The 144,179-nt window shown below is 34.7% G+C and overlaps 10 protein-coding genes, 2 long non-coding RNA genes and 2 other non-coding genes across 16 annotated transcripts in view; 6 read left to right on the forward strand and 8 right to left on the reverse strand.

The window, feature by feature from the left end:
• LOC145559253 (uncharacterized) overlaps window positions 1-6,490 on the reverse strand; it is an 8,017-nt gene extending 1,527 nt beyond the window's left edge. Inside the window, exons 1-4 of the mRNA XM_081620689.1 lie at window positions 6,430-6,490; window positions 989-1,123; window positions 830-912; window positions 216-222 (exon numbers count right to left, since the gene is read on the reverse strand). Of these exons, the coding sequence (XP_081476815.1) occupies window positions 216-222; window positions 830-912; window positions 989-1,123; window positions 6,430-6,490 (286 nt within the window). The remainder of the gene's footprint in view (window positions 1-215; window positions 223-829; window positions 913-988; window positions 1,124-6,429) is intronic.
• Window positions 6,491-17,112: 10,622 nt separating this feature from the next.
• LOC145559334 (E3 ubiquitin-protein ligase RING1-like) lies at window positions 17,113-20,029 on the reverse strand. Of its 2 annotated transcripts, none has more exons than XM_081620756.1 (2): window positions 18,749-20,029; window positions 17,113-17,711 (listed from the first exon to the last, which is right to left on the reverse strand). In XM_081620756.1, exon 1 carries the CDS (start codon window positions 19,825-19,827, stop codon window positions 18,760-18,762), a length of 1,068 nt encoding a protein of 355 aa, XP_081476882.1. In that variant the 5' UTR covers window positions 19,828-20,029; the 3' UTR covers window positions 17,113-17,711; window positions 18,749-18,759. The 2 variants fall into 2 exon arrangements, with proteins under 2 accessions (XP_081476882.1, XP_081476881.1); XM_081620755.1 differs by having other exon boundaries at window positions 17,113-17,701; window positions 18,749-20,028.
• A 962-nt stretch (window positions 20,030-20,991) lies between these two features.
• On the reverse strand, window positions 20,992-23,564 carry LOC145559254 (sugar transport protein 10-like). Its single transcript, XM_081620690.1, has 3 exons — window positions 23,106-23,564; window positions 21,993-22,619; window positions 20,992-21,459 (listed from the first exon to the last, which is right to left on the reverse strand). The coding sequence occupies exons 1-3, from the start codon at window positions 23,562-23,564 to the stop codon at window positions 20,992-20,994; spliced, it is 1,554 nt and encodes a 517-aa protein (XP_081476816.1).
• Window positions 23,565-24,688: 1,124 nt separating this feature from the next.
• On the forward strand, window positions 24,689-28,916 carry LOC145559335 (putative pentatricopeptide repeat-containing protein At5g08310, mitochondrial). Its single transcript, XM_081620758.1, has 2 exons — window positions 24,689-27,535; window positions 28,214-28,916. Exon 1 carries the CDS (start codon window positions 24,724-24,726, stop codon window positions 27,298-27,300), a length of 2,577 nt encoding a protein of 858 aa, XP_081476884.1. The 5' UTR covers window positions 24,689-24,723; the 3' UTR covers window positions 27,301-27,535; window positions 28,214-28,916.
• A 2,953-nt stretch (window positions 28,917-31,869) lies between these two features.
• On the reverse strand, window positions 31,870-37,220 carry LOC145558182 (E3 ubiquitin ligase BIG BROTHER-related-like). The gene is made up of 7 exons (XM_081619334.1): window positions 36,777-37,220; window positions 35,782-36,154; window positions 35,640-35,689; window positions 34,065-34,106; window positions 33,828-33,946; window positions 33,641-33,749; window positions 31,870-32,139 (listed from the first exon to the last, which is right to left on the reverse strand). The coding sequence occupies exons 1-7, from the start codon at window positions 37,062-37,064 to the stop codon at window positions 32,092-32,094; spliced, it is 1,029 nt and encodes a 342-aa protein (XP_081475460.1). The 5' UTR covers window positions 37,065-37,220; the 3' UTR covers window positions 31,870-32,091.
• Window positions 37,221-41,517: 4,297 nt separating this feature from the next.
• Window positions 41,518-45,800, reverse strand: LOC145559255 (uncharacterized). The gene is made up of 3 exons (XM_081620691.1): window positions 45,363-45,800; window positions 42,155-42,740; window positions 41,518-41,835 (listed from the first exon to the last, which is right to left on the reverse strand). Exons 1-3 carry the CDS (start codon window positions 45,798-45,800, stop codon window positions 41,525-41,527), a joined length of 1,335 nt encoding a protein of 444 aa, XP_081476817.1. The 3' UTR covers window positions 41,518-41,524.
• Window positions 45,801-56,982: 11,182 nt separating this feature from the next.
• Window positions 56,983-62,835, forward strand: LOC145559336 (peptidyl-prolyl cis-trans isomerase FKBP43-like). The gene is made up of 11 exons (XM_081620759.1): window positions 56,983-57,296; window positions 57,625-57,698; window positions 57,823-58,058; window positions 59,203-59,336; window positions 59,934-60,147; window positions 61,045-61,261; window positions 61,344-61,431; window positions 61,501-61,542; window positions 61,770-61,818; window positions 61,943-62,036; window positions 62,121-62,835. Exons 1-10 carry the CDS (start codon window positions 57,284-57,286, stop codon window positions 62,019-62,021), a joined length of 1,146 nt encoding a protein of 381 aa, XP_081476885.1. The 5' UTR covers window positions 56,983-57,283; the 3' UTR covers window positions 62,022-62,036; window positions 62,121-62,835.
• Window positions 62,836-63,304: 469 nt separating this feature from the next.
• TRNAF-GAA (transfer RNA phenylalanine (anticodon GAA)) lies at window positions 63,305-63,377 on the reverse strand. Its single transcript has one exon. It is a non-coding gene; the product is annotated as a tRNA-Phe (tRNA).
• Window positions 63,378-67,613: 4,236 nt separating this feature from the next.
• TRNAF-GAA (transfer RNA phenylalanine (anticodon GAA)) lies at window positions 67,614-67,686 on the reverse strand. The gene has a single exon. It is a non-coding gene; the product is annotated as a tRNA-Phe (tRNA).
• A 154-nt stretch (window positions 67,687-67,840) lies between these two features.
• LOC145558184 (threonine--tRNA ligase, mitochondrial 1-like) lies at window positions 67,841-83,266 on the forward strand. The gene is made up of 20 exons (XM_081619335.1): window positions 67,841-68,052; window positions 68,127-68,364; window positions 68,489-68,548; window positions 69,857-69,946; window positions 71,454-71,528; window positions 71,688-71,816; window positions 71,895-71,984; window positions 72,431-72,519; window positions 72,606-72,702; window positions 72,784-72,870; window positions 74,002-74,086; window positions 74,467-74,561; window positions 74,973-75,005; window positions 75,091-75,177; window positions 78,847-78,939; window positions 81,814-81,906; window positions 81,986-82,207; window positions 82,395-82,466; window positions 82,599-82,670; window positions 82,963-83,266. Exons 1-20 carry the CDS (start codon window positions 67,895-67,897, stop codon window positions 83,056-83,058), a joined length of 2,061 nt encoding a protein of 686 aa, XP_081475461.1. The 5' UTR covers window positions 67,841-67,894; the 3' UTR covers window positions 83,059-83,266.
• Window positions 83,267-87,288: 4,022 nt separating this feature from the next.
• On the forward strand, window positions 87,289-89,244 carry LOC145559337 (uncharacterized). Of its 2 annotated transcripts, XR_014092695.1 has the most exons (4): window positions 87,289-87,787; window positions 88,621-88,724; window positions 88,837-88,897; window positions 88,968-89,244. It is a non-coding gene; the product is annotated as an uncharacterized LOC145559337 (long non-coding RNA). The 2 variants fall into 2 exon arrangements; XR_014092694.1 differs by lacking the exon at window positions 87,289-87,787 and having other exon boundaries at window positions 88,058-88,724.
• Window positions 89,245-89,546: 302 nt separating this feature from the next.
• LOC145559256 (lysine-specific demethylase JMJ26-like) lies at window positions 89,547-93,066 on the reverse strand. The gene is made up of 5 exons (XM_081620692.1): window positions 93,022-93,066; window positions 91,286-91,966; window positions 90,434-90,748; window positions 89,758-89,830; window positions 89,547-89,641 (listed from the first exon to the last, which is right to left on the reverse strand). Exons 1-5 carry the CDS (start codon window positions 93,064-93,066, stop codon window positions 89,547-89,549), a joined length of 1,209 nt encoding a protein of 402 aa, XP_081476818.1.
• Window positions 93,067-99,838: 6,772 nt separating this feature from the next.
• LOC145559258 (F-box/LRR-repeat protein At5g02910-like) lies at window positions 99,839-105,646 on the forward strand. Its single transcript, XM_081620693.1, has 3 exons — window positions 99,839-100,732; window positions 100,850-100,990; window positions 105,593-105,646. Exons 1-3 carry the CDS (start codon window positions 99,839-99,841, stop codon window positions 105,644-105,646), a joined length of 1,089 nt encoding a protein of 362 aa, XP_081476819.1.
• Window positions 105,647-116,589: 10,943 nt separating this feature from the next.
• LOC145558189 (uncharacterized) lies at window positions 116,590-117,375 on the forward strand. The gene is made up of 2 exons (XR_014092394.1): window positions 116,590-116,670; window positions 116,771-117,375. It is a non-coding gene; the product is annotated as an uncharacterized LOC145558189 (long non-coding RNA).
• Window positions 117,376-144,179: the final 26,804 nt, after the last annotated feature.

Raw genomic sequence — 144,179 nt, forward strand, 5'->3', positions numbered from 1 at the left:
AAAAACGAAAGCTTTTGTCTCATTTGAGCCCAAACATCATATTACTTCTATTCCAACCTCATATCTTTCTATGGTCATATACACACACACTCATACCAGCAAAATGCCACAAGCAGCTACATTCCAGCACGCTCTAGCATCCGATCTCAGCAGCATAATTATGCATAAAACCGAAATGGGGAGACAACAGCAGCATCAACAAAAACAACAGCAACAACAACTCTTCATTCAAAGAGTGAATACCAATTCCAAGCTAAATTCCAGCACGCTCTAGCATCTGATCTCAGCAGCATAACCATGCATAAAACCGAAATACGGGAGACAGCAACAGAATCAACAAAAACAACAGCAACACCACCTCTTCATCCAAAGAGTGAATACCAATTTCAAGCTAAATTTCAGCACGCTCTAGCATCCAATCTCAGCAGCATAATTATGCATAAAACCGAAATGAGGAGACAACAATAACATCAACAAAAACAACAGCAACAACACCTCTTCATCCAAAGTGTAAATACCAATTCCATAGGTGTGTTTGGCAATTAACATTACTTTATACTCTTCACAATTCAACTTCAAAGTTCCCAAACATGATACACAGAAAGTCTCCCTTACTTTGCATAACCTCCAACAATCAACATAAAAAAAACCCACAAATGACAAATTCATAACCCTTCTACAACTTCAGTATAACCCAAATTACCCAATGTTCAAAATTTCCAAAATTTTAATTTCATACAAATTTCTAAATAAGAATGTATTAGGTGTTCAATCATACATGAATATCATCATATAATAATAAAAATTAACTGAGTACTAAAAAAAAAACCTTGGGTTTTGGGAAGGGCTTCCCTTGGGTTGGGTTTTCTGCTGCCGATTTGTTGCTCTTCCCACAAACAAGCAACGCTGATTCTGCTTCACCCCAATAATTTTACGAAAAAGTTAATACAAAAAATGGGTAAAATAAAGGTAGAGAGAGAAAGGTGACCTTTAAAGGAAGAAGACGAGTCTTTGTGCTCCAATTGCAAAAGCTCTTTGCTTGTATTCTTGTTGACTCCAATGAACAATACAAGAGGGGGGGTGAATTGTATTGTAGAGGAACTAGGGTAATTTTTGCGAAATTCTTAAACGAACTTAAACAAAAACTTTAAAGTGCAAGAGAGATTTTACGTGGAAAACTTCTTGGCCCTAATCAAGAAGAAAAACCACGACCACAAGGGATTTTAAACTCAACTCTTAATAATAATAGGGCAAACAACCTATTACAAATTAAGACTCTATACTCAAGTTCCTCAATGAACTTAAGTTCCCCCTTAACTGATCCCTCAATCAGTTAAGCTCTCAAATCTCTCTCTTTCTCCTTGCTTCACTCAAAGCAATTACACACTCTAGAGTTTACCCAAACTCTACCCCAATACAACTCAAGATAAAACTCCTAAGATGCTAAGTACAAAGACACTCAAGGAGTTAAGTGGATTTTTGACTCTTTTAGAAAAGCTAAGAATTTCAATGCTCAAGTGTGCTTTTCAAAACAGAAAACTAATCCTATTTATACAAGAGGAAAGCGGTTGAAACTTTTACGTTTGCCTCCAACTCCCACTACACCACAACTTCCATTAATTTAGGAAGTGCAGTTCGTGGATGCTTGGACAGCAGGCTGAAGCATATACAAGGAAGTGGTTTACTGCTCCCTTAATTTTCTCAACCTCCTTGACCAAGTAAAAGATCCGTTTTCAAAAGAGTTTTTACCAAGTCAGATTTTCCAAAATAAGATAAAATCAAAACAGAAAATCTTTTAATAAATAAGATATTTTTACTTAAAAGATATTTTTCCGAAATAGAAATTAAATCTTGTTAAAGAAAGGAAAAATAAAATCTTTATAAACTGAAATTTAAACCACTTAAATCCTATCAATTAACCATGTACTTAACGAATATACAAGAAGCCTAAAACAAACAATAAAGATATAATAGACTTCTTGGAACATAGTGAAGCTTCGACTCTGGAGTTTCAGTTCCTCACTCAAGGAACTTGGTTTCTGATTGTCTTCTATGCTCGTCCATAGCTCATTCTTTAGACTTGTTCCATGCTCCATTCTGACTCTAGAACTTCGTTGCCAATAAGAACCTGTCAAATACATCAAAGCTAATAGACAAAAGTTAAGGCCCTTATGGGTTTGCTTAGGTTCCTTGAGTCATCATCAAAACTTAAGATCAACAATTCTCCATCACTTTCTCTCCCCACAATTTGAACTCTTTTCTGCAGGTTCAACAAGCTGAGGTTTTATAACATGGGCGATCCCGGTCTCCCGGATTGTCTTAAACCTTTTTAAGTTAGATGTTAAATACGATCCTATAATAAAACTAAAATTATTTTTCTGATTAAAATTTATTTTTACTAAAAAAGAAATTTTCATTAAAATACTACGGGTCTGTTCTCGTACGTTGAAATTCAATTCAGTTCAGTTGTTCAGTTCAGTTCAGCTCAGCTGAGTTCAGTCAATGAGAACATACCCTACCTCTATTTCATATTATTTGCAATAATTAGACACTTTTTCTCTCTACTTTATGTCAAATTGTTGCAAATAATATGAAATGGAGGTAGTATATTATAAATGGATCTCATTTTAAAGAACTTTTTAAAACGAATTTTATGATAGAATTAGTATTGGGTTATAAGATATTTATTAAAAGTTATAATTAATTTAGTATACATAAAATATTAAAAGTATATTGAACACTCTACGAAATTTTTATCCTAAAAAAAATCTATCCAAAATTCGATTACTTAGGGTCTGTTCTCTTACGTTGAAATTCAGTTCAGTTCAGTTCAGCTCAGTTCAGTTCAACTCCTAATTTCCTTCTCTTACAAAATATTCAGTTCAGTTCAGTACAGTTCAGCTGATCGAGTTCAGTCAATGAGAACAGGCCCTTAGCATCATATGTGTCATAATAAATTAATGATACCTTTTTATTGCCTACGTAACTCGACACTAGACTTGGCAAAAAAACTAGAATGCCAAATGATGTTGTCTAAGGCCACGAGACCGACTTTATATATTAGTGATATGATGTAACATAAGATGAATACATTGCATACTTAAACTCTTTTTAAGCTCTTAAAGGGTAAATAAAGATTGATTACAACAAATTTTGGCAACACACTTCTTTAGAAGTCTATAACAACTAGAAGATTTCTCTACTAATATACTACCTCCGTTTTTATTTATTTGACACGTTTTGACTTTAACACTATTCACACACCTCCTTTTGACCGTGTTTTGTGCTTTATACGTAATGAAAAATATAGTTATGTGTGATTTTGTTAGATTCGTCACGTTATATACTTTTAAAATATCAACTTTTCATAATTTTTGTTTATCGATAATTAAAGATATTAATGATTGAATAAGTGCATTGACAAACGTAACTAAAGAAACGTGTCAACTAAAAAGAAACGGAGGAAGTATATACTTTTTGTATGGAGCAAGTTCTCTCTCCCTTCTGACTTGTGTGGAAATTTTAGATGATTTCTTGCTTCTTGACAAATATTAAGCTTTTGTATGCCTTTGCATCAGACATAGTAGTCTACGCAAATCTCAAATCTCAATTGATTAGAGTAGCTTGGTTTCACAAACTTCAAATATAATGAGTATAGTAGCTTGGTTTCACAAACTTCAAATATAAGGAGTATAGCGTGACATTTCATGTGTATTTAAGATTTCATTTATTTTGAAGGCAATAAAGCCGAATTACACTTATTTTAACGTATTTTTATTGTATTTAAGTCAGGTTTTGATTATTTTAGTGTGGTTTATCGTGTTGTGTCATGTTGTGCTTTCTCAATAAAAGATCATGTCCTAAGTTTAATCCATGACTCAACTTGTGCCGTGTTTATTGATGTATTTTCATATTGTGCAATAATGAATCGGAGCCCTATATAGTGTTATCTAACAAAGTACCATCTCACCTTTCTAAATTTTCCAAAAGACCTCGTTTCTTGGTACATAAGAGGGTAAAAGAATAGTGGTGTAGGTTATCTTAGGTAAGATGTAGGCTAGATATATCTATATGTTATTTATGAGTGCAGCGATTGTGTTTGTTTTTGTCAAATTGCCCTCCCTATAAGACGGAGTTGTGTTTACTAAGGTTGTTAGAGTTTTGTATACTACAATTATGTGAGAATTTATAAGTCGAATTCACGTTGATTTTTTATCAAATTCAACTACACAAATACACAATCACATGCAAATATGCAATATGTTCACAAACCCTCCATTATAATTAATTTTTGAAACAACAATTTGGAAGTGGGATTTGAAAAAAAGTTGACTTGAATTTATTTCATATGTATGTTGGATCCAAATTTCTTTTGTAATAAATAATAGGTATGCCTTTTCCTTCATATATTCAAATATTCAATGAATTAAATTTGAGTATGCAAGGAGTGATGTGAAAAGAGACTCGATCTATCTAGAGTCTTAAGGGCCACTTTAATCTGCCATCTTTTCAAAAATTCAAACTACCGTGTTACCATTTTAAACCCTCCTTAGCCCTTACCATAAATACATGATGAAGAGTATGTGAGAATACATAAGAGGATGTAAAATTACACCAAGAGTCTAACATGTAGAAATAAATAATAATACAATAATTTACCAACTAAAGTACTCGGTAATTAACATTTACTCGTAATAATATATTAATATTAGAAATTTAAGTTGATTTTTACTTATAAGTCAGTTTCCGCTTTGCCTAGCTAGCTAATAACATTAGACAAAAAAGAGGTTGACACGGTAGTTTTTTCTCCCAAAATTGTATGGTTTTTCTCTCAAAATCATATTCTAGGATTCTTTTAATATGCTAGCTAGCTTCAAACAACCTCTCCATAATTGAATTCTAGCATAGTTTTTCTGTCAACTAGAACATGTTTTACTCACAAAATAATTAATTCCTTCTCTAAAAATCAAACGAAAATAAAGGAGGCAATTTTTTTTTTTTTCAATCACCTCCCCACTTATTAGACTCAGTCAAATCCACATTTTTAATGCATTCTCTCACCTTTAATTTTTTAGTTTTAAATTTGAAGCTATAGTAGTTTAGAAGAGCATAATGGAACACAATACAATAATATGAAATTGTCGTCAAAGAACGAAAGGGTTACCTTAGATATAAGTGGGTCATTCACCTTTATTTTAGTTATTTATCAAGTTGGAATTAAGCTATTTACTTAGTACAATTGTTTACTAAACAATGTGTCTCCTTATTTACTTTGAATATCATGTCGTAATGTTTACACGTGCTAGATAATTAAGAATATTTGACATCTCTTTAATTGCTTTTACTGTTTTCTAAAGTGATTTGTACCTTATCGTTTTGAAATGTTGTTACTTTCTAGAAGATCCATATTAATGTCTCAAATGTTATGACTCTTGCTCTTCTATATTAATTAATATACTGTAGGAAAAATAAAAACAAAACTATTCAAAATCATAAGTTGATAAAATCACGTACTTGAAATGATTAAAAAAAACAAAAAAGAAAGAAAAAGTCTTGCAAATAAACAATATCCAGTGATTGAGAAATAAGAAAACAATAGAAGTATAGAACAAATATAGCATTACTTCGTACAAAGTTACAAACTTAAAGTTAATTAACATTTAGTTGATCAAAATTAGACATACTTGAGTTGAGTAGAGTAAGAAAGCATAGTTGCACTAATAGATTAAGATGATAAGAATTCTAATTAATTTCATATATGTCTCTAGCTTGAACCAAATGAATTAACCCTACTACTCGTATTAGCCGCATTTGCGTTCATAGATAGCGATGGATGATTTGTCATAATTTTACTGCAATTAGCTCTTATTTTCTTAATTACGAGGAACTATATATAGTAAACAACGCACATCAAATCAAACTATATAAAAGATTAGATCATGTAAGATTAGATCATGTGATAGGGTGATTAAGGGTCTGTTCACATATATTGAGCTGAACTGAACCGAACTGATTGGAGCTGAACTGAGCTGAAATGAATATTTTATTAAAGATGGAAATTAGAAGCTGAACTGAACTGAACTGAACTAAACTAATTGGAGCTGAACTGAATTGAAATTAAGTAAATGTGAACAGGCCCTAAGTCTATTGCATACAACAAATCTATTATATTCAAACTTTTGCCTTAAATCACACGAATGAAGTATTTATTGGCTAGCTTGAAAATATGTACTGCATGCTAATGCTAGTAGCTAATTATGTAGTACTACTATGATTACTATCCATGTATTAAGGTATTACAGTATTAACAAATAATCATATATAACCCCTAAAGTCCCTAATAATTTTATATAATTTAATCTCAAACAAAATACATTGTCTAGTGTACGTATAATATGTTGTTAACAAGATATGATGAACGTAAATAACGTTCCTCGGACCATTCAATCTCAGCAAAGAAACGACGACTCGGGTTTTTGCAACCAACCATTTTTGAGCTTCATTACAAAGGAAAAACCTGAGTCGTCGTTTCTTTGCTAACTAAGAATAGGAACTCAAACGTGATCTGAAGAGTATAAAGGATATGTGAAGAGGTCTTCTTTAGGTTTTCATGCATGTAGGATGGAATTGACAGTGTAACTAAAAATAATTTGTAATGTTTAGAAAAACTTATAAACTATATGTTAGAGAATATCCATAGAATATTCTCATTTTAGGTTTAGGATATATTTTGTATAAGATTATCTTTGATATCTATACATATCTTATGTTACCTAATATGATTAGGTTCTCATTGTAACTCTATAAATATTGATCAATGGAAATCACTCTGATCAAGGAGTTTATATTATCTGATCAAGGAGTTTATATTATCTGTATCACAGCTTAGGTGAGATCTTGGGATCATATACAAAAATTCTCACCCTGCCGGTGGGTTAGAAAATTAAACCCACCGGCGGGATATACACAAATTTTTTATGCTTCCGCAAACACACACATATAGATTTTTTTTTTCATATATTTTGTTTTGATGGTGGTATACCAGAATAAGGTCAACTTTTGCACATCTCTTTTGCTATCAAGTTGGCTCCTCTTATTGTTGCAGCACTTGGAATATTTAATTTGTGGAGTATTGATTCTTGTTACCTAGGTTTCTCTTTTGAGAATTGATTAATTTCAAGCAGTGGAATTTAATCTTTTTCTTGCGCAATTTTACTTGTTTTTCTTCAACTGTGATTTCACGTAGTAGTGTAGTGTCTTCTTCCCGATGATGGTTTGATCCCTTAGCTTCTTCTTCTCTGGATCTGCAACTTAGCCCAAGTCCGTGTGCGGCTCTTCTCCTTCTCCTTCTCCTCCGGCCTAGCAGTGCTTATCTTTACTCTATGTAGGTCGTGGTTGTTGCTTCTCATCTCATCACTGGCACATGTCTACTACTTCCCTTTTGATCATGGGTTACCATATACCATCCTTACCGCTCGATGCGTGATTCAAATCCAGTCTGATCATCCAATTTTCTCCCGCTCCGACTGCGGGGGTATGATAGAGTATATCCATAAAATATTCTCATCTTAAGTTTAGGATATATTTTGTATAAGATTATCTTTGATATCGATACATATCTTATTGTAATACCCGAATATTTTATGATTTTATATATTATATTTTATAAAAAAGAAATTGTTATTTTTATTTATTAAATAACTTTCCTAATCTCATTTTTTTTTTAGAGTTCGTAAAGTTTTAAAACTCTATCTTGTTTAAATAGCATTGTACAATTCAAATCGTATATAAACTATTTTAAACCCTAAAAATATTCTTAACTCTTAAAAGATATTTTATTAAAAAAAAAAAAAAGGCTTGCCGTACAATTTGGTTTGTGCAATTGTGTGTGACTTTCATAATCTAACCCCAATTTGATTCTTCTTAAAAGTTTCTTTCCTTTTCTAATCTCCATGATAACATTTGAGCAATCAATAATTACTTTCTCCCAACTTGCAATTAATGTCCGTGAATTGTGAAGGTGGAGTGCCTTGCCTAATTTTTGCCTAAGGTAATCACACGATCTTAATTAATTTTTTTTTATTTGTTTGATTATAAATTGTTAGTATTAATTGTACTCCGTATTGTTATGTGTAAATTTTATAATTTGTGAATTATATATGATCATGATTTATATGTATATGATTAGTGTGTGGTATTATATGATTTAATTGTCGCATTGATTGATTGTGTTATTTCTAGGGTTTTTAATGTTGTTGTTATAGGGAGTATTGTTTTATCGAGGTTTTAGGGTTGTTAATGCAGAGTATTATTTTTGGGTTGAGATATGATTATATTTGGGTTATTAGTATGTGTTTTAAGAGTTGAGATATTATGAATCGAATTGTCATGTTAATTGGGAACATGTGCCATTATTGAGATACTATTTATTGTTTATGAATAATTATTTGATCGATGTATGAGATCAAAAGGTTGAGGATTATTATTTTGTTATTGGTTTGAGGCTCGGCGTTATAGACCTTAGTCCTTGGCATGTTGGTAATGATATAATGATCATGAGTTAAGAATGAGGTACAATCTTTATTATTTATTTTTCTATGGTCCCCTACTGTGGGAATTGGTCCGTATGTGGTCTGGTTCAAGGTGTTTTCTGGTTATTGGGAGTATTCAAGTTTTTATACTTGTTGGTTTTATTTGAATTACCCATGTCCAAGGCTAGGTATAAAACAAAGAGCATGGCACACTTATGAGTTATATGAGTTAATTGAGTAAAAGTTCGTATTATTATTCGAGGTTGAGTTGATAAAGGTTATTTTTCATAGTACAATGTGTAATGTAGTTTCGAACTACATTGTTTAATTGAGCTAGTATTGTCTATTATTCAATTATACTCTATATTCTGATATGTGGTGATTACTCAGCTTTAGCTGACGTGTGTGTTATTTTGTTTTGCTACTTGTGTTTGCGGCCATGTCTTTTTCTTATGGTGGCCCTGCGACGATCTATTTTGGAATTTGTCCTTAATGGTGAGCAGTCAAGATTTTCTAAGCGGGTTTATCAAGTGACCGTAGCTAAGGAGCTCAAGTGTTTCGATTAGTTTGTTATAACGAGTTTATAAAGTTGTACAAATAGCTCACTTAGAGTTATTGGGTTGTAATTATTGGGATTTTTGTGAGCCTTAACACTTGACAGGTTGTTGAGTGTGGCGACAATACCTCCGATTTAGGTGTATGCTTTCGCAATTTTATTTAAAGGTTGTTTATTTTTCCTTTAATTCTTAATTATTTTTAGTTAGTAAATCGGGGGTGTTACACTTATGTTACCTAATATGATTAGGTTTCTCATTGTAACCCTATAAATATCAATGGAATTCACTCTGAGTTTATATTATATGACCCTATAACTTATATATATAACTCATAATATATATACCTTGAAACTTTGGAAGGTAAGGTTTGAGGTCTTAAGAAGTCCTATACACTTAATAATTCATAATATGTGGAAAAACTTGCAATTGTCACGTATGTTTAAATGATACGACGGAACAATAACATAAGAATGACCCACAAGGCAAGCCGCAGCGAGCTATCACCAATTCACCATACTAGACATATATATAGGAGTATGGCACCAACAACGGCAAAAAGACACAGCACGTTGGCCAATTGTCCTGCAAATCATGGTCCACTCCATTTGCAAATTGGTATACCATTTCAACTCAAAATTTAAGAAGATGAGATCGAGTGATCTAGACTGTGAGAGGACTGATCTATGCACAAGTTGACATTTATGTGCGTACCATTCTGCCACTAAATGTTGTTCTTTTCACTTTTATGTGAGACAATCGCCGTTATAGTAAGAACGACAACATTTGAAGATGAAAGATACATAACGTGTACATATACACACTTGCACATATGGGAACACACACGCTAATTCAATTTTTTTTTTTTTTTGTAAGTTTTTAGATCGATATGGCAACACGAGTAATATATGTACCATTCAAGGGACCAATATAGGTTGCTAGTTGTGTGAACCTCTTTGGCTATCTCTTTCTTAAGCTAGCCCACACCGTTTTAAGCTTGTAATTGGTGGGGACAACTAGAAAATTTAAACTAAAAATGACTAGACATTACTAATATTGTGTAAAAAGAAAGGTTCTGAGTAAATCTACCTAGGATTTTTATTTTTGGCAATCACTAAGTGATGATCCCCACTTCGGAGAAAGGACAACATTATGTAACAACTTGTAATAGTATTATTTCATTGGCAAATTTTATCTATAAATATACTTATCTTTTATTGTACTACAACAATAATATTTATTTTATTATTAGGTTAAGTATATTATTATAAGATGAATGATCATGAGATCTGTGTTCAAAACCAGTCAGCATATACTATTGGTCCATCTAAATTAACACCCTTGTAAACTGTAAACTAATGCTCCATTGTCTTGTTTATGATCATATTAATTTAACCTTATTACTTGTACGTTCCTTTACTAACCATTTAACTGCGCTTGGCACTGGCCGCGCTAAGCCGGCCCACGTGTTATGCCGCATTTTTAGCTTAGGACCATGGCATGACCCACGCGCCGTTTGGTACCGCCGGTCCACTGACCCCTCTTAAGTCTAAAGTGTTTTCCTAACTCATACTTCATAATCTGATAGTCCTAGCTGGCCTGTAAGTCGCCTACCATTGGTAGAACACGGCCATCCAAGACCGTGTCACCAACATTGTCATGTCTAATCTAACAACATAACTTATAAGCACGCGCGTACATGACAAGGCCAACCACAAGGCAGTGTTCTCACAAACTATGTCATGTGACAAAAATTGTGAGACGAAAGATTAAGCAACAAATGATAGATCTACAACATTTATCTCTATAAGGAAGTGAGAAACACATAATTAACACTCGTCCAAAAGCTAACAATAAAATAGATTTATCACCATTCACCAAGCATTCTGATAAAAGATAAGGTCGGTTACATGAACCAAACATTTATCGACGATTTAATAGTGGAGGAAATAAAGCAACCAATAAAATCATACCAAAAAGTAAAGTGTGAGAGAAATTTGTAGATTCCTTAATTAAATTCTCTCACCAGATATTTGGAAAAGTGGGTGCCTTAGCCCTTAACCCAGTCAAGAGTCAGAAATCTATGACAGTAAATTAATCCACAATATTATTTCTTCATTATATATTCTGTTCAATCATCTGTTAATACTCGTATTATCTTTGTCTTTCACCTTCATACATATAACCATAAATTTACAGTTCCCTTCCAAAAAAAAAAAAAAAAAATAAAAAAAAATAAAATAAAATATAAAGAACAAATAAAATAAAATAATTTATATAACAAATAATATTAAGGAAAATACAAGTATATATCACTCACCTCCAACCTTGTAGGTAGCAGTTGACTAAAATCTTTCATCTTCAAAATCTTGAATGAGCATAATTAATCGTCTATTGCCAATGCAGCATCATCAAGATTCGCGTATTCGAAAGCACGAATCGCCAATATCGGATCGATTCGATTGCTCAGTTGCTAGCTGATCGTGAATCTTGATGAGGCTGCATCAGCAAACCACGATTGTATATATATTACTCCACCCCCGTCATCGGGGTCCTCTTATCTCTAGTAAGAGGACGGAACGGTCCATTTACTAGGATAGAGAATTAGCGGGGGGAAAGGGGATATAAATGGAAAATACGAGTTTTAATTAGATGGTCAAGCTAGTAATTAGAGAGAATCATCGCCGCATAACAATAACAATTTAATGCACAAAAATGAAAACCCTAGTAGCAAGGAGATGAGAAAAGAGAGAGTTGAAAAAAAAAAAACAAATGAAAAGTAGGAGAGAGAAAGAGAGATAGGGTTTAGTGAAGGAAAATTGAGAGAAGTAAGGCTTAGGTTTAGAGTTTAGAGGTATTTATAGTAAAAAAAAATATCTGAGTTTGCGGTTAGTTTGTTGTATACATGCACCTAGTATTTAACTTGAAAAATGTTTGTATGTCTTAGAATTGTGTCGTACAATTTCTCATTTTTAACCATCCATATTCAATTAGACGAGTGTCATCTTTTATAAACACTAAATCACAAATCATAAAAGGACCACTTCTATTTATTAACTTTTTCTTTCAACAATATATATGTACATTTATGTATTTATGTCATTCAATTTGCATAAATAGATGTCTCTTTCTTGAACTTTTTCTTTTTTAAAAAAATAAAACTAAAAATGAATTATTATTAAATTCATTAAAATTAAAATTTATTAACATTAAAATGCATTATATTATTCATCATGTTAAACTCAAGAATATTGTGGAGAAAACGGCTTAGCCTTTGCATTGATAATAATCACATACATATACCCAATACAATAGGAAACCCAACTTGCCTAAAACTCCTAACAAGATAAACATAACCCAACCAAACTCTAATACTCCCCCTCAAGTTGGAGCATGTAAATCACGAATGCCCAACTTGCGTACGTAAGAGAAAACCAAACTATTGACGTCCAAGAACCTTGGTGAGAATATCTCCAACTGATGACCTGTCGAAACATATGAGGTAGAAATATTACCGTTTATCAACTCATCATGAACAAAGTGACAATCAACCTCTATATGTTTCGTTCGTTCATGAAACACCGGATTCTTAGCGATATGCAAAGCCGACTGATTATCACAAAACAACTGCATAGACTTTGAATGTTGAATACCAAGAACAAATAAAAACATTTTCACCATCTAATTCTCGCTCAACAACAGTCGAAGAGCGCACATTACCATTACCACATCGCCTGGTTTTCAGTCATCTAAACTTTGCAAAAGTTATTTATATGTATAGAGTAATAGTTTGAATTAAGATGACTTTATTTGTACTTATTATTCAAATATTATCTTACTCTGTAATTTTTTATAAGACGCAAGGAGGATTTTGTTTTAACAAACCTATTTCGGTTTTTGGCTTGTTATTTTGTTTTTTTTTTTGTTTTGTTTTTTTTTTTTTTTTTTTTTTTTTTTTTGCCTAAAAGAGCCACAAGGGTAGTACATATTTATAGGAGTAACGAATTTGACCTATAACCTATTGTACACAAACCCTCGTCCTTAACTAATAGGTCAAGATGGTTAGATTTTGAAATGATTTTTATAGGTAATTATATATGGAGTATATATATATTATAAGGCTCAATATCACATCCTAAAAAAATGCAAACCTTATGGTTCTTTTATTAAAGGAGGCATCAACATTATTGATTTTAAGAATTTGGTGATCAAAGTGATCTTTGAATTCACTCGCATATATTATGAAAATTTGTAAGTAGATCATCTTTGTCGACGGTAATATACTAATATTACAGTTCTTTACTTCTTTTAGAAATAGTCTTTCTGAAAAAAAAAAAAAAAGAAACAGTCTTTCTATTGCTAGCTGAACTAGCTTAACTGGATATACTAAGGATCGATCATTGTTAGTTATAATCTCATAGTTAGTCTTAGGGTGTGTCATAGTATCTTATCTTAAATATTGAACTTAGCTACCCTCATCATAGCTTTGTATTTATCCTATTAAAATTCATCAAGACTTATTTTAATAAGTGAAAATAAAGTGAACACAACAGACTATTAATACTCGTATCATATATACATATAAATATATCGTTTGGTACACGACAATATACTTACACCTCTACCTAACGCAAATAAACATAAAGGTTTGTATTATATGTATAGCCTTATTAATTACATTTCTTGTGGAATTGAAAATTGAAATTAAATCTTATACCCCCTCCGTCCCCGATTGATAGTCACTTTTGAAGAAAAATCACGGGATTTAAGAAGAATTAAAGAAAGTACATTGAAAAAGTAAATTTACATTGAGTATATAAAAAAGGAGAGAGAGAAAGTAATTAAAGTACATGAGAAAGTAAAATTTACATGGGAAAGTTAAATTTGCACAAATATTTTTGCAAATATTAGAGAATTTTGGTAAAAAAAATAATATTAATGGTACTTGAAAAAAGCAAATGTGACTAACATTTTGAGTCCCCAAAAATGGCAAAAGTGACTATCAATCGGGGACGGAGGGAGTAATATAAAAAAAAAAATGGGAGTAATATAAAAAAAAAATGGGAGGTGTACGATGATCTTAATTTATTTTATTTAGGTCTAAAGTGTACGATAATTAAATAGTATGGTCTGCTAGGATTTAATTAAAATTTCTAGTAATATCTTGGATTTGTGCAAAATATAGATGGCAGGTACTAAAATGTCGCAAATTGTTGGCCAACAATAACATAAAATCATGGTTTAATAATGTATTTTATTTTTATATGGTCAGATTTAAAACTGTTGCCTTGAATACATGGGAGGTTGTAGCCCAACCAAAACCCATCAAGTTGCAAAATAGATTCCCCATTTATATATTTTTTTTTAATTATGATTTATGATAACACCAACTCATAAAGGGTCCATTTCCGTACGACCTAACGCATGACTACTCAACCAATTAGCCTTTTTATATAATTACTCCCATTACAATCGATTATTTCACATTTTATATACTCTAATTTCTAATACTTTTTACCATTAAATAAATATACTTCGTACTTGTTATTATTTATTTATTTATTATCATTATTATTGTTATTGGAGTAAAGAATGAGTGGAGTTTTGTAGCTAGTGACTATAAATTTATAATTAAGCGTTTGGCCGGTGGAAGAAAAACGTCAATCTTTGTTATTATATTTATTTAGAAATTAACATGGTTGGCATGTTTAACTAATTAATTTATCATGAAGTTAAACACTGAACATTGTTAATTCAATGGCAACACTTAAGGACTAACCTATGAATTTCTTATTACACTCACAAGTGAGGGATAATGTTGAAGCCGCAATGTAAATATATAAGACTACTTGTGAATTGTCCTACCTTGGAAAAAGAGGGGAGAAAGTGTCACCTTATAAGGTAATCGAAGAGTTACTCCTATTATATATCATCAATTAATTTTAGTATAAAATCTCCTTTTAAGTTTGTGATAAATGAATTAAATTCTCTTCCTTTTTTAGTTTGGATTGACCTTCCACATTTCATATTCTTTTAAAATTTAACAACTCTTTGTACGTAACGGATATGAAAGAGAAGATGACTTGACTAGGAAAGGGTGAATAGTAAAATAGATAGAAACAAGTCCTTTTATTTGGATATCTCTTTAAAATTGGAGAGAATTGAAGTAAAAATAATGAGCTGGATGTCCCTCCTTCCCTTCCCCATCTTTTCCTTCTTTCCTTCTCCCATCATTTCCTTACCTTCCTTTTATCTTGCTTTTCAATAAAATATAGAAAAAACATGAGCACTTTCAAAACAAAAGTGTGTTATTTGATTTATTTTAAAAATATTGATCTATTAATAAAAATTACATGTTTTGTTAAAGGTGTATTATTAGATGATACGCATCATGCTTTTAACAACATACACCGTTTAAAGTTAAAGAACATACAATTCAAAATATATTGACATACATAAAAATCCACATGTTAAAATAAAATAGGGTAATGTTATATGCATGAAGCATTTAATACACTTGTTTTTTTAGTATTAAGTTGAGAATTTTTCGACAATTTACAAGTAAATCGCTATAATATATGTTTATTTATTGTCTATTCAATCTACTTTTAGCTTCTTATATGCAGCCTTTAGGTCTGTAAATATCTTTTTCCAATAAAATAAACTACTACTCCCTTCGTCCCTAAATTACATTCCTCTTTCTCGCATTTATTCCTCACATAATAGAGAGAAAGAGGAATGTAATTTAGGGACGGAGGGAGTACTTATATTTTGTATTTGAAAGCTATACATGTCAAAAGAAAAAAAGTGCAAATTTTTGATAATTAAAAGAACATGGAACAAAAACTTGTGAAATGTTTTTTTTTTTAAAAAATTTATTAGAAAATTTGTAAGAAACCCCCTTTTAAATCCTTTTTTTTTTTTTTTTTTTTTTTTTTTTTTGAAAAAACACCTTTTAATTTTTTTTGTAAAAACCACCCAATTTAAAATTTTTATTGTAATTCGCCACCAACATCTGAACAAAAGAGGTTTAAATCATAAGTAGTCAAAACACATTTTCCTACAATATGCGGTAAATTACCACAAAAAATTTGAATCCGACGGTTTTTTACATATATTTTCAAAAAAGTGATTTTTTTACAAAAACTAGTTTTGACAAAACTTCCTTTTCATTATGTGTTCCTTCATCATATATAATATATGTTATTCACATATGCAATATTACTATCGTGCTCATTTATTTGCATGATATGTTCTTGCAATGATTCTGTTAATTTGTATACAGTTGTTGAATAAATTCAATAAGGAATTTAATCGTAGAAAATTAGAAATCAAAGACGAATTTTGGAAAAGTAAAAACAATGGAGTCGAGAAAGGTAAATAGTAAAGCTGGGTCCTAAAATGAACCTAATCCATTGTGTCATGTATTTTAAGTTATCATATTACTCATCACATCTTCATTAACATTGTTGCTACTCACTTTCTAAATGATGGTTATATATATATCATTTTAGACATCTCCTTTGTTAGTTACGTTTCAATTGCAACTCTTTTACTTGTGATATACTCGGTATCTAGCAGAGGTAGGGTGCTTTTGTTAGAGGGTGAAAAAAACCCAAAGACATAACGCCGATTACAGCGAAGCAGCAGGACACTTTAAAAACCATTCCAAAGCGTCATGCAAATGCAAAACTCCTGAAACAGTGAAGCCTTATAAATTTGTAATACTACCTCCGGTCCAAATTACTCGCAACTTTGGGGTATTATTTGTGAGATATAAAATATTCCAAAGTTGCGAGTAATTTGGACTGGAGGTAGTAGTTTGAGGCAGCTCGGAGGACAATTAGCAATTGTACAATCCCTTGAAAATAAGGGACCTTCATAACTGTGTAGGCGTGTACAATCTGAACATTTCCTATCAGAAAACATAAAGACAAGCACAAAAATCACTTCTATCTCCAGCATATGCATGTACGAAGTGGAAAACCAGATATACAAGCATTAAGTACTACAATTGAAGACAAGAGTGAAAGGTTTAAGCACAATCTCATACTTTGTATATATGTTTGACAAACTCAAACCCAAGATATTGATGAAGTGCGGTATATACACAAAAGCGGTAGAGCTAGAGTTAATAGCTGATGCACAGACAACAGAGTAAACAAAGTTGTGCAGCTTCACCATAAAGCTGGCTGAACTGGAGTTGCTGCCCTACATTCCCCGCCCAGATCATGCAGTAATATTCACACTAAAATATACCGAGAAATATTAGCTAGAGTGCTGGATCATTTCATTGTTCATATCAAAGCTTCACCACAAGGTCAATATAACTAAAGGAATGCCAGGAGGACAATATCAGTTTTGAATTAGGCCAATTTGATTTCAAATACGATTTTGTACAAACACAAGTGACCAAATAGTAACAGCTAATATCAACACTGAAAACACTCTTCCTTCTCTAGCATCCTTTTTCTACCAATCTAACCCCAAATTGATGTGTATCAAACATATAAGATAAATAAATATGTCCATAAGTGCAGCACCCTCCTCGAAAGTCTTGCAAAAAATGAGCTTGAGAGAATGACAAAATCAAATTACAAAGCTCTGGCCATAAACCTGCACAGAACTTTAATGTTTAAGATTTAATATAATATTGTATACTCTGAAACAATCAAACCCCTATGAAATCAATAACCCATATAATGAAGCAAAAATAAAAGAAACATGAAACACTAGATGACCGCATGATGAGCCAAGAATGCCAGAACCCTCACTCTCTCTCCTATATTGTGGCTGGCTAAATACATAATACTTAAAATGGAACAACCAACATGACCTGACATTTTAATAATGGCATAGATCTATCCTACGCGTCCATAAATAAGTTTTAAACGGAAAAACCACACTGTTGAACTCAATGATGTAGCATGACGATTAACATCAATGATGTAATGGCTGCTGTGTTACTAGCAGAAATACCTAGAGTTTCATACAACACAATCAACCAGGACTAGCATCCGCAGTAAACAATAGCAACAAACTCTACTAGCAAATTTTTAAGAGTTGCAATTGGTATAAACAGATTATTTCTTTTCTAGTGGTAATGAGGTGCTTGGACCAATCTAGAATTTTACACTCTTTGGCGATCATTGTATTCTCTTCTAGTGGTGCGGTGGTACTAGGACTAGTAAGAATTTCACAAACATAGCAAAGTCAATCTATTCGCCCAAACCCAAGGCAAAGTTCAACTCTTATCCCAATATCATTGCCAATGACATGATAGCAACAACAGACTTGTAATTTTGTAAGTAAGCAAGCAGAATAGTTGATAAGGGTATTTGTGTCATAATTCATAAAACTGGCTTGGAGTTGTAACAAATTTTTATAATACAAGTATCAATTTGACTAACCAAATATGAAGAATTGAATAAGGAAACAAATTCATTAATCCTAAATAATTTTTACCCTACACAATTTGAGCTAAATCATTAGAAAAATGTAATTAATCGAAATAAAGAATATTTCAGCATTCTCCACCACCTATAAAAAATTAAGCCTAATATAATGTCAATTACAGTATAATAATTTCACAACTATCTACCCATAAAGCTAAGGACCAAAATGCAGAAGAAAGAGAGAAAGAAGGTACATTAAAAATTGTACCTTTCTTAACTTCAATCCAAGCTTTCATGCATTGGCTCCGAACCATGATCACAACCCCCACCACCACTACCACCTTGTCGAGCCCCCGAGCCTGGACCGCTATTGTTACCACTATTATTCCCTTCGGAGCCACCAAACATCCTAAAAGGCCACGACAGCGCGATTCTGAACCTCCTCTCACTATTTCTACCTTCTCCCTGCGATCCACCACTGCCACTGCCACTCCCACTCTCTGATGACCCTTCAGAGTTCCCACCTTGTCCACCACCCGCCCTTCGATTGTCGTATTCCAGGTCATCGGTAGGCAACTCGTACCGGCAAACAGGGCAAGAATTATGAAGCTGAAGCCAAGGGATCAAACAATCAGAGTGATACAAGTGTTTGCAGGGCATCTGTTTCGCGCTGGAATCAACCTCAAATTCATTCATACAAACAGCACACGAATTCGAATCCGAATTCACAACCTCCGCAGTGATCACAACATTGGGCAAACCATCAATCGCTCGTTTTGAAGCCGGGGGAGTCCCGTATCGATTCGGATCATTCTCAGCAAGCTGCTGGATCAACTGTTCAAGACCCGGCCCTAAAAAATAATCCCCAAAATTGGTCGGAAGCCGGAAATTCGGATCACCCTGATCATTCTCAACAACAAATTGAACATTAGCACCACTTTGCTGAAGATTCTGAAGATAATTCTGCAGAAAATCAAACGGATTAAAAGCAGGAGAACCCGAAGAAGGTGACATTAAAGGTGAGAAATTTCTAGGGTTTTGCAAATCAATCGTCGTCGAAGAGAACACAGCGGGCCCACCTGGTCCGCCGGGCTCACGAGAGACCGCCGTGAAAAAAGGATCGGCGAGGAAAGAGAAAGGATCAGGGTAAACAGCAGCAGCAGAAGAACCGAAAAGACGATTAGGGTTAGGGTTTTGCGGAAAAGAATCGTATTCTTCGAGAAAACCACCGCTGCAATTAGGGCAAGAGAGATCGGAATTGGGCGTCGGAGTTAGGGTTACGGTGCGATTACATTGGTAACAGAAGTATGATTGCGGCGGCACCACCGCTACACCGGCGGACGACATTTGATCGGAAAATTTGTGGAGAGGGGAGAGAAAATTAGAATAATTGGTGAAGGAAATTGAAATTGGGGGTTTTTGATTTGAAGTTCGAATTTTTGTGGGTTGAATTTATAGTAATTGGGGAATTTTATTGTTGAAAATAATAAAATAAAAATGCTACAGGATTCTGGAAGATACTAGATTTTGTATCATTTGTCTACTTTGACTAGTGCATACGGAAGATTCCACGAGCTACTTTCGTCTTTGACTTTTTTTTTTTTTTTTTTTTTTTTACTCATACAAGTATTAAATTGATATATTTTTAAACAAAATTTGCAAACTCTTTTCCACTGTTTAGTCCCGGGCCGGGAGGACATGTGAGAGGTTTTGGTCTGGTAGGGCCCTTCTCTTTACCAACCAAAAAATAAATAAAAATTAGTGCTCCGTATTTTGCAATTCAATTAAAAAAAATTGCAAATTACAGCCTAAATGTCCTTATAAATTTTAAATTGCAGTCCGATTAAAATTTTTCATCGTTTAAGGTTTTAGGGGCCATTTTAGTTCTTAATGGTTTGAATTGAGTTTGGAATTAGCAAAAAAAAAAAAAAAATAACATAAGTGCCTCATTTTTACAGCAAAAAATAGTTGTCCACAAATTGTCAAATTGATACGCTATTAATAAAATATACTTCGTATATATTTATAACATATCTACAGAAGGATCTAAATCAATGGATCATTTTTAGAATACAAATTTAATGTAGTGGCAATAATTGAAAAAAGGCCAAGAGAGGCATGACATATTGCATTTCACTAAAAAAGTTTCAACTAATAGATTGATCCTTTGTTGAGTACAAAAGGAAATAGTTAAGGTTGTCCATGCGTTGACACAATGCCTATGTCCTTGGCACAATTAATCAAGGAAGAAGGGGTAGATCAGAAGGCCAAAATTTGTGTTTGGTTCACAACTTTTTTTTTTTTTTTGTTTAATCTCGTGTATCATTATGTTGTACTGTAATCGAATGATTTATAAATAAGAAATGTTATTGGTTTGATACATTGTTTGTAATTTAGTTCGGTCATGAAAAAAATGTTGAACACAAATTAACTTATAAAAAATGACTTGAATAAATCAACACCAACCATTTGAACATGAATGAGGTGGTTCTACTTAATTTTTTTTCCCCTCTAAGCATTTAGCATTTTTTCAACATTCTTATTAGAATGATGGCCAACCAAGTTATCAGGGATGTATGATCCCCAGAACCAATGTGCCTTCCACACACTATACATTTCTTCGATAGGAACATTTTTGGTCTCGGGCAAGAAGAAGAAGATTGTGATTGTCATGATGATGACAAAACCAGCAAAAAAGAAGAAGAGACCAAATTTCATGGCACACAACATGTGTAAGAAACATTGCGCGATGATGAAGGTGAACAACATGTTGACGGAAACATTGATACTTTGTCCTGCTGATCGAGTCTCCAAAGGGAAGATTTCACTAGGAACTAACCATCCCAAAGGACCCCATGACCATGCAAATGCCGCAACATAGATGCATATCAATGCTACTATGATATTAGCATCTGTTTTGCTTATTGACCCGACCCCTGTGACTCCAAACTTTAGGCCAAGAACTACACCAATGATCACCTACCAAAAAAAAAAAAATGATTAGTATGAGTACTTTGTATGTGCAAATATGCACGTGCAGTACGTCTATTAATTTAGAATGGATACAAAAAAGTACATGTGACAATTAAATTGAGATTAAGGGCCTATTTACATTTAGTCATTTACTGAGGTGAACTGATTGGAGTTGAACTGAACTGATTTGAGCTGAACTGAATAGAGCTGAACTGAACTGAATAGAGCTGAAATGAATATCTTATGAGAGAAAGAAATTAGAAGCTGAACTGAACTGAATTGATTAGAGTTGAACTGAACTGAACTGATTGGAGCGAGCTGAACTGAACTGAACTGAATTGATTGAAGCTGAACTTAATTGAAATGAACTAAAATAACAGGTCCTAAGAGCCTATTATGATTTACTGAACTAAAATGAGCTGAACTGAATAGTTTATGAGATAATTAAATTAGGAACTGAATTGAGCTGAACTGAACTAAAATTAAGCTGAAGCGAACAGGTCCTAAAAGAGCACGTACTGTATAATTTTGTAACATACCTGAGTTATAATCATTTGAAGACCACCTTGGATGAAGAGAGCCCTACGACCGAAGCGATCAACACAAACAATGGAGACAATGGTGGCGACGACATTGACAACCCCGGTAATGAGAGCCGACATGAGAGAAGCTTCATCGCCAAACCCAATAGTCCTAAAGAGGATAGGAGCATAAAACATGATGACATTAATCCCAGTAATTTGTTGGAAAAAAGGGATGATAATAGCAAAGGTAAGTTGAGGCCTATTGTGACGTTGCATAATGTTACTCCATGGTTCTTTAACTTGTTTAGACAATTCATATGCTTCAAGAATGTCATCAAACTCCTCTTTAACGTTCTCGGTTCCGCGAATTCTCTTCAACAAGTCTCTTGCTTTGTCTTGGTGGCCTCTATCAATCAGAGAGTTTGGGGTGTCTGGTAAGATCAAGGCACCAGCAGTGATCACTAAAGCCGGTACACCGGCGAGTCCTAGAGCAATCCTCCATCCTTTCTCCCCCATTTTTTGTGCAAAGTAGTTGATGAGATTGGCAGCCAATATACCAATTGTAATTGCCAATTGAAATCCAATGTTGAGAGCCCCTCTAATTTGTGGTGGTGCCATTTCTGATAGATAAATTGGTATAGACTGCAATTTTTATGTGTACATCAACATAGACTACTGTGTTATTTTTTATTAGAAATAATCGATTAACATATACGAAGTACTATCTTTATTTTTAAAAGTTCTTTACACTTTAACTTTATTGATTGTTAAGTTTTGTTCTCTTTACCTTATTATTGTTAAGAATAGATTATATCAAACAGAAAAATCATACCATATTAGACCATATACATTATAACAATTGTAACAACCATACCAGTTCAAACTTTAGAAGATTCAAGCCAAAAGGTGTATAGAATACTAACTAAATTATCGCTATTATAATGCATTATCACGAGAAACATTGTTAGATAATAATTTGTCAAAATGTGTGTTAATTAATTTCCAATCTATCAATTTAATAATCCTTACTCGTGTAATATTGGTCAAACATTGAAGATTGTGACCGATAAAGTTTAAAGAACTTTTAAAAACCTTTATCGAGAAATAAACAATAAAAGGTAAAATTACCTGATTACTAAAACCAATGCCAATACCAAGTAAAATACGACCAACAATAAGCATCTCAACATTAACAGCAAATGCATTAAGAAGTGCACCAGCAAGAAAGACAAGTCCACCAAAAAGCATAGAAATTTTTCTTCCAAAAGCCTTAGTCACTTTAGATGCAAAAAAAGAGGCAATTAGTGCTGCCAAATAAAGAGAGGAAGTAAACAACGTTAGCAACTCGTTATTAAATTTGCAATATTGGTTTTGCCCTGATGCTTTTTTTTCTGCTGCATAAACTGTTGGAAAAAACTTGTGTAGGAATATATCCATGGACGTTACACCCCCTGATATTCCGATATCATACCCGAATATAAGGCCACCCGTGGCAGCCACCAAGCACGTAACTATCACAAACCCGGTAACACGGCCTTCGTATTGTTTACCTCCACGACCACCCGTTACAATTACTCCTCCTGCCATGTTTGTTTATGATGAGTAATGTAAACTACAAGAGAACACTCGTTAAAGAAAAGGCCAACTTTTTATCTAAGCTAAAAATTTTATTAATAACTTTGATACATTCGTTCACTTTTTCTTTGGGTGTCTCTCAAATGTTAAGATTATTGAATTGACCCTTTAGCCTGAATAATGGCAGAAGGTACCTTGTTTTGTTATCATTTTGAAACAATTTATAATCTCCTTAAAATAATTCCTATATTTGGGGAGGATTTTTAGATAAACTACATTGTAAAGCATGGTTGATAATGCTTAATTTGTATCCTTAGATTTCTGCTATTTTTGCTGATTTGATAGTTGTCTTAAGGTCTTAATATAGAAAAAGATAAGGGTTAACACATCAACTAGTTATAAACTTGTTAGGGATGGAGACATCTAACAAGCAATGCAACTACTACCACTAGAAGTAGATCGAATAATTAAAAAAAAAAAAAGTTAATGTACAAAATTGTTTAAAATACACGACTACTTTCAATAACGGCGTCCTTAAAATTTAACTCAATGTTGGGTGCAACGTGCTAATAATGTGCAAATCACAATAATATTATGTATCAGCATGTCCAATCAAATTGTTGTAAAAATTTTAGAATACAAGGGATTTGTCGACCAAAACCCAATACGGGTTTATTGTGCTCATGCTCCCTAGACAAATTAAAGTGCTATCATGAGATTTATAACCACCACCTAACTAGTAGATGCTTACCAACTTTAGGCATTTGTTGGATTAACAAGATGTTATCGCTTCAATTCTTCAATCTAACCCAAGATAATTTTACTATAATTACTAAATTTGATGTATCAATCTCGATCTCACTCATTCCTAAGCAAAGTCACAGTTGAAACATGACATGCACCCTAACATAAAAAAATCCCGTTAAGTCATTCTTTGGCCGAGCTTGCATTAGGTCATATATCTTTCACATAATCACATGTCATAGCGTTGTACCAAGTTCGCTTTCAAACTAGCACGACCCCGTGTCATCCCTAAATCACGCAAGTAGTCTCAAGAGTCCCAACCCCTAACAAGAAACTACTATAAAGGAAAAACACATCAAACAAATTCATTCTATTCAAAGAAGATCTGGACGGCAGTGACTCTGAGTGATATGAATGTTCTCTCAAAATGCGACGCCATTACCATCCTCGAAGCTCTCTCTTCACTGCATTACATCAAGCATTCATCAAAAACCATTCCCTTCATAAATCAACGGATTCAATCAAACTCTTCCACTTTTCTGCTGCTCAATTCATCACCAATTTGTCTTTAATTCCATCATTCTTTAGAAAGTTTAGCTCTAACCCTTACAATCCTAATCTTTCTCCTGATAATATAGAGGTTATTGATGGGTTGATTTCAATTTTTACCCAGAATCGTTTTGAGGCCAATAACAGCAAAGTACTGAGTCAACTGGGTTGCAGACTCACCCCTGAAATCGTTGAAGCTGTGTTGAAGGGCATTAGGAATTGGAAAGTTGCGTACAGATTCTTTACTTGGGCGAAAACCCAGAAAGGTTATTTTCATAATTGTTATACTTTTAATGCTATGGCTTCAATCCTATTAGGTGTTCGACAAAATGCCCCAATGAAAGCTTTAGCTTTAGAATTGATTGATTCTCGTTGTTTTATGTCTCCTGGGGCATTGGGGTTTTTTATTAGGTGTTTGGGAAGAGTAGGATTGGTAGAAGAAGCTAATTTGTTGTTTGATCGAGTTAGGGAGTTGGGTCTTTGTGTTCCTAATAATTATAGCTATAATTGTTTGTTAGAGACCATAGGTAAATCGAACTTGTGTGTTCTAGCTGAAAAGAGATTCAATGAAATGCAGAGTTTTGGGTGGATGGTTGATAAGTATACGATGACGCCGCTTCTCCAGGTTTATTGCAATGCTAGGGAGTTTGATAAGGCTTTGATTGTTTTTAACCAAATGCTTGAAAGAGGATTGGTTGACTCCCATATAATGTCAATCTTAGCTGTGTCTTTCAGTAAGTGGGGGGAGGTGGATAGGGCATTTGAGCTGATTGAAAAGATGGAAGTTTGCAATTTGAGATTGAATGAGAAGACATTTTATGTATTAATACATGGGTTTGTATCTAATTTCAAAGTTGATAAGGCCCTTCAACTGTATGAAAAAATGCGTGGATCAGGGATTTTAGTTGATATTGGTGTCTATGATGTGCTGATTGGAGGTCTTTGCAAGATTAAAAAGCCTCAGAGAGCTTTAAGTTTGTTTTCAGAAATGAAAGATTCTGGAATTTCTCCTGATGTTGGTATACTCACAAAGCTTCTATCTTTCACTGATGAAGAGGAGACAATGGCACAATTACTTGAGGAAAACGGAGAGTGTCTTGATAATGAATCAGTGAAATTGGTTTATAATTCTGTTTTGAATGGTCTTGTTTGCATTGGTTTTATTGATAGAGCCCTCGAATTGGTGAAAATGATGATAGAGGAAAAACCTCAGTATGGTAGTAGGTTAGAGAAGTTTTTCAAGCTTAAAGGAATTAATTGCTTGGACTCATCTTCGTTTAGTATAATCATTAATGCTCTATGCCAAAATAGCAGATTGGACGAAGCACTTCAGCTCTTTGGAGCTATGGCGAAATTTGGCTGCCAAAAGGATACACTCTTGTACAACAATTTAATCGATGCTTTAAGCAATGCTGATAGAGTAATTGACAGTCTTAAACTCTTGGAAGAGATGAAGCAATCAGGAATTGGGCCAACTCATTTCACCTACAACTCCATATATGGGTATTTTTGTAGAAAAGGGGATGTCATTGGAGCTACAAGTATAGTGAAAGAGATGTGTGTTTACCGCCATCAACCATGGATAAAGAATTCTACGACACTTGTTAAACAGCTGTGTAGACATGGGAGAGCAGTGGAAGCTTCTAATTTTCTTGCTAAATTGGTGGAAGAAGGTCTTGTTCTGCATGTAGTTCCATATTCTGCTGCTATTGATGGTTTTTTCAAACTTCACGAAGTTGACCGTGCTCTGGAGTTGTTTCATTATATATATTCCCGTGGTTACAGACCTGATGTAGTCACCTTCAATATTTTGATTAATGGCCTCTGTAAAGCAAATAGAATGTCAGAAGCTGAGAACATGTTGAAAGATATGCTTGCTCAGGGACTTATCCCATCAACTGTAACCTATAACTCTCTTATTGACGGATGGTGCAAGATTGGTAATGTAGATCAGGCTATCATTTGCTATTCCAAAATGGGCGAAGAAGACAGGGAACCCAGTGTCATAACCTATACAACTTTAATAGATGGGCTATGCAATGCTGGGCGGCCTCACGATGCGCTTAAGCTTTGGAATCAAATGGAGATAAAAGCATGTTGCCCCAATAGAATTGCTTTCATGGCTTTAATCAGTGGCCTCTCCAAGAATGGCATGCCTGATACGGCCCTATCTTATCTCTGTGAAATGGAGAAAAAGGAAATGAGTGCTGACATTTTTGTTTATATAGCTTTGTTGGATTCTTGTATGTTGAACAAGAACCATATCTTGGCTTTGGACATATTGAAGAAGATTGTTGAAAAAAGAATGTTTCCAGACCCTGTAGATAAAAATTATACAGTTGTAAGAAATGCAATAGCCAAACTGTGTGATGATCCTTCTACTTCTTGCAATGTTAATACTCTCCTTGCGAAAGGTGGCATCTCCAACAGTTCCTTGAATTGGGGTGAAGAGTGAGGCTGGGGAGAATCCCGTTATTTGTTTGGAAGCTGATGCATGAGTTTAAGCCAATATTTAATTAAATTTTAGGCCTAAGACCATTAGCATCGGATAACAATTTGAAAGCTTCATGCTATGAGAACTGTGAATTTAGAGCATTCCCATCCTTCTTACATGGGGAAGGTTGTTGCCTTCAATCATCACCTGGCAATTTTTTGTAATGACTTCGAGTATTGCCATATCTCCAACACAGGTACACTTCCAGCTATAATCTAATTTGTTGAATGAATTTACTAATATTGGTGTTCATTAGGGGACAGTGGTTAGCAAACTATGTCACTGTTGGATTGGTAATGGCTCCAAAATTTTGCATGGTGTATATTTTAATGGGGCTTGAGGCACTGGGTGCTAGGATACGAGCCTATGACTCTATGAGGCTGACTTTGTAGTTCATTGGTCATATATGTAACTCTTATCATATTTATAAAGTTTCGTAACATATTTAAGAAAGTGTATTTCCCCCATACTGCTTGTGCTGTTTTCTTCTGTCTATGTTCTCAATTCAAGAGCATGCCTAGGTGTGCATATTAACATGTTTACCCCAAATTAATCCTGTGATGATTTTTCAGTCTGCACTTTATTTATTTATTTTAATTTCCTTACTGTATTCCTTGCTCGTTTGTCCTATACCTTAGTAAATTTTCAGGTGCATCTGAGGAGACATGTTATATAATGTGTAGCAATATTTTTAAGAGGAAACCTTTTATCCTTTTTAGATTGTTTCCACACTACCTAGTAACATATTTTCATTATAGCTCCCAAACCCATAATATGTTTGTCATATCTGTTGGCATTTTCATTGTGATTGTGATTAGTTGCACCCTGCAAATCTAGCTAATTGATTGATGTCTTGTTCTTCCAAATCGAACAGGGTAACTACTTCGAGAATTTCATGAAAGTTCAATAACTTTGGAGAAGCAATCGATTTTCTGATTTTTACAATATCTCATGATGAGAGAGAAACTAATTTTTCCACCATGATTGTTCGCAATTCTTGGTGCACTTCTTCTTCACTACTCAATGTCATGGGTAAACTATCCCATGAATACCAAGGAAACGGTTAACTTACGACCACTGAACATCTTTGGACATTCTCTCCACTGAATTGCTGATCGTTGATAGAGATGTATACTTTTGATTATTGAGCTATGTTGCAACTTGCAAGTATTAAGACAGTTCATTCAAGGGAAGTGTTGCAAGTAAAGAGAAACAGAGGAAGTATTTAATATTGAGTATTGACCCTTCTTTCTCACTTTGGGATCCAAGGAAGAACCTACTGGGGGAGCTTGCTTTACTTTGACCTTCTTGAACTACCACAGCATTGACAAAGGGATTAATCGCATTTGTGGGATTGTGTATGAGATTTATGAGCATCTTGGCATTCCTCATATCATCCACTGGAGCGGTTCATTCTACATGTCATTGTACGATTTTGGTATAGGATTTGTCTTGCAGTGTGTAGGTTGAGTAGTTTGTATAAAAAATGGTACATATATGAAGTATTACAGTTGATTACAAGGGTTCAACGATTGTTCACAATATCATCTGCAGTCATTTGCTTGTACATACATGTTTGTAAGTTTGTATTGGCCTATGTGCTCTCTAATAACAAGGATAGATTTTATCAAATAGCACCTTAAGATTTTATCTTCCCTCTCATTTATGTAATGGGTTCTTTAAATCAAATCAATCTCTTGCCTATAAGATCTTTATTCTTAAGGGGGAAAAAAATATATGATCTCTTTTGATTTGAGTCTTTATTCAAGAATTTTCATTTTGACTAGAGTTGGACAAAAAAAATCGCAAGTAACTCAAATGAGTAGAATGGATGATTAAGGTTTTTCATATTATCAATTCTGAGGATAGTTTTCACATGGCTACAATGAAATTGTGGTCATTGTAGAATGAATCTCAACCCTCCATTTAATAAAATTCCTCATATCCATTCATTAAGTTGACATTAAAATATCATGGTGGGGCTAGGAGAGGGTTGTTTTCGTGGGGGGGTAGGGGGAGGGGGAGGTTTTCGACCGAGTTGGAGTAGTTTCAAACTGGGCTAGGGAGAGGGGGTGGCTGGTAGGGAGGAGAGTTTTTTTTTTTTTTTTTTTTTTTTTTTTTGGATCACTCACATGATTTCACGTGTCGGAAAAACCTAATATATTAGGTTGATGACCGGTTAGGACAGCTAGAGATCACAAACTAATATCAAAAGTGGGATGACTATAAACTAATTCATTTTAGGATTATTAAGAGTAAATCGTCCAAAGTTAGGACTATTAAAGTGAATTTTTCTAATACCATAACGTCCATAAGCATGTTGCACAATAAGAAACTACTCGTACCCCTTAATTTGGGTTGAAGGCAATGGAAACATGTTTTACCATAAGCATTGCATGATAAGAAACTACTCAAAAATGTTTTACCATAATCATGCTGCACGATAAGTAACTACTCGTACCCCTTATCCAGCATCCGGCACCATAAATCAAATGAAAGGCAGGAATGAAAAAGCCAATGTTCCTTCATTTACCTCTCAAGCTAAAAAGGAAATTTTCCGGAGAAGAAATATACATGAAGTCTATGCTCCCCAAAGGGGTGTACTGGAAAAGTTGGAGACATCTCACTGCCCCAAAGGAAGAAGGGGGGCTTGGCATACTTGATACTCGTTTATTTAACCAAGCTTTTCTTGCTAAGCAGGGTTGGCGCATTATCAATAACACGGATACAATGGTTAGCAAGGTGTTTAGCGCCAAATATGGTATTTGTAAGACCACCCTCTTTGATAACAACTGGTGTGCTAAGAAGTCAGGTTCGTGGGGATGGGAAAGTATTAAGTGGGGATTACACTTGCTAAAACAAGGCAGCTCGTGGTCCATAGGGGATGGGTGCCTAGCGAAAATTCACCACCCATGGATTCATGGTAAGAAGCCTGTTTGGAGGATACAAGATGTGATTTCGACTGCCAGTGTCTCCTCTTTGCTTGACAGTAGTGGAGGTTGGAAAATGACCGACTGCAAGGTGCTTTTCGATGAAAATACAGTAAAGGAGATATCCACCATGGGCAACCTGACCTCTGGGATCGAGGATCTTATTATCTGGGATAGTGACAGGGGAGGCAATTACACTACTCGGGGAGGGTACAACCATTTATACAGAGTAAATTGCACACCTGCTTAGCGACCTGAGGTGAATGTGATAAATTGGAAGAAAGTTTGGAAGCTTCCTGGCAATCCTAGACAAAAAAAATTCTGATCTGAAAAATTCTCAAAGGTGCGCTTCCAGTTGGAAGTGAAAGAAGAAAAAGGGGATTGGGGCTGGATCATTCTTGCCTACTATGCCAAAATGATTCTGGAAGTGACCATACAGAGCTGGAAACATTGGAGCATCTTTTCCGTGATTGCTCTTTTGCAAGTCACATATGGAGAGGTAGTGCACTGGGCATTAACGTATCTCATCAAGCAAACACTCCAATAGCCAATTGGATTCATAATTGGCAACGACTCTTATGTGATAGTAAGAGAGGGCTGGAGGGAAGCTATATTCTTTTCCTAACAGTTTTGGAAAGCATTTGGGAAGCGAGAAATGACCTGATCTTCAGGAAAATAAAGCAAAATGAAGGGACCACAATTAAGAAAATGGAGCATAAATTGGCAGCATATAGATCAAACCACAGCTCGAGTGATGTGGTTGATTCGATTGAAGCTGATCAGAACTTACCCCCGGGTTTTGAAGATGGAGCTGGAAAGAAGAGAACAGTACGGCGGAACACTAAGGTGCAGCTAATTGTAGGGACGGGTGAGTGCAGAATGGCATCTCTGGAACTGAAGAAAGCAGGAAACAAATATCACACCACTGGGAGCTGGGTGCTGAAAACTCCAGATAGCGCTGTATATCAAGGAAAAACCATCCAACATCATGCTAACAGTGAAACCATTACCCTTGATTTACTTTTTACAGGTATTAGCTCGACCTTGGAGAGAAGACAGTGGCACTTGAAGGTTACAACACAGGACACCAAAGCAATCAAGTGGATACAAGGAGATTTAACAGGAGCTATTCATGCTAGGAGGAAAAGGAAAATTCAGGAACTCCCATCTTTAATTCCCAATTTTCACTGCTTTAGCATTCAATGTACTAAGGCTACTGGGGACTAAGTGCCCCTTTTCTCAGCTGTCAAAAAAAAAAAAAAAAGTCTATGCTCCCCTACTAGACTTTGAAATATACATGCCAACTCTAAGTCCCTAACGAAATATATTTTAGTTGAAGAGTAGATTACGGAGTATATTTACACCTGTTTCGACAATTCAATGGGCAGTACAATTTTCATTCTTCACTACTAATAGGCCCTGCCGGGAGAATCCTATAAAATGTTCAGGTCTCACAACTACCTGAAATCAACAATTTACTCTGTGCAGAAGTTACACCATAGGCTTATGCTATGATCAAATACAGTACGCCTGAATTGATTAAACAAACATTACGGAGTAAGAAAGATTAATTAAATATTACAACGGGAAACCTGCATCCTACGTCAAAAAGCAAAAGGCATTGATATTGAACTCCAGTGAGAAAAAATTGAGAAAAAAGAAGGTATTCCATTCTCGAACGGGGAATAATCAAGAACAGATACAATAACCGAAGAATTAGTTTGTCCCCTAGAAAGAAAAGCATGACAACCAGATCTATGGCCTTTAATTGGCAAATTCATATAGAATCTAATATACACCAAAGTATCATCTATTCCATTTCTTAGCTACTCTGAGACGTTGAAACCTCTGCACTGCAAACAGGACACGCCTGCATCAACAAGTAGAGCAGATAAGGAAACAGTTGATCTCCATAGCCGAACAAGAAAAGGAAAAAAAAATAAAATTGCTACATGACTGAACAAGTTCCCCATGGGGATAAGCTATGTAAACTCCTAGAACATCTCAACAATGAGAAAGAATTTTATTACTCCTCATTGTGAGAAGAGCAAAGAGAACAGTGCTATCACAGTGGAAGTATTCAATCAATTTTGGGAAAATTAACCATTATACAGATGTAAACAGTCCAAATCCAATGCATGATAGTTCAGATGTATAGTCTACTCGAGTTTAATTCTAATCAATATTGCATCAAGGTTTTAAATCATTTTAATCGCAGCATTTCAGATAGTTGACCTATAAACATATCATAATTAAATTACAATAAGACTATCAAAGAAATTCTTTAAGATAAATCCACAGGGAAAAAAAATAATAATAAATAAAATAAAAATAAAAATAAAAAAAATCACGACATAATACAATGTGCAAATTAATGGTCTTTTTGCCAACTTTGCAGATGAAATTTTCAGCATGCCTAAAGCATAACAATCACTTAGCAATCTCCAAACAAGGATGCTACATTAATGCATGTTAGCTATAGTGCATAATTATTAATTTTGAAAAGTTTCCAATTACCTGTGCATTACCAATCACACATAGTTAAAAAGGTGATAGCACTTAATCTAAGGCACCTATTGGAACAGGACAGTCAATTCAAATACAGGGCACAAGAATATAAAACCAATATGCTAGTACCAAAATAAAAAGCCCCATTTCTCCTGTTGTCCCATTTCAAAGCCCCAAATCTCATTGAAGGAGGTCCATCATCCACAAACTTGTTTTCAAATTCACATTGATCAACAAAACCCTTCTAACACACTACCTTCTATTTTTACCCAACTACAATTACTCTCCTAGAAACCCTTTCCCAGTGGGTTTTATTTACGGACGGAGGGTGTATAATGGGTAGAATTCATGAAATAGCACTGACTGATGACTCTTAAGAGTCTCAGTCGTCTGCAGCACAAGTCCAAGGTAAACATGATTAAACTCTATAGACTGATTAATTCATTTTCATATCAGAGCCATTAATTTGAGAGATAGGGACAACAAATTAGTCCCAGTAATTTGAGAAAGTCTAACAAACAACAAATTAGTCTCAATACAAAAGGTTTCTCATTGCAACTTGCAAGGGTCAGCAGGAGAAAGTAATCCTATAGTTGTCAATACTATTGCAGAACTTTATTGAATACACATCAGGTCAACAACAGCCAATAATGTGTCCTTCTGTTGGCATAGATAAGGGTTCAAAGAGGCCCAGATGCATGCAGGGTTTTGTTAGATAAAGTAGCCAGCTTACAAGATTAACACAAAATTATTCAAGAGATACTTCTGAGTTTTGACTGTAAAATATGAACTATTGGACATGTGAATGTACAATTGAAAAGGCATAATGAATATCAGATATTAGGTGTCCAGTGCTACCTCACCTTGTTAATTTTCAACCAATCATTTATGCAATCTGAATGATAGGCATGCTTGCAAGGGAGTGTGGTCATTCCATCACCATCCTCATAGTCTAATCGGCAAATGACACAACTGCAAAAGCAGCAAAAGAATTACACCAACATATCATAAAGAGTATTAAGAAAAGAAACCTATTCCTGTCCCACTTACGTATCTGTCTCTGTTTCATTGTTTTGGCATTTATAATTTGTCGAAGGCAGCGATGCAATTGTATCAGCTGATAATCCTCTACTCTCTGTACCAACTACGTCACCGAGAGCAATCAGTTCCTGTCAATATTGAAGTGAGCTTCATTAAGTCGAATACAATTACATTGCTCGTCAGGAACATCATACAAAATCTGATTAGAGAATTGTTGACCATGCAATCTAAAAATACCAGAATTACCTCATAAGAAAGTTCATCAGGATCAACCTCCTCCCACGTGTCCTGAAAGTTAGGAAGTAAAAACACATATTTCAGGAAGGCCAGAAAAAGAACCAGAGAAAAATTGAGCGATCAGGAATTTAAGACAAAAAATAAATTTTAAAGGTTCACAAAGCAACAGGTCGAGGGTAAAAATATCTGTAAGTTAATATGCTAACATCCATTAAAAAAAAGTTTTCCTAATTACATATTCCAGGTAGCAGGCACCCCTTTGCACCCAAAAAATAAAAGAAAAGAAAAAAGAAAAAACTCTCCATGCCAAAGTTTCAAAAAGTTGCACTTTTCCCATGATAAATATCCAATATTGCTCCAAAAACAACAATGTCTTTTAATGATACACAGTAGTTTATGGTATGAAATACATACATAGTAAAAAAGATTACTTTACAAATCCATCAAAAAATGTCCTTCCCTTACCCTATTATCCCAAAGATGAATCACCATGAAGATGAACAATTGAAAATAACCTCCTAAACATATCTTGTCTCTTTTAGGAAGGTAAAGCCAATTAACATATTAATAAGGTCTCAAATCCAAGGTATAACATGAGATAGTGTTTCTATATAAACTATGTTTAGAGTATCTACTTAGCAACATTTCAATTTGGATAATGGACTAAATCACATGTTAGACCAAACCCTTTAACTTCTTGTTCACTCTAAATTAGTAGCCAAGTGAATAAGTGATGACTCATAGTACAGTGGGGTAATAAAAACATCTTCGCCATTGTGGAGGTAGGGATAGAAAATAAGTCATATAAGACCTGCACCTTATCCACTATGCGAGAGGGACTTAAGTCCAAAACACATACAAAGGAAGCTGAAGTGAGAAAAGTAGTCTCCATAATAGCAACAATCATCTCGATTTAAATCAGACATAGGGATCAATGGGAAAGCAACCAACAAAGGGCTCTTGGATAGAAATCAAGTTACTGTGCAACTACGCCAATACACCACTACGTTGCAATGCCCTTGCATGTTCGGTTTAAGGGGGGGGGGGGGAGATCAATAGGAAAGCAACAACCAAAAGCTCTTGGGTAGAAATCAAGTTACTGTGCAACTGCACCAATACAACAACCCGTGGCAATGGTTTAAAACTCCTACGGAGCCCTTGCATGTTTTGTGTCTACAACTTGTTTATCTCTTGATAAATAACAATACATTGACAAGCTCTACAAAAGAACGTTGCATGCCACATAGCATACTTGAAGAAACTAGTGTTGGAGGATAATAATATTACTAAAAAAAAATCTATCAACGAGAGATCTAAGCATAATATACATAATTACACAATGACCAAATATTAACATAAACGGTCAAATTTTATAATTTTTTTAACTCATATCTAAGTTACAAAAGGAATTAATGACAATGTTTCATGTAATTATGCTTTAAAATTATATTCTTTTCTCTCAATCACGTGAAATGCAAACCAAAAAAGCTACTTGTCTGACGTGTCTTCTAAAGCAGAAATAACCAACAAATACATAGTAACTAATAGATAAACCATAAAACAACTTGAAAAGAGTAACACTACCTGAGAATTTTCCCTATGAGCCCTATGATCCTCCACATCTACTATTTCTCCTGCAACCATGAGACAGTTAATATTAAGCCCATAGTCCCAATACTAATCATATGACGAATTAGCCCAGAACTCATGCCCAGACCACACTTACGTTCAGTAATGCCAGCCATAGCCAACAATCTAGCAGCCATTTCCCTCTCTTCAGCATCCTGTAAGGCCCTTGCATATGCCTCGTCATCAGGATACGCGCTAGGATCAAGTTCAACATGAGGTTCATCGTTATCTCCAGAATCATCATGAGCGTGAACGTCAAACGCATCCTCACCCTCGTCATCATAATGGTCAATATATTCCTCATTCTCCTCGTCATCATCATCGTCTTCATCTTCATCATCATATTCATGATCATGGGAATCACCAAAGTCATCATCCTCATCATCAGGAATATAAATTCCAGTCTCCCACCTTCCAAAACCAATCCCACCCCCACCCCCATTCATGCTTAGCATCATGTATGCCCTTTCCTGCTCAAAAACAAATCACGAAAACTAAGTAAATAACAGAGTTCACATTAAGCACATTCATCGAAATTACATTCTGTTTGTCATCCAACTTTATTCAAAACTGTCAACCTCCCCAATACAAACGAACAAAAAATTCACGTAGATTACTCCCTCCATCCCTAATTGTCCACATTTTATAGTATAAAACTGATGGACACGTAATATAGTATGTCCACATTTTATCGACAACAAAGTTTATCACTGAAATCACACGTTGATTAGGTTATTAGGGCAATGGAGCATTCTCCTATAAACGATCATATAAGGAATAATGGACGGATAAAATTACAATAATCAACCTTCAATACACAATTACACTACTGCTCAGTGCTCACCATAAATAATAAACAAACAATTAGCTAACAAACATAAATAAAACTATAAAAGCAACTCATAAACTTCTAAATTCATCAGTAAAGTTATAAAATTAAGCTCTCAATACACAATTACACTATTACTCATTACTAAAAACACCATTAATAACAAACAAACAATCAAAATCAAAAGCAACTCATAAATTTCCAAATTCATCGCTAAAATAATAAAATAAAAACTTGAAAACATAGAATGATAAAGAAATTACCTGCTCCTGTAAAGTGCGGGCAAGAGCGAGGTCAGCATCAACCTGACTGAGGTTAGTGAAGGGAGTTCTAGAAGACTGTCGAGAGAGACCAGCACCGTCCGATCCAACATCGCCATCAACGGCGACGGAATCACCGCCGATAATGGCGGCGGAGTTGGAATTGGTAGAAGTAGTAGTATTAGTAGAAGTAGTGATATCGGAATTAGGGTTAGGGTTTGTTGTGGCGGAATCATCGGTGGATGTTTTAGCAGCGCCACCATCGATGACGATCTTTGAGTTCTCATCCATGGCGGCGGAGACGGCGGCGGAGAATTATCGGCTTTTTTTTTAATTAGATTTTTTTTTTTTTGACGGAAAAAAGTGACGAAAAAATTCGTAGAATGTTGAATTGAGTGGGGAAGAGAGAGAGTTTGAAATTTTTTTAAAAGGAAGATGAAAACCTGAATGAGGAGAAAAAAACAAAAAAAAGGGGATATAAATAGGATAGATTTGGTTCGGTAGCGTCTGGCTTTTGCAACGTTAAAATTTACAAGTATACTCGTGTTAGAATTTGTTTTAACGACTTGTGTTTTTCATCTACGCTATTTCCTAGTCGTATTATTAATTAATTACTTGTAATATAAAATACGAGTATTATTTAATGTCTATCTATTTAAAATTACAATTGTAATTTTAAGAGATCTATTAAAAGTAATTAATTCTTACTTTGCAACTTTATACTCGTATTTAAGTACAGATTTTTGAGGGTTTAGGTTGAGTTCATTCAGGTTACGTCATATTTAAGCAATGATATTTCGACTTTGAGTCAAGTCATATACTGTAACTTGTATTCATCATTCAGCGTTGGAGTCTTAAGTATTGATTAGGTTAGATACATCCGAGTTAGCTCAATCCCCACAATATACTATTTTTAGTTTAAGCCATAGTTGATTTTGGGAAAGGTTTGGATTGGGTCAAGGACCAATATTGTATCACTTAACTTTCGAGTTTGATTCAACAATGGGTCAAAACAATTTCAATTTGTGTTAGTTTTGGGTCATCAATTTCATGTATTTGGGCCAACTCAATTCCGATTGTGTTTGAGTGTTTCAAGAAGACCATGTAGTGATGCAACATAAGGAAATATATCAAGAGTCAATCTATACCCTTTTACCTTTTAAAAAGTTTGAAATAACTCCTATGAATAATGTTTTAACAGATATACTCCTTTAAATGCTTATTATTTATTTGCTTCCATTAATGTTAATTGTCTTTTTTCAACTCTTATAAGATTTAGCGTGTTTTCTGTGAGGCTGGCCACACCGTGTGTCCAGCTAACACATACCAAAATATTGATCGGGTTACTCCTAACTGATCAAGTAAATCCTTGACCAATTAATCCCGACCGACTGAGTAACCCCTGATCTAGTAAGCCCTGACTCGCTGAGTAACCCTAACCAAGTAACCCCTGACTATGTAACCCCTAATCGATCGAGGAACCCCTGAAGGAGTAACCCTGACCACATGGTGTGGTTAGCCACATATGAAACTTTGTGTATAAGAATAGTGTACAAATATTTACACTAAAAAAAATGTTTATACATTTTTTCTCATTAATGATGCCAACAAATCAATCAGTGACATAAAATCAAACTAAAAGTGTTTTCGGGACATGACTAGTTATAGGCTTATAGCTAGACCTGGCAAATGGGTCGTTCAAGTTGGGTATAGGCGGGTCAATTTCGGGTCGGCTATGGATTGGGTCGAGTCATTTCAGGTTTTGGGTATGATTCAGGTGAGCTGAGGTTTCGAGTCGAGTAATGGCTGGGTCATTTCGGGTCAGACCATTTTCAATTCAAGTATGTTCGGGTCATATACAGACCGGGTCAAAATCAGGTCAGGTCATGTTCGTATTGTTCCATTTTTGGATCAAGCTCAAATCAATAATTTTATATTTTGAAATTGTTATAATAAGAGCTATCAAATTGGTTTATGCGCTTAGCACGGTTGAAGATGAACGATATGAGTTATTTTTGTTACCAGACTTTTTAAGTTCAATTATAAAGTAATTTTAGCTAGTTCGGGACATTTCGGATATCAAAGTATGTTCGAGTCAATTTTGGGATCAAATTTGTTTGGGTCAAACACTTTGGGTCTGGCCGGGATCGGGTCAACTCCATTTTCGAGTCGGGTATAGGTCGGGTTGGATCAATTTCGAGTTACAATTTTTAGGTCGATGTTTTTGGGTCAATTTTGGGTCAGGGTCGGGTCATCGAGTATGAGTTAGAATTCGCAGTGTGCTCATTAGTCGTCCTAGTTTCCGTTTGGATCTTCAATTATAACTAGTCTTTTGACCCGTTCGATGCACGTCTTGTTACTTAGGTTATTTTTCTTGAAAAGTGTCGGTGTTGTTGTGGAATTTAGCTAGGTATATATACATAAATATTGTAGGGCATGAAATGACACATTGGTTTAAGTTATATTTAAGTTAAGGAGCAGAAAAAAAAAAAAACTATTTTATTGTTAATGTAATGAACGCTAATTAGTTTAACTTTAATTTACTATATTGAATATGAAACACTTAAGGTTCTTAGTTAAATTTGTAAGTTTTAGAATGCATAAAGATTAAAGACTCAAACATTATTTATATATTTTGTTTTTATATTAAAATGGGAATTTAAAAAGAAAGGATTAAGAGAGGTGACATGTGGCATATGAGTGATTATAGTGACATGTGGATTAGTATAGATTTGTGGTTTGTGTTTTTAAATACTAAAGTATTTAAGTATAGATAGATAAGGAATCAAATAAGGAAGGAGATCAAAAGAAAAAAGGAAAAAAAACAATAAAGATTTGCTACTTAATGAAATGATATGTACATGATAAATGCATTGAGCAAAGAAAAAATAAACATAATTCATATTTCATAAATGCATTTAATGGAATAATTATAGGTATTCTTAAATTTAGGGTCACATTCTACTCCTATATAGTACTCCTTATTTAACTTTACTATTTCCTCTAACAAATTACATTGAATCATCGATCCAAATTTGTGTTTTCCTATCATCACGAAGTTCAACCAGCAATTTCCTCTTCTATTTATCATTGTCATAGTCCTTGCTATTTCTTCAGGTAAGTTTAAGCAATTTCCCTAGGCCTATAAAGTGAATTAAATTTTTTTAAGATACAAATTGAACTAGACCAAATCAAATATCTTCATAAGTATCAAATTAGTCAAATAAAACATGAAATAATTTTTCATCTTCTTATTGTTGTCATCTTTTCCTTACTAATAATCAATTAGTCCATTCTCATTTTATTCTTCTTTTCTCCATTACATAAAAGGCCGAGTTTGCTTAAACGAAGGTAAAAAAAAAAAAGGAAAAAATAACTAATGTACATGATGTCTAAGTACATTATTAGATGTTTGGAACTTTTATTTATTTTTTGTTACATATATACATGATCATGTAATTAATTAATAAGTTATATCAATACATAATTAAATGACATGATTTAAATTATAAATACAGGTGGAACAATAGCAGAAGAAAACGGTCATTTTGATCCATGGGGGCACTGTTTTGTGTATCCAGATTGCAATGAACAAGACTGCACAACTCAATGTGTAGCAAAGTGGCCATTATTAACTAAAGGCGGGTGTTTTCGAAAGTTGGAAAAGAAAAATAACAAGTGTTGTTGCTTCCCATAGCCAAATTGCTTTCTAATAAATAATGTTGCTTAATAGTTTAATATATTTAAGGAAAATGTTATACATAGCCCTAAGGACTACATATAAGCATTTAATTTACTCTTGAAAATTGTTTAAATTTAGAAAATCATGACAAAAACACACTAATTACACCGATTTGCGCGTGTTTTTGTCATGAATTCCTAACTTTATACATTTTCCAAGAGTAAATTCAATGCTTATATATAGCCCTAAGGGCTATGTATAGCATTACCCTTTATTTAAAGCTTCTAATAAATTCTTGTTAGTTTGTTATATGGCAATCTAAAATTATGATCAATATCTCTAATTATCAGCTTTAAACAATTTTATCGATTAATACCGACCTCTAGTTATTGATGTTGTAAAATTATAAAAACTAGATATATATTAATAAAATTTACATTGAGATGATTCTAAAAAGATCCCAGATAATTATATTTTATTGTAGCTAATATCAGAAAAGCATGTCAAAGTGTAGTTGTAAATAGTACAAAAATCAAAATGTGTCAACTAAAAAACGGAGGAATTATATGGGTATAAAAGTATAAAACTAGCCATTTAAAAACTATATGTGAAAACACGTTATCATCTCTAACTTGCTTGAATCAACTATTAGAATAATTTATTTTCTTGATTGAGAGCCATATGTGCATTTGAAGTCAACCCTTTTTCTGCCATTCTAGATTTCAAGTAACAAATAACATCAATTTATGAAATTCTGTTCACATGAAGATTAAAGACGCATAATATTCGGGTATTGGGTATGTGTAAAATTACATATTTACATCCACTTGCTTTAAAAAAAAAAAAACACCAAACACATGTACTCGATTCATATCATGAAAATGTAAGCATGAGAATATGAGAATTTTCAAATTTTACATCCTGATCTAAGAAAGGAGTTGATTAATACATGAACCTAGCAATATAATACATATAGTACGAGATACAATCTAACATTTACCGAGTAATTCATACATACAAACCAAATTTTGCCATATTATAGATCGATTAGGATTTAGGACTTATTTTTTTAGGCAACAAGTTGACGCGAACATTGGCACCAACGATCATATGATGGTCGAAGATTAGGCCAATCCGAGGAGCATATAGCAAAGTCTTGCAACCAATTTCTAAGCACAACCTCTTGTTCCGTAGCTGAGAGGCTTCCTATCATTCGCTCCATTGTTCTCTCAACGTCGATTTTCTCATAACTTGACAACTCCGGGTACCTTAGGCCGCTACAAGCATAGCAAAATAACGGAAGCCAGAGCACTAACAATCTGTATTGGACTTGTGTGTGAACCTTGAATTCTGCTTGAGCTATGTCTCCTAATAATGAAGCTGCATGTACAATAATAAGTTCCAACATTATTAGAATAATCCTAGGTACATATGAACACTTGAACAATGAATTATGCAATGCACATTAAAGTGTGATTAGGATGTGTTCTATTTACCTGATTTTTATCTGGACATATATGAACTTATCTGAATTTATTAAGCCTTATCAAAACTTATTTTTCTAAACTGATTTTTTTTTTTTTTGAACGGGCCCTAAACTGAATTAATATGAACTTATTAGACCTGAAATAAATGAAAATAAGGTGAATAAAACAGTCCCTAAATGAGTAGGAAATTAAATTGATGTAGGGAAAATTACCCGAAATTTTAATGAGAAGAGCTTGGACCCTAGGATTGGCATTGAGAGAAAGGGAAGCCAAGTTAGAAGCAAGGCTCCATTGCACTAAGGCCTCATCAACCGCGTAACATGCCCTAAGTTTATGAATAATCCACAACAACTCTTGTGCTAGTTTCTCTGCTCCCACGACCTCTACACTTTGATCACTCCCAACAAATTCATCGCCACCACTATCACCATCGTCGTTCATCATGGACCGCCTTTTTTGGAGTTGCCACATCGACTGCAAATGTGGAAAAACAGCACTTATGCCACCCTTCATGTAGGCCGAGATGTACGTTCCTAAGGGAAGTTTACGTATCACACGTAAGGTCCATGGACCACTGCGATTGTTAGCCTGATCAACGTGGGATATTGCAGCATTGTTGAGGATGTGGTACAATCGATTGAGCGTGCACTCGAATGAGGATGATAAAGCTACACGATTGACGTGAAGAAGCTCAACATTACCATCACGAGTGTTATCGTCTAGTAGCCTGTCAGCCATTGCTACCGCAAATTCATATTTCTTTGATGTTGCTGGTAGCTCATTTAGTAAAGCTAGTATCTGTAATCAAGTTATAACAAAAAAAATCGTCAAAACTAATGCAAGCTTGGTAAAAGGTTAACCACTAGTACAAATATGGTAAATGGAATAATAAGGCCTATTAATCGTCAAAACATAAAATTGGTGACATTTTTATGATTAACTAATACTCCACGAACTACATCGTACATATACAAAATGAAAAATTGTAGTCTTGTATGATCCATAGATTGCCTTTTTTAATTGTAAAAGTTTTGTGTAGAACGGACTCATGTGAGTCCGGTCATACAAACAAGAAAAAAATTGAAGAATAAAAATCTTAATGGTCAGAAATTAGATAATAATAGTCAGATAATAGATTATAATGGTCAGAAATTAGATTATAATGGTCATAAATTAGATAATAATGGTTAGATATTAGATTATAATGGTCAGAAATTAGATAATAATAGTCCGATATTACATTATAATGGTCAGAAATTAGATTATAATGGTCAGAAATTAGAATATAAAAATCAGATTTTAGATAATATTGATAGGTATTAGATAATATTGGTCAGGTATTAAATTATATTGGTCAGGTAAAAAAAAACCAAACACCCATCCTATCAACTCCTCCCCTGTAGTACCGTCCACCACTCACTGAAGAAATCAAAGAAGAAGGAACTGGCACTGTTAGATAAGGTACTGAAATTGGTTGGAGTAAGATAAAAGTATTACCAGGAAAAGAAGAGTCTTGGAAAATCTTGAGGAATTATGTGTAGAAGCTAGACTATTGAAGTCGTTAGACCATGAAAACATTACGAAGGCTTCCATTATTGGATTGACGATGACCAAAAAGTCGTCAACATGATTTGAGTATTGTTCTTCCGTAAATCTGACAGACTACAGAGAGATAATCTTGTAAGAAATACGATGATCAAGAATTGGTGTAGACAGATTTTAAGCGCGTTACATTATTTTCATAGTCATAAAACCGGACTCACGTGAGGCCGTTCTACGCAAAACCTTCTACTTTTAATTAGTACAATCTAAGGGTTTGTTCTCATACGTTGAAATTCAGTTCAGTTCAGTTCAATTCAGATCAGTTTCTAATTTCCTTCTCTTATAATATTTAATTCAGTTCAGTTCAGTTCAGCTGAGTTCAGTCAATAAGAACAAACCCTACACATATTAAAATTAGAAATAATTTAAACTTTAAAAGTACTAAACATGTAAATTGAATAAGTATTGAATAACTAAATCCACTTCAGATTTATTATACTTCCTTCGTATTTTATATTCTCTGTACTCCTAACTATATATCAAATTTTAATACTTTGTAATTTCATTTTCTCTCTTCTCCCAACTATAACCCTACTTTCTTCATATTTTATTATTTTCTAAACTTTTGTACATAAAGAGAAAGAACAAATAATAAAATACAAAGAGACTATTATATTATTGTCGATAATCGATATTTCCATGTTGGATACTTGGTTTTGGTTTTGTATTAATTGATTTCTTGCTACCTTCGAAGAAATGTTGATTTCTTGCTTCCTAGTCCCAAGAAGGGAGGAATAGCCACTATATCTATTTGCATGAAAGGCATGTGTTATACGTATAACTACACAAATTTACACCGAAAGCACTTGTACTAGACGACACAAGATATTTGTCCTTGCCACGTGACTTTCTTGCTAAGCCACGTGACCTAAAATACAATTCTTCCACTTGAATGAAAGGTACCATAATTTGTCTTCTTGTTGCCCACAAATCAACAAAACAGATTACTTCACTTTTCCATTTCCTCTTCATACATGTGTTAAACCGACTCTTTCATATTTTGGATTTTCTATTTCTATTTTTTTACCATGTTATAAAATATTAACTTAAGAATAATTATTATGCGAGTACTAAAACTTTCTCACTTTCTTAAAATGAATTATTGCAAATGATGAAACAAATATGAATAATGAAATGGTTAGAGTAACAAAAACTTAAACTCAGAATATCCGATCATTAATTAAATAAACACTTACATAATCAATACGTAATTTATTGATTATTAACTTATTGAACAGACAATAAGCAAGCTAAATAATAGACATATTTTTGTCATTAAAAATTAAATTAAGAATGAGACATTATAAATTTATAAGAACTTCTAACTAGGACATCTCCCTAACATAAACAACACAAAATTGAAAATTGATTTTAGTTTAACAAAAATAATAAATCAAGTCGCACATTAAAAATTGATTTTAGTTTAACAAAAATTCAGCATAAACCAACATCTTTAATTACTTCGAATATAAGTTAAGTCTAGCAAAAATAAGACTACAAAAGAACATAACCTAGGCCCTATTCAATATTCACATCAGCTATGGTTAAGGCCCAGGAATATGTTTTATATTCTATCACCCATACCTTGTGCGAATTAATTTCACTTTGAAGGAGGGGCGGATGAGATTCGAACCCGTGACTTTTGTGTCACGCTGACTCCAATACCATGTTAGAGGATCATCTCAACCAAAAGCTTAAACTATAGTTGAGGCCCAAGAATATGTTTTATGTTCTATCAGCTTATATAAATAATTAATATTCACTAAAAATAATTTCATTTCAGTAAAATTAATTTAAGGATAAGTGAACAGGCCTTACATGGGAGAGCGCTCTACTAAGAGCTTCAACGGACAATCCAGCTTGAAGCCGATGATGATGATCGCCGCTACCCTCAATTAAGAACCCATCATGAGAAATCAAGTCTAGATTCTGAACAGGAAAATACGACATCGATGTCAAAGCCGCCGCCGCCGACGATGATCCATCACCATGGCCATCTCCATGATGATCAACAACCATAACATTACTACTACTTGTAATTTTACGATGATTAAGAGGTGATAGTAGTGAGGAAGAAGAAGGAATAACATCGGAGACAAGGCGAAGAGCCCACATAGTGAACCAAGTGAAAAGCAAAGACATAAACCTCAAATGATCCTTAACCTTCCACTTATTATTATTATTACTATTATTAATAGTAAAAGAAGGTGAAGAAAAATCTAAGGCATAATTGTTGGAAACCACGGATAAAAGCATCTTAGAGGCTTTGTTAACGGTTGACATGAATATGAAGTTTAGTAAATTGGTGGGTTCTTGCTTTTTTTGTATCATCATCTTGTAATTATAACTATTATTCTTGTTGTATGCCATGATAATTAATCTCTCTTCTTTTTTTTTTTTGCCAAAATTTTGATGTTATATGGTAATGGCTTAAGGATGGTTTGTATGTATCAAAAGAGGAATGAAATTAAAGAATGTTGGTGCATCGAGTGATATTTATATATAGTAACTTAGTCTTCTTATGTCGGTTCACTTGGCCATATGTAGGGGTAGGGTGAAGCCAAGAGCACTTTTGTAATTGGTTTGGTCAATGTTTGGTTCGTTTGTTACTAAGTCAAGGTCAAGTTTAAATTTACATTTGCATGTTTGGTAAGGGTATTTTTTGGATAGGAACGAATGGAGTCCGTAAAACCATTACTGTTAATAAGTGTTTGATTAGAAGATTGAGTAATAATAACCATTACTTAGGAGGACTGGTTTTTCTCCACTTGTTATCCCTCTAAGGTAGCAATTATTCTTACCCTCCTCAAACAATTGCAAAAAGGAAAGAAAATAGGTTTATGTTATTCCTTTTTATGGTTAAACCAAACAAATGTAAGACTGGTTTTTCCCCACTTCCTCTCTCTTATTTATTTCCTTTCCTTACCAAACGATCCTGAATGTAAACAAGTCAAACCCAAAGTCAATGTTTGAAAAAAAAAAATCTCATAGGTTGATTTAAGACTTGAATTTTAGGCAAATTTTCTAATATTGATATTGTGTGATACTCCCTTCATCTCATAATATAATGTCTATTCTAATTTAATTTTATCAAACTTAATTATTTACCACATTCTCATATATTTCATAAAAAATTATATTCATGTGCTGAGATATCCTTAAATTCATTTCAATATGTAGTTTTAATTTACAATATCAACTTTTTATAACTTTTGTTCATGTGTAATTAAAGATATTAATGGTAACAGACACACCTTTACACCGCTAAATTAAATATGAAATAAGAACTCTATACGTGACGGAGGGGGTAATTTCAATGAGATTTTTTTTTTCATTATAGTTGGTGGATAGCAGAATATTATTTTATGAGTAGCTAGCTAGCTATCTCATGCCATCTATGAAAATAACAAAAATAACGTGTCATGCCTTAGATTTGAGTCAACTGAGTATTGACTAAGAAAAATTTCCTCAAAACTTGCGAAAACGAAAAAAAAAATGACTTCTCTCTCTAGTTTGCGAAAACACTCTCAAAGGTCATCAAGGGTTTCCCTTCTTGCTTAGGCAAGGGGGCCTTGGGAACCTTTGTTAGTATTTTTGTAAGCTTTTCTTTCTCAAATTGTTTTTTCTTTACAGGTATTCAGTCATCGAGTTCGTTCTTTGCTCTGTCCTGTCTCGTTCTTTTGCTTTCTGTTTTCTTTTCTCTCGGTTTATTGCAATATGGAGAATTCGTCTCAGGTACCTTTACAGCAAAGTCCAGTTAATTCTGATTTGGAACAAGGAGTCCATATGCAACAAGTCTCAGTAAGTTCTTCTGTGGATGATGTTCAAATTCATGCAGGGGTTGTCACTCCAATGGATGATGTTCACATCCATGCAAGGGTTGACACTCCAATTGAGGATGTTCAAATGATAGATGAAGTTATAGTCTCCCCAGAGATTACAGTAAGTGCTGAGGTTAATCCTCCTTTAATCAAACAATCATTTCGTGAGGCAGTCAATGCTTCATCTCAATGGTTTTCGGAAGCACAAAAGATCATAATCACATCTTCTGAATGGGAAGATGAGGATCTTCCTCCTCCTGATCCTTTGAAAGAAGTGTCTTTTCAAAAAGATACTCTAGCTAAATTAAGGAAACCTTGGAAATTAACCTTGATGGGTAAATGCTTGGGAATTTCTGTTAGACCTTCCTTCATAACCCAAAGGGTTAGAGCTGTGTGGAGACCAAAAGGTTCTCTTGAAGTAATTGATCTAGGAAAGGGTGTTTATCTCTTTATATTCTCAATCCAGGATGATTATGAAAGAACTATGCTTGGAGGACCATGGTTTATCTTGGATCATTATCTAATGATAACCAAGTGGAAGCCTAATTTTAGACCTTCAATGAATCCCTTTGATAGAATGACGGTTTGGATTCGTTTTCCCGAATTGCTAGTGGAATATTACGATAAAGAAGCTCTGTTCGATATAGCAAAGTTAGCAGGGAATCCTCTCCGTGTTGATTATGCCACCGATCATCTTACTCGTGCTAGATATGCTAGAGTTTGCTTAGATATTGATCTATCTATCCCTTTAGTCACCAATGTTTGGGTTGCTAATAGTTGGCAAGCTATTGAATATGAAAATATTCAATGTTTATGTTTTACGTGTGGTAAAATTGGCCACACAAAAGAAAAATGCAATCTGAAGGTGGATTTAGTTGACAAAGGAAAAGGTATTCTTTCTACCTCTATTTCTTCAAACAATGAATTTTCTATTAATCAAAAGTCTTCAACCTCCACTTCTTATGAGAAGCCTTCAAGTCCCAACAACCATGAAAAGTCTTCCATTCCCACTACCCATACTTTAGGGGTCATTGTTCCCCATAACTCTTCAGAATATGGTCCTTGGACTATTGTTAACAATAAGAAAAAATACAATTAAAAAAAAAACAACTCTTTGAAAAAAACCAACTCACCTTCTCAAGCTTCTATTAAATTGGTCCCTAATCAAAAGCCTAGTTCTAATACAAAGCCCAACACCGCAAAGCCCAATACCCATAGCTCTCCTAAGCCCAGTCCAAAAAACACCAAGTCTACCCCCACTCAAGTTGTTTCAGATTTAAATAATCAAGCCTCTACCTCTAACTCTTTTGCTCTTCTAGACACTTCTATCCCCAGTAACACCAATAACAATTTAGTTAATTTAATATTGGAAGGTAATGATGAGCATTTACTCGAAAACAATCAACAAAATCCCAGAAATCTTTTTCCCAATTTGCTATCTCCACACGCTTCCCCTTCTTCTTCCATTGCTTCTCCTAAAAACCTCGATTGCCATTTGGAAAACACCAACTCGGCTACTCCCATGGAGATACATGCAAACCCTTCCAATTCCACTATATTAGTTCAAATTCCAGAAATTATGATCAACAAAGAAACACATTCCATTGAAAAAATAAACACAAAAATCATAATCAATGGAGAAGACCAAAGCCAAAATACCTCCGCGTCGTCCGATCAAAATCACTCGGAGGGACAACCTTCCACCATCACCGCAACCTCAATCTCTACCTCCGACCAATCTCACCCTTTCCTCATTGAACAATCAGTTTCAACACAGCCTTCCAGTCACCCCTGCTCAACCTTTATCGATGCGGATGCCGTTACCCCCCCTCCACCAAATTCCACCATTTCCACCTTTTCCGACCCAAGCTTCACCCCAACCTCCCTTCCGTCCAACCCTATCTCCAGCTCAAATAACCAAAATTGTTTTGACACCTCCGACCCCCTCAATTCCTCTCCTATGGCCGTCGATCGAGTCTCCTCCAACGCCGGCCAAAATCGAGTTAATGTACAACACCTTGCTTCAAATTACCAAACTCATGAACTCCCAATCTCACCACAACCCCCTGATATCTCCACCCACAGTACCACCCCCTCAATCATCTCAGCCGTGGTTTCGCCAACAAGTGTCGTGGCCGAGTTACCCATTCCACGACCTCGTACCACCCCCTTCCAACCCTCAGATAATCAATCTCACTTTGGGAAATAGCGAACAAGATCTCGAAAACCCAGATCACCTTATGAAAATCTTCACGATAAAAAAAGGGATAGTGGGTCTACAGATAGAAGTGAATTTTCGGGAAACACATAATACACTAAGAGAATTGGACTCGATGGTGGTCCCGCTGAAAATGCACGATATTGTGACAATAAATCGGGAAATGCAATGGAAGGAGTAGGATCACTTTGATCCTTTGTTTTGCAATGGTAAGCCGGTTCCGGAGTATCCAAATCTTAATATGAAGATAGTGTTGTGGAATGTCAGGGGAGCTTCAAGGAACGAGTTTATACCTCACGCTTGGGAGGTAATTGCCTTACATAAGCCCAGTGTTTTTATTATTCTAGAAACCAAGAGTGATGGTTTACGTGCTGAGATAGTTGCTAAGATGCTTAGATTTGCTGAATTTCAATTTATAAGTCCTAACGGTCTTAGGGGAGGAATTTGGTTGATGTGTAATAATAACGTTGAATTGGTGGATTAAATCGAAGGTCATACCAAAAACTATTTTCATGCCTTGTTCAAATTCACCCCTGACAGTAAAGAGGTCCTTCTTACTGTCGTCCATGCTCCTTCTTCCCCTGCCCAAAGACATAAACTTTGGAATGATTTGAAGAACTCGCTTCCACCTGATAACACACCTTGGTTGTTTTTGGGTGACCTGAATGAAATTACTAAACCTTCTGAGAAGTCGGGAGGTCTCAAATTTAGGCAATCTCAGTGTAATGACCTCAATAAACTTGCTGAGGCTGCTTGCATGGTTGATTTAGGGTTCTCTGGAAACCCTTTCACTTGGCATAATGTCAGGGAAGGTCTCGAACTTATTCAAGAACGACTTGACAGGGCACTAGGAAACCCGAGTTGGCTGAATACCTACCCTAACACTCAGGTATCGCATCTTGCTCGTACCTACTCTGATCATTGTCCTATTTTAATTACTTTGTTTGATAATTGTAAAGGTGGTCCTTATCCTTTTAGGTGTAAAGCTGCGTGGATAGAACATGATGATTTTTCTGATTTTTTTTGTTAAAAATTGGGAATTGCATAATTTTGATTTCCTTAAAGGTCGATCTGAATTTCTTAAGAATATTAAAACTTGGAACCATGATATTTTTGGTAATATCACTAATAAAAAATGGAGGTTGGTGGCTAGGGTTAATGGTATACAAATTGCTCTTTCTAAAAATTATTCTAGCTTTTTAGTTAATTTGGAAAAAGAGTTGCTTTTTGAATTAAATCAAATCTACAAGATTGAGAGAATTATTTATGCTCAAAAATCAGGTTTAGATTGGAGGAAAAATGCTGATTGTAATACAAAATATTTTCATTTACTTGCTAACATTAAAAAATCAAGAGGAAAAATTTTATCTTTACAATATAATGATGGTGTTTGGATTAATGATTTAGTGGTTTTAAAAAATATGGCTAGATCCTATTTTCAAAATATTTTTAAAAGCATGGATATCAATGTTGATCTGATGAATAGTTATCATTTTCCTAAACATAATTCAGCTTGTTCAGAACCTAGTTTTAGTATGCCCCCTTCTAAGAATGAAATTAAAGCTATTCTTTTTCAAATGGACCCTTTTAAATCTCCTGGCCCTGATGGTTTACAACCTATATTTCTTCAACATCATTGGCCTTCTCTAAGCTCATCTATCACTGGGTTCATCTTTGATTGTTTCTTGAAAGGTTCTATTCCTAATGCTATTAATGACTCCTATATTTCATTAATTCCAAAATGTGATTGCCCGATTACTATGAAGGACTTTAGACCCATAGGTTTATGCAATTCTATTTATAAGCTCATCACAAAATGTATTTCTAACCGATTAAAGCCCATTATGGATGACCTTATAAGTCCCTTTCAATCTAGTTTCATACCTAATAGGTCTATTGAAGAAAATATCATAATTATAAAAGAAGCTGCTCACCATTTCAATAAAGCTTCTAGTGCCAATCTTATGGCTCTTAAGATTGATCTTTCTAAGGCTTTCGATTGCTTAGAGTGGGATTTTATTAAAGACACTCTCATTAGTATTAACCTTCCTTCTAATATAATAGATCTTATTCTAAGTTGTATTTGTACCCCAAAGATCTCTCTCCTTTGGAATGGTGAAATAACGGAATCCTTTACTCCCTCTAGGGGAATAAGACAGGGAGATCCTCTATCTCCCTATATTTTTGTTCTTTGTCTTGATCGTCTTTCTAACATGATTCAAGAAAAGGTCGACCTGGGTATTTGGAAACCTATGAAAATTGCTAAAGATATTAACATTTCTCACTTATTTTATGCCGATGATGTTTTTCTTTTTGGGAAAGCTACTACTGATAATATTAAAACTATGATGGATGTTCTTGATAACTTTAAGAGTATCTCAGGTCTTCTATTAATATTCTTAAGTCCTCGGCTATTTTTCCTAAGAAGATGAATCATAATGTTAGGAGGTCTATTTGCAATGTGTGCAATATCACTAATACTACCAATTTTGGTAAATATCTAGGTATAATAACATCTCACAAACGATTAAATCAATTAGATTACTTCCCCCTTTTAGATAAAACTTATGCCAAGATTAAAGGTTGGCAAGCTAAATTGTTAAACATGGCAGGAAGGTGTACTCTCATAAAATCTGTTTTGAATTCCTATCCGGTTTATGCTATGCAAACCAATATTTTGCCTATGAATGTTATCAATGATCTTCAAAAAAAAATGTAAACAATTTCTTTGGAATAGAGTTAATCGAACTAAATATATCCCTAGGACAAATTGGGGAGTGGTTTGTGATCCGATGGCTAAAGGGGGTTTAGGTATTAGGGATTTGAGAAGATGGAATATTGCTTTCATGGCTAAACTTGGATGGAAAATTCTTACTCAAACCAATAAGCTTTGGATAAATATTCTAAAAAAATAAATACCTGAAATATTCGAACTTTTTAGACTATATTCCTAAGTCTTCTGATTCAGTTATTTGGAAAGATGATATGTCCATTTTATATAGTAATTTACCCCCGTCCCTTGGTCATAATTAGTAGTATTTTTGGCTCTTTCGAGCCACTTTTATTACTAATTTGTGTTTTATAGTGTTTTCGTAGTTTTAGTTGTATTTTACAGGAAATTGCACTTTTGGAGCATTTTCCCGGGTTTTATGGATCAACTACGGAAGCTAGAAAGGCACGGCCACTTTTGAAGCCCAGGATCGGTGAGAGCCGATGATTAAGGGCTCGGTATGAGACACCGAGGTTATTGGATCGTTTAATCAAGACCCGATGAGGAAACTTAGATTGGGCCGAGGAATTGAGCCCAATCAAAATCCGAGCCTCGAAGAAGAAGACCGGGCCCGATCGGGCAAGCATACGCCCGATTGGGCAAGCATACGCCCGATCGGGCAGCTGCGCGCATAATGATCCTCAAGGAAGAGGCGCGCCCGATCGGGTGAGCATGAGCTCGATCGGGCGCGGCACACCAGCAGCGGGCAAAGCAAAAAAGGCGGGCCCGATCGAGCGCGTGTTTTCTCAAGACCTGATTAGTTAGTTTTAATTTTTGTTTTAGGCCGGAATGTTTTAAGTACGAGATTTGTACGTAATTTTTTATTACCTTCTTTCTTAGAATTTCTCTCTCTACTTAGAATATTTCTCTCTCTTAAATTCTCTCTCAACTTTTGTTCTTAATTACTTCCATTAATCCAGATTTCTTTTGGTAACAATTTCTTCTCTTTTAATTTCAGCTATTTTACTTACTTCTTTGATTATGCTTTGCTTTATTTATTTTATTAGTTTAGTTATGATGATGCTTGAGTAGTTTTATTTCTAGGTATGGGGATCTAATAAATGATATGAAGGGGTAATTTTGTGATTGTTAATTATCAATGCTTGGTTAATTTCCTATTGATTGATTTAATGCTATGCAATTAGGTTTGGCCAGATTTAATTGTATGAGTCTAGCAATATTAATTCAAGATTCGACAGATGAGAATTGATGTTTAGGCCTAGTTTCAATAGGCGGACTAATTTATAAATGGTTAAGTCGAGATTCGACAGATGAGATTTAATACCGGTAAATTAAATCTGTGATTATAATACGTAGCGAAAGCCCTTTATAATCTGATTAACCAATGCTTGATGATTGCTTATTATGATTTGCCCTGGAATATTGTTTATTAGTGAACCTATGCCCTAGGTCTTTTAATATTTGATTTTCCCCCACTTTATTTCTTTCGACTTTTTTCTCCGTAGTATAGATTTTATTCACAAAAATATTGGTTACTTAGATAATTTAGACTATAATAATTAATTAGGAGTAAAAAGACTTGTTTCCCTGTGGAGTTCGACCCTACTTCCCTATCTACTTTAGTTAGAGGACTTAGGTAATTATTTTTGATTAGGGGATACGACTTTACCCTGACAAAAGACATCTTGGCTGGAAGAGAAGTCCTTAAAAAAGGAATTATATATTGTGAATATAGGTGATGGTAAGGATACTTCTCTTTGGTTCCATCATTGGATAGGAGAGTGTCCTTTATACCTCATTCCTAATATTTATATTCCCGACTCCAAAGGTCATTGGCGAGTTTCTAATATTATTAGAAACAATGAATGGTGTCTTGATAGTGTGCTTCACATTATTCCTCCAAACTTAATCCCTTTGATTTTAGCTTACCCCTTACCTAAACTTGTTCAAGTCTCGGATAGATTAAAATGGACTCTTCACAACTCTGGTAACTTTAATATTAAATCAGCCTATAATTCCACTTCTCCTTCTTGTAACCTCAATACCTCCTTCCTATCTTCCTTTGCTTGGAAAAACATGTGGAAAATTAAAGTTCCTTATAAGTATAAAATGTTACTTTGGAATTTAATTAGAGATATTCTCCCTGTAGGATCTACTCTTAAAAAGAAAATGAACTTCTTAGACCCTATGTGTATGAGATGTGAAGCCCCCTTAGAGGATACTATTCATCTTTTCAGGGATTGTCCTAACTCTTCTGCTCTTTGGTCTATGATTTTTCAAAAATTTAATTGCTTAAACATTGATTTGCACCATTTTTACAATACTAATCTCACAGATTGGTTGGATTTTAATCTTACTAATAATTCTACTTGGAAAAAAGTTTTTATAGTTGCAATATGGCACATATGGAGCACTAGGAATATGGCCATTTTTGAACAAAAAATGGTTTTTATTCAGAATACTTTTAACAAATTCTATGTTGATTATATTTTTTGTTTGAGGTTAATCCAGGCTCCTGCTATAGACTCTCCTTCTTCCTCTAGCTCTCAGATTCCAAGACTTTGGGCTCCCCCTCAAAAGGGCTTCCACAAGCTCAACACTGATGACTCATGGATTAGTGTTGATAATGCCGGTGGAGGGGGGGTGATAAGATGTGATAAAGGTATTTGGGTGGCTGGCTTTGCTTCCAAATTCAATGCTTTCTCCGCTGCTACTGCTGAACTTTTGGCTATTAGAGATGGCTTACTTCTTGTTTGGGATAAGAGAATCAGGTTCTTAGAATTAGAAACTGATGCTGACTCTCTAAGCAAAATGCTGAAAGACCCAAAGTCCTTTGAGGATGATGACTTGGGGAATATCATTCGAGATGTTGCTTCACTCTTGCAAAGAGACTGGGAAGTGATTGTTTTTCATGCTAATAGATGTGTGAATTTTGTTGCTGACATACTAGCAACGATGGGCAGAACCAAATACAAGACTGGCGATAATGTTCCTTTCTCATACCCTCCACCTGAAGTATATAAGACCGATGCTCTGGAGGTTCAAGAAATGCAGAATCCTTAGCTATCCTGCGCAGCTTATTACTCCCAATGCTGCTGTCAAAAACTATATCTTTTATGTTGCATTATCTATCTTTTATACTACGGTTATATGTAATAGGATAATTGTATGCTTTAGGATAAACTTAGATAATTGGGAGAGGATTAGTTTGCCCCCTAATTATCGATTTTCTGGTATGCCAATAGCCTTTGGCAGCCTATTATCCTCTATTGGCCGGGTGTTTTTCACCTTAGGCATTATCATGCTATAATATAAGTATCCTATTTGTGTTAAAAAAAAGAAAAATTTCCTCAAGGATAGCTATTAGCTAACATTTTATGTGTTACAAAGCAAAGTGCACCTAAGTTGACAAGGCGTTTTAATTTCCTCTATATGGACGATAGCATTTAATATTTTATACCCTATAACGAAGTACAAAAGTAAAAACCCTGAATCGGATAATTTGTTGGAAAATATACTTTAATAATCCCAACTATGGACGATTTACCTACAATAATCCCAACCATTAGGTGAGTTTTCCTCCAGCAGTCCCAAAACGGTTAACAAAAGTCAATAACCTGTTATTGTAGGTTGTTTGACACGTGTCAGCGTGTGAGTGGTTCCAAAATAAAAAAAAAAAAAAACCAAAAAGAAATTCTGGCAGCCACCATGCCAGCCATAACCACCACCTCCACCTTCTGCCACAACCCTAAAACACCACCTTCACCAGCCACCCTAGTCGGAAACGACTCCCACGACCAGCCGCACCCCCGAAACCGGCCAAAACACCTAACTCTTGCCCGAGAAACCACCAGCAGCCCCAAATCGCACCAAAATCGCAGCCCCAAATCGCACCCAAATCGTTAGCGTGGGTGTTCGTGAGAATCCGGTGGGTATTCGTGGGTGTTCGTGAGAATTCGGTGGTTGTTCGTCGGTGTTCGTCAGCATGGGTGTTTGTGGGTGTTCGTCAGCGGAGGAGAGAGAAAGAGGCACGAGAAGGAGAGAGGAGGGGTCGTGGTTGCGTAGGCGCTGCTGGCCGTGCGGGAGGATCGGAGTAATTGGCATCGCTGGCCGTGCGGGAGGAGCAATAGGGGTTGGGGTGGATCGTGGTTGGTGCTGTTGGGGATTGGGAGGGCCCGCCGGCTGTTTTCCTGTGGTCCCCGATCATTTTCCGGTGGTCTGGAGGTTTGGCTAAGGGTTGGTGGCGGTTTCTGGTGGGTTAGGGGTGGTTGGGATGGTTTTTGTTTTTTTTTTTTTCCTTTTTTTTTTAATTGCAATATTAGGCCACTCTTGTACTGACATGTGTCATTTAAGAAACAAAAAAAAAAAGTTTACCCTTTCAGCAGGTAATCGCTTTTGGGGACTGCTGGAGGAAAACTCACCTAATAGTTGGGATTATTGTAGAATAAACGATAGTTGGGATTATTGTAAGTAAATCGCCCATAGTTGGGATTATTAAAGTGTATTTTTCCTAATTTGTTTTGCTTAGCCCACAAATTTAGACATGGTTTTCAAGTTGAAAAGGTGGTAGTAGGCTAGTACAGTAGCTCAATGCCTCAAACACCACGGTGGGCTTACATTACAAGCTGCGATCGGGCTGAACAACCCGTGCTTTACAAATTAGAAAAAAAAATCAAATTTGGAAATAAACCAAATAGAAAACCCTACAATCCCCTGAATACTGAATACGTATTAGAATTGGCGCCAAAACCGCCACTAACACCCAATTTAATGCTCATTTTCTCTCCTCATTTCTCGACATTTTAGGGCGGTTTGATTAATTAACCCATGTTCAATTAAATTGGGTTTTAATCATCTCGGAAAGAGAAAAAAAAAAAGTCCTTAAATTTCTTTGTTTTTTCATTTCAAATTTCTCATTTGTATTTGCATTGAGAGTAAGAAGAGGGGCTGAAGTGATTTTTCTGCAAACATGGCTTTTTGGGGTCAGTTTTTCTTATTTTCTCTCTTGTTTTTTTTGTTCAATTGTACTTTAATTGTAATTATAGTTCGCTATCTTATAACCTATGTTATGAAATGGGGTTTTTCTTGTTGAAAATTTTTGGATAAATTTATGGGGTTTTGTAGTTCGCTGTCTTGTAACCTATGTTATGAAATGGGGTTTTTCTAGTTGAAATTTATGGGGTTTTGCCTGTTTTGTGATTGATTTTAGGATTACAGTTATGTTTTGAAAATGGGGTTTTTCTAATTGTAAATTTACTAAGGATTTGGATTAAATTAATGGGTATTTGTTTAAATTGTGATGATTTGTAGGAGTTGAAATTAAACCAGGAAAGCCATTTACTCTTTCACCTAACCAATCATGTGGAAAACTCCGTATTTCCCAGGTAATTTCTTCTTAAGTTCTTACCTGATTAAGGAATTTAAGTGTTGCAAATATAATCAAATGATAAAGTTTTTATAAACTAATAATCTCCTTTAATAATTTTTGGGTTGTTTTGGGTACTATAGGCTACACTAGGAATGGGTGCTTCAAACAACAAGAGTTATGTTCAGTGCAATGTTGGCAAGAAGACTCCTGTTATGTTGTGTGTTTTATTGCCTGATAAAGCTGAGTACCTTCATTTGGACTCGGAGTTTGATGAGGCTGAAGAAGTCACTTTATCTGTTGTTGGTCCTCGTAGTGTCTACCTTACCGGATACTTTGTAGGCAATGCTCGACGTAGTTTGGCCGGGGATGATGAGTCGTATCCTTTTTCAAACAAATCATTTGAAACTCATTGTTTCATCGTACACTTTAGTTTCGTGTTTCATCATGCACATATTGAGGTGTTTCTATTCTATGTGATGCCAAAATGACATAAGCTTTGCAAAAGTAACCTGGTTTTTGCTTTACAGCTACGAGTACTTAAGAAGGAGATGTTAGAAATTTAAGTTACTAAAGTTATGGGCCAAGCACTGAAATTGAATGTATTGACTAGTGCTAGATTGTATTGTTTCTCATTTGTTTTTGTTTTGCTTTTTAGTAAATTGGGTTGGCAGGACATAGGACACATGAAATTAGGCTAATTAGCTGATAAAACCTCGACAAATCTACAACTTTTAGTATGCTAGTAAGTCTAATGGTTGCTGCGTGTGACCCATTTATTGTGCTAATTAGGCTGATAAGGTTAATTTATGATTTCTTGAAGATGTTGATTGCCCAAAATGTTGATTCGTATCTGTTAGTTTCGAGTTTACCAATAGTATTAGTTTCTGTTATTTTATTGCTTGATGATGCTTTGCCAATATTATTACATGCTTGTCCTTGTTAGTTTTTGTATATTTCATTCATGAACAGAATTTTAAGGTTATACTGAAATATTTTTTTTTTTTTTTTTTTTTTTTTTTTTTTTTTTTTTTTTTCATTTTGACTTCTTGGTGGTGTCTCAAGAGTCAGGAGTAGTTACTCTGTTTTATGATTTTGTAAAGCTGTAGCCTGTAGCATTATGAGAAACAAGGCTCGCTGTTATTGTAGGGTAATTCTATGTCCTTACTTCCCTCACCTGCTAGGGGAGGCACATTGTATATATAAAGTTTGGCTTAAGAACCAATATGATAGAGGTTTATGTACCCTACATTTAAGATTATTTAATTATTATGTTTCATATATTATCGATTTCTATCAGTAAATAGTCTGAAATAATGCTGGTGATAACAAGTCCTGCTATATATCCATGAATCAACGCTGCTTCTGTACAGAACTACAGATTGAAAGAAAATGCTTCTCATGAACTATATGTAGCTATTAAATGCAGGAAGAGATGTTGGTGCCAATTGACCTGTGCATGCAACACCTTTTCTTTCTCTTTAATGCTTTTAATATATGTTTTCTATTAACGGCATTGTAAGTGAATCATACGGAGAAGATGTTGGAGAGACGGACACAGAAGATCTTAATGCAGATGACGACTATGAAGAGGATAGCTTCATTGATGACAGTGATCCAGAAGTCTTTGCTCCATCACCTTCGTCTAGTAATGAATGTATGTTATTTGATGTGCTCATTCTGTATGGTGTAATGGTATTTTATTCTTAATATATCTAATTTGTGGATACTTTGTCATTTCATCCATGGCTCCTTATATACATGGATTAGGAATCCTTTATATTTATTTATTCTATGTATGAGATATTTGGTGAATTTGAGGCCATCATGGTACTCATGAACCTTTCTGCAAGATGAATGAGATACACGTGCCTGTTATCCCTGTCCCTTGAAGTGAGCTGCATCCTGATTCTTGAATTTGAACAATGCTTGGACTGTTCTGTTCAATTATGTTTGGTATGCTGGATGGTAATCAACTTTGATTTTGTTTGCACATTCAGTTTGTTTTTGTTGGTATGGGCATGCATAAAATACTTCATTTACCCTATTTGTGGGATACTCAAAGCACACTCACGCATATGCATGCCCGCACTTAGAGATAAACTTGTTTTGTTCTGTGCACTTGTTTAATCTGAGTCTTTATATGTTCTGTCACTGAAATGCTTTTGATTTTACTTGATTTTACATGATATAGTTCATGGTTTATTTCTAGGTTAAAAGAGAATAGATGATTTTGATTTTTGTTACCCTGTAGTAAAACAGAAGAAAGCTGGGACCAGAAAGAGCAGCCGAAAGCGCCTTAAAAAGTCATATATGTTGAGTGAATCTGAAGATGATGGTGCAATTTCGCAACAGATTACTTCTAGTGATCCTATTTGTGAGCAAATGGTTGAGAGTGAGAAAGAAGATCAGATGCCTATCTCTTCACTGTGTGGAAATTCTGAAATGGGTGATGAAGATTCAAAAAGGTTAAATAAGCTTTATTTTCCAGTACCAGAATACACAAGTCCATTAATAGGCTTGATTTTTTTTTTTTTTTTTTTTTTGAAGGTTAAATAAGCTTTATTTTCCAGTACCAGAATACACAAGTCCATTAATAAGCTTTATTAATAGGCTTGATTATGAGCTCTTAACTAGTTTATTTTCTCTATGATGGTTTTAGAGTTTCGTGTTCACTAATGTTAAGAGATAGTAATCTTATAATTATAATGATGTTTCCCAGCCTCTACATGAATTTTAAATTTGTGTTGAAGTCTCAACACTCCCACATTTCCATATGGAATAACATTCTTAATTGACAGTTCAAAATCTAATTGGACACATCATTGTGTTGTTAGTGTGGTACTATCCATCAGTAGAGGAACTGAGGAAGTTATGTAAATAATGTTTGCAGATAAGCATGAAAACTTGATCACAAAAACTTGACTCACGAAATCTTGAACATGTGAAGGGACATGAAAATGTTGTAATGTTATGAGATCCATAATATTAAAATGAATACTTTAATTTAAAAAAACTAGAACATATGATCATATATTCATATAATAACTGGAATTTGTTGTATATGCCTACTGTTTAGTGAATGAAAAATAGCTCATCACTGCATATCATTGCCTGCTCCCACGGTTTTAGATTGGTGAAAAAGTCCAGAATTTACTCTTTAGCTTTTAGTACACCTTTGTTTCTCCACATTTGGGTTTCTATAAAAGGCTACACATTTCTTGTTTTCTTTGTCTTCATTCTCAGATTAATTGTGGCATGAAAGATCTTATGTACTTCCGTTTTCATGCTTGGATTTTGCTTGTGGTCTTTTATAGATGTCTCAGATGTGATTTTATTAAGATTATGAACTTGTCTTTACGCAGAAAGAGGTGTGTTTCTGGAGATACAACTGATGAACACCAAACTGAAGATAAAAAGGCTAAGAAGAAGAAAAGAAAGAATAGAAAAGAAACTGGAGACCCTCTGACAGAGACTGGTGGAAAAATAAATTGCAACACAAGGACAATATCAGGCGGCTTGATTGTTGAGGAACTTGAGGCTGGTGAAGAAGATGGAAAAGTGGCTTCCAGGGGAAAAAAGGTAAGTCTGATAACTGTTTGCTGATTCTTTATCATTTAGTGTGGCTGCTTTGGATTGATTACTGACTTTCTACTGATTTCAGGTCTCTATTCATTATACTGGTAAACTGAAGAAAGGGAACCAGATTTTTGATTCAAGTGCTGGAAAAGATCCTCTCAAATTTCGCCTTGGTATGCTATACTTGTATGAGCTCATTTCCTTGACAGTCTCAATTTCTAACACTTGCTAATGTCTTCCAGGTAAAGGTCGTGTTATGGATGGGCTTGAGCTTGGAGTAGAAGGTAATACGATCTGTCCACATTGCATAACATGCAGTCATATCTGTATTTAACTCAATATTTCAAAATGTTATTTTATACTGTTCCTTTAACATAGCTGAAAATAGCTCTTCAAAATTATCAAATTGTGCTGGTATTGAATTAGTGTTCCATAACTGTCATACATTTATATTGTACTTCTAGTAAAGGAAAAGTGTACAAAGGATGAATTTGTCACTTTTGATTTGCAGGAATGCGTGTTCGTGGTAAGAGAAGGCTTCAAATACCGCCTGAATTGGGGTAATATTTCTTATACTGTGATTTTTCTTTTTTTTTAATCAATATGCAAGTTCTTTGGGCTATCTTTCAAAATGTTTTGCATGATGTACTTATTGTATAATATGTTCCTGGCGTATTTTTGCAGATACGGAAGTGAGGGCACGAATCTCGTACCCCCAAATTCATGGTTAATAATGGATGTTGAGTTAGTCCGTGTTCGCTAATGGGCTATAGAGTTGGTCAGTACAAACTTACCTGTTTGGCTAACTACTGCTACTTTATTATACTTATACAGTAATTGAGTACTTTCATATGTTTAACAGGTTGGATTCGGCAATTTTTGTTTACATCGCTAGACTGTTGAGACTCATGAGAGGATGCATCAGATTCAGTTTTGGGGATTATATGTTCTGTACATGTTTTACAAGGGGCAATTTTTGTGGCAATTATTTACCCACCTACGTGTCTTGGTTTTGGTATAATAGAAAGATTACTGCTACCAACCTTTTGTTTCGGTTACATGTAAATGGATTGTTCTGTTATTGCAAATGCAGTAATCCTGATTCTCATATCTGATCTCGTATTAATTAGTTAATTTTATGTCAGCTAAACGACCATAGGTACGAAATTAGAAGTGTCAACTTTGGAAACCTTGCATCAAAGTGTGGCAAGGGTGAGAAAATTAAACAATGGATTTTTTATTTTTTTTTTCATTATTATTTCTTGAAGATGGGTGAAGAAAATGTTGTATGCATTGATTAATGGGATTTTCGGCATCTTATTCTAAGGATGCATCTTCCGCCCTCTCTTTGGCAAGCAAAAAAAGTGCTGCTGTTTGGAGCAACAGCATCAGCTCACTTAAACTGCAGGATGTACTAGTGAACATTCAAGCATGGTTTCAGGCTTACAGTGGACACAGGGGCAAGTATGAGCAGCATTGAGGCGGTATTTGGTGTAGAGTTACATGCTATGACGCTTTGAGTAATGTACTTGTAATCCTTGTATAGAATTTTACCATTTCTGTTAAACCAAGAAATAATGAAATTTATTGGTGGAATATATGGGCAACCTCACAGTTATACTAGTAGAAAGTATTTACAAAGTGTAGCGATATTTGATGCCCACGCTTACTTCTAAATGCCCGTATTAAGGCCTTAAGGGTGCTTAATGATGCTTCTATCCTTGCTATCCTTGACTCCGCCATACCCCTTGACACACTATCCACATCTCTCATCTCTCCTCCAAGTCGACAACCACCAAACAAACCACATTAGCCTTCGATATAGGTGGCTAACCATCATAGTGGAGCCAAAATTCAGCCTCCAAACTCGTTTCTCACTGGAAAGTGGAAACCGATTGGTGATGCTGAACGAACCTTCCGTCAAACGCTTGCCACTGCCCATCCCCTTCCGATCCTTATCATTAAACCATCTGGCCACTGAGTAGGGTCGATTTGAAAGATTAAAAGAGAGCCAAAAATTTTCTTTTTTTTAAAAAATAAAAAAAATGCGGTGAGCGTGGATCGAACACGCGACCTTCAGATCTTCAGTCTGACGCTCTCCCAACTGAGCTATCCCCGCAAGATATAAAAATCATTAAAATTTAAATATATAAATTTTAAAAATATTGTAGCTAAGATTGAAGCAGTATTTTCAACAAACAAAATTACGGAATAGTACTACAAAAACTACTCAAACATAGATGATAATACATAAAAATAAACCACAACTTCATTTTATTATTTGAGAATCACAACTTCACTTATTTTTACTAATACAACACATTGCATCCAATAATTCATTCCAAAGTACCATATAATTTTTCATGAATGCTTAACTTGGAAAAAAATAAAGGCTAAGGTTGCTGCATTGATGGTTTATCAACTTTGAATTTGCATACCCCAAGCACCAACATAGGGTTGTCACACCACAACCCGGCACAACATGGTGAGGCGACGTTGCAACCTTGGCCTACATTCTTGCAAGTAAGCGCACCACCATTGCTTTTATCAGCCGCGGCAGCAGCAGCAGCAGCAGCAAATTCCATAATTTGTCCAAAGGGAATATCGTAATAAAGGGTAGCAGTGATTGACAATCGAACCAACTGACCTTGACCCAACTCACCCAAGCCGGGTTCATTAGCCATGGTTGTCGGCCTTGTTGCAACTACAAGAGCAACTACTAGCAGGATCATGCTCGCTTTCTTCATCATCTTCATCTTCCTCCTCACTAAAAATCGAACAAATAATAAAAACTCTTCCCTTAACACTATATTGTTGTTATCAGGTTGTAATTATATTGTGAGTGTTGTTACTAGTAAGAGTGTTCTCCCTTCTATTTTTATAGAGGCGAACCATTAATGTATGATTGTATGAGATAGAGAATATATGGTACGTATATTCTTATCTTAGATTTAGGATAATTTTTGATACTATTAACTTATTAAGTATTTGTACAAGACATGATTATAACACATTGACAGTAGATAATAAAAAAAACATGGTTTACATGCATGACAACGTGATGAATCTATCTGATGATGCTATTGGTTACCAGACAATGTATACTTGATAACTTATGATTAGAGAAATATTGAAAGCAAGTAAAATTATCATTGGTTGAAATTCACTATACTTGGAATCATTGGTACTTCCAAAACTGCTTTTTTTTTTTGGGTTTGACTATATCTGAGGAAGCTTCCATCAAAACTTATAATTCACATTTCTTTTTTATTTTTGTTTTAATTAGAATTAGGAAAAATGATTTAACAAGTGTTGTGTAGGCGCATAAATATATCTTATTATAATTAAACTAGCCTTTTGACCCGTTCGATGCACGGGTTGTTACTTGGATAAATTATTTTCAAATAAAGGTATACTTTTCATAAGTTGAAACTTTTGATATAGTATACGAAATAATTGTTTCATTGCTAAAACTTTAAAAAAAAAATTGGTTAGAGTAGAACTTTGAAAGAAGATGAAGGATTAGGTATATATACATGAAGATTGTGGAATATAAAATGACGTATTAGTTTAAGTTATATTTTAAGTGTAGGAAATGAAAAGACAATTTTGATTATAATTCATATATTTTATGTAATATGTACAAATTATGGTGGAAATGAAACCCTTCATTTTCTTTCTTGAATTTCCAAGTTATAGAATGCATTAAGGGAGGTGACATGTGACATATGGGATAATGAGTGACTTGTAATGACATGTGTCATGTGGAAAATATGTGATTTGTGTTTTTAAATACTAATTTTAAATACTAAGTATAAAATAAATATAAATGATTAGAGTTATGTCTTGGCAAATACACTGTCAAATTGACTTTTACATTAAAAACAAAGAGTTGTGGAATAATATCAGAGAAAATAATAATATGAACTTTATGACCGATAATTGATTCATTTATATTGGGATGGAGTATACTAATTACTAAGTAGTAAGGTCATCTATTGTAAATTCCTTAATTGTACAAGTGACTAATTTAAATGCAAACTTGGAGTTAAATTTGTTTTATCTTCAAAAGACAAATAATAATTTTCATAGAAATTTCCTGGAAAGTTCATGTCTTACATCATTAATAAATAATGGTACACATCCTTGAATACCAATATATCATAACCATTACTTTAATATAATCGTTCATCTATCAATTAAGTTCCAATATAACTTGAACAAACTACACACGCGGTAAGACAAACCTAATTTTTCTAATGGTCATAGACGTTTTAAAATATCAATTAAATTTAGTTTAAAAGTTACTTCCTCCGTTTCTTTTTAATTAACACGTTTCTTTAATTACGTTTGTTAATGTATAAGTTTAACCATTTATATCTTTGATTATCGATAAGCAAAAATTATAAAATTTTGATATTTTGAAAATTTATATCGTGACGAATATAACAAGATTCCACATTACTATATTTTTCATTACGTATATGTAATTTAGCGCCATGACAACATTTTTTTGTGGTCCCCATTGAAAATAATGTTATCAAATTCTTGTTAAGACTCACTAAGGACCTGTTATCATTGACTGAACTAAGTTGAAATGAACTTATTAGAGTTGAACTGAATTGAACTAAACTAAATTGAATTGAACTAAATTTATTAGAGCTGAACTGAAAATAATCTGATGAAAACAGGGCCTAAGACTTGCCCAAATTTATCACTTTAGTCCTAAGACTTGCCCAAATTTATCACTTTAGTCCTAAGACTCAATATGACGTATTGTATGTAAAAAAAAAAAAAAAAAAAAAAAAATTGAGATGGGCCCCAATATCAAGTCTTAAGTTGAGGGTCCCAATCTCAAGTCTTAAGTTAAGTCTTGGAATATAAAGACTCAACTTGAGACTTGCTTGAGATTAAAAAAGAAAATAGGGAAAGTCTTAAACATAAGCCTTAAGAGTCAAGATGATGATGTCACCTCAAGTCTTAAGACTTGAGGCTAAACTTGCTCAAAGCACAAAACAAGGTTAAAAGGGAATGTATGATTAGTGCTAAAGTCAAAATGTGTCAACTTAAAAAAACAGCGGTAGTATTAATTAACATTTAAAATATGTTTTTTGAAGACAATGGCCATGTTTGGTAATTAAAGTTTTGACAAAAAAATGAGCTTATTTGACCAAGTTAGAGATTTGACTACATAAATCATCTAATTTGGTTGTTTGGTAAAAAGAGCTTATTAAGACAAATAAGCTAATTTGTAATGAAAATTTTACCATACAGCAGGTGGTATGCTGCTTGGTACATCTCTTTAAAAATCACAGTAGCTACTTTCCTTTTTTTTTTTTTTTTTTTTTTTTTTACCTATGTTTTTACATGAATTACGTAAGAGGAATGAATGTTAAAAGACAAAATAGAGCTTTTTAGATTAGCTTATTGAGTAATGAATGTTAAAAGACAATTTTATACTAAAAGTTACTTTAATTCACATTCTTGCCCTCCCAATTTCTTATCCTAGTCAAGTAAAAATTTTTTTATCAATGTCCTAAATTGTCATTTCATATGTTCAACTAACAAACAACTACAAATAATAAGCTAATTTTACCAAACAACTCTACATAAAAAACTCTTATAAATCAGTTAGTCAAAACAACTAATGCAACAAGGTAGTCAAACACAAGTAATCCAACCATCTCTTATCAATTAGCTAACCGCTAATTACCAAACAGGAACAATAAAAAAAAAATGTTATAGTGCAAACACTAAAGAAGGAAGAGAGTAATTGATAATGAAAGAGCAGCATATAAAATAAGGATTGATTTGATCTGGATCAAAACTTGATGTGCATATTTTTTGAACAAATGTACATAATTTTTGTTTTTTCAGAAAACTAAAATTTTTTATCAATTTGAAACACAATTATGCACATTCAATATAAAATATATGCATATTTAGTATAAAATATATGCACATTTGTTCCTTCTCATCTTTCTCATTTTAAGGTCCTTCTCATTGGATCTCAATATATATATATATATACACCAAATACCCATTAGTCTAGAGGGATTGTATACTCTTAATGCTAGACTAATAATACACCAATTATGTTGCAAGTTAACATGCATTAGAGCTCGATGTTGATCTATTATAACCTTCCTAGATTGCAAAGAAATTGGAACCGAAGAGAATAATTTACATGTAAGTTAAGACGCCATATATACGTAGTACATAGTAATCTCTATTTGTTTCACATTAAATTACAAAAGAGGAAAGAAATTTGAAATGCAAGTTTTTTTTTTTTTTGCCGGGTATTTGAAATGCAAGTAAGGACCAATACACTTAAGCTTCCCTTAAAAATTAAAAATGCGGTGAGCGTGGATCGAACACGCGACCTTCAGATCTTCAGTCTGACGCTCTCCCAACTGAGCTATCCCCGCAATTTATTCTTTTTTTCACTTTTAAATATAAATACAAAATTAAACACCCCCAAGTTACTTTCCATTCCATTCTTTTAATCAAATGAAACAAACACTCCATAAGAATTTAACACACCTATGAAACCCTTTCCTTTCCCAAAACCCCCAATTCATTCTCTGCAAATTATCTCTCCTCTCTCAGCCGCCATATCCGCAGAGCTTAGCTTCCATGGCAGGCGGCGACAAAGCTCCCAAGGCAACCCCCGCATCTCACCCTCGAGACGACGCTTACCTCGCAGAAGTCATCCCTAAACGAATCGCTCACTTCGAATCCATTAAAGCTCAGCAAGATCTCAAACGTCTCTCCATTTCCGGCGAACCAATCAAGTTCTCTCTCTTTCTTCTTTTGCTTCTCTTTCTCTCTCCTTTGACCGATTTTGACTCATTTTTGTTGACTGAAGGATTACATTGCCCGATGGAAATGTCAAGGAAGGCGAAAAACTGAAAACTACTCCATTCGACATTGCGGCGCAGATTTCCAAGAGTTTGGCTTCCAATTCGTTGATTTCTAGGGTTAATGGTCAACTTTGGGATATGAATAGGCCTTTTGAAGCGGATTCTGATTTGAAGCTCTATAATTTTGATAGTGATGAAGGTAGAGATACCTTTTGGCATTCTAGTGCTCATATTCTCGGTCAGGTACAATTCAATCTTTCTTTTTTCTCATTAATTCTGAGTTTTTCCTAAATTTTTCGGTGTTCGTTTGTGAATTATTGATTAGTTGATGTTTTGATTTTGTTGTGATATGTTTGGGTTTTGTTAGGCTCTAGAGACGGAGTATGGATGCAAGCTTTGTATTGGACCGTGTACTACTCGTGGCGAGGTGAGTTTAAGCTTCTACCATTGATATTTGAAAGTGGTAAGTGATGTATAGAGTTAAGTATAGGTTAGCTTAAATGGAGCAAGTATTGCTTATGGTTCTATGTAAGTTGTTGAGCTCTTATGGTTCTATGATAATGTGATGTACTTTTGGGAAATAAAGCCATAATCAAGCCTTGCTAAAAAGTTAAGGATAAATTCTCTCTCCACATATAGCATTGTAAAGTGAGCTTGATATTCTTAATTTCTTATCCATTTATTAGCTCAAAGATATTCTGTTATAGCTCTCTTTTAGTTAGATGAATCACTTTTGTTATTGGTGACAAAAGTGTTTGCTGTGAATAAAGTCTGCAACTTTAGGGTTTTGGTTGTAATGCGTGAGAAGGTGGTACATTAATAAGGAACCTGGATGAGAATGTGACATTTAAAAACGTAAATACAACATTAAAAGCAAAAGTGCATATGACTAACTTAATGTTTGATGCGCTGGTCGAAATATGAAATGTCTAAGAAACTTCAATGCTGACGGATAGTTGACGGACAGTCAAAATGGAAGTGAAGGTTACGTAAATCAACTCCCCCACATAGAGGCATCTTCTATTTTTATAGAAATTTGGAAAGATATTACAATTGCCAAGGTGCCTGGCCATTGTTTTCCTTATGATGTGAATGCCACTTTGTATCCCTGGACTCTGTCTTGCTTAAGGTCTAATACGCAAGGCATTTCAACAAGCAATTTAGCCCATTGTGCGGTAATATAACTTAAGTACAAGGTAAGTGGGGAGTGCCCTTACATCTAGCTATCAATATTGCTTTTATATTTTTTGGCTCTAACATACCAATAAACCTACTCTAAGTCTGTAACTACTGTCATCTTTGAGCTTAGACTTTGTAAGCCAGATTGAGTGTTTTGGTCCTGTTTCTTGGTCCTGATTGAGTCTTTTGCAAAACCTCTGTTTGTTTAGGATCATGCTGCTCTTGTAAGGACAGTCTGGATTCAGGGATATATAATTTATTAGATATGTATTACACAGAGTGTTGTTTTCTTGTTTATAATACGAAGCTCATCAAGACACAAAATTCATATTTCACTGTGTAGAAATGTTATTCTTGCTGTTGGTATTAGAGGATAGATTAGCCTATCATAGTGTAAGTATGTAATTGATTGATTGATGGGGGAAGTGCTGGGGGTTATGATTATTGAGAGCTCAACTGAAATATTAAGTACATAAGTGGAAGTAATATCTAAATCTCTATAAGCTTTTTTTTTTAATCAGTTTGCCACCCTTTTAATACTTTCATGTTTGGACAGGGTTTTTTTTATGATGCATTTTATGGAGAAATGAGCTTGAATGAGGATCACTTCAAACAAATTGAGGCAGTGGCAGCAAAAGCTGTTGCGGTATAGTATTTCTATTAACAAGCTACTTTCTGATTGTTTGTTGGTATTTTTAAGACAACATCTTTTAGTTGTTGAAGCCTTAACTTTGTGTTGATGAAGCCTTACTACCTTATTACTTTGTTGTTGATTACAGATGCAATATTTAATTGCAATAATCTGACTCATGGATGATCGCTTTGTAAAATCAATTTAGTTTATGTGTGATTCATTATTTCCCATTAATGTTTTGCTACCATTTTCTTTCTATATTCTTGATCTGGGATTGACTTTTACGATTTAGGTAAGGATCCTAAAAGGAACTGGAGTCTAGTGGATTAAACTTTGCACTTTCATGTGTCTATAGTTAGTTATAGATGGTTGAGTTTTTTTTTTTTTTTTTTTTTTTTTTTTTTTTTTTTTTTTTTTTTATAGATTTCAATTTCTTCGCTTGCTAACTTGCAGCCTCTCACCCCTACACAAACAAAAATCTGCAAAATTTTCCTTTTAGTAAATTCAATTGGTTGCCGCCATGATTAAATGTAAATCTCAAGGGTCAATGATGAGATGATTCAGTTAATACTATTGGGAAAGTGTTGGAACACTACTATGAATAAAGAACTAGAGTGAAAACCAACAAGGTAAAAGAGCAAAAACTAAAAAAGAATTTAGAGCACAGAAGGTTAGAAGTAATTAGTTAAAACTGAATATCCTTCTACTCACAACTCTTTTGTTGATCCTTGATAGATTGGCAGGAAAAAAAATTTGGATGGAACATGTTAAAGATTTTAAAAAGAATTTTGGTTGGTAGTTCTCAGTCTCCTAACTCTTCCCAGTTGAATCATTCAAAGGCTTGTTTCTTTAGAGTGAGCCAAAACCCATTGAAGATTTTGAGGGGAACCAATTGCAGAGGTGCAAAGTGGTGTGGGTTAAAAATTATGAATGATACAAGTTGAAAATTTTAAAATGGCTTTTAGGTGGTAGTTCTCAGATCTCAGCCTTCTTACTTTTTTTTTTTTTTGATCTTAGCCTTCTTAATCTTCTAGTTGAATCATTCAAAGGTTTGTATTTTAAGAGTGAGACGATTGAAGATTTTGAGGAGCGATAATTGTAGAGGTGCAAGTGGTGTGGGAAAGGAAAAGGAAAACCAATTTTTTGACTTCACCACTATTCATTACCTTAGCAAAAAGTGGAATCTCCAAAGGATTGGAGACTATCCAAATAGTCTGAAACATTGCCTGAGGAATTTAAACTAGGTGGTTGTTTTGCTTGGCTCTTTTTTTTTTCTCATATTTTTTTTTTTTATTTATTTTTATTTCGTTGCTCATCAAGATATAGAATATTGCTCATCAAGATATAGAATATTGCTCATCAAGATATAGAATATTGCTGTTTGTCATTACTCTTTAGTGTAATTTGTTCCCTTTATGCACTTACTATCTGTTTTAGGCATGGATATATATATTAGTAGTGCTTTGCTTTTCGTGGTTTCTGTTTGATTTTTTTTCTTCCCGATTTACTTAATTTGCAGGAGAAACAACCATTTGAGCGAATCGAAGTGACAAGACAACAAGCACTTGAGATATTTTCTGATAACCAATTTAAGGCAAGCTGGGGATTATTTTATTTGTATATTTGGAGGGGGGGGGGGGGGGTGATAGGGTTGGGCTTGTTTGTTGAGACTTGAGAGGTCTCGTGATCACTTGTTAACCATTTCTACTCGCTCTTTATTTCATGCTTGTGGTTTGTTTGTGTGTGGTTTTAGGTTGAAATTATCAATGATCTACCTGAAGACAAAACTATAACAGTCTACAGATGTGGCCCTTTGGTTGATCTTTGTCGTGGGCCCCATATACCCAATACATCCTTTGCTAAAGCTCTTAGTTGCTTAAAGGTGATGCTAAATTAGGTTTTGCTCTATAAATTGTTTCAATTGGTATTTCTATTTTCTTAAAAATCTCTCTTTGATCAGGCTTCATCTGCTTATTGGAGGGGTGACAAGAACCGGGAAAGCTTGCAAAGGGTCTATGGAATTTCTTATCCTGATTCAAAGCGTTTAAAGGTACTTATTAAATGTGATAGATTCCTTTGCATGTCTATATCCTTTTTTGTGCCTGTGGATTTGTATGGTGGTATTTTGAAGATGTGGAATGATTATGCAGTACATTTTTTCTGGATTGCTGCTCTATTCTTATATGAAAGTTCTTGCAGATTCTACTCTATTAGTAATTTTTCTATGATTCAGAGAGTATGAACTTTAATTTCTGAAGTACCTTTTGTTTTTTTGCTTTTTCTTTGTCGATGGTTCCTTATGATGGTTCGTATTAGCCAACCCTAATACTTCTAAGGACTAAGGCTTTGTTTTTGTTGTTGTTGTCTTTGGTGGAGCAAATGGTACAATATTCACTGTAAGTTTAGCTAGTTTATGACTTTTAGATGTTAGGTAGGGTGGTTATACTTGAGCTGGTGTGTATTACTATAATAATTTTAAAATATTTTCCTCATCAGGAATATTTAAGGCAGCTGGAGGAAGCTAAAAAATATGATCATAGGATATTGGGTGTAAAACAGGAGCTTTTCTTTTGTCACCCTCTCAGGTATGTGGCGATGAATATTCATGACAGCAAGTTGTGATATTTTGTTAAGTCTTTACTGATTCTACTTTACCTCTTCTAAATTTCAGCCCAGGAAGCTGGTTTTTTCTTCCACTTGGTGCTCGGATATACAATAAATTGATGGATTTTATTCGAAGTGAATATAGGAATAGAGGCTACGAGGAGGTTGATATTAACTTAGTTTCATGCTCATGACTTGTGAATATATGTTAATGATTGGGCTTAATGATGCCATCCTGATATTAGGTAATCAGTCCGAATATCTACAACATGCAACTCTGGGAAACATCTGGGCATGCTGCAAATTACAAGGAGAATATGTTTGTGCTTGAGGTGAGCAGTTCTTCACATCGTGGTATTATGTTTTTTTTGTTATCTGTAACGAATTAGATTACTTTAACAACTAGAGTATTCAAGAAATCAATTAAAAGATTGATTGAGGCAAGTAGGCTGCTATTTCATTCATTTATAAAGAGCAAAACTTACATACAAGGAGGCTTGAGGCCACCACTCTCTCTAGTGTCGTGAGGACATAAGTCTATACTCTCAAATGACTACAATACTTCAGCTACCTAAGCAAGTTCCTACCTCCCTTTTTTTATATATACACAATCAGCCAAAAGAAGATAAAGACAAAAGCAGGGGAAAGCTGCAACTGTCACATTGTGATAGGCTGCTAACCCTTCACAGCCATTCACAGCTCACTGATTTGGTTGCTAGTCCGCTACGTGCTGCTGCTCCACTTTTTCATCCCCTAATAGCTGCTCCTTCTGTCCTTTTCTTCCCCTTCTTGTGTATGTGATCAAGCCCTTGTGGTTGTTGCTCAAGGCATTCGTTACATTATCCTCGAGGTGATGATGGCTTAGGGAGTTTGCCCACTATTCATGTTAGAATGAGGAAACTCTATTAAGTGTATCAGAGAAGCCATATGGCTATCAATTCATTAAGGTTGTATTGTTCCAATGTGAGAGGGATTTTTTTTAAACTGTAGTTCCTGTATCAACAAATTGAAGGAATGGTGGAAGCCCTTGGCACAAAAATCTTATATTTCAACTTTTTATGTTAGTAATTTGTGAAGTTGTGACTTAAATATAGTGATTAAATACTTAACTTGTGAAACTGGCGCTTGCTCTTCATACGCTGTATATGCACATGAATTCCTCAGAGCACATGGTCCTTAGACTTTAAAGTTTAAATAAAATATATGGAAAATTGGTGATTGGCTTCCTTTTATAATTTTTTTGCTTTAACTGATTTCTCCCTGACATCAGACTGAAATTGTATAGTTCCTTGGTTCATTTAAATCTTGCTTGTTTTCTCTTCTCAACGCTTTGGCTAATTTAAAAGAAAAAGAGAAAGTTCCACAGGTTATTATTTGGGTTTTTGAAATTTGTATTCATCATATACAAATAAGTTATAGTGGATTTTTCTATTGATGTTTTGGCTGAATTCTTGCTCTTGCAGATTGAGAAACAGGAGTTCGGGCTTAAGCCAATGAACTGTCCCGGTCATTGTTTGATGTTCGAGCATAGAGTACGTTCATACAGAGGTATTCACTTGACATATCACTGTTGGTATGCTATAGAGATGGTTGGATTTAATCTTATTTTGTGCGTGCCTTAAAATTAGTTGAACTCTATCTTGAATATTGGACTTTGCTGATGTGAAATTTGTCTTTAGGAGCTTAGACTATCTGCTTGGAAAAATGCAACATATTTTTATAGTCAATCATCAAAAAAATTGGCCATTTTAAGAACTAATTGTGAGAAATATATTGCATTTTATTATAATTTTATATTGCATAATCTATTCCTTGGTGATATGAATTTAGAACTTCCTGCTTCTTACAATTTAATTTCGGCTCTGGTCATAGTAACATCTTGCAACTTCTGATTCAAAGTTCCACCGAACAATTTTGACCATATGCAGAACTCCCTCTCCGCTTTGCTGATTTTGGGGTGCTTCACAGGAATGAGGCTAGTGGTGCCCTCACTGGATTGACTCGTGTTAGGAGATTCCAACAGGTAAGATACTGTATAATGAATGATATTCTGCAACTTTGTCGTGTTGGGGTGAAGTAATTTTAGTTCCTTATTGGAAGATCTCTCTGATTAAGGGGATTAAGCCAAAAAAATAATTTTAACCAAGAATAATGTGGAAATAAAAAGCTGGAGGCCTGGAGCTCCCAAAATGTTAACCAGTGAATTGTATATGATGTCTAGATGTGATCCAATGAATTGTGAGCATTGGTTTCATCACTTAACTGTATAGTTGTATATTATAGGGTATAACAATTCTTTTTCGCAAGTTGCTAAGTGTGATGCGGTGATGGTTTCGCAAAGCTTTCATGTTGCCATTTTTTTGATCCCTGAATCTTTTGCAATTCATGTGGTTTAATTGATCTGGTCCTAATATTAAGCTCCCAACTGTTTCAGGATGATGCTCATATCTTCTGCAGGGAAGGCCAAGTAAGCTGGATCTGCTGATGGTTGTAAATTGAATTCTGTTACGTTTGCATGTGCCAAATAATAACTTGGGTTTGCATACGTTCAGGTGAAGGATGAAGTCAGGGCTGCACTGGATTTTATTAACTATGTGTATGGAAAATTTGGGTTTACCTTCGAGCTAAAACTTTCAACCGTATGATAATATTCTCATTTTCTTTTTAGTAATTTCTGTAGTCAGCATTAGTATATATGTAACAATGTTTGTAAAATGAATTTATGTTTCAATTCTCTTGATTTTTGTTTTTATGTGATATCCGGTCATTTCTCAGCTTTACGTCGTTACATAGACCTTTTGTTAATTTGCCAGATCCCGGAAGATAAAGAGGAGGTAGGGGTTGGGGTTTTAGTTGTGGGGAGCAATTTTGCCTTAATATTTGTTTGACTTATTCTAAATTAGCTGTGTAAGGTGTGTTGATTTTGAATAAATAGATGGAGAGTTATGTTGTGAAAGCGCTTGTTAATCTGAAAGATAGGATAGTTTTGAACTTCAGGAGCAAACCGATTACCATGATTATCTGATATTTATTGGTTGCTGATGCTGATCCTTTTGATCTGCTGGGTTTGTCCGAGACCTTAAAGTATATATAGGCTTTTGTGTATATAATTGATTCTACTTGTTGGAAGCCTCAAGATGATTTTACCGTCTAAGTTAAATAAATACCGAGTGTTTCTGTGTAGATAAACTCTGATGCCATTATCCCTGTTTGCTGTGTAAATTTTTTTATAAGTTCCGTTCTCAATTAATGTATCCTGTTACAAAGAAGGTGCATTTTGATACATTCTTCTGTTTCTTCTTGTGACCTGTTGAACACTTGGCTGCAAGTTTGTGAACTTTCAGCTGTGTTGAATTGTTTTAGGTCTTTTTTAATCTCCATATTCCATAGAAAACATCTGCTACCCGCTGATATGTTTTCTAAAAAATTACCTGAGATTACCCTTTTTCGTATCTGTAGAAACAACACATTTTTCTTGTGCGAGGTATATATTAAATGGTGCTTGTGTAGCACTTGTATAAACTAGGTGGCGAGATCATACCGAGGATGAATTATTGAAGTGTTAAGGTGGTTTTCACAATGGTTGAGAATGTATCATTATTCATTAGCATCACGTGAAGGATGGTTTGGAGGAATCTATTTAATTGAAGGATTTTGTCAGTACCTTGTGTCATATGCTTATAAGATTGGTGATTTTTTTGTATTTACTATCTGAAGCTTGATGCATTCATTAAGGGGAATAATTAATGCTATATTGGTGCCCTTTGTGGTTAACAAGAGATATGGTACAAAAGAAGGTTTGACCTTGGAATAGCTTATCACATCCTATTTAAATTTGATGAAGCTATAAGGCAGAACATATTTGGCATCATGAGGGAGAGATTATATAGTGTTTTCTTTTCCTTTTTTTTTTTTTTTTTTTTTTTTTTTTTGGGTGCTCTCGAGGGGTTAGGCCTCAAAAACAAAACAATAAAAACAACTAGGGGGGATGAAGCGTGGTGAGTCACGCCCACTACATCATTATGTAAAATTCCAAGTATTGACACTAATTTTTTTTTTCCTACCTACTAGTGTTAATGAATTTAGTGAATGATATAGGACCAAAGGGGAGGCCCTCCCCCCCCCTCTATTGATTTGTTTATTTTTTTGAAATTTTTGTGGCTGATATCCACAACTAATTTATCACATGATAGATGGAGGTTTTTTAAGTTAGTTTAAATGATGTGATATTATTCAACTGCCTATATAAAAGATGGAGAAATTTGAGGGTTGCTCACATCACACACTTATTCTAGATATATACCCTTGAAGACTAAACTCGGGAAGTAGCTTTGTAGTGATGATTGTTGGAGCATTTCATCCTTTTCATCTTTAAGGCTTTCATATCTCATCAGCATGACATAGTTTCATATTTTAGCCTTTAATCTTGTGTAGGAAATTCAATCCAGACATAACAGGGAGCACATCTACAACCTTTTTAGATGCTATATTTGTGACTTGTGAATAATGTTTTAACAGGCGTGGCTAGACATAGAGGGGTGGCTTTGAGGTTTTCATTGCCTCGATTCCTAGAATTGATTATTCTGTCCTAGACACAGAAGGGAACCTAAATGTTAAAGTGCTTATAGGATCTACTTTTCTCCATCTAGCTAACATTTATGGTGTGTTTGGATAGAAGGAAATGGAGGGAAAAGAAGGGAAGAGAAATGGAGAGATGGGGTATCTTTCATTTGGATAACAAATGAGGAAGGAAGATAATTGGAGGGGAGAGAAATGAAAGGATAAAATTGTAGGAAACTAATCCCCCAAACAATGGAAAGATTTGGAAAAAAACTCACCATTCTTCCCTCCCCTCCTCTTCTCCTCCCTCCCCTTCTTTGAGAGCCTGTAGTGTACATTTGGGTTATTTGTTCATTATTTTTTGCTCATTTAACAAATGAGCAAATTTTTTTTGCTCATTTATTAAATGAGCAAAAATAAGTGAGCAAATAATCCGGGTGTACGGTACACCTGGGTGTATATAATAAATTCTACCCTTCTTTTCCTTCCCCTTTATTTATCCAAACACACTGTTAGAGTCTTTAGAATCTGTTTTGATGTGGAAGTATGATAACTGTTTCCTTTAATCTGAGTTGGAGAATTCTGGAAATGAAACTTGGAGTATATTAACTATCCCTTGATTTACTATTTTCCTATTTATTACTTATTGATTTGCTCCTTTACTCCTATGATTTTCTTTTTATATGTTTTTATCCTTATGCTTATTCTTTTACTTTTAAGTAGTGAAACCTTCTCATGATTTCATGCAATAGGATGTTTGGGCTTATGTTAGTTTGGGAAACCTCACTTTTGGTAGTCATTGAGAGGAAAATTTGTGTTCTTGGTTTTACTAGCTCTAATTTTGTCATATATCTTGCTGGTATTCTAACAAGAAAGGCCGGCCTTCTAGATTGGTCTAATTTGTGGAATTTTGGTATGAGGTATGGATTTATATTGAGCGAAACCTATACCTATTATTAGCTTAAGAATTTTGAACCCATATCTCAAACCCACAAGTCATGGGGTTTAGAAACCTGGTTGATTTGACTCATACCAAATCTTTAAGTATAAAATGAAAGAGAACCATTTATTCTTAAACACTGCAAAGTGCAAACACATACTATAACGAATCAAGTTTTAACTCAAGACTATCCTAGTCTCATTTATCATTCCAAATTCATACCATTATGCGAACCAAACACCCCCTTGTTATACTTCGAGTGCATGAGATTACCAAGTGTGACTTAGTCTATTAGAGAGCTTGAAGAATGCACAACATTTGAACTCTCCATCTTTGTTGAATTCTAGAATATATTAATGTTACATTGTACTATATGATGTACATGTTTACTTAGACTATGAAAATTATTTAGGGGGTGTTTGGTTTGCAAAGTGGTATGGGATTGGATTCAGAAGTGAAACCATAATGGTATGGGTTTGGAACTTGATTTTTTTATAAAATACGTTTGATACCTAAAAATATAGGTATGAGCCAAACCCAACCCCCCCCCCCCCCCCCCAAAAAAAAAAAAAAAAAAACAGTTTACTAAACCCTACCTATGGGTTTAAAATTCTTAAAATCCTAAACCAAATACTTGGCGTGGGTTTTAAGTATTTTAAACCCATACCTAAGTTCCAGAACCGTTACCCCCTTAAGTTGATCGATATGATGCTTATTTAATTTTCTTTGTATCCTTTATTTGATTTAGTTAAATGCAATATAAAATTCTCACGTTTTTCCTTTTTTTTTTCTCCTATAAAATACATAGAGACCAGAGAGTTTCCTAGGAGAAAAGGAGACATGGGATAAGGCGGAGGCTGCACTTACTGAAGCTTTGGATGAGTTTGGCAAGCCATGGCAGGTAAATTTTCATCTTTTCTCAGCTATTCCCCTTTTTTTCCCCTAATCCCCTCTCCCCCAAATTCAAAGGAAAGGAATATGGGATCTGTGTTATCTGTTGTAGAACTAGTTGTTTTGCATTGTATAGTGTCAACCCAACTTGTAGTATTTCTTGCATTGAGACCATAGAAAAAAATCGAGAGTATGGTCACAATTGACAGCTGACGCGGTCTTTATTACAAATAAATCATATTAATGTTGTTAAAATTTGTTTACATTTTCTTGAGTTTATAAAAATTATTTTAATATTACCAAATCTATCATAATATGGGTGTGTACAGTTTTTTGGTGAATGAAAGAATCATGTTTTCTATCTAATTGCTAAATTATCTTTGGTCAATTCAAATAAAAATCAGGTATAATGGGTATAAAATGCATTCTATGTGGTGACTGGTGAGTCACCATTATATAGCAAATGATATGGTGTAAAAGATGCAGCATTATGTAACAAGTCTTCGTGGGATGTCAAGTCCAAAATCACGAATCTGTTACAATAATGGCATATTTGTAATGCAATGGCTGAGTTTTACACTTTGTTTGGTTAAAGAAAATGGATGGAAAATAAGGGATGGGAAATGGAGGGATATATTATCCTTCATTTGGATACCTAATGAGGAAGGGAAGGAATTGTAGAGGGGGGGGGGGGGGGGTGGAATGATTAAATTGTACCAAATTGATCTCTCCAACAATGGAGAGATTTGGAAGGAAACCTAATCATTCTTCCCTTCCCTCCTTTCTTTTCCTTCCTCTTTCTCTATCCAAAGTTCCAAACACACCGTTAATTCCATGAATGAGATATGGTAATTGGTCTCATACTCATGTAATCATAAAAACCCCTACGAATGTGACAGTTAGTGAAAAAGAAATAACATGGAGCTACCAATGAGGATACCCTTTTTTTTTTTTTTTTTTTTGGGCTGCTGTGGAGAATTTCTTTTAGTTATTAGATTAATTTTAGCACTACTATAATTAGCCTTTACAGAAACCAGATAGGGAGCAGGACTTCACTTGACTAATGAGGAGTGGGAAACTGGGGATACCTAATTAAGCTCAAAATAAAATAAGAGGATGAAAAACTAGTAGAAATGTTGTACAGAAATATATGCCTGTCAAAGTGAAGAGATTGCTGAAACTCCCACATTGGAGAGGAAGATATGATGAAAAGATCAAAATTGAATTTCTATGACAGGAAGATTGAGAAATGCAGATCAAAGAAAGATATAGAGAATTTCCTTAAAAACGCTTGACCTGCCCTGATGCCAGAAATGACCATATTTCTGGCAACAGTCTTTCAGAACTGATTACAAGATTTATAACCAATGAAGTTTACAAATTAGAGTTTGTTTTCCCAGATTAGAACAATTGCTTTGTAGCTGAGAATGATAAAGATTTAAATGAATTGAAAAAATTGATCCATTTTGAAATGATGCCCAAAATATTGCAACATAAAAGGACCAAAAAAGTCATTTAAATCTTCCACAAAATCCAAGGTGGTTAAGGAATGTAGGAAACATCAGTGTTGCTATATTGGATAATTGTATTGTGAGCAAAGATATAAGTTTCCTGAAAGGGAAATGGTATATTTGTGAAACGTCTTTGAGTGGTAAATGTTGCAAAACTTGAAGAAATTTTGGTCCCTTATTTTTTTCTTTTAATTTGTAACCATGTAAGTGGCATTTTCCAGCTCATTGACTGATTTCTTCTATGGTATGTTTGTACTGTGCTATCTTGGAGTGGAGTTGTAATTAGTCATATTCCTAATTTGGCTTGGCTTTAATACACTTTGTCAAGCAATGTTGCAAGCAAAGCATTTATTTATGTTACTTCACCTCATCATTTTGTCTCATGCAGCTGTGTATGGTTACTTGGTATCTTACGGCCTTACCCAACTCTTCAATTAATAATTAGCTACTGTGTTTATCTTGAAACACACATTATAGTTAAATAAATATATACCAGAGCAAAAGAAGAGATAATTATGCAACACTTTTAAATGTGCGTGAGATTTACATTAGCAAATATGTAAAATTAAGAAATAAGTAATTTGAAATGTGCGTGAGATTTACATTAGCAAATACGTTAAATTAAGAAATAAGTAATTTGAAATGTGTGTATGTTTGTTGTTTGTAAAGTACAAAACGCCTCATATAAACAAGAACTCTTTGCATCCGTGTCCAAGATTAGGCCTGTCCCTATGCTTAAAATTTTCAACCCTAAGATGTCTTATGCTTGAAGATTTACTCATACTCGTGTCTGAGTTAACATTGCTTTTTGCTCAGTTACATCTAATTTCTTTCAACAAATATTTGCTATCTAAAAATTTAAATCTTGCACGCCTCTTCTAAGTCACAACCATCGCATTTGCAACTTATGCTGGTATCACTGCCCCCTTATTTTTGATGGAATGGATATCCTGAACTTTTGGTGTATTGAATGTCTCAGTGCAAAATACTCTCATCCATCCTCCACCCATAAAGAAAATCAACAGATATTAGGGTTGTATGAAATTTGTATTCCGTATGATCTTGTACCAATGTACCGTGGTATCATACTAGCATCTGATGGCTGATGTTTAATGAAAGATCTGATGTGTATGATTGGTTTAGTGTAGAAGGTTTCATGAGAGAAGCTGCTTTTGTGGTGATGCTTGTACCTTATGTTCCACTTAAAATATAGAATACCTGTTGTCATGAGAAGGATGAATTATGGTAAAGGTAGAATGTGCTGTGTTTTGTGGTTTGAAATGAAGGGCTTGCATTTTCTCTGTTAATTACATTACAACATGAGCCTTCATGTTTCTATTAATAAATTATTGTTCCTGAATCATATGGTACAGCTAAATGAAGGAGATGGTGCATTTTACGGACCAAAGATAGATATCAGCGTTTCTGATGCTTTAAAGAGGAAATTCCAGTGTGCAACTTTGCAGGTATGTTGTGCTTTGCTTCCAGATTAATTTAGAAGACTGGTTTTTGGCATGGCTTCTGACAATATGAATCTAATTGCAGTTGGATTTTCAACTTCCATCGCGATTTAATTTGTCCTACTCAGCAGAAGATGAAGCTAAAAGGGAGCGACCTGTGATCATCCATAGAGCCATCCTTGGCTCTGTGGAACGTATGTTTGCAATTCTTCTGGAGCACTTTAAGGGTAAATGGCCTTTTTGGCTAAGTCCACGACAAGCGATTGTATGCACTGTCTCAGAAAAATCTTCAGCTTATGCCCATGAGGTATTGGAGGTCACCGTTGTGTATTTGTGTAATATTTAGATGCTTATTTGGATTGTTTGACATCATCACTTATATCTATGCATTGTTTGGAATACCCTGCAGCCTTGAATCTAAATATTTAGTTCAGTCTGCTTAGTGCTTGAAGTGTGTATGGTTATTTTCTAAATAGCGACTTAACATGTTTTAGGTGCGCGATCACATCCACCAGGCTGGATACCATGTTGATGTAGATACAAGTGATAAAACCATCAATAAAAAGGTACACAGTTTTTCCTATGGATTGTCTTCCAATATATATATATATATATATATATATATATATATATATGGTGTTGTTTGCTCATGTATATATATGATGTGTATGTGTGCCTATAATGTTTGGGCCCTGCAGGTACGAGAAGCTCAGATGTCACAGTATAACTACATACTGGTAGTTGGGGAGAAAGATGCCGAAAACCGAGTGGTATGTCTTAGGCTCAATTTTTTATTTATTTAATTTTTTTTTCCCACTTTTTGGTATATCTCTAAGTTGCGTTTGACGATATTTATAAACTTTTGGGCTTCATATTCAATCTCAGTTTCCCACAATTGCACATTTGCACCCCATAATCTCTACCTTCTGATAAATGTTACTGATTTATTGAGGACTGCGTGGTTTAAGTATTTGTACATATGTTATGCGCCGTTATTTTATCTGTCTGGAATTGATATTATCTACCTTTTGGGGTTGTTGTCTTTTATCCTGTTGTATACAGGTGACTGTTAGGGTAAGAGATAAGAATGATCACTCCCCAATGTCTCTGGAGGATCTACTTAGCCACTTTGGCGAAGAAGTAAAGGCTTTTCATTAGTTCTTCGAGTAGCTCACATGTAATTTTGCAGCAGCATTGTCAAATATTGGTTGTTGCTTGTTTTGGATGAGTTCCATAGTGTTTATAGATCACTCTTTTACTGACCATTGATGTTTAATTACTTCGAACAAGCTGAGAATTTTTGGAATACAGTTATTAGAGTGGAATGACAATTTTGGATTAGTAATCTACTATTCTACTTTCAAAATGAGCAGTATTTACTATTTGGCATTCTATTAATGTTTGCCTTGATCGTCTTCTGTTCTCAATTGACATTTTTCGAAGGACTGGTTTTGGTTGGTCTAAATTGTTTTATTTCATGTTTTACGCTAATATATACTCAAGTAAGTGAAATATCATTATTGTGTTGGATCAAATTAAATTCATCCTATTGTGTATTTAGAAATGTTTAGCTTTCTTTATTTTTATTAACAGGCAAAGATATTGTAAATATTAATGACCTTATGAGTTATGAAGTTATAATGGTTCCAGACTTCCAGTAAACAGAGACCTAAATATCAAATAAATTGCTGAGTGACTGCAAACATAGATGTATTTCATTATAATCAGTCAACTAAATTAGTTTGTTCATTACATCTTAGCAGCTGTAGTAATTTTTTTTTTCCTGGATGAAAGCTAGTGGAGTAGCAAACTGTAAATGGCATAAACCTCATCTCAGTCCTCAATATTGAAGGGGATGCATCTTGAAATCATATAATGTTGTTTGGATCCCATAAATGATCATTATTCAATCATATAAAATTCCGTTATGGCTTTGGAGTTAATGAAAAGAGTTGTGTAAATAAATAGCTCATAAATACTCCTTCCGTTTTTAAATAACTCCATTTCTCCATGCACGGAGTTTTAGAAGAAATTGAAGAAAGTAATAAAATATGGAGGTGGTGGGGTAAGTGGAAGAATAAAAAAAAAATTGTATAAAGTAAAATTAGTGAAGAAAATTGGAGGATAGAAAATATGAAATTAATAAAATATGATTTATATTGAGTCAACTAGGTGAGAGAAATAAATTAAATATTGTAAAACCTTTCCAAATAAGTAAATGGAGCAAATATTTAAAAACGGCGAAAAAGGAAAGTGGAGCAAGTATTTAAAACGGAGGGAGTAGCTAAATTAATGATTTTAAACTTTTAAAGGCATAGTAAACGATACTTGTAATTTCTACAATCCACTTCTATATACCTTATCAATTTTGTCTACTGCTCCCTCCGTCCCTAATTTTTTTTTGCCCCATTTTACTTTTCATTTTTTGAAACGTGAATTAAAATGTATATATCTCCATTTAAAAGCGTAAAAATTATAAAAACTTAATATTAATAAAACACAACTAGACGAATCCAACAAGATTCCAATAACTATGATATCTTATAGATTAATGGGGATTTGTGGTCAAAGTTATGAAAAGTTGACTCAAATAATGGCTATACAGAAGAGGGGGGGAAAAAAAAAAGGTAAAAATATATACTTAACAATCAAGTTGAAGAGACGTAGAAATGCCTTCGTCCACAATCAACCAACAAACCAAAATAGCCAGACTTCATCCGTAAAACTGATCTTTTACAACTTTGGAAGCAAAAGTGATCCAAGATACCAGCCTACAAAATAGCCAGGTTTCATCCGTAATTGATCTTTTACAAAATCCAAAGCAAAATTGATCCTAGACACCAGCCTTGCATGATGTATGTATAGCACGGCATGCACATGTACTTAGTTTATAGGGCTAAGGGGTTACGAGGAGAAGGGAAATGTTTTTCACTAGTGTCTGACCAATCCTTTTGTTTTTCAGGCCTGTAGAACCAGAAAAGTGAGAAAACCACATCACATCATCAGTTCTCCAACTGCAGTCCATTAAAACAATAAAAACTGGGATAATTTCCTAGGCACTAATGACTATAAGTTTCCTTTGTCCTTTATTTATTGCAACATTAGACTTTGTACATTATTTTATTTTATTTTTTATTTATTGCAACAATAGACTTTGTACATTATTCATACATTAGACCATCTAATATGATCTCTATGTTAAGAAAAACATAATCATGTTGTTTCTATTAGATTCATCCCGATATAAACTTACAAATATCAATGTTTAATAATATTATTTAAAATGCAATTGATGCTATTTTTGTCAATGTTATGCATTAATAAGCATGAAAATCAATTGTTGCAATAAAAAAGATGGAGGAAGTACATGATTGTATATGCTTGCAAAACATGCTTCCAGAGTCGGGTGTAGCTAAGGTGTCTGCTAAACCTTAGCTTAGGGAGAAGAGACTCAAGAGAGAGAGGGAGGGGGAGGGGGAGGGGGGATATAAAGGTATCTAAAGAAAGCACTTCATTTACCACATCACATGTCAAGTACAAAAATAACATGATATCCTAAGCAGTTAAAGATGTTTACCCTAATAGTGAAAAGTTATTAAGTTCAGGTACTCGTGACTGTATATGCTTACAAAACAATGTTTCTAAAGTCAGGTGTAGCAATACTAGCAAAGGCAGAGAAAAACAGTTATTTGTCTATAGTCCCAAAAAAAGGGAAAATGTTCGGTCATTTATAAGAAGAATGATCTGGTTAACTAAGAATGACTTACTTCAGGCTACTAATTGCATTCTTTACAGCATAAAGAATCATTTTCTTTACCTGCATCAAGAAGAGAATTAAACCTTCTAGCAATATGAATAGTATTCATTGGTAATTGGTGCAACCTGAAAATACGAAATCACTTCAATTACACCACAAACTGTAACAGACATACCTCCAACTTATCCTTCTTGGCCTTGTGGTTTTGTGGCAGATTTCGGAGCTCCCCAGCCACGCGAATGCACTGGCCAACATTCTCAGGGGAAACAAAATTAAGCGCCATTTTTATGCATGACTGGACAACAGAATTCAACAAATCATTTGACGTAAATATCAAGGACAAACTCATCAAAACCATAGAGGTTAGCATCACATACATGTCAAGCGCCACTTTATGCATGACTGAACAACAGAATTCCACAAATCATTTGATGTAAGCATTAAGGACAAACTTATCAAAACCATAGAGTTTAGCATCAAATGACCAACGCCTACAAAAATTAAATTCATGTAATAGATTCTAGATCTATCATCTTCTTAACTATGTTACTCGGACTCTTCATTTCACCTCACGTACCCGTGTCGGATCCTCAACACTCGGACATGGGTAATTGGGTATGACACCCAGACACTTCACTTTTAGTTCAAAATCATGGATTTTTTTTTCTTCACAAAATAGCCAAGTCAGATGCTTGGACACGTACTCGTGTCGGACATGGGTACCCGAGTCCAAGTAACATAGCTCCTTAAGTTACAATTGCATATTTTTATGAGCTCCTAATTTATGTAGGTTACCACAAACCAAATCATGGATTTTGTAAAGAGGCTTGCCCAGTTGATCTTTATGATTGATTTACATTGTCAATCTTTTTAGCCAAGTAAGCAAATGCTTGACAAGGATGGGGAGTCATGTGCCAGTTCGGCCCACGTAGGCCAAGCTAATTTTAAACCCCGTTATGGAGCATTTACTAGTGCGTGTTACTTGAATTTGAAGCTTGAAATTAAAAGCCTGGAAATCTTGAAAAGGAACGCGTTGGACATTATTTCTTGCTTACCAAGTTTTGTGGGAAAATAGATCTGGGTAAATAAAAACCAAGCACAAGGACAAAGCTTCACCGACTTTTGTCATGGGTTGTTACCACCAAAGGATATCTCATACGCCCATTCTTGTAGTGAAATCCCAACTAACCTCGTATTCGTATACGGCGACACTGATTCTGATTGAACCCCAAAGATCCAAATGACTTATTGGGGAAAAACCAGGAGTAGTCGAACACGGTGTTTTAATTGAAAATTGATTGGTCAGATGGAATCAACTAATTGGGGAATCAATTGAAACCGCAGTCACAATTCTTGCAATTGTGAGAGGGGAAAATGCAATGAACAAAGAGGATCCATTACAAAATTGAAAACGTAAAAAACGGAACGGTACTGGTAGTTGGGAGAGAAACTACTGTTGATGGAACGGGGTGTGTGAGTTGTCTCGTATGATGTGGTATTTGAAACAGCTAAGGTTGTTTTTATAACAGGTCATCCGTATGAATTGACATGAATATCCCTCAGTATTTAGGGTGAAATGACGAGTATGGGTCTAGATGCGTGAATTAGAGCAATCATAAAGATAAACTGGGAATTACCGTTTTGTAAAAGAGGGGAATCAGCTGTATTTATGCTCACAGTTACAATTTATTCTGAATGACCACTATCTTATTGCTGCTGCAATTCTGGGTATTGATGGAAGTGTTTGGGCTCAGAGTTCTACCTTGCCTCGGGTTGAATTTTTTTGCTTTTTATTTTTGTTTTTTATTTTTTTTGGTGGGTTTTTTGGATTTAGTTTGGATTTAATTTTATGTGGGCATGATTGTTTTTTTATTGATCTGACGTTTTAATTTTCTAGGTCATTTTGTTTAGTTGGAGCAGTTTCAGTATTTCACTCTCTTCATTTTTTCAATTTCTTTTGCTCTTCGTAGTATTTTGCACCATTATTGGTAATTTCAATTTGGTTTGTGTGTGTGTGTTTTTTTTATTTGTCAAAAAAGCCAGGCCTGCTTGTTTTCACTTCAAAGTTTTCTCCGATCCTCCATTGAAGGAAAAATCTGAGCTTTCCCCTCCATTGAAGCAGCTTGTGAGGTTATTTGTTTTTCAATTATCAAATTTTGCATTTCAAAAGCTAGGGTTTGTCGTTAATTATCTGAGTCATTATAAATTACCATATTTACTGCATGTCTAAATCTTGATCGAGATCACTAAAAATTAAACCTTGTGTAAAAAATTCATGATTCACGCACATTAAAGGATTACTATTGTAACTATCTATTGTGAGAGGATCATCAATTTTTAGTGCACTGAGCGCATGTAAAACCAACCATAATTTACAAGCTTGAAATGTAATAATACCTTACAATGGTGATTAAAAGCTTGTGACTTTTATATATGCTCAGAGAACTACTTGAAGGCTGTGATGATAAATAATTGTTTAATTGTAATTAATTTTCAGTTTGGTTTTTGTGGGCTTTTCTTGTTTTGGGTAATCTACCATTTGGTTTGACAGCAATGTGATGGGTGTTTTGCTACCATGGCTGATTATCCCTTGCTTAAATTGCCACACCAAATTTTTTGTTTGATGATATGCCGATCCAAACCTCCTCTGTCATTCTTTTTTTTAGTGGGGAACTCATTATTTAGCCTGAAAACAATAATTAGATGATTTGAAGATGTTAAGATGGACAAATTTGAGGTTCAGGTTGTTGGGTTTTTTGAATTGCCGAAAGTTAGATGGTTAAATACCAATTTCTTCTTAAAAAAAAAAGAACACAATTGCAAGTCAAAGAGTTCGTTTTTCATTCTTCCTCTTTTCCTTGAGGATTTGAACTTTTTCATGTAGGTTCCCATTATGCATAAGTGATGATACTTTTGTATTTTGATTAGCTCTGGTCATTATTATATTTGTAATATTGATGTAGGCTCTGAAGGTCAGTAATTATGAGAACCTATGCTTCATTCTTGTGGAATCACTATCTGTAGTTCGTTTACTCAAATCAACGGCCGTGTCCTTCCCGCTCCTAAGGTGCCTTCTAAATTTCTAATTGCATATTTAACCATTTATGTTTTATGACTTATTGAAATAACAACTGTCCATAGATGGATTTTTCACACATTTCAGTCTGGCTTGGTTTCAGCTTAAATGTTGAAAAGGAAAAGATTTTTTCCCCCCGTAAAGGGCGTTGGAACTTCAACAAGGTGTGATTTGTTCATCTGATAACTTAAGTTTGTCTGTAGTTCTGCTCTTTAATATCTTGTTTTTTTGCAGCAACTTTCCAACCATCAAAAATAGAGCGCAGGGAATGAGGGGAGTGGTCAGCTTCTCTCCCAATGTGATAATAGGAGCCTTGTCAGAAATTTGGAAAAATGTGCTAACATGAAAGATGTTGTAAGCAGGATTAACCAAATTATATTTAAGTTGATAGAAGGAGTGGTCTTTTGTGCTCATTGGTAAATGGTCTAATTGTACTTGCTGGTGCATGATTTCTAGGGCTTTGAGGCTCCGTATGATGTCTTTGGAGAAAAGCCATCAAATAAAAATAGTCATGTATCTGTTTATGGTTTCTTTATTTCATTTTTTTTAAAAAAATTATTCTACTAACTCAATTTTATTATTGGCATACTATCTTTACCATGATACCACTATTACACACAATATTTGCACCTTTCTACACCATCTTTTTCTTTATCTTACACCCACCTACCTTTTTACACCCTCTTACTTTATCTTACACTCAATCATCTTTTCCAAAATTTTCTTAAATATCTACAGAGAGTTGAACAAAAAATAAACTACGGAGGTACTAAACATCATTCAAAATAGGACCTAGCCTGAGACTGAGACAAATTACACTACCTTCAAATTTCTAACTTGATGAGGACAGCCAGCTGGAATAAAGACTGCTTCTCCAAGATTTTGAACAAATGTCCATGCCTCAATTCCTACAATATAGCATTAAAATTAGCCCAACTTGAGTAGGCACTAGGTGATCTACAAATTCCAGACCGAATGAACAGGAACAAGGAGAGACATCACATGTAAATATTGAGAACCTTACCACATTCTTCCTTCAGCTTCCTTTTATGCTCCTCAGTAAGGTAAAATGTCTGATCATAAATTGGATGAACAACCTAATCATTGACAACATGTAGACAATGAAGCTTAAACAGGACACATCAAGAATGAGCCTCAAATGGAATAACATTGTTACTGACAACTTAAATTAACATCTTTTGACAGTTGATATTGAATATACAATAAAAAGGGAAATTCCCTGTTTCTCATGGTGAGAAACGAAATTTGTTTCTCATGGGGGCATTTTCGTGAATAAATCAACAACTTTTTCATTATTGTGGGCTCCACAGTTGAATAAAGTTGTTGGTTTATTTACGAAAATGCCATGTGAGAAACAAAATTTGTTTCTCACCATGAGAAACTGGGACATCCTCCAATAAAAATGATACTGGAGACAATAACAAAAACAAAGCTTTAGTCCCAAAATTATTTGGGGTCGGCTATTCAGTCTGAAAAGGAAATAGAGCATAGCAAGAATCAATTGAATAAACGTTGGAAAAAACAAAGGTGTGTAAAGTGAGAAACATGAAGAGTTAAAAAAAAAAAAAATTACGAGAGATTTAAAATAGGAAATTAATGAAGGAGACATAAAAAAAAAAATAAAAAAAAATAAAAAATAAAAAGAGGAAGTGCACACTAATTATATCTTTGCTCCTTACAATCTTCAATGGATTACAATGAATATGTCTGAATTCCTTATAATGTCTCCTCAAATATTCTTGTAGCTTAGGAACATCTTCTCTCCGGAATATGTCCCAAAAAGCACCTCCACTATGAGGTTCTGAACCTTCTACCACCCTGCTACCATCATGAAGTTGCTTCAACTCGGACCCATCTACCCCATCAACGTTTTTGGATTCAACACCAAAGATTTCTTTTTGATCCTGAGCAAAATGCTGCCTTTTCAATTCAGAAATAGCCTCACGATTATGGATAGGCACATCAACTTCAGCATTATGTACCAAAATATTAACCTATAGAACATAATTAGCATTAAGTACAAATTCAAGACACCTCAAACAAGATATGTTCAGTAGTAACTAAAACCCTATTCCGTCTCAATAAACTTACATTAGCGTAAATTTTTTTTTTTTTTTTTTTTTTTTTGGGGGGGGGGGGGGGGGGGGGGGTGGGGGGGTAGGTAATTAAAAGACAACTATTACAACCTGATTCACTACGTTGAGATTAAAAAAGGTTTGCAAGTTTGTTACCTAACTTTTTAAATTGGGACAAAATTACCACTTTCATGCTGCCTTTTACAGTTTGCAGAGGATAGCGGATCAGGTAACAACATTGTCAACAGCTAGAAACGAAACCCAAAAATGGAAGACAGGGCACAAACAAAATGGAATTACTATTAATTAGACATTGAAAAAGAGAAAAATCATCAAGAAGAAGAAAATACAAATGCAAGGCAATGTATTAGTGTAAAGAAAGACAAACATCATCCAGTTCAAATCAACCAAACTAAGTATAACTTTTCGACAGTCAATAAGAAACACAACAATCACCTCACACCAATCCAAGCAATCAATAGCATTAACATCCAATAGCTGGGAATAATTATTGTTTCGAATTTGGGGAACAGCACGCCACATGACCATAGGTTCCCAACTTAAGCCAGAGGTAGTTTCAAGAACACTCCTAACAATTATTGGTTCTCCTTGGGCCCAGTGGCACTGAAAGTGTTTAAGATCTCCATGTTGAATATCCCTGGAATCTGGATAATACAAATGATTGTCACCAGAGCCTTCTCTTGAAGCACATTTCTTCTTAATACTTCCATATTCAACATTACATACGAAATCAGAACATGAGCACCCATTAGGAGTTTGGAATGAATTCTCATTTCCCCAGTTTGCTACTACCTCCTCCGCTTCCTTCACCAAACCTGAAACCCAACCATCAGACAATATTGAGTATAAATCCAGCATTACACGACAACCACCATGTTGTAGAGATGGACAGCTTATGCTTCCGTTTTCATCCGCTTTCCATTCCAGTTTTCCCTTATTTTTTTCAGGTTGTGGCTCAAGGAAATTGCTTCCAGCAGTTCTTATTGATCGAGCAGGAGCATCTTTGCCTGAATTAGTTTTCTCTGATTGGACTCCGGTTTTTTTCCTTCTAATTAGTCTCTTTGGGGCAAGAGCATCTTCACCTCCACTTGCTCCTCTTGAAGAGGAAGGAGTAAACTATTTACCAGGAAAAAAAAGTATTTATTTTCTGAGTTTTCGTCTGGACTTTAACTTCGGATACTGATGAGCCTACAGGGAGAAACAATCAATTATAGAGGGTGTCACCAAGTAAGCTTCATCAAGTCATATTCCAAAGTGTGGATTCATCATGGCTCAATAAATTAAATATTGAAGCATTGAATGATTTGAGTCTGAATAGCTAGGAAGGAGTAGGTAGGCAACAACAAGCCCAAATATTAAGTGGTACTTGGAAGAACCTAGAAATTTTCATAGATAAAATACCATGTACAGTATGTAGAGAAAAGTTCATCAGCTCTTATGCAATACTTCACTTGACAGGCTCCAAATTCCAAACATGACCCACATGTAAGTTGTCCAGGACTCTCAGTTAGAACTTTACAATAATGCTCTGGAAGGTTTTGGTCGTATTTTAGAGGAGGACATAAGAGGGGTGTCTATACCTCGCTTTATTCCTCCATAATTACGTGTTTTGCTATATGTTTTTTTCTTTGGTTTTTTAGTTCTGTTTTTCATTGTTTTTTCCTTTCTTCTTGGTACGTTGTAACCTCATTTGGATTAAAAAAAAAAACATATTAATATATTATGCTATTTATAGCCATTATATGTAGTTCGGTAGAACCTGCCTTCCTGGTAAAATATCTTCAGTAAAATTTGACGGTCCTAATTTTCTCTTTTTTCAATTTTTTTTTTCCAAATTTAAATAGTATTCGCGTAGTCGGGCACTCCACGTAACCGAAATAATTTTTTTTGTTTTTGTTTTTTTTTTTTTTGAGGGAACACCTGCTTGTTGATGTATCGCTAATAAATAAAGGGTTTTTTTTATATATATGAACGTGTTATGATAATATCTAAATATGAATGACTATTATCCCATGTACAATCTAGAATATTCTAGAGTTGGGTATTTGGTCTTATCCATTGATGGAACCCTAGGAAATGTACATTATATATATCCCGTACTAGATGGAATATGAAATACAACGTAACAATCTTCCCTCATCTCTCTTTATTTTCTATTCCATATTTAACACGTTATCAGCACCATTGCTAGTCAACTGAGTAGGATTACCAAACATTTATCTAGAATCCATATTATTATTATCATGTAAGTATGATCGCAACCCATAACAATTATAATTTAACATTTATCTACTTTTGCATGCTTATTTATTGGAATATCAACATATATAACGAATACAAAGCATGATATATAATTTAAGGTTCCATTTTTATTTTTCTCCATGCTAACATTCTCCCCTTCTATTTCGTTCTTATTTATGCATGATTTGTATCAGGTTTATTTATGCATGATTATAACGTTTAATACATATTTTTGAATACTATTTATATATACTTATCTTTTAATATTATTTTGTATAGTGAAAAATGTCGAACCTTGCCAAGCTCGAATTTGTGGCCCTTGATATTACCGGAAAGAATTATTTATCATGGGTGTTAGATGCTGAAATACACCTAGATGCTAAAGGGCTTGGTGAAACAATAAAAGAGGCTAATAAGGCAACACCTCAAGATAAGGCTAAAGCCATGATTTTTCTTCGTCATCACCTCCATGAAGGGCTCAAAAATGAATATTTACCTGTGAAAGACCCACAAATCCTTTGGAGTAATCTAAAGGAAAGGTATGACCACCAAAAAACAGTGATACTCCCTAGAGCTCGTTATGAATGGTTAAATTTGAGATTGCAAGATTTTAAATCTGTTAGTGAATATAACTCAGCTATGTTTAAAATAACTTCTCAATTGAAATTATGTGGAGAAAATATAACTGATGCAGAAATGCTTGAAAAGACATACTCCACTTTCCATGCTAATAATATTGTCCTGCAGACACAATATAGAGAAAAAGGTTTTAAAAAATATTCTGAATTAATATCCTGTCTTCTTGTGGCTGAGCAAAATAACGAGTTGTTAATGAAAAATCATGAATCACGTCCTACTGGCTCTACTCCATTCCCTGAAGCGAATGTGACAACCCGTAACGGGAAAGAAACTAAAAACAGGGACCATTCCAGCAGTAGTGGTCGAGGTAGAGGTCGTGGTCGTGGTCGTGGCCAATGGCGCGGTTGGGGTCGTGGACGTGGATATGGTAGAGGTCGTGGAGGTCATTTCACAAACTCACATTCCCACCAGAAGTGGGAACGTAGGGATGAAAAAGAGAAAAGTGATAACAATATATGTTACCGTTGTGGAGGAAAAGGTCATTAGTCTCGGGTTTGTAGAACTCCAAAGCATCTTATTGAACTTTACCAAGAATCATTGAAGAAAGGAAAGAAAGTTGAGGCAAACCTTGTTCTTGAAGATGGTGAAGGTGATTTTGATTTTGGCAATGCCAATCAATTTGATGTTGGTGATTTCCTTACTTCCCCGGACGGGAATAATTTTGATTTTGACAGTACAACTCATTTAGAAGTTGCCGATTTCTTCACTGCCCCAGAAGGGAATAATTAAAATTATATTGTATTATGTCAGTTTTAAGTATTAGACTTATGTTTGCTTATTCTAGTAATTTATTTAAGTTTATTTCTTTCGTTGTAATACGGATTTTTGCTTTATAAATTTATGAACTATTTGAGTGTTTTTATTGATTTATTTGTTTTATCATCTTTATTTTTATGCTTAATATTTTGACATGTATTTTATTTCATGAAGAACATGGATATTACTCAAGTTCAATTTGCTATGAATGGTGAAGAATTATGTCTTGCTGACAGTGCAACTACACATGCAATACTTAAAAATAAAAAATATTTCTCTCATTTGATGATGAAAAGGATTAATGTAAGTACCATATCGGGTAGTACAAATATCATTGAGGGCTCCGGAAGAGCCACTATAAAGTTGCCTTGGGGAACTGAAATTAAAATAATTGATGCTTTATACTCCCCATTGTCTCAAAGAAATTTATTAAGTTTTAAGGATATTCGCAATAATGGTTATCATATTGAGACAATCAATGAAGAAAATAACGAATTCCTTCAAATCACAAATATAACTCAAGGCTCAAAACATGTTTTGGAGAAACTACCTACATTCTCTAGTGGTTTGTACTACACAAAAATCAATGTAATTGAAGCTCATGCTATAGTAAACCAGAAGTTTACTAATGATTTTGTTGTTTGGCATGACCGGTTAGGCCATCCCGGTTCAATAATGATGCGAAAAATAATTACGAATTCATGTGGACATTCTTTGAAGGCCAGCAGATTCTTCATAATAATTTTTCATGTGCTGCTTGCTCGGAAGGCAAGTTGATTATTCGCCCATCACCAGCTAAAATTAATTTTGAATCAATTAGTTTTCTGGAACGTATACAAGGAGATATTTGTGGGCCCATACATCCCCCATGTGGACCATTTAGATATTTTATGGTTTTAATTGATGCATCAACTAGATGGTCACATGTGTCTTTGTTATCAACTCGTAACCTGGCGTTTGCGAGACTACTTGCCCAATTGATTAAGTTACGGGCACATTTTCCAGATACTCCCATTAAGACTATTCGGCTTGACAATGCTGGTGAATTTACATCTCAAGCTTTTAATGATTATTGCATGTCCATTGGGATAAATGTTGAACATCCTATAGCACATGTTCATACACAAAACGGTCTAGCAGAGTCATTAATAAATCGTATTCAGTTAATTGCTAGACCATTGCTTATGAAATCCAATCTCCCAATTTCTGCTTGGGGACATGCTATATTACATGCAACAGCACTAATTCGCATTAGGCCAACAAGTTATCACAAGTTCTCCCCATTACAATTGGTTTATGGTCAGGAACCAAATATTTCCCATCTAAGAATTTTTGGATGTGCGGTTTATGTTCCAATAGCTCCACCACAACGCACTAAGATGGGTCCTCAAAGGAGGATGGGGATATATGTTGGGTTTGAATCCCCGTCAATAATTAAATATCTTGAGCCTACAACAGGGGATTTATTTACGGCTCGTTTTGCAGATTGTCATTTTAACGAGTCACTTTTCCCAACATTAGGGGGAGAAAAGAGAGAGCTGGAAAATGAAATTAAATGGAATGAATTATCATTATCCTATCTTGATCCTCGAACTAAACAATGTGAACTGGAAGTTCAAAAGATAATTCATTTACAAAATTTAGCGAATCAATTGCCAGACTTGTTTGCTGACCCAAAAAGAGTGACCAAGTCGCATATTCCAGCTGTTAATGCTCCATTTAAAATAGATGTCCCGGAAGGACAAAATAAAATTGTTAATGAGTCTAAACCACGCCAAAAACGTGGAAGACCAATAGGTTCCAAAGATAAGAATCCTCGGAAAAGAAAAGGAGCATTGATTGATGATGGTCAAATTGAAGAAACAATTTCCGAAGGATCTCCAGAAGAGACTTTAGACATGATACAAGAAGAAATTCAGGTACCTGATAATGAAGAAATTTCAATAAATTATATCATGTCTGGAATTACATGGAACCGAAATCAAATCGACGTCGATGATGTTTTTGCATGCAATGTAGCATTAGATGTTATGGATAATAATGAGGATCATGAACCAAAATCTATTGAAGAATGTAGACAAAGAAATGATTGGCCAAAATGGAAAGAAGCAATTGAAGCAGAATTAACATCTCTTGGAAAAAGAGAAGTATTCGGACCAGTAGTCCGTACACCTGAAGGTGTAAAGCCAGTGGGATATAAATGGGTCTTTGTGCGAAAGAGAAATGAAAAGGGTGAAGTTGTAATATATAAGGCACGCTTAGTTGCACAAGGATTCTCATAAAGACCTGGTATTGATTATGAGGAGACATATTCTCCTGTGGTGGATGCAACTACTTTTAGATTTTTGATTAGTCTGGCAATAAGAGAAGGACTTGACTTACGTTTGATGGATGTAGTCACAGCTTATTTATATGGCCCACTGGATAATGACATTTACATGAAGCTCCAGAAGGATTCAAGCTGCCGGAAGCAGCAAAATCTAGTTCTCGAGAACATTTTTGTATTAAATTGAACAAATCTCTTTATGGATTGAAACAATCTGGGCGTATGTGGTATAACCGTCTAAGTGAGTATTTGTAGAAAGAAGGTTATAAGAATGATCCTATCAGCCCATGTATTTTTATAAAGAAATTTGGATCAGGATTTGTTATAATTGCAGTGTATGTTGATGATTTGAATATCATTGGAACTCCTGAAGAGATTTCAGTGACTTTCAATTATTTAAAGAAAGAGTTCGAAATGAAAGATCTAGGAAAGACAAAATTCTGCTTGGGGTTACAAATAGAGCACCTAGAGAATGGAATCCTTGTGCATCAATCAACATACATAGAAAAGGTTCTTAAAAGATTTTCTTTGGATACAGCACATCCATTGAGCAGCCCTATGGTTGTAAGATCACTTGAAGTAGAGAAAGATCCATTCCGACCTCGGGAAAATGATGAAGAAATTCTTGGTCCTGAAGTACCGTATCTTAGTGCAATTGGAGCACTAATGTACCTTGCAAGTCATACACGACCTGATATATCATTTTCAGTTAATTTATTAGCAAGGTTTAGTTCATGTCCAACCCGAAGGCATTGGAATGGGATTAAACATTTACTTCGTTACCTTCAAGGTACGAAGGATATGGGTTTATTTTTCCCAAAGTTGTCCAAAGAAAATTTGATTGGTTTTGCAGATGCAGGTTATTTATCTGATCCTCATAATGGTCGGTCACAAACTGGATATGTGTTCACATATGGTGGTACTGCCATTTCTTGGCGTTCCATGAAACAAACCATTGCAGCTACTTCTTCCAATCATTATGAGATTATTTTAGCAATTCACGAGGCTAGTCGTGAATGTGTATGGTTAAGGTCGGTAGTTCAACATATAAAAGAAGTTTGTGGTTTATCATCTGGGAAAGAGGCACCAACAACTTTATATGAGGATAACGCTGCTTGTATTGCTCAACTTAAGGAAGGATACATCAAAGGCGACAGAACAAAGCACATCTTACCCAAATTTTTCTTCACTCATGATCTTCAGAAGAATGGAGATATAAATGTATTGCAGATTCGTTCAAGTGAGAATTTAGCAGACTTATTTACTAAGGCTCTTCCGACAGCAACATTCAAAAAGTAAGCTTACGGCATTGGATTGTGTCGTCTTAAAGATCTCAAGTGATGTAGTCATGAGGGGGAGTTAATGCGCGCTGCACTCTTTTTTCCTTAACCATGGTTTTTTCCCACTGGGTTTTCCTGGTAAGGTTTTTAACGAGGCAGCATCTTATGCGCATTATAGTGTATTATTTTGTACAGGTTTTGTAGTAAATGTTAGTTATTGTTTTATTCAATATATAGTCATCCAAGGGGGAGTGTTATGATAATATCTAAATATGGATGACTATTATCCCATGTACAATCTAGAATATTCTAGAGTTGGGTATTTGGTCTTATCCATTGATGGAACCCTAGGAAATGTACATTATATATATCCCGTACTAGATGGAATATGAAATACAACGTAACAATCTTCCCTCATCTCTCTTTATTTTCTATTCCATATTTAACAGAACGCTGTTATTTTCACTTTTTTACGTTGTGCCTCAATATATATCACTTTCCATACTGTAACCCCAATATACATTTTGTATCCATACGTAACATTGTCGTTATCTTGCCGTTAAAAAATTCCGTTAGTGGGGCTCACTCTCTATTTATAATTTTTTTATCGATTTGCGCGTTGAAAAATGTTTCGTTTAAGGTTTTTGGGGCTAATAGGGCTTTAGAGGCCAAATTGAACTCAGATCTGGCAAAAAAATAACTTAAATGTCTTATTATACTTATTAAGAAATGTCTCGATTTACGTGTTTACGTTCTAATACGCAAAACGAGGCATTTATGTTATTTTTTTTTGTGAAATCTGAGTTTAATATGGTTCCTTAAGGCCCAAAATAGCCCTCAAAACCTTTAACGAACATTTTTTCAATGCACAAATCGATAAAAAATCATTAATAATCTGATAATGGGCCCCACTAACGGAATTTTAAACGGTTGGATAACAGCAAGGTTACCATATGGAAACAAAATGTATTTGCGATTATAGGGTAGAAAGTGGTATACGTCATTGTGTTGGCCACAACGTAGAAAAGCGAAATTAAGGGTTACTATATAAAAAACTTATATCCCCTCAAAAAATAAAATACGTAGTATATAAAAAACTCATAATTTTTTGTTATTTATTTTTAAAATTTTTTTTTTAGGGATAAAAAACTTTTAAATAATCTCTTAAAAAAAAAAAAACTTTCCAAATTATAAAATTTGAATTTGAATAGAATAAAGCACACTCTGACCACGACCAAAATAAATATCTTTTGTTTGTTATAAAAATCTCATTATCAGTTTTCCATAGTGTAGCGCTCCTCCTCATCCATCGAGAGGCGAATTCTGAATTTCGATCTTCCTTTGAAGAAGCTTCTGAGGTAAGTGTTGGTTTTTTTTAAAAAAAAATCGAGTTTCTATTTCACAATTTTGGGCTGTTGATTTAATTCTCAGCATACTCAATTTAGGGTTCGATTATCCCGTTACAAAATAAAAATATATTTAGGGTTTATGATAAAATCATGAAATTGGAGGCGTTTGATTGTTGAATCAAATTTGGTTTTTAATTTGATTTCTAAGGTGTTGCAGAATCGTCTAATGATATATTAGAACAATGAATTGACAATTAAATTGTTGTTGTTGTTGCTGCTGTTTTCGCTGTTGTTGGTGTTGCTGCTGTTTTCGTTGTTGTCGGTGTTGTGGTTTTTGTTAACAAAACCTAACAAGTTTAAAGTCTTTTATTGGATTGAAGGTAACAAGATCGATCAAATGGAGGATTACATAAGCAAATTACCAGAGGACATTCTTATTCACCTCCTTTCTTTCTTGCCTATAACAGATGCTGTTAGAACAAGGTCATTGTCACCTAGGTGGAAATACCTTCCCGATTTCCGTTCCACCCTTGACCTTGAGTTTAATTCTTTAAGTGTGTTAGGAATAAATGATAGTAATGACTTTGAGTTTGTCAAAGTTGTTAATCAGTTTCTAGAGATATGGAAAGCACAAAAAATAAGTAAATTCAAGCTCAACTTTTACTTTCCAAAAGAATATGATTCAGATATTGATGGGTGGATTGCTAGTGTTACCGAAAAGAGAGTTGAGGAATTGGACCTCAACTTACTTTATTCGCGCACTCGGAAACATCCAAAGTATGTTTTATCTTGTCATCTTTTCCACTCTGAGGCATCCTGTTTGAAGCATTTACGCCTAAAATTTTGCCAGCTACCTCTTTGTTCAGGGTGTAAAAGTGGATGTAAAAGTTGGCTCACTCGATTAACTACACTCGAGTTGAGGAATGTCACTTTGCTTAAGAGTGATATGGATCATATCTTGTCTGTTGCTTTGAATCTCACATCACTAACCATCATTTCAATATATCCAACCGACCAATACCATGTCTGTTTAAATGTTAAACTTCCCTATTTAAAGAAATTGGTTTTTGATTTACTCTCAGCCCTTTACCTCGATTGTCCTTATCTTGAGATCTTTGATTATACTAATAAATGCTGTGATAAAATCACATTTTCCCAACTCCCTTGTTTGAGGGAAGTGTATTTGCGGATTTTTTGTGAAAGAGACAGCTGCTGCTCATCTAAGTTTGTTCATCACCTCACCAGAAACGCTCCTAAGCTTCAGCACTTATTTCTTAGGTTAAACAATGAGGTTGGTGAAAAAGTTTTGAGTTTTTGTAGGATATATTCCATATCACTTTAAGTACGTATTCCATATCTTTTTTCTGGCAAGTACTAACATGTTTGTCGTATACTTGTATATCTTCAGGTACCACCAACGCTTGCAAGCATTGTTACGCATAGTCTGAAGAAGCTGCATTTACGTTTACGCGTTCCTGTAGTTTTTGATCTTTTCACTATAACTGATTTCTTACATGCTTCTCCCATCCTTGAGGAATTACATATAGAGGTTAGTCATTATTGACTTCGTCTAAAATCTCAGAATCCATGCTGATTATAAATCTCTTTTTTCTTGGCTATTTAAGAATTGTATGATACCTTGATTAAAAAAAAAAAGTGACACCACTCCCCAAAGCACATAAAAAACTAGTGATGAAATGAGAAAATGCAGGGAGGATGAGAAGTAGGAATCAAACGACCACTAAAAAAAATTAAACTAGGGTTATTTATAAAGAGGTATATATGTACCGGTAAACCAAGTATTTAAAAATTAATATAAAAAACTGTATGACTGAGGTTGAGGTTTTTAACTCGCAACGTTTTGACTTTTTGCACTATTTATACATTTCACTTTGACATCTTTTTTAGTTATTGTAGGAAAGCCAATATAGTCATGTAAGATGTTGCTGGATATATTTTTATGTAAATTTTTATTATAAACTTTTTATAGCTTATATAAATATATAATTAAAGATATTGATGATCAATCTTGTGCATCGACAAGCGTGTCTAGTCAAAATGTTGCAAGTAATGTAATGTCGGACAGAGGGAATTTGGGAGAAGGAAATTAAGAACTGAATTTAACTTATTAGGATTGAACTGAATTGAAAATAAGGTGCCCAGAGATCAGATTAAAAACCCAAAATTGCCAAAAATCTTGGACCGGGTCAATTCTTGATCATCCCTACTTGTCAATGTACTATTTCCCTCTGTATTTTTTATTTGTATAAGATTGATCGGCATATTTGGCGAGACACACTTTTGACTTTTAATATCTTTTATTGTTAAGTGAAAATTATAATAAAAATATATTATAGGACTAATCTAATGAGTATTACTCTCCCAGTGTTTTAATAAGTGTTACACTTACCAAATTCGACCGTGTTTTAATAATTGTTACATTTCTTTTTTTTTTTTTTTTTTTTTTTTTTGTAAAAAACTGCCTTTAAATATTATATCTCTCTCCTCTAATGGTCTCACTCAAATCCAGTACTACTTTTTTATTATATATTTCCTCTTACATTCATTACTTTTCAATAAACTAGTAACCCCATTATTTTTCTTTTACAATTTTTTAATACTCCAACTATCTCACTTATCTCTTATTTAATTTAAGTCAATTAAATTGCCTAAAACTATATGCCGGTCAACTGTAACACTTATTAAAACAATGAGAGTATATAATAACATTTATTTATTTTAAAGAGGTGAATAGTGCAAAAATCAAAGTGATGCATTTTAAAAAAAACGGACAAAGTATGTTGCTAAAGATGGTGTTTATATCTATTACAAACTTGTTACTCTCTTTGTTCACATTTTAATTTTTTTTTTTTTTACGGATTTTAGATGAAGTATCGCTTTGTAATGAAACGGAGCCCCATAAGACAGTATCCGGACCGCCCACTTTTCCAATTGAAAAAAGTTACTATCGAAAGCTATAGTCAAATGTGGAAAGAAATGGAGTTTGCGATATATTTGCTCAGAAATTCCATTGCACTTGAGCAACTAGTCATTATGCCAAAAATGAAAGTTATGTTGCCGAAGGAGCTAAATTTCAACTTGCTTCAAGGAGTACATCCAACCGCCAAAGTCGTAATATCCCATTAAAAGTAATTCTCGTCTATTCTGGAGTTAGAGGGATGGTTAGTCCCTCCACCCCCAAATGGTTGGCGGTTAGATCCTCATTCCCTCAATCATGTGATAGGGTAGGGGGATCCCCCGTATTTTACCGTATAAAAAAACTATTTGAAGTTGCAAATGTGTTGTGTAGTGTCATGGTGGAAGGAATTCCCAAGTGAATAAGGGAGCCAATTTCAGCTTGTTAAGAAAGTACGTTCGATTGCGGGAGTCATATTAATCCATCAAAAGTAATCCCCCATTTTCATTGAGTTGCAAACATATGTATTATTATATTTGTCATATTGTCGTGGTACATGAAAAACTCTTGCCTCATTCAGTATATTTATATAATTGCTTAATATTTCACGTGCTTAATAATAGAGGGTGGATGAGATTTGAATATGTGATTTTTGTGTCATGCTGGCTCTAAAATCATGTTGTTGGACCAATCCAAATATGTCTTATACTCAACGTTTTATATTTTATGTATTGTTAAGTCGTGATAGTTTTGTATTGAGAATTTTAACACTAATTTGATGCGTTTAAATCACCTCGTCGTGTTTTATTTACCGTATACTTAATTGTGTTGTAAAATTTTAACAATAACATTATTTTTTGTGTTTGATTCATGTTGTGTCACTTTTGTCGTCTCCACTTTTTAAATATTGTTAGTTTGATTTTTAGGTGTTTGAATTCTTTTCTTTTTTTTTTCCATTTGTTCATTGATCCCTTATATTTTGTTTTGACTATTTTAAAAAGTAAAAAATAATAACAATAATAATTTCTACTTTTGTTGATATTCCAATATTAAGTCTATATTTAATCTTTAATAATGGGAGTAAAATACTGGTGTCCTAATTTGAACTACCCATTATGCCTTTTCAAGGCAATTAATGCAATTTTGATATTTCAACTAAAGGTTCCAATTAATGATGAACTTGTTTGTACGAATTCATAGTATTTTAGCTTTGGTGTAACTTTTGCAATAATTATACACGGTTTTTTTTTTTTTTTTTTTTATAAAAAAGTAGTTGGAAAAAAGATCAAATACTATTCTAACTCAATTACTAATAAAAAAAAAATAATAATAAAGGAAATTGATTAATTAGTAACCAATGCTTTAAATTTGAAGAAAAGAAAATTTATACATGATAAACATTATTTTAATAGTTACTCCCTCTGTCCCAGTTTATTTGCAACATTTTGACTGGACATGCTTGTCAATGTACATGTTTGATCGACAATATCTTTTGTTATATATTTATAAAAGCTATTAAAATTTTATATTAAGAAACTACACATTAAAATAGACCCAACAATATCTTATATGATTACATTGACTTTTATATAATAGCTAAAAAAAGATGGTCAAAGTGAAATATGTTAATAGTGCAAAAAGTCCAAATGTTGCGAGTAATTTAAAACATAGGGAGTACAAAAATTAGAAAACATGTACATTACCATTTATAACAATGTTTGACAAGTGTGGTAATGCACATATTTGTACTTTGGTCAAATATTGTTATAAATGGTAATGCACATATTTGTACTTTGGTGTCAACTTCAGGGTTAATTCAACCTTATGTGTGTAACACCCCAAAATTCGAGTCTTTTTAAAACAATAAGAGTAACCTTTTAAACTTTCAAAACCCAGCCATCGAACCCTAGGAGTGTTATTGCTACACTTATTTTCCGTAGAAAATAAATGCAAAGCAAAATGAAATGCAATTTAATGAACTAAGTGGTCTAAGTGGTGGAAAAATAAAATAGTCAGTACATCAAAACTGCAAATTATTTTTTAAAAAAAAAATAGTTAAAAGGAAAATAAATAAGTTCAGAATGAAACTAAATTGTCTTAGCTACGTGATTATTCTAACGTCTCCTCACATGTAACCGAGTACCCTCTTACCAACCTGCAAAATAATCAGAAACAAAAAAAGAGAGAAAACTCCCAAAATCAGATAATCTGAGTAATTCCTACTTCATCCCGTAAAATAAATAATTTTATTTTGAAAACATTTTATACATAATATAGTCTCATAGCCATTATAATACTCAACCATTACTTCAGTTAAGAAAGGGAAAGAGAACGCTAGTAAGTCGAGACTAGTCCCTGTCACCACCTACTTTACAGAGGGTCGCACATAACCCCAAATGGCCATAAGATAAAACAGAATGTCCCTAGTGTGCACACCCCTCACTAATACCCAACGATTAGGAGGAAGACTAATATCAATATACAATAATTTAAATCAACTAGTAACTGATGAATCTATTTTATATATATTTTTATTCCGCGTCCCACGGTCATATTTGTGCTTATTTGAGCTCTGCGGAGCTATTTTTATTACTAATATACGTTTTCTAGTGTTTTTGTAGAGTTGGTATTATTTTGTAGGAATTTGCAGATTTATGATAATTTATGAGCTTATTGAGCCAATACGAAGACATTAGAGTCGGATCGTATTTTATGACCGGATATTCAAAGCCCAAGATCGAGTTAAAGGAATTTAATTCGTTGATTAAGGGTTCGGTTTAATTGGTATACACTAGACCCTAGTGTAGGTACCACACCCTACACCCCCCTCTAAACGATGCGTTTAACAATCTCCCTCATATATCCACTTTCTGCAATTGTACAGTAAAAATCAAACCACCATTTATCTTTTTTCACTTTCTCTCTCCTCACCCATTTTCTGCATTTTCTCTCTCTACACCCATTTTCTAATCCAAAATTTTCAACAAACTTTGCGACAAATTATCCAAAAAAGTTGTTCAATTGCTACATAATTCAACAAATCAAGGTCGAAATTCAAAGGAGTAAGTGATTTTGTTCATATTTAATTCCAAAAAGAGTATAAACCCTAATTTTTATAATTTATTGTTGCAATTATGTTACAGGAACATTTACTATTTTTAGTTTTAAAACTAGTAATTTGAACAAGTACATTTTGAATTTTGAGTATGAAATATTTCATTTTTTTTATTGCAGTATGAAGGAAATAGCTTCGGAGAAGAACATCAAAAAAAATCTGGAGAAAAGTAAGCATTAATTAAACGGCTATTTCACCAAATGCCACTGAGCACTTTAAAAATTCACCAAATGCCATCAGACTTTTCAAAATTCACCAAATGCCACTCAGTTTTATAAAAATTCACCGAGTGCCATTAATGACCAACGGCCGTTAACTCCGTTAGTCATTAGGGGTTAATCATGACACATGTCATGATATAATTGGTCCATTTATCTTAATTCATAAAAATTAAAAAAAAAAAAAACAAAAAATTAAAAACAAAACCCCCAAATTTTTCCCAGCCACCCTCACCACCGCCACCGCCAAACCCTAGTTCCTCCCCTTATCTCGCCGGAAAACGGCCGGCCACCACATAAACCACCAAATATTGGTCGGCCGGCCCTTTAACACCCCACCTAACCCATCGCCGACCCCCAAAACCACCCACACAAACTGCCCCGACCCCAAAAACCAACATCGAGCACGAGCTTTGATAACAGCATGACCACCGCGCAAAACCACTCATATCCTCCACCCTTGAAACGACGAAATCGGCCATAGAAATCGACCATTCTGGATTTCCATGGTCGATTTCGGCCGTTTGAGGGTGAAGGGTTTCCATAGTCGGGTTTAATTTTGGGTTTCCATGGTCGATTTTGGTGGCTATGGTGATGTGTCATGTTGGTGCGTGAGCTGGTTGCGGGGGCTGGGGTGGGGATCATGGCGGGGGTGCCGGGTAGGCGAAGTTCTGTAGGTCGTCGTCAAGGTGCTGGAGTCGTCGGACAGGCGGAATTGTGGGCAACTGGGCATTGCGTGAGACGGTTGCGGACTTGCGGTGGCTGGAGTGGTTTATTGGGAGGAGGAAAGGGGGATTAAGTGGAGTCAGTGGTTTTGGTGGGGTCAATGGGTTCAAGAGGGAGGTTAGGGGGTTCCGGCGGATTCCGACGGGAGGTTAGGGGATTCCGGCGATTGGCTTTGGGCTGTCGGTTGGCTTTGGGTGGTGGTTATGGTAGTGGGGGCTGGTTTGGGTTAAGATTTAGAGTTTTTTTTTAATTTTATTTTTATTTACTTTTTTAAAACCAATAGTCGACTGACACGTGTCCACATGTGTCATGCTTAAGCCCTACTTATTAACGGAGTTAACTCCGTTAGACAATAATGGCACTTTGTGAATTTTTTTAAAACTCGGTGGCATTTGGTGAATTTTGAAAAGTCCGATGGCATTTGGTGAATTTTTAAATTGCTCAGTGGCATTTGATGAAATAGCCGTTAATTAAATTAGTTCGTAGTGGTTTTTTTTTTTTTTTAAAAAAAAAATATATATAAATGTTCATTTTCATTTTGATAAATGTTCATTTATATATTAGTATACAATCATTCACATGTTAATAAATGATTAATACAAATATTTATTTATATATTACTACATAGTCATTGTAAAAATTTCCTATTGTAGATCAAGAACTTTTAAAAGATATTAAAACTTATGGTATAGATGTTAACATTTCTACAATTCCGAGGTAATATATGAACATATACTGAATTATAAATGTTCATTTGAATATTTGAATCTATTTGAGTTTATATTTGACTTTATATGCCAAAATAAAAAATGTTCATTTTTATGATACGTTATGCACATTTATGAAATGCATAAATATTCATTCATGTGAGTTGAGAAACTGACTTATGCATACTATGAAATCTTTTGATCATATATGAAATTCATAATGTTCATTAACATATATAGTAATGTAAATCAATGTAAGTATTATACTATAATCTTAGCAATTTTTATTGAAGAACTAATAAATTATATCTGTACATTCTTCAGTTTTGTTTGCAGAGCGAAGGAAACTGTTTCAGAGAAGAGAAACAAAGATTATAGTTCGCAGTTATTTTTATTATTATTATTATTTCTTTAATTTTTTTTTATTTTTATGAATGTTCATTTTCATTTTGTTAAATGTTCATTTATATGTTAGTATAACGTCATTCACATTTTAATAGATGATAAATGTTAATTTACGTATTGATAAATGCTCATTTTCAATATATATAAATGTTAATTTACGTATTGATAAATGTTCATTTTCGTTCTTATTCATGATCAACAAGTAAATGCATTAATTTTAAAATACCCCTATAAATTCCAACCCCTATAAATACCCCAATCATTGATGATGGGAAGGGGAATAGAGACATATCATTACACAAGAGCACTAAAAGCTCCAACTTCTCTCTACTTTCTCTCTCTAAATTTATTCCGTTTCCGGTCACTAACTTGATCGTCGGAGGCAAGTCTCCAATCACCGGAGATTCGTTGTTTTGCAGGTGTCCGAGTCCCGTTGCCAGGTAAAGCGTGACCAGTATCCTGGGGATTCCAAAAAACCCCGAAACAGGTATGTCCAACGTTTGGAGTGGCATCACGGAGAATGCTAAAGTCTTAGTTGAAGGCTTGAAAACGGCAATTGGTAATGGCATGACGACGTTGTTTTGGGATCACAAATGGGCCACCGACACTCCTCTAAGCAAACTTGCTACTCAACCGATTCCTAGTGAGCTAGAAGAGGAAACAGTGGAGGAGATGTGGGAAGAAGGGGAAGGTTGGCGTTGGAATATTTTTGCGCCCTTCCTTGATCAACACACGCTAAAAAAATCCAAAGCTATGAGGTTCGGTCTGACCCGAGTATTAGAGACTTGGTGTATTGGATTGGAAAGATGGAGATAGTGGAAATTTACAATTAAACCTGCTTTGAGCGTAATGAAGCACAAAACAGATTTTATTGATGATGATTGTTGAGATGTAATGTGGAGTCCCGGTTCAACAACGAAACTTGGCAATAAAAATCGTTTCAAACGTAAGATGACAGATGATTCGAGGTGCTTCATTTGTGGGTTTCCTGAAGAAACAACACTCCATATCCTTTGTGATTACCCAGCTGGAAGGGTTGTGTGGCGCAAGACAGTGGATGACAATACCATGGCTGCATTTTATCAAGGAGGCTTAAAAGAATGGTTTACTGCAAATGTGCGTGACTTGGATCCAGTAAATGAAGAATCCTGGGCTACATTCTTTTGCATTTGAGTTTGGTGGATTTGGAGGTGGAGAAACTGCTTTGCCTTCAATAGACGTGATGAAATGCCCATTGACTTTGTTGCTTCCTCCAAGTGCGATATGAAGAAGTCCGTAGGGCTATATGGAATAAGTTGGGGGAAGAAACTGCGAAGAAATGTTATCGCATTCCAGCCAATATTACTTGGCATGCTCCACCCTATGGGTGGTATGTTCTCAATTGCGACGGTGCAGCCAAAAACAACCAGGTCCAGCAGGTGGGGGTGCTATAATTCGAGAATATGCAAGCAATATGGTTTCGACATTTGCGGCCAGTTTTGGCTATTGCTTTGCCTTGAGGGCAGAGGTAATTTCGCTTACTCGAGGCCTTGAGATAGCTAAGAACCGGCAAATTGACAAACTTGAAATTCAAATGGATAATGCAGCATGTGTCCGGGCTCTCTAAAAGCAAGAAGCAGTGTATGGTGAATGCATCCGTGACATCCAATTTTGCCTAAAGCTAATCAATGACAAATGTTGGGAAGTAAAGGTCGTCCACAACTCCACATTTATAGAGAAGGTGACCGAGCGGCGGATTGGTTGGCCAACCGCAGAGTCGTCCAGGATTCTCAGTTAGAACTTTACAATAATGCTCTGGAAGGTTTTGGTCGTATTTTAGAGGAGGACATAAGAGGGGTGTCTATACCTCGCTTTATTCCTCCATAATTACGTGTTTTGCTATATGTTTTTTTTCTTTGGTTTTTTAGTTGTTCTGTTTTTCATTGTTTTTTCCTTTTTTCTTGGTACGTTGTAACCTCATTTGGATTAAAAAAAAAATATTAATATATTATGCTATTTATAGCCATTATATGTAGTTCGGTAGAACCTGCCTTCCTGGTAAAATATCTTCAGTAAAATTTGACGGTCCTAATTTTCTCTTTTTTCAATTTTTTTTTTCCAAATTTAAATAGTATTCGCGTAGTCGCGCACTCCACGTAACCGAAATAATTTTTTTTTTTTTTTTTTTTTTTTTTTTTGAGGGAACACCTGCTTGTTGATGTATCGTAATAAATAAAGGTTTTTTTTTTTTTTTTTTTTTTTTTTTTTTTTTTTTTTTTTTTTTTATATGAACGCTGTTATTTTCACCTTTTTACGTTGTGCCTCAATATATATCACTTTCCATACTGTAACCCCAATATACATTTTGTTTCCATACGTAACATTGTCGTTATCTTGCCGTTAAAAAATTCCGTTAGTGGGGCTCACTCTCTATTTATAATTTTTTTTATCGATTTGCGCGTTGAAAAATGTTTCGTTTAAGGTTTTTGGGGCTAATAGGGCTTTAGAGGCCAAATTGAACTCAGATCTGGCAAAAAAAAACTTAAATGTCTTATTATACTTATTAAGAAATGTCTCGATTTACGTGTTTACGTTCTAATACGCAAAACGAGACATTTATGTTATTTTTTTGTGAAATCTGAGTTTAATATGGTTCCTTAAGGCCCAAAATAGCCCTCAATACCTTTAACGAACATTTTTTCAATGCACAAATCGATAAAAAAATCATTAATAATCTGATAATGGGCCCCACTAACGAAATTTTAAACGGTTGGATAACAGCAAGGTTACCATATGGAAACAAAATGTATTTGCGGTTATAGGGTAGAAAGTGATATACGTCATTGTGTTGGCCACAACGTAGAAAAGTGAAATTAAGGGTTACTATATTAAAAACTTATATCCCCTCAAAAAAAAAAATATATAAAAAACTTATAATTTTTTGTTATTTATTTTTTTAAATTTTTTTTTTGAGGGATAAAAAACTTTTAAATAATCTTTTTTTTTTTTAATAAAAAAAAACTTTCAGCACACTCCGACCACGACCAAAATAAATCTCTTTTTTTTTTCTAAAAAAAAGAAATAATAAATAAATAAATACTAGTAAATCTCTTTTATTTGTTTTAAAAATCTCATTATCAGTTTTCCATAGTGTAGCGCTCCTCCTCATCCATCGAGAGGCGAATTCTGAATTTCGATCTTCCTTTGAAGAAGCTTCTGAGGTAAGTGTTGGTTTTTTTTTTTAAAAAAATCGAGTTTCTATTTCACAATTTTGGGCTGTTTATTTAATTCTCAGCATACTCAATTTAGGGTTCGATTATCCCGTTACAAAATAAAAATATATTTAGGGTTTATGATAAAATCATGAAATTGGAGGCGTTTGATTGTTGAATCAAATTTGGTTTTTAATTTGATTTCTAAGGTGTTGCAGAATCGTCTAATGATATATTAGAACAATGAATTGACAATTAAATTGTTGTTGTTATCATGAAATTGGAGGCGTTCGATTGTTGAATCAAATTTTGTTTTTAATTTGATTTCTAAGGTGTTTCAGAATCGTCTAATGATATATTAGAACAATGAATTGACAATTAAATTGTTGTTGTTATCATGAAATTGGAGGCGTTCGATTGTTGAATCAAATTTTGTTTTTAATTTGATTTCTAAGGTGTTGCAGAATCGTCTAATGATATATTAGAACAATGAATTGACAATTAAATTGTTGTTGTTATCATGAAATTGGAGGCGTTCGATTGTTGAATCAAATTTGGTTTTTAATTTGATTTCTAAGGTGTTGCAGAATCGTCTAATGATATATTAGAACAATGAATTGACAATTAAATTGTTGTTGTTATCATGAAATTGGAGGCGTTCGATTGTTGAATCAAATTTTGTTTTTAATTTGATTTCTAAGGTGTTGCAGAATCGTCTAATGATATATTAGAACAATGAATTGACAATTAAATTGTTGTTGTTGTTGCTGCTGTTTTCGCTGTTGTTGGTGTTGCTGCTGTTTTCGTTGTTGTCGGTGTTGTGGTTTTTGTTAACAAAACCTAACAAGTTTAAAGTCTTTTATTGGATTGAAGGTAACAAGATCGATCAAATGGAGGATTACATAAGCAAATTACCAGAGGACATTCTTATTCACCTCCTTTCTTTCTTGCCTATAACAGATGCTGTTAGAACAAGGTCATTGTCACCTAGGTGGAAATACCTTCCCGATTTCCGTTCCACCCTTGACCTTGAGTTTAATTCTTTAAGTGTGTTAGGAATAAATGATAGTAATGACTTTGAGTTTGTCAAAGTTGTTAATCAGTTTCTAGAGATATGGAAAGCACAAAAAATAAGTAAATTCAAGCTCAACTTTTACTTTCCAAAAGAATATGATTCAGATATTGATGGGTGGATTGCTAGTGTTACCGAAAAGAGAGTTGAGGAATTGGACCTCAACTTACTTTATTCGCGCACTCCTGCTCCAAAGTATGTTTTATCTTGTCATCTTTTCCACTCTGAGGCATCCTGTTTGAAGCATTTACGCCTAAAACTTTGCCAGCTACCTCTTTGTTCAGGGTGTAAAAGTGGATGTAAAAGTTGGCTCACTCGATTAACGACACTCGAGTTGAGGAATGTCACTTTGCTTAAGAGTGATATGGATCATATCTTGTCTGTTGCTTTGAATCTCACATCACTAACCATCATTTCAATATCTCCAACCGACCAATACCATGTCTGTTTAAATGTTAAACTTCCCTATTTAAAGAAATTGGTTTTTGATTTACACTCAGCCCTTTACCTCGATTGTTCTTATCTTGAGATCTTTGATTATACTAATAAATGCTGTGATAAAATCACATTTTCCCAACTCCCTTGTTTGAGGGAAGTGTATTTACGGATTTTTTGTGAAAGAGACGGCTGCTGCTCATCTAAGTTTGTTCATCACCTCACCAGAAACGCTCCTAAGCTTCAGCACTTATTTCTTAGGTTAAACAATGAGGTTGGTGAAAAAGTTTTGAGTTTTTGTAGGATATATTCCATATCACTTTAAGTACGTATTCCATATCTTTTTTCTGGCAAGTACTAACATGTCTGTCGTATACTCGTATATCTTCAGGTACCACCAACGCTTGCAAGCATTGTTACGCATAGTCTGAAGAAGCTGCATTTACGTTTACGCGTTCCTGTAGTTTTTGATCTTTTCACTATAACTGATTTCTTACATGCTTCTCCCATCCTTGAGGAATTACATATAGAGGTTAGTCATTATTGACTTCGTCTAAAATCTCAGATTCCATGCTGATTATAAATCTCTTTTTTCTTGGCTATTTAAGAATTGTATGATACCTTGATTAAAAAAAAAAAAGTGACACCACTCCCCAAAGCACATAAAAAACTAGTGATGAAATGAGAAAATGCAGGGAGGATGAGAAGTAGGAATCAAACGACCACTAAAAAAAATTAAACTAGGGTTATTTATAAAGAGGTATATATGTACTGGTCAACCAAATTTTTAAAAATTAATATAAAAAACTGAATTTATTGGAGTTGAATATTTTACTTCCTCTGTCCAAAATTACTCGCAACGTTTTGGCTTTTTGCACTATTTATACATTTCACTTTGACATCTTTTTTAGTTATTGTAGGAAAGCCAATATAGTCATGTAAGATGTTGCTGGATGTATTTTTATGTAAATTTTTAATATAAACTTTTTATAGCTTATATAAATATATAATTAAAGATATTGATGATCAATCTTGTGCATCGACAAGCGTGTCTAGTCAAAATGTTGCAAGTAATGTAATGTGGGACAAAATGTTGCAAGTAATGTAGTGTATGTGGGACAGAGGGAATTTGGGAGAAGGAAATTAAGAACTGAATTTAATTTATTAGGATTGAACTGAATTGAAAATAAGGTGCCCAGAGATCAGATTAAAAACCCAAAATTGCCAAAAATCTTGGACCGGGTCAATTCTTGATCATCCCTACTTGTCAATGTACTATTTCCCTCTGTATTTTTTATTTGTATAAGATTGATCGGCATATTTGGCGAGACACAATTTTGACTTTTAATATCTTTTATTGTTAAGTGAAAATTATAGTAAAAATATATTATAGGACTAATCTAATGAGTATTACTCTCCCAGTGTTTTAATAAGTGTTACACTTACCAAATTCGACCGTGTTTTAATAATTGTTACATTTCTTTTTTTTTTTTTTTTTTTTTTTGTAAAAAACTGCCTTTAAATATTATATCTCTCTCCTCTAATGGTCTCACTCAAATCCAGTACTACTTTTTTATTATATATTTCCTCTTACATTCATTACTTTTCAATAAACTAGTAACCCCATTATTTTTCTTTTACAATTTTTTAATACTCCAACTATCTCACTTATCTCTTATTTAATTTAAGTCAATTAAATTGCCTAAAACTATATGCCGGAGAGTATATAATAACATTTATTTATTTTGAAGAGGTGAATAGTGCAAAAATCAAAGTGATGCATTTTTAAAAAAACGGACGAAGTATGTTGCTAAAGATGGTGTTTATATCTATTACAAACTTGTTACTCTCTTTGTTCACATTTTAATTTTTTTTTTTTACGGATTTTAGATGAAGTATCGCTTTGTAATGAAACGGAGCCCCATAAGACAGTATCCGGACCGCCCACTTTTCCAGTTGAAAAAAGTTACTATCGAAAGCTATAGTCAAATGTGGAAAGAAATGGAGTTTGCGATATATTTGCTCAGAAATTCCATTGCACTTGAGCAACTAGCCATTGTGCCGAAAATGAAAGTTATGTTGTCGAAGGAGCTAAATTTCAACTTGCTTCAAGGAATACATCCAACCGCCAAAGTCGTAATATCCCTTTAAAAGTAATTCTCGTCTATTCTGGAGTTAGAGGGATGGTTAGTCCCTCCACCCCCAAATGGTTGGCGCTTAGATCCTGATCATTCCCTTAATCATGTGATAGGGTGGGGGGATCCCCCGTATTTTACCGTATAAAAAAACTATTTGAAGTTGCAAAGGTGTTGTGTAGTGTCGTGGTGGAAGAAATTCCCAAGTGAATAAGGGAGCCAATTTCAGCTTGTTAAGAAAGTACGTTCGATTGCGGGAGTCTTATTAATCCATCAAAAGTAATCCCCCATTTTCATTGAGTTGCAAACATATCATATAACTAATATATAAAGCTAAACTTTTAGCCAGACGACGAGATACTTTTCGCCAAGTGTCGCGCCACGTAGGATATAATTATATAGAATTCAATTTGTAGGATAAAAAAAGTTAATTTAGAATTCTATTTTCAATCAAATTTGGATAGAATTTTTAGATAAAATTGTTAATTTAGAGTTTTATTTTCGATAAAGTACCAATATTTCATATGTACAAATTAAATTATAACTTTATTAAAAAAATTAAAAAATTATAACACTCATAAATTATCATATAAATTTTTTTTTTGAGAGGATTTCTTTGGAGAAGTTTAGAGTATTTGATGAGAGGTTTTCTCTGTATTTTGATTCTCTTTGTTCTCTTTTTTAGGTTTTTCCTCCTCTCACTAGTAGAAAAACGTACATTTGCGTCGCCTTATTTGCGTCACTCATACAAAAGAACGAAGCAAATGCTTTTTTTTTAGCATCATTAAAAGTGATTTGCGTCGCACATTAGCCAAGAAGCGATGCAAAAGTCAGATACATTTTAGCTTTATGTTATTTGCGTCGCTCTTAATTATTGAAGCGACGCATATAATAATGTTATTTGCGTCACTCATTTAGTGACAAGTGACGCAAATGAGTGATAGAATTAAAATGCGTCACTCCTTTAACTAATGAGCGACGCAAATAATAATGTGAAGCATTATACTTTTAATTATTTGTGTCACTTATTATTAGTTGAGTGACGCAAATAACGCATTTGCATTTAGGTTATTTCTGATTCACTTGCTAGCTGCCTCCATTTTACTACTCCTATCTTCCAAGACAGCGATTTCCAAGAGCTAAACACCCAGAAATTCGAGCAAAAAAACCCCAGAAATTCGACCCAGCAGACACCCCAAGAAATTCGAGCAAAAATCACCCAGAAATTCAAGGAAATTCGACCCTAAAACCCCCAGAAAATTGACCCCAAAACCCCCCAGAAAATCGACCCAAAAATCCCCAGAAATTCGACCCAAAAAACCCCCACAAATTCAACAACCAAACCGCAATCAAATCAACATCCATAATCGGAAAAACTTCAGAGCTACAAATCCCCCAATTTCGAGCAAAACACCAAAAAAAACCCCAGAAAAATTGAGCAAATTCTGGGCATTAATTCGAGCACATTCGATCAAAAAAATCGAGCATTAATATGAGCAAATTCGAGCAAAAAAATCGAATCAAAACCCCATTAATTCGAACCCTAGAAACCCCAAAAAATTCGAGCAAAATTACTGTCCTCATAGTCGAGCAATGTTGGGAATTTTTGAGTTTGTGAAGTCGATTTCACCTAAGGTAAGATTGCTTCTATTTATATTCAATATTTTCAAAATTACTATACAGTGTTGTGGGTTAAATTTTCTGTTTTAAGATTGTTTCTGTTTTATGTTAAATTTTCTGTTTTAAGTTAAATTTTCTGCGCTTTTTACAATGCCCAACAGCCAAGATGGGCATTCTGATAATCGATCCTTTTTCATAAAATAAATTTTCTCTTACTGTGAGTTATGGGTACCAAATTGTTCAACTGTTTGCTTTGATAGGTTGATTATGAGTACAACATGTCGACTGATACCAACCCATAGCAGTTCGACCGTGTTCGCTCCTCCAAATCAACTGCATTTAGGCTCGACATTGTTGAATTTGTGAAGTCGATTTCACCTAAGGTAAGATTGCTTCTATTTATGTTCAATATTTTCATTTCCTCAAAATGAAAATGTTCAATATTTTCATGGTAGATAGAATGTAGCATCTGACTTGAAGAAGGACGTAGTTTAATTTCAGGTTTACTATTAATTCATTAATTAGAAAATATTTTATAGTATGATTGAATTTTGTTGGTTTAATATATGTAATTTTATATTGCAGATTCTTAATTATGCGGAAGTGAATTCCACGAGTTACTCGAGGTTCTGGTTGTGGACAAACGATTAAGGCGGTAGTACCTATCACCACAAGTTGGTTTGGAATAGTAAGCATAAAGCTTTTTACTTTGTTTTCTTTGATGGGGCTGCTGTAATTTTTGTTAAGTAATGTGTATTTGTCAAACTCACTACTTTCATGTTTTTCAGGCAAGTAAAACTACCCATACATGCCAAGAAAATTCATCTAACTTCTAAATATTTCACTTGTGAATCCGTGAGAGAAATCAATCCCATCTGTGCTCAATTTATCTGGTTTGTTTTCTTGTATCAAAGGTGATTCTTGGGATCAGTTTGTTTTTTTAAGGGTTTTTTTTTTTCTTGTTAATATAAGAGATATTTTATAGTATTGAAATGAAAAAAGCACATCTTTGGCACACTTAGTATAAATGACTACTAATGTTTTGGATAAAGCTTGTCATTCAAAAGCTATTATAAATTGCCATTTATGTTACATTGTTACGAGTATCACATATTACCAGTTCTTGAAGAAGTGGGAAATTTAAACATGCTGCACTCTTTGATGTTAAGACTATTAAGTGGTGGCTAGTTGGCTACACTTGAATACTCTTATTCATCTTTGCTTCCATGCCATTTCAGATTGCAGATGTGTGGTCTTGTGGGGTAACTTTGTATGTAATGTTGGTCGGGGCTTACCTATTTGAGGACCCTGAGGAACCTAAAAATTATCGCAAAACAATACATGTAAGTCATTTACTATTTTATATACCAAGGTGGTGGCTTCTTTGGTTGCCTGTCTGATTTCTGCTGGTGCAGCGAATTTTAAATGTCCAATACTCTATTCCTGACTATGTACATATATCTCCAGAATGTCAAAATCTGCTTTCAAGGATATTTGTTGTTGATTCGGCCAAGGTCTCTTATGAGTTCATGAAATTTTGTTCGATTCTTCTCATCTTTGTATGTGTTCATTACTATGTAAATTTGTTGCATTGCTTGGTTCATATCTTTGCATATGTTGTTTTGAACTTTTGATGATAGTGCCCCCACCAAGTTCAGTCTAGCTTGTGTATTACTCCATCTTTCAAGTTTGTTGTCACATTTTCTAGCAGTTTCTAATTAAATGTATTGACATGATAAAGCCCATCACTTAATTTAAAGTAGCTGCAATGTGGCATATTAGTAGTTTATATAAAACCTTACAATCCACGTTAGAATATATGACGCCTTTATTTGGACATTTTAAAATAGTTGTAATTATTAATTTCGAACAGAGAGAGTATAATTTATTTCGATAGGAGCTTGTGTAATTTTATATGGCAGATTCTTAATTATATGGCAGATTCTTAATTTCGAGAGAAGCTGTATTATTTGTGGCTTGTTAGTAATCTTAGTATAGAGCATATCTTTATTTAGGAAATGCTCAATTCAACCGTATTAGCTATAGCATGAAATTTGAGGTTGATTAATACAATCTAAGAAAATATTTGAAACACCCTTCATTTTCTTATAGAGTTTTCACTTATGTGAAATTTTCTAAGGAGATGTATTATTCTTTTTCTTATACAACCCCAACTCCTAAACAATACTATCTATACCATGAAATTTTAATTAGGAGACATTATTAATCATAATACAACTACTCATGAAGGAAAAATAGTCACTGTTAGGTAACAAAGAGTATTGTGAAGGCTATGTCACTAAATAATTATCTTAAATTTTAGCATGGTGATACATTAGATAGTTTTGCCTCACTTTAGATAGTAGTTGTTGCTGTGTACTCTAATCATTCATCTTTCCCATGACCATACTTTGAGCACTATGGCCCATTTTTTTTTATCTTCCTTTTTTTTTCCAAGGTCAATAGTTATAATTAGTGGAGTTTTGGTTTATGAGTGATTTTATCGATATTTTATAGTGAGTCATTTTATGCGATATTTGATGTCTAATGATAATTACATCAATTAAGAGAGACTAACGTTGCCATTTTGTGTTGCGTCTTGCGTGCAACAGGATATCCACAAGACCACAACCTTCTTAAGATAAAGAAACATTGAATATTAATTTATTCACAAATATATCATAGATTATGAAGGCTTGTGTGTATAAATACTACCCTTTTTCTTGTTCAAGAATATGTGAATTTTCTTTTTTTTTTTTGGCGGTATGTGGTTGGTTAATACTTAATATCTTATTACAATCATTTTGCATAAGATTCAAGTACTAATTTGTTCAGTTTATTATTTGGAGTTTAAAGCTGTTATACGTCCTTCTACTGTTGAAGTTATGGGAGCAGGAGCCTTCAAGATTGGTGAATTGCTGGGACTATTGACAACATTGTCTAGTGCAAGCTTTACACCGTATACTGAGGAGGAGATAAATGAGATTCGAGATATTTGGGCAGAGTATTTTATATGTAATGTTGAACTTTAGATTTACACTTAGCACATGTTGGACTCTTGTTTTGGATTATAGGCTTGACATGAATGATTTTGGTTAATTGGTGTTGGGATGATGAGTATAATGTTTATGATATTGAGATGTAAATTATTGGACAGGTTGTTAATATAATGCCGTCATTCCCAATTTTATGGGTAGGCCAAATTACAAAGGAGACTCCGCTGAAATTTACATTTGCATTATTCAATAATATTGCATTTTAATTTCAATTATATTAGCGTTAACATATTACTTTATACCACTAGTAAGGAAAACAAGTACTACAAACATATACAAGGCAATTATTATAATTAAAAAAAAAAATTCACCTCATTTGCGTCACTCATTAAACAAACAAGTGACGCAAATACAACAATTTTGTATTGTCTAGTCAGTCATTTGCGTCACTCCTATATAAACAAGTGACGCAAATAACAAACAAGAAGTTTATCAGAAGAGTCATTTGCGTCGCTCTTTTATAAAGGAGTGACGCAAATAACAAAAAAGAAGTTTATCAGAAGAGTCATTTGCGTCGCTCCTTTATAAAGGAGTGACGCAAATAACAAAAAAGAAGTTTATCAGAAGAGTCATTTGCATCGCTCCTTTATCAAGGAGCGACGCAAATGACTCTTATTTGCGTCGCGCCTAGGAGCGACGCAAATGACTTTTAAATCATTTGCGTCGCTCATAGAAGCGACGCAAATACACTATAAATGAGCGACGCAAATGAGACTTTTTCTACTAGTGTCTCTTTTTTTTTGTAGCGAAGGAATTAGCACTACATCCATTATTTATAATATATTCTAATCAATATATAAAGCTAAACTTTTAGCCAGGCGACGAGATATTGACACTTGGCGTTCCAACTTTTCGCCAAGTGTCGCACCACGTAGGATAGAATTATATAGAATTCAATTTGTAGGATAAAAAAAAGTTAATTTAGAATTCTATTTTCAATCAAATTTGGATAGAATTTTTAGATAAAATTGTTAATTTAGAGTTTTATTTTCGATAAAGTACCAATATTTCATATGTACAAATTAAATTATAACTTTATTAAAAAAAAAAATTATAACCCTCATAAATTATCATATAAATTTTTTTTTTTTGAGAGGATTTCTTTGGAGAAGTTTAGAGTATTTGATGAGAGGTTTTCTCTGTATTTTGATTCTCTTTGTTCTCTTTTTTAGGTTTTTCCTCCTCTCTTTAGGTTTTTATTTTATTTTATTTTTTTTTTTTTTTTTTTTTTTGTAGCGAAGGAATTAGCACTACATCCATTATTTATAATATATTCTAATCAATATATAAAGCTAAAATTTTAGCTAGGCGACGAGATATCGACATTTGGCGTTCCAACTTTTCGCGATTTGCCAAGTGTCGCGCCACGTAGGATAGAATTATATAGAATTCAATTTGTAGGATAAAAAAAGTTAATTTAGAATTCTATTTTCAATCAAATTTGGATAGAATTTTTAGATAAAATTGTTAATTTAGAGTTTTATTTTCGATAAAGTACCAATATTTCATATGTACAAATTAAATTATAACTTTATTAAAAAAATTAAAAAATTATAACACTCATAAATTATCATATAATTTTTTATTTGAGAGGATTTCTTTGGAGAAGTTTAGAGTATTTGATGAGAGGTTTTCTCTGTATTTTGATTCTCTTTGTTCTCTTTTTTAGGTTTTTCCTCCTCTCACTAGTAGAAAAACGTACATTTGCTATACTTTTGAAAACATACATATTGTTAAGTAATGTCTCATATAAAACATACATATGTCGAAATAAATATAAAACGTACATTTTCTTTTTATATTAAATATGAAATAAATACATACATACATATATTATGTCTCAAAATAAATATGAACGTTTTATATTTATTTCATATTTATTTACTTAACAATATAAAACGTACATTTTCTTTTTATATTAAATATAAAACATACATATTGTTAAATATAAAACGTACATATTTATTTTGAAAACATTTTATACATAATATAGTCTCATAGCCATTATAATACTCAACCATTACTTCAGTTAAGAAAGGGAAAGAGAACGCTAGTAAGTCGAGACTAGTCCCTGTCACCACCTACTTCACAGAGGGTCGCGCATAACCCCAAATGGCCATAAGATAAAACAGAATGTCCCTAGTGTGCACACCCCTCACTAATACCCATCGATTAGGAGGAAGACTAATATCAATATACAATAATTTAAAGGAAAAATTAGAAAAAATAATCCCAACTTTCATCAATTTTGGTAGAATAATCCCAACTTTTGATTATTCTGGAATAATCCGAACTTTAGGGGGTCTTCATTTTCTTCAGTCCCTAACCGGTCAACGAGAGTCAACAACCTTTAATAAGAGGTCACATGACACGTGTCAGCTTGTGATTGGTCCAAAAAAATTAAATTAAAAAAAAAAAATCAGAAATCAAAAATCAGAAAAAAAAAAAAAAAATCCCCCCCAACACCACGTTCCCCCCACCTAAACCACCCCCTCCACCACCCCTTCCCCCAGCCCCCACCCCGAAATTACCCCCCACTCAGCCGGAAAACTCCCCCCACCCCCCAACCACCATTCCCCACCCATCGAAACACCTCCCCCTCCCTTCCCCCACCCACGAAACCCTTCCCCCTCCATTCCCCCACCCCTGTAAAACCCTCCCCTCCTTCCCCCACCCCGTAAAAACTACCCCCTCCCCTTCCCCCACCCTCGATAACGGCCGAAAACAGCAAGAGGGCTTAATTTCCGGCCGTTTTCGAGGATGGGGGAAGGGGAGGGGAGTTTTTACGGGGTCGGGGAAGGGAGAGGGGAGGGGTTTACGGGGTGGGGGAAGGGGAGGGGGGAGGGTTTCGTGGGTGGGGAAGGGAGGGGGAGGTGTTTCGACGGTGGGGAGTGGTGGTCGGGGGGTAAGGGGGGTTTTTCCGGCAGGGTGGGGGTAGTTTCGGGGTGGGGGCTGGGGAGGGGCTGGTGGGAGGGGGTGGTTTCGGTGGGGGAACGGGTGGTTTGGGGGGGGGGATTTTTTTTTTATTTTTTTTATTTTTGATTTTTGATTTTTAATTTTTAATTTATTTTATTTTTTAAATTTATTTTTTTTTGACCAATGACAAGCTGACACGTGGCTTTTAAAAACAGAAAAAAAAAATTAACCTTCTCAACAGGTAACCGGTCATTAGGACTGAAGAAAATGAAGACCCCCTAAAGTTCGGATTATTCTAGAATAATCCAAAGTTGGGATTATTCTACCAAAATTGATCAAAGTTGGGATTATTTTTTCTAATTTTTCCTAATTTAAATCAACTAGTAACTGATGAATCTATTTTATATGTATTTTTATTCCGCGTCCCACGGTCATATTTGTGCTTATTTGAGCTCTGCGGAGCTATTTTTATTACTAATATACGTTTTCTAGTGTTTTTGTAGAGTTGGTATTATTTTGTAGGAATTTGCAGATTTATGATAATTTATGAGCTTATTGAGCCAATACGAAGACATTAGAGTCGGATCGTATTTTATGACCGGATATTCAAAGCCCAAGATCGAGTTAAAGGAATTTAGTTCGTTGATTAAGGGTTCGGTTTGATTGGTATACACTAGACCCTAGTGTAGGTACCACACCCTACACCCCCCCTCTAAACGATGTGTTTAACAATCTCCCTCATATACCCACTTTCTGCAATTGTACAGTAAAAATCAAACCACCATTTATCTTTTTTCACTTTCTCTCTCCTCACCCATTTTCCGCATTTTCTCTCTCTACACCCATTTTTAGCATTTTCTAATCCAAAATTTTCAACAAACTTTGCGACAAATTATCCAAAAAAGTTGTTCAACTGCTACATAATTCAACAAATCAAGGTCGAAATTCAAAGGAGTAAGTGATTTTGTTCATATTTAATTCGAAAAAGAGTATAAACCCTAATTTTTATAATTTATTGTTGCAATTATGTTATAGGAACATTTACTATTTTTAGTTTTAAAACTAGTAATTTGAACAAGTACATTTTGAATTTTGAGTATGAAGTAATTCATTTTTTTTTATTGCAGTATGAAGGAAATAGCTTCGGAGAAGAACATCAAAAAAAATTTGGAGAAAAGTAAGAATTAATAAAATTAGTTCGTAGTGGTTTTTTTTGGAGAAGAACATTCATTTCGATAAATGTTCATTTATATATTAGTATACAATCATTCACATGTTAATAAATGATTAATACAAATATTTATTTATATATTACTACATAGTCATTGTAAAAATCTCCTATTGTAGATCAAGAACTTTTAAAAGATATTAAAACTTATGGTATAGATGTTAACATTTCTACAATTCCGAGGTAATATATGAACATATACTGAATTATAAATGTTCATTTGTATATTTGAATCTATTTGAGTTTATATTTGACTTTATATGCCAAAATAAAAAATGTTCATTTTTATGATACGTTATGCACATTTATGAAATGCATAAATATTCATTCATGTGAGTTGAGAAACTGACTTATGCATACCATAAAATCTTTTGATCATATATGAAATTCATAATGTTCATTTACATATATAGTAATGTAAATCAATGTAAGTATTATACTCCCACCGTTTCAATTTGTTAGTCCCATATACTATTTTGGGCGTTTCAAAAAGATCTACCCATATTGAATGTATTCTACTTTTAACTTAGTTTTTATTTCTTATTTTATACATAATAAATTCTTATTGCTTAGATTAATTGATTGTGAATTAATGAAATGACTCTAAGTAAAGAAATTACTCCCATGATTTATGCAATTATGGCTAATGCTTTCCTAAAAAATTCAAAAAAAAAATTAATAAGGCAAAACTATTTGTGAATTGTTCTTTACTTTAATGCTAGATTCCAAATATTCCCCTTTTCTTATTTTATATGATTGATTCCATATGGGACTATCATATTGAAACGGAGGGAGTACTATAATCTTAGCAATTTTTATTGAATAATAAATTATATCTGTACATTCTTCAGTTTTGTTTGCAGAGCGAAGGAAACCGTTTCAGAGAAAAGAAACAAAGATTATAGTTCGCAGTTATTTTTATTATTATTATTATTATTTCTTTAATTTTTTATTTTATTTTTATGAATGTTCATTTTCATTTTGTTAAATGTTCATTTATATGTTAGTATAACATCAATCACATTTTAATAGATGATAAATGTTAATTTACGTATTGATAAATGTTCATTTTCAATATATATAAATGTTAATTTACGTATTGATAAATGTTCATTTTCATTCTTATTCATGATCAACAAGTAAATGCATTAATTTTAAAATGAATATGTGCATATACTTAAAAGTTCATTTTTATACTACTAATTAAAGCACCCAATTATATCATGAATTAGTTATTTTAACAAATTTAATAAGGAATTTCAATAAGAGTGTGTGCTATGTTGTAGTTTTCATGGAAATGATTCTTACAATTACAATAAGGAGTGTGTGCTACCTTCAAAAATTTTCAATAACAAGTACAAAATTATAAATTTTATACATTTTTCATCTATAATAATGCTCCTTAATTAAATGTTCAATTATAAATAATTGTATGTTCATTTACAACTATTAATAAAATATGTTCAGTTTTGAAATATTATATGTGCAAAATGACGTCACTTGGGGAGGGGGGGTGTAGGTAGCAGAAGCTACACCGGGGTGTAGTGTAAAATTTTCTGTTCGGTTCGTAAGTATAATACTTCGTATTATTACAAGTCTAAGATATATGAAGAAGAAGGAAATATCTGACCAAGTAATGAGGCCACGAACCATAAAATGACACTTAAATTATTGGCCCAAACGAAGACACAAGCAGCCCACTATCAGATTTGCTAGGTGTGAATGAAGCGGCCCAATGTCCGATCGGGCGAGCGTCAGTTTAGGTCGGTTGATGGGGAATTATAAAACCCAATCATTGGGTTGTTAGAGAAGTTAGGCAAGCTTTTATTACTCCCTCCGTTTCAATTTTTTAGTCCCATATACTATTTTGGGCATTTCAAAAAGATCTACCCATATTGAATGTATTCTACTTTTAACTTCGTTTTTATTTCCTATTTTATACATATTAAATTATGATAGGTTAAATTAATGATTGTGCATTGATGCATGAGCCTAAGTAAATAAATTATTTCCTTGAATTATGCAATTATACTTGGCAGTTTCCTTAAAAAAAAAAAAAAAGTTTAAATAAGGCAAAACTATTTATGAATTGTTTTTTACTTTAATGTTAGATTCCAAATATTCTTCTTTTTCTTATTTTATGTGATAGATTCCATGTGGGACTATCATATTGAAACGGAGGGAGTATTAGTTTTTAGGAGCAGCTTATTTTCGTTTTTCTTGATTTTAATTAGTCTTAGTTTTGATTACTTTCCATAAGATTAATTTTTGGAGAATTAGTTTAAGTTGACTTTTTGGTTCCTAGTTTTTCCTTACATTTTTGTTTTCATTAATTAAGTTTACTGCTTTTCATTACATTTATATTTATCATATATTGGTTTGTTTTCATTGTTTCTTCGTATTTCTTTAGATTTTCGTTATTTCTCTGTTTTCTTTTAGTTTGGTTAATTATTGTTTTAAATATGTTTTTTTTAATCGCTTTGATTAGTTTATTTTTAATTATGCACGAGTAGTTCTCTTTCTAGGGTTTGTGGGGATTCATAAATAATATGAAGGGGTAATTTATTATCGTTGATTGTCAATGCTTGATTAATTTCCTATTGATTGATTTAATGCTATGCAATTAGATTAGCGCTGGTTTAATTGTATGAGTAATGCAATATTGATTCGAGATTCGAGAGATGAGAATTGATGTTTAGGCTTAGTTTCAATAGGCAGGTTAATTTATAAATGGTTAAGTCAAGATTCGAAAGATGCGATTTAATACCGGTAAATTAATTCTGTGAGATCTGATTAATTATGCATTGATGATTGATTATTATGTTTTACTCTGGAATATATTTACTGGTGAACCTATGCCCTAGGTCTTTTATTCATTGATTTCATCCTACTTTTATTTCTCCCTACTTTTATTCTTCGTAGTATAATTCCTTTAAATAACAATAATTTGGTTACTTAATAATTTAGATTATAATAATTTATTAGAAATAAAAGAACATTGTTTCTCAGTGGATTCGACCCTACTTCCCTATATATTTCAGTTAGTGGTTTTAGGAATTACTTTTGATTAGGTGATACGACTTTAGCCTGTCAGTAACAACCATAACTACTAGCGGGCTATTTGTTCTTCACCCTTTCACTGTACATTTCCATTTCCATTTCCATTCTTAGATTAAATTTCATTTCCATTCTTAGATTACAATACTGTCGGGTTTCATTTCCATTCTTAGATTAAATTTCACTGTACATTTTATTAGATTAAATCATCCGATTACACTGTACACAACAATTGCACAAATCAATTTATTCCCAAGTAACAATACTTCAATTTCAGTATTATTAGACCATAGTCATCCTATATGACATATAGACCATCAATCACATATAATCAATCATCCAATTTCCAAGATTTATTTATTTTAAAAACTCATACAATATCAAATAATCAAATATTTCGAAAATACATATACTAGTATACAAAATAAAAAACTAGTATATAATACGATTCCATAATATTATATGATAACACACTCATCACATATAATTACATAAGCACGTAGTTGATATACAATATTTCATAACAATTTCTTAACGGAATTCTAAAGATGATGAACATTGAAAATTACCTTGATTGTGCGTAAAAAATCAAGGTAATTAACCTCCGGAACGTTCACCTATTAGCCTCCGTCTACAATAATAGACATTAATACTAAGTCAGTATGACTAATATAGATGATACGAAATTAGTAGTAGTAGTACACTAGTACGTGGGTAATTAAACAACTTCTTGTAATATGTTGTATTGATAATTAGTTTGGAGAAATAAGAAGATTTTTATTATAAAATTATAAGCCAACTATGATCATAAATTTAGAAGTGTAGAGTACTAAATAAATAAGTGGTCCACAATAAACTTTTCCATTCTTAGCCTGCAAATCGCCAAATCCCAAGCATAAAACTCCAAAAACACTTCAAAGGTTTCTACTTTGGCAGAAAAGAAAACAACCCATTTTCTTTTAAAAAAAAATTCCAATTCGTAAATTTTAAGATGTTCAACGAGGAGCAAGAAGAAATTTAGTAGGTAGAACAAGAAATCAAGAAAAGGTTCAATCAGAGTTTCAAATTTGCCAAGCTCAATCTAATCCAAGAGAATCACAGTAAGAAAACTCATGGCTTATTGATGAAAGATCGGTTTGGGATGACGACTTGGGAAAAATTGAAAGGGATGGGTATTGTATCAGCTTTCGGATATATATATATATATATATATATATATATATATATATATATATATATATATATATATATATATATATATATATATATATATATATATATATGTATGTATGTATATATATATATATATATATATATATATATATATATATATATATATATATATATATATATATATATATATATATGTATGTATGTATGTATGTATATATTAGAAAGCTTAGGTTGAATTTCTCTACAATATTCAGAAGATGGATACGGTTCAAATTGAGTTTATTGCAAATTATAAAAAAATTGTTTTTTATTTTATTTTATTTTTATTTTTTTAAATATTAAATTTGAAAATAGAAAATACTTAATATATATACTCGAAAATAAATTATAAATTTAAAAGTTTATACTATCAAAACTGTTGACTAAATATACTACAAAATTTGGGGTATTACAATGTGGGTTTGAGGTTGGGTTGTGTTTCCTCTATACGGCTGGTTTTGTAGGTTTTAGTGTATGTTTAATTCACTCTGCAAAGTTAGAGAGTTCAGATAGCATGGTTTCTTTTGGTGGTGGGTTAGTAGTTGGTTGTGGTAGGACGAAGGTCTGTGTGTTTTGGTCCATGATTGAAAGTAGGAGTGTCTTCTTCTTCCTCAGCTGAACGAGCTCCTTCTGCTTGGGGGTGAGGGCTGGGGGCGCTGGCTTCTTTACTGCGGGATCCGCAGCTGCCATTGTCGGTGACGGGCTTGCTCCCTTATCCATATTGGTAAAGACTGCCGTCATTGCTGCCAGCTGTTCCTTACTGCACTTAGAGAGGTTCTGCAGGATGGCTGGCATGTTTACGGGCTGCGGTTTCTGGGTTACAGGTGCTGAAACCACGGGCTCATTATTTGCGCCTGTTAACGGCATTCCGTATTTGAAAATGGAACTGGATCTTGTTGGATCGACTGGTTTCGACGCCAATTTAGCTGCAGCTGATGTCGATCCGATGGGGTTGGATTTCTATGAGATGGTCGATTTGGGATTTCCGGTGGATCCTTTTGGATCGAGGGTTACTGAGGGTGTTTTTTGCGGTGTTTGGTTGGTCTCATTGGCTTTGGATATGGGTGTTTGTACAGCTTCTTCTCCGGCCATGGTGGTTTGTTAACTAATCCCTAGCTCAGTTGGTGAACCTCAGGTTAGATGATCCTTCCCCTCCTTCTAGCGCCAATTATTCCAGGTGTGGATCCAAGGGTTCTGCTGGGTGAGCTGGGTCCCGTCAACAACCTACACATGGCAGCACACGTAAACTGCCCTCGGGGGTGGCTCGAGGAACCCCCCTCCGAAGCTTAAGTTAGAGAGTGTTTAGAGAGAGAAAGTGTACTTAGAGAGATATAGAAAGTATAATAACTTGAGTGTCTAACCTCTTTTCCGTTGTACTTTGCCCTCTATTTATAGGTGTACTATCTCCTACGTGGAGGATTCAGCCTGGTCAGCCCTGCGGGCTGACTCTACCGGGCTGGTGAGCCTCTCTGGCTGTTAGGGTGGTCGGTTTTCATGGGAGATGTAACACCCCAATAATTCTCTCTTTAAACCTGTGAATACCCTGAACAAAATTCAAGAGAATTACTGGCGTGCTACCGCCACGTGTTCAAACGTTAAGGCTATATCAGAAATTAGCAGCGGAAATACTAAATCAGTTATAAATAAATTTCAAAACCAACGAATAAAACCAAATTAAGTGCTACAAGTTGGAACTGTTAAGGCCCTTATTCAAAATCCAAACTAGTAGAAGTAGAAAAAAAATAAAACCGAGTTTAAAATAAATTCAAACCTATAAAAAGAAATAAACTGCGAACAATAAACAACTCTCCACTCAAAAATCCCACAACCCTGATGCGGATGCTGCATGTGTAAGAACCTGTGGTTAATCTGCTCCCCAATATTACAAGTGTAAAAATTGGATCGTCACAGGGTCATTGAAAGGCGAAGGCCATGACCAAAGAAAAACACACACAAAAGCACGCAATCAGCAAAGCTGAGTACATATAAGCTGCGAAATAAATTAAGAAATACCTAACATGCTACTAATAATCAATCATCATGCATCATTAAATTATAGACTCAACACACGACTCAACTATCAATTTACTAGGACTTCACTAATTAATAGTAGTTAACTCGTTTTATATCATTCATTGGATTAAGCAATAGACAAGGTTGTCCAACCCATGCTCCATTTGGAACATCAATAAAGAAAACCCCATGCCTCCTTTTGGAAACATCAATAAACATCCAACGACCACGGGCGTGACTCCGTGACCGTAGTTAGTATGAGATCTCACCTAACTCCTAGTTTTGAAAAAAAAATATTTGAAATAGAGACTCGTAGATCAGACAGCCTCGAGAAAAGTACACGGCTAATACCCCATGTACCCCAACCCCTGATTGTAATTACTCCAGAAGTGCACCAATCTAGAGTTTTATTGCTCATCCATCTTGCACTTTACGTGATTTACAGGTTTAAACTTGGTGATGACTCACATGCATACAATACAATCAATCCATTATTAATTCAATCAAGTAAAACAACTTTCCAATTTCAATTCTTGATTTATTAGTGACAAGCAACATTTATTATGTATTCCTTTAACTACCTCGGTGTATGAACACCTTGAGTGCATAAGACACCCCAAAACCTTAACCTCGTCTTATAAGACTTGAATTCTTCTTTTACTCATTTTTTTTAATAATCATGAATGAGTAATAAATAAATCATTCCACGTATTTACATACCTTTGCTTCTAAGCACATCTTGCAAAGTTAATGCATAAATAATATTTGCAAAGTAATATAGTGCACATCATACGGATATCACAATGTATAACCAAACAATTATTCCCCGTCTTCTCTATACATGATACTATGTTCTCTTTTTGTTCCTAAACATGCTTCTAAAGGCAAGGTTTCGTAATTCGTACGTACCTTGAATAAACGAATTAGTTGACCACTTTAGCAACTAGAAGTCACCTTCTATGAACTCCTCTCCTAAACCAAATAACAAAAACTAACTCAACACCCAAGCAAATAAATTTACAGCAATACCAAACTACTTTAAAACCTCTCAAATCATCAAAATAAAGCCTTTAAATTATTGGAAAAATTTCTCCCATAAATCCCAACTTTCTCTCGTCCGCCGAAATTAATCCCTACTTTTGATTATTATCTATTGCACCCAACTTTAGGGGTGATTAATTTTCGTTGCACCCTACAAGTTAAGCAACCTGCTGTAGCCTGTAAACTGATGACGTGGTATCTCAACGGTTCTTTTTTTTTATTTCATGTTACAAGGGTTGACTTTTCCCTTCTCTTTCTTAAACAAAGACCCTTGTCTCTTCTCTGTTCTAAAAAAAATACCTCGTTCTCCATTCTTACTCCCCTTTTCTTTGTAAAGGATCACGAATTTCACCATTTATTTCCTATATCAAGTGGATCTTCTTCTTCAAGGGGTGGTGGGTTGATGTCTGCAAGATTGAAGTGCAGATGTGGCGCATTTGCGGTGGTGCGAATGGCGAAAAGCGGTGATAACGCAGGGATGAAGTTCTTTGGCTGCCCTAATTGGCCTGTGAGTTTAATTTGTCATTCATATACAATTATTGTGTGGAAGTATATGAATTAGGGTTTGTGATTTCAATTGAATTGGGGGTTTAACTTTTGCAGGTTGGTGATTGTGGGTTTTTCCAGTGGGTTAATGTCACAAATGGAATTGATGCTGATTTGCGATTTAAGCTCTTTGAAAAAGACACTACTCTTGCTGAGAAGGAGATGGAAGTAGATTTCATGAAAGAGAAATTGAAGATTGTTGAGAAGAAATTGGACATGAAGACAGAGGAGTTGAATGATACAAAAATGGAGCTCTCCCACACTAGGATTGAACTAATGAAGGCTACAAGAAATGAAAAAAATTTCTCAGTTGCACTCTTTGTGTCTTGGATATTCTTTGCAATGTTTCTAGTTTATTTGAAAGCTTGAACTTGAGTATGTAATGGTTATGGTGGTTTTGGTGGCTTTATTTAGGGGTAATGTTAGGTGTTGTTTATTAGTCACCTTACCAATCTAATGTATGATTCTCAAGTAATGAATAAATAAACAATGTTGTGAATAGCATTTCCAATTCATAATTTGCAAGTAATTGCATAGTGCAAAATATTACCATGCATAGTGATTGTGTCCAAAAGACAGCATGAGTGCAAAATATTACAAGTCATTGGTTGCAAAATACACTACACATAAACATTGTTTGCAAATTATGAGACAACACAACAATGTCACCCAAGAGTTGATGAAAATAGAGTTTTATAGCTAGCTATGCCTAAGTGAGACATCCATCCATTACTGGGTTGGCTGATGCAGGGTTGAGTTCTGGCTGGACTGACTCATCTGGAACCAAGCCATTGCTGATCTGTGCCCTGGCCTTGCAGCATCTCCAGTTGCCCCTGACCTGGACCTTGTTGATCTCACCTGCAAACAGGGCATACCATAGAACATTAGAAAATTGGACAAAGTGTTAGGAAAAAATTAAAAAAAAAAGGTTACAAACTTGTACACTTATTGAAGTTATTGCTGATCCATCAGGTGCAAACAACACACCTACACCAACAGGTAGCTGGTTCCTGCCCCTACCTCTGCCCCTTCCCCTTCCCCTTGCTGCACCAGCCCCCCTTGCAGCACCAGCACCAGAGCTAGAGCCTGCCCTGCCACCTCTAGAACCCCTTCCCATGTGAATCATCCTGCCACCTCTACCTAGTTGAGTAGGTTGAACTTTCATTGAGTGGTGTGCAGTTGATGGTGCAGCCTGAGCAGCTGTTGTAGCTTCTGCAACTACTGTTTGCTTCTTTGGCCTCCCTCTAGGTTTCTTAGCAGGTGGGGGAGGGGGTTGCCTAGTGTCTTTCTCAGGACACTTCCTTTTATTATGTCCCTTGGTGTGGCATATGGAGCATGTCATTTCAACTCCATTCTTAGTGATGGTTCCAGCCTTTTTGGGATTTTCAAAAGGATCCTTGATCCTGTTCTTCCTAGGTCTCCCAGGTCCAATTTTAATTGGAGGTGGGTCAATTGGCTGGGAGACCTTAGGCCAATGCCTTTCCCCTTCACATGGGGGGATAGATCCTAGACCATACAACCAACAACCCAAAATTTTAAATTACATACTAAGTTCACAAATAAATACAAAGTGCAAGGAAAAGTGATTTGTATACCTGCATATGCTTTGAGGTAGGTTGCCTTGTGGTAGCATTCATCAACATATTGCTCAGCTTCTTGTCTGATGTAGTAGATAGAAGCCACTGTATGGCAACATGGGATACCAAGCATATCCCATTTCCTGCATGTGCAGCTCCTTGTCTCCAAGTTCACTACAAGTTGATCCAAGTAGTATGACACATTGAATAGGGTCTCAGATGATGGCATGACTTCACACTCAGCTGCCTTTTGCTTTTCAATTTCCAATTTTGCTTGAATTCTTGGACAAAGCATTGTTGTGGCTTTCATCATTTGCTGCCTCTTCACCACTAGCCTCTGCATCAAAGCAGTTCTGATGTCCTCTAGGCAGTACAACAAATGCTTTGTCCTGGCTTGTATGATATAGCCATTAAAAGTCTCAGCAATGTTACTTGTAATGGCATCTGTTTTGATGTCAGGTTTCAGGAATGCCCTACAAAACAGCTTAGGGTTGTAGCCAATGAAAGCATTCATGGCATCCACATTCACCTTTCCTAACTTCTCAAGGTTCTCCTCATAGTCAGCCATGCTTTATGCCTTAGCTATCCTCCAAAAAAGCAGTTTAAGTTCATCTCCCCTATATGTCTTGTGCCAATGTGCAAAGATATGTCTTGCACAATGCCTGTGCTCTGCATTTGGCAACACAGTTGACACTCCATGCAAGATGCTCTGTACATGAACTAGGAGTTAAACATGTTTGAATTCAAGGAAAACTTATGCAAGTAAGCAAAGTAAAGCAATAGATCAAACCTGATGCTCATCTAAGATGATTGCCATGCCTTCCCCATCCTTCAGATCCAGAGTACTCTGCATTTGCTTGAAGAACCACTCCCAAGAGTCATTGTTCTCACCTTCAACAATGGCCCAACAAACAGGGTACATCTGGTCATTGCTGTCTCTTCCCACAGCTGACAGAAGCTGACCCCCCAAAAAGGTCTTTATGAAGCAAGCATCCACTGCAAGCACCTTCCTACAACCCTCCTGCCACCCCACCTTCACCCCTTCAAAGCATACAAAGAGCCTCTTAAAAATTGGAGGCTCTTTGTCAGAATCTGTGACTAACTCCAACCTAGTACCAGGGCTGGTTCTATGCAATGCAGCCATGTACCTACCCAGCTTGTTGTAATGATCATGCATAGAACCATGCAACATTCTATGTGCCTGGTACTTAATCTTGTAAGCAAAGTCCCTACTCACCAACATTTTGAATGCTTTCCTTACACACTCTTGGATTTCCTTTGCAGGCCAGTGAGGCCTTGTCTTGAATACCTCAAGGAACTGGCCAGCTACCCAACTTGACTTTAGCTGCCTATTCCTCTTCATGTTCCTCTGACACCAATGTTCACCTCTCACAGTCTTCACAACTATACAAGCCCTCCTACTGTCCCATGAAGCATACACATAAAATGGGCACCCATCTACACAGCAAACACCAGTTCTTTGTTGCCTTCCACTGTCACTCACTTTGAAATAAACATCCCTACCCTGCAGAATCCCATACTTAGCTACTGCTGCCCTAAACTCAGATCTGTTAGCAAATCTCTGCTCCACTTCCCATTTGAAAGTCCCAAAATCTGTGTGTGCAAGTGACACTGATCTGTTGGCCTTTCTTCTCTTTCCTGGTTCTAACTCCTCTTCACCACTGTCAGGTGGAGTATGCACCTCCTCATCACTCTGCTCATAGTCACTCTAGGGCCTAAAACCCTCACCAACCTGAGTTGCTGTCCCCTCACCCACCTCAGTTGCTCCCCCCTCACCAACATCAGTTGCTCTCCCCTCACCAACCTCAGTTGTTGTCCCCTCACCAACCTCTGCCCCTAGCTCTCCCTCCTTGTCTGTATTCAGCCACTGAACTGTCTCCCTCTGGATTCTCCTAGCATTGTCAATTAACTTTGCAGTTGCATCTTTAACCCTTTGCCTAGCTAAACTGTACTCCTCATCATCAGTTTCTGACTCATATTCCTCATCCAATATCTCCTCCCTCTCTTCTACCTCTAAGTCATCCAACCCTTGCACCTGTTCTGTTACTTCAGCATCTAGGTCATCACCCTGCCCAGGTTCCTCTGCATCATCACTTTCCACATCTGAGTACACCTCACCAAAAAAAGTTGCTGGTCTTTTCCCTTTGTCTACAGTTACCCCTTTCCCTTTGCTTGACTCTACCCCTTTCCCTTTGTCTGTAGCTGGCCCTTTCCCTTTGTTGACCTCTACTTCTGGTTCTGGTGGCTGGTAGGGTGGATCCTCTCTGTCACTATCAAAACTAACTGTTGGAATCAACTCATGTAAAGGAATGGGGTTATCAGGTCTTGCATCTTCCCATTCATAACTGTTCACTAGTTCAGAGTTGATTTGTGAAGGTGAAGGAGAAGTAGGTGCTGTGGGATATGCTTTTTCCAAGTCTGAATTAGGGTTTATAACATATTTCACTTTGAGAGTACTTTGGTTTGGTACAGTATTGGTGGGTGGAATGGCAACAACAAGAATTGGAGCATCTTCTTTTTCATTTAATAAGCTGTCAAGGGTATTTTGGGAAGGCTCAGACATAGTCAAGGGAGGCTGACTTTTGTTCCTTGGAATTGCTCTCACTTGTGGTCCCCTCTTCACAGTTAGTTTTTTGGTTCTCACAATTTTTGTGTTTTTTGATGAGGTAGGTTGTTTCTCTTTTGGGAAGAGTATTGGGTCATTTGACCATGCACAACATACACATCAACAACTCTATTATTAAGTGACACATCTATCATCTCCCTCATACTGTCATCATCATCAACTCTCCTCAACCCACCTGTCAAACTCAATCCTGGAACTAAGTACATAAACCCCTGTACTCTATCCTTATACTTCCCACACCTCATAACCAATTCCATCAGATAATAAGCACACAACTGATCAGGGTTTACATTAAAGGTTCTACCTTTACCATTCATATAACACAATTCACCATTGTCAAGATGTTGAAACACTCCTCCATGCCACATTTTCAAGGTAAATTCATTTGGAGCCATACCTAATTTAAAAGCAATTACATTATAACCAACACTACACTAAATCAAGGCATTTAGGGTTCGAATTTAAACAGTCAAACCAACAACAACAAAACACCCAGTATTACAAACACACAACAATTCGCATGCATATCTCTCAAACAAATATCATCTCATTACTCAAATTAGTCATGTCCCAGTTTAATTAATTAGGGTTTCACGACAATATACGTAATTTAAGCACAAATTCATCAGAAATGAAGCGAAAGATTAGGGTTCAAACACTTACCTAAATTGGAAATTCGACACTTTCCCAACGACTATTGGTGCTTATCCTTCTCAGAAATCAACGATTGTCACGTTTCCCCAAGTACAATTGTGGTTGAAGCTTCAATAATGGCGTCAATTTGAGTTTTTTTTTTTTTTATGCTCTGTTGTACGAATTGAAGGAGTTAATGAAAAGGGAGGGAGTAGCAGAGAGAGTAATGAGAGTAGTTGGGAGGGAAAACTGACGTGGCACTAACAAAAGTGGGAAACCTCTCAACCCACAAAAAGGTGACCTTCTAATCAGGTTCCAGGTAAAATGGGTGCAACGAAAATTAATCACCCCTAAAGTTGGGTGCAATAGATAATAATCAAAAGTAGGGATTAATTTCGGCGGACGAGAGAAAGTTGGGATTTATGGGAGCAATTTTTCCTAAATTATTCTCATTAGTTAATATTAATAATATAACATCCCAACTATACGTTTATATGTTAAAATTGTGAAAATATAGTGTATAACATAAAATTCCAGCAGCTTTGAAGTAAGTAAATAAATCTGAAAATTTATTCTTGATATTAGACTTTAAAGTTCAAAGCTTTTTAAATCATAAAATACCCACAAACATTGTTCTATGAGATTATAAACATAAAAATATGAAACTAATACAATTTAAACCCAAAATTAAAACTTTAATAAATCTGAAATTTTCTTTATAATCAAAATAATTAAGCTTTAGCATAAATTAAACATAATATAATTAATTGACTTAATCAATACGTTTTAAACCCTAAAACCATGAAAAATCAAGGTTTAAACCCTTAATTCTTAATCAAACCAAATCTGAAATTTTATGCCATAAATTAGACATAGTATAATTTATAAATTTGTAGTCTTTTACACTTTATAAGCATAATTAAATCATAATAATAACAACTTAAGAACAAAAACATAATAAAGGTTAAAACTTGAATTAAATTAACAAGGGAAGAAGAAGAAGAACAAGAAGAATGATGGCTGCCTGGTGTGCGGTGATCGGCAGCGTGGCAGCAGGTGGTCGCCGGTGGTGGTGCGGTGGCAGCAGCTTCAATTTTTTTTTTCTTCTGTTTGATCGTGAAAGCAGAGAAGCAAAGGGGAAAAAAGTTGGGGTTTTTTTTTGTACGTAAGATTGAGATTTTGAAGAAGGGGAAAAAGTTTAAGTGGGTATAAGTAATAAGAAGTGGGTTTGTGGGGTTTCCTAATCCAAATGCAATTAGGATAATTTGTTTAGGCCCAAATATATACCAAAGTTTAGGAATAAGGTGTAAAGTTGGGCTTTGAGTTAACTTGGACTAGGCTCTTAATTTGTACGGGTATCTTGATTATTGTCAGTAGTTAGTAATGGCTAAATAGCTTAAAACTAATTTATTATTTTTGAAATATTTATAAAATTATACAATTATAGTAAAATAATCATATAATTAATAATAAAATATAATTATTATAATTACAAAATCATGGGGGATTACATGAGAGGGGGTTGGGTGGCTCGAATTTTAAGGGGGGGGGGGAGGGGTTAGGGTGGCTCGAATTTTGGGGGGGAGGGGTTAGGGTGGTCGTGGTTGGGTTCTGGGTGGTCGTGGTTGGGTGGCTCGAATTTTGGGGGGGGGGGGGAGAGGTTAGGTTGGTCGTGGTTGGGTTCTGGGTGGTCGTGGTTGGGTGGTTGTGGTCGGTGACCGGAAAATATGGAGGAGAAGGAAAGAGAAAGGAAGGATGAAGGAGAAAGAAAAAAAAGGGAAAAAAAAAAAATTAACCTGTTTAACAGGTTCAAGGTTAAATGGATATGTCAAAGAAGGTGGGGTATAAAGGTTGGATTTTTTTTAGATTAATGGAAGGTTGGATTTTTATTGCCAGACCGCACAAAGGCTGGATTTTTAGTTTCCATTTTTCCTTTTGGAAATAAACCAATTTTGGGATTATCCCCTAATTCTTAGGCTTAGTTTGTTAACTATGTTTCCTATAAATTGTGTAACTTGCATTGAGTGGAATATACAATTAGCATTATCATTTTCTCCTCTTGCTACTTTCGTTTATTAGCCTTTTGATATTTTTTGACTTTAACATGGTATTCGAGCCGGTGGTTCAATCCTAGGCCTTATTAAAATTAAAAAAAGTCGTGAGTCGTGAGAGAAGCAAAAAATTGTTGTGAGTTGTTTGAGTACTAAACACAGTGAGTGTAACTATGTCAGTTAATGTATGAATTCGTCGTCGCAACCCTTGATTCCAATATTCAAGGGTGAAAACTATCATTAGTGGAGTTTGAAGATGAAAACTTTGTTCAAGTCCCAAGAGCTTTGGGATATGGTGGAGCACGGCTACATTGAACCGGTAGAGCCACCGGTTGAACCAAGCCAAAGTCTTTGAGAAAGTCGAAATAAGGATGCGAAGGCCCTATTTTTCACCCAATAAACATTGAGTGATGAAGTTTTCCCGCGAATTTCCGCTGCGTCAACCGCCAAACAAGCGTGGGATATTCTTAAACAAGAGTTTTTTGGTAACAAAAAGGTGATTGCTGTCAAACTACAAACTTTACATAGTAGTTTTGAGAGTATGGCTATGCAAAGTAAAGAGTCTGTTCAAACTTTTTTATCAAGAGTGTTAGGAATTGTAAGTCAGATGAGAATCTATGGTGATTCCATCACTAATGAGACTATTGTGAGTAAAGTTTTAAGATGTCTTAGCAAAGAAAAAAAATTATAAGCATGTCGTTACCGCTATATTGGAGTCAAAGGACCTATCAACAAAAAAATATCAAGGTTTAGTGTACGGAGATAGGTGCTAAGTAAGCCAGTAAGGCATTGATGATAATGTGCTCCAACAAAATTGTGTGGGTGATGAGATGTGCATCACAAAGTGCTATAAAAGCAAAAGTAAATTTCGTCGAGGTTAAACGTGAAAATCGAATAGTCATTGTAATCCAATTTGAAGCAAGGGGGTGTGTTGGATTATTTGCTTCAAATTGTTAGTGGTTAGTTAACTCCTAATAGTGTATAGGAATATGCTCTATTAAGTATTAGTTGTGTTAGTGGAGTCATAATAGTAGTGGGTTAATGTTAGCATGATCTATGATCATGAGATCCTGTTCCTTACTTATAGCTTAGTTATTTTGCACTATATATATGTTGTCATGTACTACTTTTTTCAATGTATTAAATACAAATTTTTATTATTCTTTCTCTTATCTCATCTCTATTTATTAATTCAACCGCAGCAAGCACAAGCATTCTTATGCAACAGGACGAAACCCATTAAAAAGAAGAGAAGGAAAGAAAGCAACCAAGCTTATACTATGTCTTTTATTGTCTTTCTATTTTAACTAAGTATCACATGTGTTAGCCTTAAGGTCACCTTTGACCATTAGCAATCTCTAGTATAAGTATGTAGTAGTAGTAAGAAGAAAGGCTTCTAGAAATTGAGTGAACTCTTGTGAGATTTGTGACCTCAAGTCACTAGAGAGATTGATAGCCTAAAGCTATTGTAATATCCCTTAAGCCATTAACAATCAATATAAGCATTCAAATTTGCCTTCTATTCTTATTTCTTTCTTAATTACAACTAAGAGTATCTCAATACATAACAAGTGGTATCATAGCGGTGTTCCTGCGACCACTGTCACCGGAAAACACCAGTTAAAAAAAAAATGGTTTCAGCTCTTACCCCGAGGGTCGAACAAATGGAGGGACGGATTGCTGGGGTGGAGACGCAACTCACAGAGGTAGCTGAGAAGTTGCGCGCTTACGTGGAGGTGGTGAAGAAGTCGATGGAGGATGCAGTCCATAAACTCGAAGGGAGGTTTGATAAATTTCGTACGGACTACGAGATAGCTCCTACCACTAGTAGAAAAATGCAAAAAGGCACCGCTCAATGGCCACCGGTTTTCGAAAACCGGTGGGAAAAAGTAAGGGGAAAATGGGCGGGATTTTGAGGGATTAGTATTGCCACCGGTTCAAACCAAACCGGTGGGGAAAATATTAAACCCACCGGTTTAGTTTTAAAAAAAAACGCCCCCCTTTATAAACCCCTAACCCTAACACTCTCCTCTCACTCAGCCTCTCTCCTTCACTCTCCCCTCTCCTCCTTCTCTCTCCTGTCTCTTTCTCTCTCTCCTCTCCTCTCCTCTCTCCTGCGATCCTCCTCTCCTCCTTTCACCTATCTCTTTCTCTCTCCTCTCCTTCTCTATCTCTCCTGCGAACTCACCCCCCTCTCTCCTTCTCTCTCGTTGCCCTCCTCTTCTTTCCCCTCAACGGCCACTACCACCACCGCCACCAACCACCGCCGAAGACCTTCATCAACAACATCCCTCTTTTCTCACGCATTTGTGGTGATAGCTTTAGGCAAATTAATGGTTTTCAAGGTCAAATTCCACCATGAAAATGCTAGATCTAGCGTTTTTATGGCCGAATTTGACCTTATTAAACCAAGTTCGAGAGAATTTCGAAGCTTTTTTAACTTTTAAGGTTCGTTTTAATATTTTTGCTTTTGATTTTTTTATTAAATTTTTGGATGGTGTTAGGTTGGTGGGTTTGATTGTCGGTTCGGCGGTGGTGGTCTTACGTGTTGAGGGTTTTAGGTGGGTGGGTTGGAGGAGTGTGGGTTCGGTCAAGGTTGGTTGTTTAGGTGGGTAGATCTGGGTTTGAATGGGTTTGGTGGGGGTACGGTCAGGTGGTTTTAGGTGGGAGGTTTGTGGGAGGTGGGTGGTTTTAGGTGGTAAAGTTGTGGGTTGTGGGTATTGGGTTGTGGGTCGTGGGTGGTAGGTTGTGGGTCGTAGGTTATGGGTTTAATTTCTGGGTTAAGTGTTCTTCTTTTTTTTTTTTTTAATTTTCTTTGCAGTTTCTTATGTGATTTTATTAATTTTAATTTGGTGTATTTATTCATGTAGGTATTAGTTTATGATTGTGAAGATTGAAGATGTTGATTTTTGATTTTGATGTTGTAATTTTCTTTTTTTGATTTTGTAATTTTTTTTTCTTTTTATTTTTATGTTGTAATTTTTGTTCTTTTGCATGTAATAATATATTTCAAGTGATTATAATATATTTCTGGGTTCAATATATTTTGGCAGATTTTTTTTGCAGATTTTGATTTTTAATTGTGTTTAAATTTTTTGTAAAAAAAAAGATGTTTATTACAATTATATGTAATTGTCTCTTGATTTTTAAGTGAAAAAATTGAAAAAAAAAAAATTGTTTTTTTGGGCATTATTGCCACCGGTTCCACCTACAAACCGGTGGCAATACTTATTAATACCAAAAAAAATAAAATGCGGGAAGTGTTATTGCCACCGGTTAACCGGTGGCCTTGCTTCGGTTTATTGCCACCCCCCAAATGACCACCGGTTCAAAATCGGTGGCCTTGGGGGGTTTTGAACCGGTGGCCAATTCATATTTTCGCCTAGTGTACCAGAGACAAGTCGGACCAGTTAAAGTTCCAACAAGAGTTGCGCAACTTGGTGGCCGGCGCTCCGAAGTCGCCTCGGAAACCCCATCGTGAGGAGGAAGCCGAACAATCGACGTTTCGCGGAGAGAACCGCTGGAACCGCGAGGATGACGGCGGAGGAGGGCGGTGGAAACTACTCACGCATAATTAAATCTAACAATAAATGATTACTCGTGTGGACTAATTCCCTATCTACATTAATTAGAGGACTTAGGAATTACTTTTGATTAGGTGATACGAATTTAGCCTGTCATATACCCAGCCTAAAGGTGTGGCCCAAGGCACCTGAATCTCAAGGATCCGTGAACATGGCCCAGCCAGGTTACGGAGGGTCTAGCAAGACGGCGGGTGGCACAAGACGGTTGACGAAGTCGGAATATCAAGAACGACGAGCTAAGGGTTTATTGTAATACTCCGTATTTTTATGTATTTTTATAAAGTATTTAAGTATCTATAAAGTATATTTTATGGGCTCAAATATTTTAATTAAATATTTTAAAAGGGTTAAAGTATTTTAATTATAAGGTTTTATAAAAGTAATATATATATTTTGGGTTAAACGTTTACTAACTATTGGGCCTTGTTTAAAACATTGTATGTACACTATTTCTACATACTCTTATTGGAATAACCCATTTCATTTAAATAAGCCTAACCATTCATTTGATCCCTTGTGGGTCAAATGTATTATAATTAGCCCATTTATTTATTGAGCCTAAAAGTTACCCCAACTCTCTACTCTATAAATACCTCTCAAAACCCCAAAAAAGTTTCCCACACAAAGAGGCTCAAGAATCATATCGGGGTAAGTATTATTTTCTTTTTTTTCTTTTATCTTTGACAATTTCCTTAGCCGTTATCACGGTGGCGGTAATGTCTTAGAAATTCTTATTTCGTATTTTTAAAAGAGTAAAACAGGTTTTTTAAAGGAAGAATTTCTAGGGTGTTAAATTTGTGTTTTCGTTGTGATGAGAGGTGGGGAGTAGGGTATCGGTGCAAAAGAAAGGAGCTTAGTGTGTTGATGGTGAGTGATAGTTTTGAAGGGGATGAAGAACGGGACGATGGGTTAGGTTATAGTGAAGAGGGAGTTAATTACGAGATTCCGGTGGGAGTGTCCTTGTGTTCCGTGATAGGAATATCCAACCCGAAAATGATGAAGCTAAAGGGAGAGGTAAAAGGGCGTGAGGTAGTGGTTATGATAGATCCCGGGGCAACTCATAACTTTTTATCCACCATAATAGTGGAGCAGGAGGGAGTGCCGGTGCAACAAGGGGGAGAGTATTCGGTAGCCTTAGGCAATGGGGACACGGTGAAAGGGAGTGGAGTTTGTAAGGGGGTACAAGTGAAGTTGACGGGAGGATTCACGGTGGATGAGGATTTCGTTCCTCTATCTTAGGGAAATGCCGAAGTCATCCTAGGGGTGTAATGGCTCGAAAAACTCGAATCCGTGACAACGAATTGGAAGACACACATGATGAATTCACGGTAGGTGGGCTGCAGGTAACCCTCACCGGTGACCCCTCGTTGGAGAAATGTCAAGTATCGCTCAAAGCCATGTTAAGGGTGTTAGGTAAGGAGAAACAAGGGGTCTTAGTGGAGTTCAGTAAGTTAGAAGGAGAAGAATTGGGCCCAAGTTGTGCTCAACCCAAAAACGTGATGGGCTTACTGAAGGAGTTTGATATGGTGTTCAAAATGCCTAATGGGCTACGCTACCACCTAATAGGGGCCATGAACATGCCATATATTTGAAGGAGGGCAGCAACCCAATTAGTGTGAGGCCCTATAGGTACCTACAAGCCCAAAAAGATGAAATAGAGAAGTTGATTCAAGAGATGCTTGAGGTCGGGATCATAATTCCATTCTCTAGTCCGTGTTCTAGCCCGGTTTTTCTAGTAAAGAAGAAAGATGGATCGTGGAGGTTTTGTGTCGATTATCGGGCTCTTAACAAGGAAACCGTGCCGAATAAATATCTGATACTGGTGATTGACGAGCTACTTGATGAGCTTCATGGGGCCACAAAGTTCTCAAAATTGGATCTCAAATCGGGTTACCATCAAATTCGGGTTTGGCCCGAAGATACCCACAAGACGGCATTTCGCACCCATGAGGGTCACTATGAGTTTTTGGTGATGTCGTTTGGGCTCACTAATGCCCCGACAACCTTCCAATCTCTCATGAACGATGTCTTTCGACCTTACTTGAGAAAATCCGTGTTTGTATTTTTTGATGATATTCTCATTTATAGTAAGGGGGAAGGGGAACATGAGAGTCACTTGCGTTTGGTGTTGCAAAAATTACAAGAACGCCATCTATTCGCAAATTTGAAGAAATGTGAATTCGGGAAACTGAAGGTGGCCTACTTGGGCCATGTGATTTCCAAAAATGGAGTTGCCATGGATGGAGAGAAAATCAAGGCTATCCTTAATTGGGAAATTCCAAAAAACCTGAAAGAATTGAGGGGATTTTTGGGGCTTACAGGCTATTACCGTAAATTTGTGGCTCATTATGCCCATATTGCGGGGCCGCTTACTAGCCAATCAAAGAAAGATTGTTATGGGTGGTCAAGTGAAGCTACCCAAGCATTCAAGAAACTCAAGGCTGCCATGACTTCGGCCCCGGTTTTGGCTATGCCAAATTTCAAGGAGAAGTTTGTGGTGGAATCCGACGCTTCGGGGTATGGTGTTGGAGCGATCATGATGCAACAAAACCGACCCATTCCATATTTTAGCAAACTCTTGGGAGTTTGAGCTCTGCCAAGGTCAATTTATGAAAAAGAGTTTATGGCTATAGCTT

Source organism: Chenopodium album, chromosome 9, assembly GCF_948465745.1.
Source record: "Chenopodium album chromosome 9, dcCheAlbu1.1, whole genome shotgun sequence".
Lineage (NCBI taxonomy): Eukaryota > Viridiplantae > Streptophyta > Magnoliopsida > Caryophyllales > Amaranthaceae > Chenopodium > Chenopodium album.

What these genes read in the sequence shown, in the direction of transcription:
- LOC145559258 (XM_081620693.1), top strand. Translation starts at nt 99,839, where the DNA reads ATGGAGGATTACATAAGCAAATTACCAGAGGACATTCTTATTCACCTC. An exon ending in TTCTTAGGTTAAACAATGAG is followed by an intron (nt 100,733 to 100,849) that starts GTTGGTGAAAAA and finishes GTATATCTTCAG; the next exon opens with GTACCACCAACGCTTGCAAG. An exon ending in TTGAGGAATTACATATAGAG is followed by an intron (nt 100,991 to 105,592) that starts GTTAGTCATTAT and finishes TTTTTATTGCAG; the next exon opens with TATGAAGGAAATAGCTTCGG.
- LOC145559256 (XM_081620692.1), bottom strand. Translation starts at nt 93,066, where the DNA reads ATGTTTGGTAATCCTACTCAGTTGACTAGCAATGGTGCTGATAAC. An exon ending in CTAGCAATGGTGCTGATAAC is followed by an intron (nt 91,967 to 93,021) that starts GTGTTAAATATG and finishes CCTGGTAAATAG; the next exon opens with TTTACTCCTTCCTCTTCAAG. An exon ending in ATTGCTTGGATTGGTGTGAG is followed by an intron (nt 90,749 to 91,285) that starts GTGATTGTTGTG and finishes TATGTTCTATAG; the next exon opens with GTTAATATTTTGGTACATAA.
- LOC145558182 (XM_081619334.1), bottom strand. Translation starts at nt 37,064, where the DNA reads ATGGATGAGAACTCAAAGATCGTCATCGATGGTGGCGCTGCTAAAACA. An exon ending in CCCGCACTTTACAGGAGCAG is followed by an intron (nt 36,155 to 36,776) that starts GTAATTTCTTTA and finishes GTTTTTGAGCAG; the next exon opens with GAAAGGGCATACATGATGCT. An exon ending in ATTGGTTGAAAATTAACAAG is followed by an intron (nt 32,140 to 33,640) that starts GTGAGGTAGCAC and finishes TTGTTGATGCAG; the next exon opens with GCGTGTCCTGTTTGCAGTGC.
- LOC145559336 (XM_081620759.1), top strand. An exon ending in ACCTTCGTCTAGTAATGAAT is followed by an intron (nt 59,337 to 59,933) that starts GTATGTTATTTG and finishes GTTACCCTGTAG; the next exon opens with TAAAACAGAAGAAAGCTGGG. An exon ending in GGTGATGAAGATTCAAAAAG is followed by an intron (nt 60,148 to 61,044) that starts GTTAAATAAGCT and finishes GTCTTTACGCAG; the next exon opens with AAAGAGGTGTGTTTCTGGAG.
- LOC145559335 (XM_081620758.1), top strand. Translation starts at nt 24,724, where the DNA reads ATGCGACGCCATTACCATCCTCGAAGCTCTCTCTTCACTGCATTACAT.
- LOC145559255 (XM_081620691.1), bottom strand. Translation starts at nt 45,800, where the DNA reads ATGCTTTTATCCGTGGTTTCCAACAATTATGCCTTAGATTTTTCTTCA. An exon ending in TTAGTAGAGCGCTCTCCCAT is followed by an intron (nt 42,741 to 45,362) that starts GTAAGGCCTGTT and finishes ACTTGATTACAG; the next exon opens with ATACTAGCTTTACTAAATGA. An exon ending in TCTTCTCATTAAAATTTCGG is followed by an intron (nt 41,836 to 42,154) that starts GTAATTTTCCCT and finishes TTGTACATGCAG; the next exon opens with CTTCATTATTAGGAGACATA.
- LOC145558184 (XM_081619335.1), top strand. Translation starts at nt 67,895, where the DNA reads ATGGCAGGCGGCGACAAAGCTCCCAAGGCAACCCCCGCATCTCACCCT. An exon ending in TCTTCTGCAGGGAAGGCCAA is followed by an intron (nt 75,006 to 75,090) that starts GTAAGCTGGATC and finishes GCATACGTTCAG; the next exon opens with GTGAAGGATGAAGTCAGGGC. An exon ending in TCCAGTGTGCAACTTTGCAG is followed by an intron (nt 81,907 to 81,985) that starts GTATGTTGTGCT and finishes ATCTAATTGCAG; the next exon opens with TTGGATTTTCAACTTCCATC.
- LOC145559254 (XM_081620690.1), bottom strand. Translation starts at nt 23,564, where the DNA reads ATGGCAGGAGGAGTAATTGTAACGGGTGGTCGTGGAGGTAAACAATAC. An exon ending in GCATTGGTTTTAGTAATCAG is followed by an intron (nt 22,620 to 23,105) that starts GTAATTTTACCT and finishes TAAAAATTGCAG; the next exon opens with TCTATACCAATTTATCTATC. An exon ending in TTCAAATGATTATAACTCAG is followed by an intron (nt 21,460 to 21,992) that starts GTATGTTACAAA and finishes TTTTTTTGGTAG; the next exon opens with GTGATCATTGGTGTAGTTCT.
- LOC145559334 (XM_081620756.1), bottom strand. Translation starts at nt 19,827, where the DNA reads ATGTCGTCCGCCGGTGTAGCGGTGGTGCCGCCGCAATCATACTTCTGT.